The 130,718-nt window shown below is 37.3% G+C and overlaps 3 protein-coding genes across 3 annotated transcripts; all 3 read left to right on the top strand.

Moving 5' to 3' along the window:
- Positions 1 to 2,308: 2,308 nt before the first annotated feature.
- Positions 2,309 to 27,037, top strand: EPHX4 (epoxide hydrolase 4). The gene is made up of 7 exons (XM_029230184.1): positions 2,309 to 2,647; positions 5,507 to 5,592; positions 12,653 to 12,810; positions 14,820 to 14,948; positions 18,520 to 18,623; positions 23,502 to 23,650; positions 26,375 to 27,037. Exons 1-7 carry the CDS (start codon positions 2,417 to 2,419, stop codon positions 26,616 to 26,618), a joined length of 1,101 nt encoding a protein of 366 aa, XP_029086017.1. The 5' UTR covers positions 2,309 to 2,416; the 3' UTR covers positions 26,619 to 27,037.
- A 2,162-nt stretch (positions 27,038 to 29,199) lies between these two features.
- Positions 29,200 to 30,737, top strand: LOC114897940 (lysophosphatidylcholine acyltransferase 2B-like). The gene is given in 2 exon segments (XM_029226982.1): positions 29,200 to 29,857; positions 29,860 to 30,737. Coding segments are annotated over 2 exon segments (1,536 nt in total).
- A 9,548-nt stretch (positions 30,738 to 40,285) lies between these two features.
- On the top strand, positions 40,286 to 130,197 carry KIAA1107 (KIAA1107 ortholog). The gene is made up of 19 exons (XM_029230952.1): positions 40,286 to 40,359; positions 40,435 to 40,642; positions 44,207 to 44,401; positions 53,801 to 54,051; positions 61,576 to 61,693; positions 86,359 to 86,448; positions 94,380 to 94,460; positions 95,817 to 95,913; positions 101,159 to 101,247; positions 101,689 to 101,791; positions 113,113 to 113,295; positions 113,952 to 114,089; positions 115,031 to 115,160; positions 117,826 to 117,887; positions 122,699 to 123,410; positions 123,696 to 123,783; positions 124,243 to 124,382; positions 125,700 to 128,030; positions 129,321 to 130,197. The coding sequence occupies exons 2-19, from the start codon at positions 40,494 to 40,496 to the stop codon at positions 129,788 to 129,790; spliced, it is 5,427 nt and encodes a 1,808-aa protein (XP_029086785.1). The 5' UTR covers positions 40,286 to 40,359; positions 40,435 to 40,493; the 3' UTR covers positions 129,791 to 130,197.
- Positions 130,198 to 130,718: the final 521 nt, after the last annotated feature.

Here is a 130,718-nt window from a genome sequence, read left to right as displayed (position 1 = left end):
AAATTGACAAGCTAATACTAAAATCTGTACGGAAAATTAGCTAGAATAGCCAAAACAATTTTGATAAAGAAAAAATTTGAAGGATTCATACCACCTGAGTTCTAGACTGACTATACTTTCAACAGTCATGACAAGTGTGTATTAGAACTTCCCTGCTGGTACAGTGGTTAAGACTCCACACTCAGACTTCCCTGTGGCGCGGCTCAGTGGTTGAGAATCCGCCTGCCAATGTAGGGGACACGGGTTCGATCGCTGGTCCAGGAAGATCCCACATGCCGCTGAGCAGCTAAGCCTGTGCACCGCAACTACTGAAGCTGGCGCACCTGGAGCCTGTGCTCCCCAACAAGAGAAGCCACCGCAATGAGAAGCACGTGCACCGCTACAAAGAGTAGCCCCTGCTCGCAGCAACTAGAGAAAGCCCCCGTGCAGCAAGGAAGACCCAACGCAGCCAAAAACAAACAAAAAAACAAAAAAAACCTTAAAAAAAAAAAAAAACTCCACACTCCCAATGCAGGGGGCACATGTTGGGGAACTAAGATCCGCATGCTGCACAGTGCAGCCGGAAAAAAAAAAAAAAAAAAAAAAGTGTGTATTGGAGAAAATATAGATGTATAGATCAATGAAACAGACTAGAGGGTCCAAAAATAGTCTCACATGTCAAGCGACTTTCAATGAAGGTGCAAAGGCAGTTCAATAGAGGAAGAATATTCTTTTCAACAAATGATACCAAAATAATTGAATATCCACATGGAAAACATAAATGTCAACCCATACTTTGCATCTTATGCAAAAATTAACTTGAAGACCTAAATATAAAACATGAAATTATAAAACTTCTAGAAGAAAACATACGGGGAAAATAACCCTTGTTGACCTGAAGTTAGGTAAAGATTTCTGACATGCAAGACCAAAAGTACCATGTATAAAAGAAAAGTGATAAATTGGATAACATCAAAATTAAGGAATTCTGCTCTTCAGGAGTCCCTAAAAATGAAAAGACAGACTGGGAAAATATTTGCAAACCACATGATGTGTGATAAAGGATTCATACCCAAAATATATAAAGAACTTTCAAACTCAATAGTAAGAAAATAAGCAACCCAATTTTTTTTTAAATCTGTAAAAGATTTGGACAGCTGCTTTGTCAAAGAAGAATATATTCAAGTGTCACACAAGTACATAAAGATGCCCAACACTATTATCATTAGAGAAATGCAAATTTAAATTTCAATGAGATACCACACTACACAACTCTTAGAATGGCTAAAATCGGGATTTTTTTTTTTTGACAATGCTAAGTGCTTTCAAGAATATGACCTACCCATAATTCTCACACATTGCTAGTGTGAATTAAAATGGCAGCCACTTTGGAAACCAGTTTGGCAGTTTCCTATAAAGCTAAATGCACACTTAACGACCTGACCCAGCAATCCCACTTCTAAGTGTTGACCCAAGTGAAATGAAAACTTAAGTTCGAACCAAAAACTTCACGAGTCACTTTATTCATAACCACCAAAAACTGGGGAAAAAACTGAAATGTCCCTCAACTGGGGACTGTTCCATATACAATTATGGTACATCCATCCAACAAAACACTTATGAGCAATAAAAAAGAAACAATATATGTAACAGTGTAGTTGAATCTCAGATGCATTATGCTAAGCGACAGAAGCCAGCAACAAGAGGTTGCATACTACATGATTCTATTTCTACAGTATTCTTGCAAAGGAAAAACTCAGAGGAACAGAAGAAAGACCAGGGATTTCCAGAGGCTTGACTTTAGAACCAAACACCTGGCTGGACAGATAACGATTCTGAATCTAGTTGGAGAATATCAACACCTTCAGATGATTGTTTGGAATGAATAAAGAAATAATGTCTGTCAGGTAGTATGAAAATCGTTTACTGCTCCTCCTCCACGCGCCCCACAATTCCATGATCCAGAAAAAGGCCTAATTGAGGACAGTGGGAGGACTTGAACACTGGTCAAAATGAGTGGCTCTTCCGTCCACAGTACCTAGGATGATTTGGGAAAGTCTCACCCTCATTTTCCCCACATTTTACCGATTCTGAAATGGGATTTTACTCTGCGGAGGAAGGCCGGGTCTCCACCCTTGCCTACCTAGTCCAGGGCGGACGTCGCAGCGTAGTGGGTCTGCGACGCGGCGCTCCGCGGCTGGGCGCAGTGGCCGCAAGAGCTCACCGTGAGTGCGGGAGCCCGGGGCTGTGACACCGGACCCGCGCCAGGCACGGACGCCCGGAGGCCCGCGGGGAGGCGCGCGCGGAGCCGGCTACCGCGGACCGGCTGGAGGGGCTGACGCGCCGCCGCGCTTGCAGTCTCGCTCCGTAGCCGGAGTGCGCGCCGCTGCTCTCCGCGCCTCGGAAGTGCAGCGGACCCCGCCGTTGCCGCCGCCCGATGGCGAGGCTGCGGGATTGCCTCCCCCGCCTGATGGTCACGATCCGGTCCCTGCTCTTCTGGTCCCTGGTCTACTGCTACTGCGGGCTCTGCGCTTCCGTCTACCTGCTCAAACTTTTGTGGAGCATCGGCAAGGGACCCACGCAGACCTTCCGGAGGGTCGCCCGGGAACACCCTCCAGCGTGCTTGAACGACCCCTCTTTGGGTACCCACTGCTACGTGCGGATCAAGGTGAAGGCCGGCGCGGGCCCGGCGCTATCGCGAGGGAACGTGACGACTGTGAGAGCAGAGGGCGCCGGGCTGATCCTTGCATGACTCCAAGCCCAGCGTCCCCTAGTGTTCTCGGGGCTCGCAGGGCGTGCGGCGGGGACGGGGAAGGTGCCAAGGGGATGCAAGAGGGGCAAGGTGTCGCGGGAGAAGGTCGGGATTGTGTGTCTTTACGGTCCCTGTTTGTTGCGTGCGTGTGTGTGTGTGTGTGTGTGTGTGTAAGACAGAGAGAGAAGGTTATGTGGAATTTCTCTAATAATCTGGGTCCTATTATATTACTGTCCCCTCCTCCTCCACCACAACAACCCAGAATAATTCTGCTCCCCCTCCTCCTGTAAGGGGAAGCTGTCGTCTGTCACCTCTTTGCCCCTTAGAGCTCAGATAATCTGTAGGGAATTGTTACTGGTGGCGCCCTACTGTCTCAGGAGGCTGTCCTCGTCCAAATTTTAGAGATTGAAAGAGTAAATAGAATAAGTCATTGGAAATCAGGAGTTTATTCAGATCAGCAGAATGGAGCATTCACAGATGACCTAAGCAACATGAAACAATAAATAAATTGTGTACGTTTGTGGGGAAGGAAACAGACTTATGGTGCCAGAGACCAAAGGAATGGCACAAAAAGCAAATGTCAACTATGCATGCAGACTCTAATTGTCCGTGCTTGTCGCAAGCTTTCTTACAGCCCTCGGATATTCTATTTCCTGAGGCTCCAGGTGGTGAAGGGAGATGGCTTCTTGAAATGCACCCTGCAGTCTGACTCGCAGGCCTTTCAAAAATAGCCTACGTGAAAGGATATTTTTGTCACCAGGTCTGGGATTCCTATTAGGAACTAGATTGCCCAGCAGCTGAAGTTCAGAAAACCAAGGGGCATGTCTTTCTTACACTTATTCAGCCTGGAGTTGATATGAGAATTTAAATGAGTTAATATGTGTAAAAACAAATGAACGAAACCAAAAAACTTAGAACAGTGCCTTGCACATAGTAAGTGAAATGAAGTATTTATTCACTAAATCCAATCAAGTGCCCACAACCTTTCAGCTTCCAAGACTCACCACCAATAAAAGAAGTTATTGAACTTCTGGGAAGGCATTCAGCAGTGGAGGGCAGGGCTTCCCTGGTAGTGCAGTGGTTAAGAATCTGCCTGCCAATGCAGGGGACACGGGTTCAATCCCTGGTCCAGAAAGGTCCCACATGCCACAGAGCAACTAAGCCCGTGTGCCACAACTACTGAGCCTGTGCTCTAGAACCCCTGAGCCACAACTACTGAAGCCCCTGCACCTAGAGCCTGTGCTCCGCAACAAGAGAAGCCACCACAATGGGAAGCCCGCATACCGCAACCAGAGAAAGCCCACACACTGCACAGAAGAGTAGCCCCTGCTCACCGAAACCAGAGAAAGCCCGTGCGCAGCAATAAAGACCCAACACAGCCAAAAATAAATAAATAAATATTTTAAAAAAGGAAAAGCAGTTGCAGGCAAAGTCAGAGTTGTTATCTTCATCCTACCTGAAGGGGAAAAGCAGTTTAAGAATCATCTGGAATTCCTCATAATGCACTTTTTCTGACTCTGGCCACCTAAAGAGTTTCCCCAGAGACATAGAACCAAGGAGGGGAAAGAGCATTGTCCTGGGTGGCAGGACAAGATGGAGGTTCTAGTCATAGCCCTGCCCCCAACCACCTTTACGACCTGTGCTAACATCTTTGGACCTCAGTTTCTAACTCTGCAAAAATGATAGGGTTGAACTATATGACCTTTAAGATTTTTTTCACATCTGGAAACCCAATTGCTTGGGTTATCTGATAAAAAACGCAGTCTCTGGGTTTTGGGTCTTGGTTTCTTTCCTCACTTCCTTCTGAGTTTTTGTTTTTCTTTCTTGCTTTTTCCTCCACTTTCCTCTTTTCTGTTTGCTTTGTATTTGCTGTATTCCTGTCTCATTCCCATGATTTTTGTTTTCCTTGGGCAGTTTTGTCTCCCATATGCAGAGTGAAGGCTTGAGCACTCAGATCATTCGGCTGTTAGAAATACACTGATATGGGGGCTTCCGTGGTGGCGCAATGGTTGAGAATCCGCCTGCCATTGCAGGGCACACGGGTTCCATCTCTGGTCCAGGAAGATCCCACAACCACGGAGCAGCTAAGCCCGTGCGCCACAACTACTGAGCCTGCATGCCGCAACTACTGAAGCCTGTGCGCCTAGAGAAGCAAGAGAAGCCACCACAATGAGAAGCCAGTGCACAGCAACAAAGACCCAACACACCCAAAATTAAATAAATTAATTTAAAAAAAAAAGAAATACACTGATGTGACATGAGGAGCAGGCAGCCAGGGGAACTGTACGTGCAACCTCAACAGAAAATACTAACGTGGGAAGGAGAGAACTAAAAATAAGGAAAGGTGGTGTGAATTATGTAACTGATGGCACAGCTCTTGATGGGCAAGCTGAGAAAAGTACATGAGTAGGAGGTAAATATGGCAGGAATATAAATGCAGATCAGAATTATTTACATGTTCTGCAGAATTTGAGTGCGATGAAATGTGACACATCAGTAAGAAAATTGTGACTGTTTCAGAAGCTCATAATATATAAATTGACCTTGTAAATAGAAGGAGAAGGGAATGTTGACAAAAGTGAATCATTCAATTTACCCTGTTAATAAATCATGGCTATTTTTTCTTTTTGAAAATTAATATACTTATTTTATTTCTTTATATTAAAAATAATGCAAGTGAATTTTTTTTAACGGCATGGAAATACTAAATGTACTACTTTTTACAGTCAACACAAAACATCGCTGAAATTTCATGCCCTCTATTTCGTACTGCAGGATTCGGGGTTAAGATTTCATTATGTTGCCGCTGGAGAAAGAGGCAAACCACTTATGCTGCTGCTTCATGGATTTCCAGAATTCTGGTAAACTTACCAACTAACTTCTTCTTTTGCACTAAAGACTCGGCTTATCATAGAGTCATTTTCTTATAATGACTTTTAATAGACCCCATGCTATGATCAAGTACTGGTCTAGAGTTATTATTCCTAAATGTTCCTCAATCACAGGAATGGTGTTCCTCCTGTTTTAAAGAAACGTGCATATTATCATCCTAAATTTTTTTTTGATAATTAAAAGAAGTATCATTTAGTGTTTCAAATTTCTGAATAGTCAGTTACAAAACAGTTTTTATAGTACCTACTGCGGACAAAATACAACATTGGATAGAAAAGGAGATTTGCAAGAAACCAAAGAATTAGAGTGCCTGTTACCTGGCAGCTTTTGGTGAGACTTGGGGTGAGGGAAAGGCAGAGGGAGAAGGGGGCTCATGGAATCTGAAAAGGAACTCTTTCCTATGCACATAGTAACAGGCTCAGATGAATGCAGGACAAATTAAGGATTGGAATATTTCACGTTGAGAAGAAAACCTATAGCCAAAAATACACAGTTGCTAGTTACCTAGAAGAAAATGTTCTGTTCTCCTTTGAACCCCACAGAGCCAAGTAAGTACAGATGAAACATCACATGATTAAACTTTTAAAAAATGAATATCTTTTTAAAAGATGGTACATATCAAGGTGGTAAAAAGAAAATCATATTTTTGATAGCTCAAGGCTATGATCTTGAGATGGCTAAATGGACCAAAAAAAAATCATATTCTCTGAACTGACTCAAATGTAGAATATATGGTATGTTTTTAAAGTTCTGGGACAATGCCCTGTCCCTAAATGTCTCCCTTATTTCGCTCTTAACACCTAGAATTCCACCATTACATATTCCTCACTTCCTTTAGAGTTTTAAAGATTTTGGGTCATCCAAAGTCCTAATTTAAAATACATCTAGCTGTAAAAGAGACATTACCTTAATACACTTTAGTTAATACTTTTCAAATGAAAGGGGCTTTATTAATAAATGCATTGAGATTGCTAGCGCACTAGGAAGTATTAGGCATCGAAGAAAAGAATGGAGAATGGCAAAAACCCATCTAGCTAATCATTTTCCCAGAGCAAAAAGTCTATGACCTGACTGGCTCACAAGTAAAATGTTAGTCTGCAGCGTTAGTCAGATCTGCATAAAGTAACATGGGCAGTGAATTCTGGCTCAGCCACTTAATTGCTGCAGGACCCTGCACAATCTACAAGAATCTTGCAGAGTTGTGGGGATAAAGGGAGTCAAAATATGTGAAAGGCCGTTCCCATGGCCCCAGTGAATACTCAATAAATGTTCATTTTCTTCCTTCATTCCCATTCACTCAGTGTGGAGATCCATGTGCCACCACTAGCGTCCTCAATGCATTTATTAATAAAGTCCCTTTCACTCATAAAGTATTACTAAAGTGTAGTAAGGTAATACCTCTTTCAGAGCTAGAGCCTTTTTAAATCAGGGCTATGGATGACACAAAATCTTTAAAACTCTGAAGTAGGTGAGGAATATGTAATGGTGGAACTGCAGGTTAAGAGTGAAAGTAAGGGAGAAATTTGGGGACAGAGCATTGTCCCAGACCTTTAAAAAATAATTTCCTGATTCTGCTGATGATAGTTAATACTTCCTGAGCATTTACTATGTGCCTGGCACTCTTCTGAGTGTCACAGCTACCCTTCTGCAATTGGCAGTGCCAGAAAGTAAGGTATACCTTCTAAAACTTCAGAGCTGTCCTCTGCTCTAATATATCCTTGGTATATAGGAATGATAATGATCTGATAACATACATGGATTTTTACCTTTCAAATTTCACACCTTATAGAAAAATTCAAAAGTTAACCAACAATGTAAGTATACCTTACTTTAACATTTTAAATCATCATTCTATATAAAATTCATGATCTGAGTGGGGAGACTTAACTTTTTAGAAAGAAAAGATTTAAAGGCTCTTCTCTTTCTGTACCTCATACCAACCCCGATACTTGTTTGTGCTCTTTTTCCTGCTGGAACGTCACTTCTTTATATGTGGAAGATACAGATGAACCTGCAACCACTTCAGCTACTTGGTAATTGTTCTGAGGAGCCCCAGAAAATAGCAGTGATACCCATTTAATATAGGACAGTAGATGCTCTGTGTCATATTTTAAGAAATGATACTTTTGCACATTTTTCACAGCATTGTCCCTTTATTTACTCTTCATGAGACCCCTTTTGCAAAACAGAAATGTCTGGTGATTCTTGTCCATGTCCTAGAATCTTCAGTGGATAGGACAGCCTAGGAGGGGGCCCAACACCAGTCACTGGACATCAGACCCATTTTCTCCAGCAAAATCAAGTCTTGGCTTTGTCCAAAAGGGTTATTGAGAGGAATGGTTTAGTTTTGAAAAAACTCCTAGAGATATTTTTACTTTGAAGAGCATATATTAGGAAACATATGCAGATCATGGGAATGAGTCCCCTTCTGTTCACCAAATGTACTATTTGTTACTCCAGCAAGAGGCTTGCTATAATTTAAAACAACAATAACAGCAAACTCTGAAAACTGAGTTACTCAAATAGACCATATTGAATTCACTGAACTTTGCTAGCCATTAATCTGAAAGCTACCTGGTTGTTCAGGGAGATTCCTAGAGCAACCACATGGAGATTGCTGTTAATCAAAAACTTCTGTTTGAGTGTGTCCTACCCTAAACCAAGACCTCTATGTTGACACTTACTCTGTCTTTCCTTCCAAATTACCACTATTCCCCATTATACAATCTAGTCAATTCCATTCATGTGCTCCATTCAGGAAAAAGTCAATTTGAATCAGAATTTAGGATAAAGCTGTTTTGATTAAGCCACTTCAAGTCTCTCTTTCTTGAACTTCCCCTTTTCTTTTTCCAAAAACCCCTTCTCTTGCACTTCTCCCCTTTTTAAGAGCCAAAAAACTTTATCTGGCACTTCAAACCGATTTCAATTTACATTATAAATATAAATATTATTCCTCTATCAATCAAGCTTTGCCTAAATACACATGAATTTATAAGCTTCGTTGTAGATCAGGTAGGCCAGATTATTTGGTACAGTGAAAACAAAATAATCATAAATTGGCAATGTGTGTAAAAGTGCTTTTTAAACAGAGAAGTACTATACAAATGTAATGTATTATTTGCATTTATCATCGTTAACTAAGAATAATTGTTGAGAATTGGTGACATTTAATGTATACTATTAGATGTTACACAGAAACAATAAAATTCTCTGTCTTCTTTCTTAAAATATAAAGGAAACATCAAACAATATACACATCTATGAGAACTTTAGCTAAATTAGCCCAAAATAAGGCTGTTTGTCAAAGATGGTTTTTCTCCCCCTCTATCTCCACCTCAATTTGCATTGCTTTTAAAAATATTCTGAGCTGATGCAGGCAATTTCTGGCAATACACCAGCTGTATGGGACGCATTCGTCATTACTCAAGTGAGGGCTCGTCATCCATACAGCTGAGCAGAATCTGATGACTGCAACTTTTTCTCTCTTGTGAAGGGGAAGAGGGTATTCTACATTTCAAAGAGGCTAGCCTGGTAAACCAGGGGTCCTCCTTATGTTAAGAATAATAACTAAGAAAGAGGTTGCTTTTTTTGAAGTGTCCTCTGCTATTACCTAAAGCTACCAGAGGGGGAAAAAACAATGTGGATGAAAATAGCTAGATCTGTTTATTTATAATATTGTCAGGAGTTACTGATTTTGCAGTATGTTTCATTCCTCTATCAAGGGGGTTGTTTTGTTTTATTCATGTGAATGACATACCCATCAGTCTATTGCTGGGGTGATTTCTTCTTCAGTTTACAGTTAATGTGTAAATCAAATATGATTTATTTATGAACTCTAGGAAGATTGCATTTAAAATTTATTTTGTACTTTATTAAGATAGCAGTTGCAATCCTTAAACATTCTTAGAAATGTTTAAGATATTGTTTGGCTCCACTCATTGACAATAGCAATAGCTGAATTTATTTGGAAGGCAATTTAAATTATTAATAAGGTAATGACGTGCGGGTATTATGTTTGCATAATCTCTAACACATTAAATGTAAAATGTTACAGGACTGTACACATTTTTTTGAGTCAAATTTCTACCTTGAAATCTCTAATTAAATGAATTCTAAGTGAAGACACAAGTATTTAAGATATTAAAAACAATGCACATTTTAATAGAAATTGAGTATAAATTCCCCAACAGGAATCTGGGAACTTTAGTTCAAGGTCGTCTCAAGGTTTGACCTGAGACAGAGTTTTATGGAACAACTGGTATTTCTAGCACTATCATAATTCAGTGCTTTCATTTGTTCATTGTTTTACGCAGTCAACAAATCTCTATTGAGCATCTACATGTCTACCAGATAATTCAGGGAGCTCACCATCAAATGGAAGTGCCAGGCACCAAAAGACTAGTGTCTAGTACACTTGTCTGTACACTCTTCCCAGTGCACTGAAGAGTGTACAGACAAGTGGGAGAGTATGGAAGGGGCCAACCAACCCACCTGTGAAGGAGGGAGACTGGGAAGTCTCCTGGAAGAGGAGGTGCCCAGCATGAGGAGTTCAATGAGGGGTGAAGGACAGGGATTGTGGGGAGTAAGGGAGTGATGGGGAGGGATGATGTTTCAGACAAGGAGATTATATAAACAAAGTCATAAAGACAAAACCCATGTTTATTCACTGCAAGTAGATAAGTGCCGCAGAGGCAGCATAGCATGGGCTCTCAGGCCAGACCACCTGGGTTTGAATCCTGGCTCTGCTGTTTGCTAAATCTGTGACCTTCAGCACATCCAGGAACCAGTCTGTGCCTCTGTTTCTTCATCTGTAAAATGGGGATAATAATAGTACCTACTTCATAGCACTGCCTTGAAGATCAACATCCCTATGTGTGAAGCACTTAGAATTGTGCCTGGCATGTAGTAAAACTGATATAGATGTTAGTTCTTTTCATTATATAGCAAATGACAGAGTGTAAAGTAGTCAGGCTGGAAGATCGGGCAAGTCAAATCTTGGAGGTTTTGTCTGCCAGAATAACATGCTTGGGCTTCACATTATGAGTAACAGAGAGTCAAGAAAAGCTGTTAAGCTGGGAAATGACCTGAGAGAGTTTGTGTTTTTGCTAAACCACTCTGGTTTGTAGAAGACAGAGCCAAGGGGAATGAAATGGACACAGACCAATCGATAGGCTGCTGTGTTAATGGAGGCCTGAATGAAGGTAATGATAGCAGGGATGGACAGGAAAAGTGATTAAATAAATATTTAAGAGATTAAATCTACTGATTTAATTTATTGATTGAGTATGAGGAATTATAAAGAGTGAAGAGTTGGGCTTCAGTTATGAAGACATAAAAAAATCAATTCACAATGTTAAGTAAGGCTATGAGAAAGAAATAAAATCATATGTACTGACAGATGAGTATCTTTAAGGAATGGAACTGCTTCATTTGTTTATTACATACCAGAGACAAGATTATCAATATTGCTATGGCCTTGCTAAGAAAGCCACTTTTTGTTAACATTTTCAAATCCATATTAATTGGCAATGCTTTTGCAGATTTTTACAAATTATAGGTATCCTAGTAATAGATCGAAGACTCTATCCATTCATAATTCCAAATATGTATCTGACATCCTTCTTGATAATCTACCTGCTGATGTAAGGTGGTTGATTTGCTTCGTTGTTCTCATGGCTTTGTGTCACTTCACACTGCAGTCCCCTTGCGCTATTGGTTTATAATCTCAGATCACTCTGTTCACTTTCCTATTGTGCTCCAAAAACCTTTCCAGACAACAGTCTCCCATTTGGTTTGTGTCAGATAATTCTGCACCGTGTTTTCATGGACAGATGTGCATGCAGATGCTTCTTGATAAATGCATATTTTGAGCTCCATAACATAGTGAGTCGCTTTGAAAAATCCATGTCTCTTTTTCTGTTTGTTATCCATAATGATTTTGCTTATTAGAAGATAATCTCATGGATCTCTGTATTTCAATTAATTCTGCAGTTTTATTATCAAGCTCAGGGGGAACACCTGGCCCAGCAGAAACTCCTAGGACTTGGCTGTCACTATGGCCATTCTAATTAGTCAGTTCCTGTGCCATTTTGATTGTTAAATGTTTTAAATATCACACTAGGTTATGCTGATGGTTCAGGATCTTCCCCCCAAGATTTTGTTTTAGCAAGTGGAGGTTTATCTTTTTTGTTTGTTTTTATTTTTGGCTGTGTTGGGTCTTCGTTGCTGTGTGCAGTCTTCCTCTAGTTGTGGCGAGCGGGGGGGCACTCTTCATTGCGGTGCGCGGGCTTCTCATTGTGGCTTCTCTTGTTGTGGAGCATGGGCTCTAGAGCGCAGGCTCAGTAGTTGTGGCGCCTGGGCTTAGTTGCTCCGTGGCATGTGGGATCTTCCCAGGCCAGGGATCAAACCTGTGCCCCCTGCATTGGCAGGTGGATTCTTAACCACTGCACCACCAGGGAAGCCCAGAGGTTTATCTTAAGTAGTTGTTTTATTGGATTCTTTCCATGAAAATATTTTTTTAAATCGTCAGACATTTTCATCCATGAGTAACCCATTGTTATTACTAAAAACATTGAGTCCTATTTGACAGTGGACTAAGCTGAGTAAAATCTCCCTTCTAGGAAAATATATTTTCATCTCACAAATTTTTTGAGAGAATCAAATGGTGCAGTATGCGGAAGCATTTATAGGTACAGACTCAGTGATAGTAGTGAGCATTATTTAAGAAAAGCTTAGAAAATTGACTTCTTAAATACATTTCTTAAGGTTTTAGTATCTGATATTTTGTAGTTTCTATAAACCCTGGCCCTTTGTTACACTTCACTGGACCTGGTTAAAAAAAATAACATAATTTTAATAAAGAACGTCAGTGCTTATTTCTCAAACAGTTCTTTTCTTTCCTGCCCACACACAGCTATATAACCTTTCTCAAAAACAAGGGGTTTCTTACAGCTTTCCACTTAGAAAATCTGTAATGTTATTCTTTGTATTAGTTACTGTGGTATTTTTAACGTTTCTTATTTCCTGTAGGTATTCTTGGCGTCACCAACTAAGGGAATTTAAAAGTGAATATAGAGTTGTAGCATTGGACTTGAGAGGCTATGGAGAAACAGATGCTCCCATTCATCGAGAAAATTATAAATTGGACTGTCTAATTACAGATATAAAGGATATTTTAGACTCTTTAGGTAGGTTTTAAAAAACAGTGTTAATTCTTTTTAAGGGACTAACATTCAACAAATTGTAAACTGATTACCTCATTTCTTCCATCTACCTGAGCTGTTCCCTAGATCCTGTCACCCTGGTTCATACAGCTCAAAATATTTATAGAGGCAACTTAAAATAACACAACCAGAATAACTATTCTGTCTACCAGCCAAAAGTGACTCTCAAAATTTGTTTTTAAAAATTGACTTAATGTATACTATCTATTATTTTCAGAACTAACTATTAGAAATTTGATTCTTGTTCTCAGAAAATTTATTTCTTCAGAACCAACACCTAAATATTTATTTAAACATGTTGTAAGATGCAGAAACACTTGCATTATCTTTCTTGTATTGATCAGCTAGTGCCACAATAATATTGTGTAACAGACCACCCCAAACTCAGTGGCATACAGCCATAGGCATTCATTCCTGTGCTCCTGGACCTTCAGGTCAACTGTAGGCTGGACCCCTCTGGGTCTTTGCCTCAGGCTACAGGTCCAGCTGGGATTGGCTTCTCACTGTGAATGGGGCTGGAGCCCCAACTAAAGCGGAGTAGCTATCTGTGGGAAGCTCTTCTGGCTATGGTTGAAGTGGCAAGAGGATGAGCCCAGCTGCAAAAGCATATTTCAAGTTTCTGGTCGCAGCTCATTGGTCAAAGCAAGTCATATGGCTGAGCCCCAAATCAAGTCATACACCCACCACAAAACCAAAGCAAATCACAGTGCCAAGTCTAACATCAAAGGGGTGGTGAAGGAACTTCCCTGGTGGTCCAGTGGTTAAGGCTCTGCACTTCCACTGCAGGGGGCACAGTTTGATCCCTGGTTGGGGAACTAAGATCCCGCTTGTCTTTCGGCATGGCCAGAAAAAAGGTGGGGTGGGGGGGACTTCCCTGGTGGCACAGTGGTTAAGAATCCACCTGCCAATGCAGGGGACATGGGTTCAAGCCCTGACCCAGGAAGATCCCACATGCTGCAGAGCAACTAAGCCCATGCACCACAACTACTGAACCTGTGCTCTAGAGCCCATGTGCCACAACTACTGAGCCTGAGTGCCACAACTACTGAAACCTGAGTGCCTAGAGCCCGTGCTCCGCAACAAGAGAAGCCACCGCAATGAGAAGCCCACGCACCGCAACAAAGAGTAGTCTCTGCTCACCGCAACTAGAGAAAGCCCGTGCATAGCAACGAAGACCCAACACAGCCAAAAACAAATAATAAATAAATAAATTTATTAATAAAAGGGGGGGAGCAGTGAAGTATACTACCTCTATGGCAGTGGGGAGAGGGGAGGAGTAAATATTTTTTAACAATAATCTAATACACTATATCCCTTTTGACTAAAATCCAGCTGCTACCATCGATATGTTAACAGAGCCAGTATAGTGAGAAACCCATGAAATCAAATTAAAGACCCTTTTCTACAACAATCTAATGAGAACGTAGATCAGGTCAATATTCTTAGAGGGAAAAAATGGATGAGGTCTGGGGGTGTCAATGCAGTGTTGTAATTTACTGTGATTACAGTAAAATAGACTCAGAGACACTGATTTCCGACCGCCATATTTCTTTCACATTTTGTGGTAATTCAGTCAAACTTGGCCCAAATTTGTCATCATGAAATTTTCCAGTTAAATCAATAATGTAATCTTGCTTATGACCTAATTATGTGTAGTCTTTACCATGGTTTTCCAAACTCAGGTTTATGTGACCAGAGCTGAACTATTTCCAATTTTTTTTTAAAGTATAAATTCCCAAGAGAGATTCTGAGGCCTATAATGGATCCTGGGCATCTAAATTTTCTAAAAAGCTACCCTAGGTGATTCAGACATACAGGGTTTTGGAAACACCAAACTCAATGTCTGCACAAAGTGCATAATTAGGGTAGGAGAGTAGAAAGATTAGTTTTAGAAACATACCTATTTTATGTGCGGTAATGATGTACCCACCTGTTTCTTTTCAATGATGCCAACATTCATTTCTCAATTACAGGGTATAGCAAATGTGTTCTTATTGGCCACGACTGGGGAGGCATGATTGCTTGGCTAATTGCCATCTGTTATCCTGAAATGGTGATGAAGCTTATTGTCATTAACTTCCCTCATCCAAATGTATTTACAGGTGAGTTTAAATTTCCTTTAAGACATCTTTGATAGCGTGACAACTCACTATTGTCACTGACACGGATTAAAAACAGCAAAAGTTGATTAACGTAATATTTTTTAATTAAATGACTAAAATACGATATTATCACATGACAATGTCAGCCATCTCAGCTTTAAATATTCCTGAAGAGTCACAGGAAGTGTTGCTTTATATTTGCTTGCATAATTTTATTTCTTTTTAGAAAACATTTTACCGCTAACTTAGGGAGAGTTAAAGAGTTAAAGGGAAAATGAAGTAACATTACTTTGACAGTAATGAATCTTGACAGCCTAGAAATAAATTTTCCTCTTGCCTGACTCCTTTGGCTGTCAGGAATGGCAGCATTCTTTAAGGCAGCAGTTCTCAAATTTTTGGTCTCCTTGATACTCCTAAAAATTATTAAAGACCCCATTGAGCATTTGTTTATATGGGTTATATCCATAAAAATTCACTGTATTGGAAATTAAAAATGAGAATTTTTAAATGTTTATGTATTAATTCATTTTTAAAAAATAATTAATCCAGTACATATTAGCATAAACATTTTACTGAAAACTAGCTACATCTTCCAAAACAAAATTTTAGTGAGAGAAGTGTCATTGTTTTACATTTTTGCAAAGCTCTTTAACTTTTGGCTTAATAGAAGACAGCTGGATTCTCATATCTGCTTCTATATTCAATCTGTTGCAAATGTTTGAATTGAAGTATATGAAGAAATCTGGCCTCACACAGATTTGTAATTAGAAAAAGGAGGAGAATTTTAATAGTCTTTTCAAATAACTGCATATGTTCTCCTTTAATACTACACCAAACTCAAAAATTAGTTATTTCTTAAAGGTTAGTAACAATGTGGAATCTGATGTCATATTAATGAACTTTTTGTACTCTGTCACATTAAAATCCATTGGTCTCTCTAGCACTTTGAATAGATTTTTTCTACCTATGCATGATTTTGCAATCATCACGCATTGGAAGATATTGGTTCATTGAGTTATGCAGATCTTCCATAAGTTGACACATTTCATTATATGCTATCAAATCGTGTTCATTAATATCACCCCAGTTTCATCAAAAAAGCCTTTGCAAAGCTGTCAAGCTCACAGTAGCAGACACAAGTTTCCAAAATTCTAATTTTCACTTGACATCTTGAACTTCATCATTGACAACAAACACTGTTGATTGTTTTCCCTCAAGTGACAGGCTCACTTTGTTCATTTTCAAGAGACTATCTGTTAAATACCCAATCTGACTGATGATAGTCGTTCTCTCAAGTAAAAATGGTGTTCCATTAAAAATGCAGCTAATTCAACTTATCAGACAATTGCAGAAGTGCTTTTCCTTGAGACAATCATTGTATTTGGGTGTTCAACAGAACTGCCTTATTTTCTATTTCTTTTTAACAATGTTAAGAAGACGTATACAAAAAGGTAGAAATTTAATAAAATTAATAATTTTTGCTATTTCATCAAACACATTCTTAAGTGAAACCGCCACTTAATTTTATGTATTTATGTACTTGTTTGTTTACAGCAAGTGTGTGGTGGTGAAGAATACAATGACTGCTGGTATTGTTTAGTGTCACCGCCTTGATTTGTGCTCAGGCAGCAATGGCTTTATCTACTATTGCCTTTGTACCATCTGTGCAAATGTCAGCAAAATGAGAAAAGCTAATTGTATTGTTTTGAAATGATTTGACCATCTGTATCCTTTAAAAGGGTCTTAAGGATCCCCAGGGGTCCACATGGACTATGTTTTGAGAACCTCTGCTTTAAAGAGAACCCTTAATCTTAAGAGTGATTAAAAACAAATAAACAAACAAAAAAACCTGTGAACAATGGCTAGGCACACTTTCATTTGGTTTTGACAAAAATTATAATTTTGTCCTCTTTAACTACCCTTGTCAAATTTTCTGAGGTTCAGTACTGTCATGACCCACAGTAGCCCTCCAGGGAACAAAAAATTCAGAAAAACATATTTTTATTTCTTCCTCAAAATAAAGTAGATGAGGGAGAAAGGGAACATGACTACAATAAATACTGTATAAGTATAAAAGTTAAATTTCAGATACATATTCAATTGTCCTATCTCAGCTGAGGTAATAGCATGGCTGCTTAGGAATCAAATATCAAACAGAGGTTCATCATATTTCTCTCAGTTGCATTAGTCAATAGAAGTTGTGCTACATGCTTGTTCAATTGATCAGGACCCTAGAGTAAATGTTATTTTGTTGGTGCTGCTATATGGACAAACTGTAATTGGTCATTTCAGTAAGAAAATACTTGGATATTTCTGGAACTATCTTATCAATAATAGGTTCAACCCTAGTCAGGTCAATATGAAGTCTTCAAGTAATATGACTATATTTTCCCTTAACTGTATTGATATCTCCTAATGCAGAGCTGAATAAATCTTATTCGATGATGACTTTACAAAAAGTATAGCACAACAGTGCTCCACTTACCTGAGAATCATAATTCTAAAAACTCCAACCATGTTGAGTACAGTTACACAATTAGAAATAAGAAAAAAAAAATCACCTCTATAGCAAGGAAAATAAAAGTATAGTACACAATACACAACAAATATGTACATTTAATATGTATGATCACATTACTCCCTAGTTTAAAACTTGTGTCTTCCCAAAACACTTAAAATCTTTATCATTCTGGCCTTACCTGACTGGGTTTCTGCGTTTTTTTCTAAAACTCATCTCATACCATCTCCCCCTCCTCATTCACTACACATCAGCCACACTGGCCTTCTTTCTGCTTCTCGAATGTGCCAAGCCCAGTACCTACTTTCTGTTCTTGATGCTCTTCCTAGATCTTTGCGTTCAAGGCTCATCCCGCATCCCCGGAAAAACCTGTTCCACCACCTTTACTAAAGGATAGTCCCTCCACACCACCCAACCATTACTTTCAATCAGATTACCTTGTTTTATTTTCTTTATGGTATTTTTGCTAACTAAAATGATCTTTTAAGTATTCATTACTTATTTATTATGTATGTTCCTTATGAATGGGAACCTCTTTTCTCTTGTTCAATGCTAAATCCCCTCACACACAGTAGATATTCAAAGATTCATTGAATGGATGAATTTTCTCAATACATGAATGAATTTAAAGGAAAGGCTTTAGTTTCTGTTGAGGCCAAATGAATAAGATATTCAAATCAGCCTGTAAGGAAAATCTTTTCAACAAGGGAAAATTACTTCCCCATGTATCCTTAGGAAAAGTGTTTGGTCACTGATAATGACCTTGGAGAAAAGGGAGTGTTGTTTTGGGTTTCCTGTTCCTTTCTGAGTCAACATTTCATAAAGTGGAACTTTCTTTTTGTTTAAAGTGCTTTAGGTATTTAAAATACCCAAAATATCCAAAATAAAATATAAGAACATAGAAATTGTTCCAAAGAGAAATATACAGAAGCCTTATTTGTAGATTCTTTTATGGGATCATCTCAAAGGTGAAATTGCTTTAAAAAGAAGTTATTTCAATAGTAAGTAATTCATACCCCTTGGATAAGGTCTAACATGATATTTTAATTTCAGAATATATTTTACGACACCCTGCCCAGCTGTTCAAATCCAGCTATTATTATTTCTTCCAAATACCATGGTTCCCAGAATTTATGTTTTCCATAAATGATTTCAAGGTAAGTCAAACATGGTGATGGATGTTACAGACTTATTGTCTGTGATCATTTTGCAGTGTATACAAATGTTGAATCAGTATGTTGTACACTTGAAACCAATATAATGTTATATGTCAATTATACCTCAATTAAAAAAAGAAAGACTGGTGCCCAAGAGGATGACAAAATTAGGAGGTCAAAAATAAAACATAGACTGAAACACTAAAAACAAACAAAAAAACCCCCAAGAAAACCAGTTCTGCTTATGTTGTTCTGATTTATTTTAAATAATCATTTATTGTACATCTGTTATGTGTTATGCACTGTTAGGCATTTCCTCCTATGCAAAAAAATAAATCAAACAAATAATGTTAATGAGAAACATTTTAAATTAAAATCCATCTTTAAGAAAGAAAAACAGGGAATTCCCTGGTGGTCCAGGTGGTTAGGACTCCACCCTTCCACTGCAGGGGGTACGGGTTCAATCCCTGGTTGGGGAACTAAGATCCCAAAAGCCTTTCAGTGCTGCCAAAAAAAAAAGGGAAAAGAAAAACAGACAAATGCTAAAACTTAATAAATGTTTCTAAGGCTTCATCGATAGGCTTACTTATTTTTACAGTCTCTATTCGTATGTTTGAGTGCCTGGCTGTTAACTCAATTTTTTCTGAGAGCCTGTTCCCCTACAGGCATACTTCTTTCTAGAGAACATTCCATGGGGAGATGAAAGAATATGAATGCCAGGTAAGAGAATTTGACAACAGCAGAAGTGGAAGCCCTTGGGAGTAAACAAAACCCCCAAACAAAATTAAGCCTGCAGGTATTGGTGTACCATATACACTGGCACCAGGAATCATGTGTAGTATCTATTTCTTCGAAGTTAATTAGTTGTTTCTTGTTTGTCCAGCATGATGTTAAATATTTAGGGAGGTTAAAAAAAGACATAATATTATTTTACCTGGAAATACTTCTGCATGTACCTCTGACAATAAGGACTATTTTTAAAAAAAGAACATAACTCCAATGCCATTATCAAAGCTAACAAAATGAACAACTTGCTAAAATCATTTAATGCCCATTCAAATTCTCAATTGTCTCAACTGTCTTTATGCACTTTATTTGTTTGAATCAGGAACCAAACAAGGTCTACATATTGTATTTGTTTGTTATGCCTTTTAAAATCTTTAACGGTTCTTTCCTTTTGTTTTTTACCATCACTTTTTTAAGAAGAAATTTGTTCATTTGCCCCGAGGAATGGTCCACATTTTGGATTTGACTGACTGCTTCATCATGGTGTTATTTAACTAGTTCTGCTAAGCCTTGTCTTTCCTACTTCATAGGTGCTACTGATCTAGAGGCTTGATTAGACTGAAGTTTAATTTGACACGAATATTTTATAGGTGGTTCTGTGTATTTCCTAATGCATCACATCAGGGAAGCACATAATGCCTAGTTGTCCCAGTTTTAGTAATGCTAACACTAACCAGTGGGCTCACAAATTGTCAGCCTATCCAAATTGCCTAACAACCAACCTTTCACCAAATAATTTTGGCATATCTTGATCGTCACTGCCTAGGTTCATTATTTCTTTAGAAAACAGTGATTTTTTAGTTCTATTGGGATGGCTAAAAAGCTCCTTCAATTTTTAAGTAAAAATAAAAGACACGTTTTTCATTTTCACCAAGAGCTTTATTGAACCCTTTGGTTCCCCTACCTTCTGCCATTTTTCAGGCAACTTCTAAATTCCATCTTCCCAAAACTTTTTATCCTTTTGAGCAAAGAACTGTTCCGGGTGCCTTTTACAGTCTTCCAGGGTATTGAAATTTTTTCCATTAAGAGAACTTTGTAAAGACCGAAATAAATGGAAATCTGAAGGTGCAGTGTCTGGTGAATGTGGCGGATGAATCAGAACTTCCCAGCCAAGCTGTAACAGTTTTTGCCTGGTCATCAAAGAAACATACGGCCTTGGTTATCCTGATGGAAGATTATGTGTTTTCTGTTGAGTAATTCCGGATGCTTTTTGTTGAGTGCCACTTTCAGTTGGTCTAATTGGGAGCAGTACTTGTTGGAATTGATCGTTTGGTCTTCCAGAAGGAGCTCATAATAGAGGATTCCCGTTCAATCCCACCATATGCACAACATCACCTTCTTTGGATGAAGACCAGCCTTTGGTCTCTTCCATTCCACATTACTGTACAGTATCCACTTTTCATCGCCCCTCACAATTTGTTTTAAAAACGGAACATTTTTGTTACGTTTCTGTAGAGAATCGCATGCAGCAATACGATCAAGAAGGTTTTTTTTCACCTAACTTATGTGGAACCCAAACATCACAGCGATTCACATAACCAAGGTGGTGCAGATGATTTTCAACGCTTGATTTAGATATTTAGAGTATGTCGGCTATCTCCTGCGTGGTATAACGTTTATTGCTCTCAATTAATTTCTCGATTTGATCACTATCAACTTCAACTGGTCTACCTGACCATGGAGCATCGTCCAGCGAGAAATCTCCAGCAAGAAACTTCTCAAACCACTTTTGCCACATTCGCTCAGTCACAGCACCTTCTCCATACACTACACAAATCTTTTTTTGAGTTTCAGTTGCGTTTTTACCTTTCTTGGAATAATAAAACATAATATGCCAGAAACGTTGCTTTTTTTCTTCATCTTCAATATTAAAATAGCTACACAAAAATTCACCAGTTTTGATAAGTTTTTTTTTTTAATGCATGCTAGTATGACAGCAGTCACAATACAACAAAATTGTTTCGAATAAAGTTAAAGACAACTAAGTGCTACTAGAGCCATCTTATGGAAAAAACTGAACGAACTTTTTGGCCAACCCAATATTATTCTTTCTGCTTTTATTAACTGGAATTCATGTATAAAGAAGAATTTCCACATCTATATTTGGTTATTCTGAAATACAGTTCCCACAAGAATGGCAGGACAAATGCTTCATTATTTCCCTTTGTAAACAACTTCCAGAGTAATGAATTGGTGCCCTAGAAACCTCCATTGATAACCAATGAGGGTTTTTTTTTCATATCATTATGAGCTCATGATTTTTAAAAATATATTTGATATTTATCAATTGATTACAGTCATTATTCTCTTTGATGCCCAAATTGTTGCAAGTGTGAACTCCTTCAGGTTGGCTCCTATGTCCTCTTGACACAGGAGCCCTTTAGTCAGGGATAGCTTGCTTCCTTAATGTCCTAAGTTCATCATTTTTTAGTCAGGGATAGCTTGCTTCCTTAATGTCCTAAGTTCATTTTTTTCCTGTTCCAGATCTGGAATCAGTCATTTATTGAAGGAACTTTGGCTCCTATTAGTAGGAAATGGTATTTAGAGACCACAGTTTGGGTGTCAAGGTGATCATTTCTACTGAGTTTTCATTGCTTCTAGATCTTTCCATTGGACAGAATGTAGACATACATATTTTTTAGAAAAAAATTATGAGTTCTTAACAAAAACAAAAACAAAAATTATGAGTTCTTATTCACATTTCCAAAGCAAATTTAAGATGACAGGGTTTTCACTTAACTTCTATGACTTTATATAAAACATTATATGGTTCTAAGTCAAAACTCTAAAACAAGGTACATTCAGAGAAGTTCACTTGTCTCTGTTTCCTCTGTTTCTCTGTCTCCATCTATTTCTTCTGTCTCCCATCGAAAACCATTTTGGTTAGTTTTGTTTCCTCTTTTTATTGTTTCTTTTTAAAAATATAAGCAAATATATATATATTTATCTTTTACTTCTCACACAAAAGATAACATACTATAAACACTATTTCTACCCTTGCTTTTTTTCCACTTAACAATATACCCTGCAGATGACTCCATCATCAGCATAGAGATTATCTCCATCTTCTCTTAGAGTACTAAGAACACATAATTCACCATCATGTATCTATACCATAGTTTATTCATCCAACCCCCCATAGACATTTGTTTCCATTCTTTTTTTTTTCTTAATTAAAAAAATTTTTTTGGCTGTGCTGCACCACGGGGCATGAGGGATCCTAGTTCCCCAACCAGGTATTGAACCTGTGCCCCCTGCAGTGGAAGCACAGAGTCTCAACCACTGGACTGCCAGGGAAGTCCTCCATTCTTTTTCTATTACAAATAATGTTTCAATGAATCACCTGCTGCACATGTCTTTTCATATTTTTGCAAGGGTGTTTTGGGGTTGAGGGATCTAATTTTAAACAAGAATCCCAATAATTCTGATTCAGGTGATTTAGAGACACACTTTAAGAAATGCTGGTATAGAGCAGTGTTTTTCAAATTGTAGGTGGAGACCCATTAGTGAGTCGTGAAATAAGTTTTGCAATTCAGTAAAGTGGCTTGCAATTTGAGTTTTTAAAAATAAAGTAAAACAGAATTGAAAATATCATTACATGCTGTAATAAGTGTAAGGCCTATTTCTTTAAACTTTTGTTTCAGAAATATATATGTAGAGATATGAACTGGATCATGATGTAAAATGTGTTTGTTACTCTAGGTTGTGATCAAAAGAAGTTCAAACAATTTAGGGGGAGGTGTGTGGATTGGTTGTCAGTAAATAGATAAACTGTTAACTGGAATATCAGGCTTTAGAGCAGGGATAGTACTTGAGCTCAACCTTCTAGAATGTGAAGAGACACCAAGAAGACAGGATACTTTTCATAAGGGTGAAGTGTCCATGGGGGATTAAAAGGGAATAATATCAAAAATAAAGCCAGGAAAGCAGAAATATATAAAATGTGCTTATAAACAATGAGGTCTCCAACCTGGCTAGAGCAGAAACTGGGAGCTATCACTACACACTGACCATCATTCTCTTTCAAAAGCCAAATATTTAGTTACTATTAGGTAACTGAAAAGTTTTAATTATTCTCTTCTCACTTATCAGGCTTTGAAACATCTGTTTACTAGTCACAGCACTGGCATTGGAAGAAAAGGATGTCGATTAACAGCAGAAGATCTTGAAGCTTATATTTATGTTTTTTCTCAACCTGGAGCATTAAATGGTCCAATTAACCATTACCGAAATATCTTCAGGTCAGTATAATTTGTTCTTTTTAACTAAACAAAATATTCATTCCATACAGAGCCAATATTTGATTTTTGTTAACATCTTTATTGGAGTATAATGGCATTACAATGGTGTGTTAGTTTCTGCTATATAACAAAGTGAATCAGCTATACATATACATATATCCCCATATCTCCTCCCTCTTGTGTCTCCCTCCCACCCTCCATATCCCACCCCTCTAGGTGGTCACAAAGCACGGAGCTGATCTCCCTGTGCTATGTGGCTGCTTCCCACTAGCTATCTATTTTACATTTGGTAGTGTACATATGTCTATGCCACTCTCTCACTTCGTCCCAGCTTACCCTTCCCCCTTCCCGTGTCCTCAAGTCCATTCTCTATATCTGTGTCTTTATTCCTGTCCTGCCCTTAGGTTCTTCAGAACTATATTTACTGATTATTTTTAATGAGAATTATTTTATCAAGTATTTTCCATTAAGTTATTTAGCTGAGTATACTAAAACCTACTCTCTTAAAATATTTAATGTTTTGCTTTGTTTTATTTATTTATACTGTAGTATAATTGACATATAGCATTATATTGGTTTCAGGTGTACAACATAATGATTTGATATTGTATGTATTGCAAAATAATCACCACAGTAAGTCTAGTTAATCACCTGTCACCATACATAGTTATAATTTTTTTTCTTGGGATGAGAACTTTTAAGATCTACTCTCTTAGCAACTTTCAAATATGTAATACAGTATTAACTACAGTCACCTATCTGTACATACTTTGTTTTATCTGTAACTTACATTTCATGTGATATTTAACAATTTGAAACCTCAGGACCAGAGAATATGCTCTCCTTTTAATTTTCTGAAAACTCCTCCCTTTTACCCTCAATTCATCTGGTGAAGAATTTATATTCCTCTTTACTTTTTCACTAATAGTCCTTTTAATAGGAACTAATAGTCCCCTTTCCTGACTGATTCAACTATTACATGCTCACATGTTGTTAAATATGCAGGTAACTATTAGAAAATGTTTTGTTTTGGAACACTTTATGAGCTCCAGAATTTAAGTGACTTGCAAGTTTGTATAGCAATCCATGTATCAATAATTAAGTATAGATATATTTTTATATCAGTTTACCCATTCACCAAGAACTTAATTTTTAGGAGCATTAGAACCAAATGATGGCCACTTGCATGGGAATCAAAAGTTAAGACCTTGGTGGACATATGTGATATCCTTCATATTCCAGCAGCATCTTATCAACCCCAAGTAGCCACAAGTCAAGCTTTTTTGTAACTAGCAAAAATGTAATTCAGTGCTGGAGAGTGTCTAGTTAGATGTTCCTTCTCATTCTTAGTTAACAGGGGTGTAATTAATACCATCCCGCCTCTCCGAAAAACAGCTTAGCAGAAGTTGTCAAAAGCTTTAAAAATATGTATCCTCTTCAGCTCAGGAATTCCACTTCCAGGACTCTAGCCCAAACAAGTTATCTGAAATGCCAACGAAGATTTGGGCACAAAATGCTAATTGCAGCATCACTTAAAACATCCCCAGGCTTCCCTGGTGGCGCAGTGGTTGAGAGTCCACCTGCCGATGCAGGGCACACGGGTTCGTGCCCCAGTCCGGGAAGATCCCACATGCCGCGGAGCGGCTAGGCCCGTGAGCCATGGCCGCTGAGCCTGCGCGTCCGGAGCCTGTGCTCCGCAACGGGAGAGGCCACAACAGTGAGAGGCCCGCGTACTGCAAAAAAAAACAAAAAAAACAAACAAACATCCCCTTCTTTTAAGTGATGCTATAATCTAAATATTTAATTATACAGGAACAGTCATTTATGGGTTATTATGCCATAAAATAGTATGTTTTACAATTATTTTTGAAAAACTATATGAAACAAGAAAGTTATTATAATTTAATATGAAATTTGCATGTGTATACTGTGTATAAACTGTGTATATTTACTGCATTGTACTTATGGTTTCAACGATATGCATAGAAAATGACCATTTTTTAATGATGGAATTATGCATGATTTTCTTCTTTATACTTTTCTGTATTTAAAAAATACACAATAAAAACTTTATATTTTAAAAAGAAACTTCTTGCGAAATAAATATAGTATCATGTAGTATTAAGGCTCAGTCCATATATATTTTCTGACTTTTCAGTTCCAATTTTCACATAAAATGCATTAGATTATCCAACAAATAATTGAAATACGTTTAAATAGTAACACTGTTTAAAGCTCCCTTTCATCACACTATTCAGAAATTCTGTTATCTTTTTGAAGCAAATTATTCTTCATAGTGATGAATTTCATATTTAATTTATAGCCTGCATTATAAGTTTTGCACGGCTGATCCAATTACAACTTTTATCTGGCCCTTTCTTAAATAGACCATTAATTTTTTTATTGTACAGATTGATTGCCTAATGCAGTGTTTCTCAACCATTTTGTTTGTCATCACCTCCCTTCAGAGCCTTTTTAGGCATTTTTTTTTTCCTAATTGCCCCCCACCCCATGAAATTTTAATATCTGTTTATGTACTGTGTGTATACTCATGGTTTATATATAAAAAGCATAATTTTTTTTTCACTCTCCCAAGAACAAATTTTCATCCCTTTGGTGGTGATATTGCCCTCCTTAAAAATCTGTGGCCTAAAGAAACATTTTGGGGGAATGTTATTTTAATGTTTACAGTGAGTCTCAAGCCCACGTATTTTGTTTTTATAGCTGCCTACCTCTCAAGCATCACATGGTGATCACTCCAACACTACTACTGTGGGGAGAGAAAGACGCATTTATGGAGGCTGAGATGGCTGAAGGCACGAAGATTTACGTTAAGAACTATTTCAGGCTAACTATTTTGTCAGAGGCCAGTCACGGGCTCCAGCAAGAACAACCTGACATAGTGAACAAATTGATATGGACATTTCTAAAAGAAGAAACAAGGAGAAAAGACTGGCTTTTTCTGTGACGAGTCTGTAATGAAATCTCTAAATAATTTTTTAAAATTGTTCAACTTCTTTAAGCTTCATTAGGAAAAATTGTTTTAATATGCTTTATCATAAATAAATATCCTGACAAATGACATCAAGAAAAATCTGAGAACGTGTGAACTTGTAACATAATGTTGGTTTTTTCTTGTTGTATTTTGCACAGAAAAGCATCTGCCTTAAAATGTACACACTTGTACAAAAAGGAAGTTGGAGAAAGTGGCTCAGTTTTGGTTTTTCGTGTTATTTACCCTGTTAATATATGGTGCCTTTTACAAATGTATATTAAAGATTAGCTGTGCCATATTAAAAGGCAAAACTGCAATGGTATAAATTTTTATTTTATTGTTCCAAAGTTCTTTTTACTATTTTTTAACCGTTAAAAAATTCTATTATCAAATCTCTTGGATTTATAGTATATTTATTAGTTTGAAGGCAGATATGACAAGATGAATGCACATCTTAAAATAGGCCATAAATACTACTTACACTGGGAAGAGTAACAAAAGAGGATATGAAGATTCTATATATACATATATATTTATTAAACATTGTAGGGAAGCACATCCATTAAATTACTTGCCTTAATTCTTCAGCTAAATTGGTGATTTAGAAAAAAGATCAAAATGTGCTTTTGCCCCATTTAATGCAACAAGGATTGAATACTGTACTTCCTATGTGCACTAGAATCTAAGCTCCACAGGGCAGAGATTTTTGCTTTATTAACTGACATATATCCAGCATCTAGAATAAGAGCCTGACTCATTGTGGGAACTCAAATATTTGCTAAATGAATAAATAATATATTTGATACACTGCTAGGCACTGTGCGGGAAATACGAAAGAAAGATGACATGGTAATGTTGATCTTTCCCTTAAGAACCATATACAGAATGCATTTAAATCAAACAAGGGTTCAAAAGTATTAATGAGCCTTACGGGCCAGTGGGAAGGGAACCCCCTGGCAGTCCAGTGGTTAGGACTCAGCCCTTTCACTGCTGGGCCCAGGTTCAATCCCTAGTCAGGGAACTAAGATCCCACAAGCCGCACGGCATGGCCAAAAAAAAAAAAAAAAAAAAAATGGCAGGAAGAATTACAGAATAGAGGATGAGACCAACTCAAGGGATTACTACTCATTCTCTTGGGTTGCTCTCATCTGGCACGGGAGACAACCAGTAACACTGCCAAATCATGGCTCCTTAAAGACTACAACTGTGTTCCCAAATAAAACTAAGCAGTGAAAGGAATGTTTCCCTCACTAAGCATAGTTCTGATAGTGACAGAAGAAAGTGGAATGTCCCTAAGAATTCTCATCATTGTATCCTAGCAACGTGTATTTACCAATAAAAGCCCAGTTTTCTATGTACATTGTACTTGTGCCTCATAACATCTCAAGGTAGGGAGTACTTGTGCCTTATAACATCGCAAGGTAGGGAGTATCACCACTTTACAGATGTGAAAATGAGATTGGCCAGTGCCCACAGTACAAGGGTTGGAACCAGGATCTGACCTAGATCCATCTGTTTGTAAAGCCCATAATCTTTCCACTTAGATCACATTCTGTTTAACCGGCTTTGGTATCCACACTGCTCTTTCTGTTTTATGGGTAACCTGTTGTGTTCCAATAATTAGAAACATCTTTCAGAAACTTAAAATTTGACTTTTAATTCTGGAGGAATTTAAATTAGCAAACAGGAATATTTGATACAGCAAATGCTACAAGGTTTAGCAGAGAGCCTGGTTCACACCAACTTTAATTATGCTTCCCTCTTGATTGTTTTCAAAGGGCAGCAACAAAGGAAGGAACAAGAACTTATTGACCGTGTGTGGTGACACAATGAAGTAATCCTGACTTATTTTAATGAAAACGTGTTTCTGACAAAGGTGATTTTAAGGTTTCTCGTTATTGTTACTTATGTCTGTTTGGAATGCTGACCATTTCATCTGGACTAATATTAACAATGCACATCAAAACGTGCCACGGCTAATCCTGGCGTATGATAATGGATGTATTCTAATTTTCAGTGGATGTAGAAGAGTACTTGTAACAGATATAAAGGCTCAAGGTTGCCATCAGTTAGACCTCTTAGCATAAAGAGATCCATTTGTAAGAAGAGTAAATGAATTTGACTTACCAACTGCCAAAGCATCTCACTGTAAGTAAACTTGACTGGTAATGGCATTTAAATTAAAAAATTGTGATTAATAAATATTCATCTATTTAATTCATCCTTAGTAGGTATATAAATATGCTTAATGTAAATTTCAGAAATTATGTGAAAATAATTTATTAAGCATATATGTCAAAAGGAGGCCATTTACAAAAAGCAAAAAAGATTGTGCTGTTGATATGATTCTAATTCTCCTGTTACATCATTTATCATTTTTTATTTTTCTTACTTTAAAGGTAATATATCATTGTCTATTAACCCACAGTTGCCTCAAAGAGTTCTAATTATGTGCGAACGGAAAGAGCACTTAAATATGGGGCAGGGGTATACTCCGGGGGCCGCCCCCAGATCCAAGCTACAGGCGTCCTGAGACTAAGGAACAGTGGGCTTCATGGCACAGCCCACCTCAGACTCCGAGGCTGCGGTGCTGGAATCCACCCTCAGCCAAGACACAAGCAAGTCCCTGTACCCACCGGCCGTGGACAACCCCTTCACGCAGCAGACGCACATCAGCGCGTGGCGCTGGGCCTATACCGTCCTCATGGGGGCTGTGCTGGTGCCGGTGCGCGTGTCCTACATCGCCGTCCTCTTCATCTTCCTCTGGCCGGTGGCTGCGCTTTCCACCATAGGTCGTCGTGCTCGACCAACCAAGCCCGCCAGGAGTTGGAGAAGAAGACTGGTGCAGCCAACTCTCAAGTTCTTGTTTCAGGTGACTTTTTTTTCAGCAGGGTTCCTGGTTAAAGTGAAAGGGATAAAGGCAACCCGAGACGAGGCCCGCATCTTCGTTGCAGCACCGCACTCCAGTTTCTTTGACGCAGTCGCCTGTGTCGTAGCAGGGTTCCCCTCGGTGGTCTCTGCGAGTCAAAATGTGCGTATCCCCGTGGCTGGGAAATTCTTACTGTCCACGCAGCCGGTGCCTGTGACCTGAGATGACCCCAATTTGAGGAAGAATACCCGGGAGGAAATCCTGAGGCCAGTGACATCTGATAGAAAGTGGCCACAGATCCTGATTTTCCTGGAAGGAGTGTGTACCAACCGCAGCTGTCTGGTCACTTTAAACTAGGGGCCTTTTCTCCAGGTGTTCCTATGCAGCCAGTGCTGCTCAGGTAGCCAAACACCCTGGACACCGTGACCTGGACCTGGCAGGGGTTTACAGGCTTCCAGACCTGTATATTTACCTTGAGTCAACTCTTCACCAGGGTAGAAGTTGAGTTTATGCCCGTTTATATCCCAAATGACCGAGAAAAAAAAGACCCCGTCCTTTTTGCCAATATAGTGAGGATCATCATGGCCAATGCTCTTGGGGTGCCTGTGACAGATCACACTTATGAAGATAGCAGACTGATGATTTCTGCAGGTAACCTCTGACTACCCATGGAAGGCGGTTTGGTTGAATTTACAAAAATTAGCCAGAAATTAAAGTTAGATTGGGATAATATTCATCAGTGTTTGGATGAATGTGCTACAATTGCAGCTGCCTCAAAAGGAGGGAAGATAGGAATTACAGAGTTGGCGAATTATTTGAAACTCCCAATTTCAGAGCCCTTGAGACAACTTTTTGGCCTCTTCGACAGGAATAATGATGGCAGCATAGACTTCAGAGAGTATGTGATAGGTCTGACTGCCCTATGCAATCCTGCCAACACTGAAAAGATTCTGCACATGTCATTTAAGCTTTTTGATCTTGATAATGATGGTTTCATAACCGAACAGGAGTTAGCTGCTATACTTCGGGCAGCTTTTGGAGTGCCAAATCTTGATGTTTCCAGACTCTTTTGGGAGATAGCTGGACAGAACTCAGAGTACATTTCATACAGGACCTTTAAGAACTTTGCCCTGAAGCATCCAGGATATGCCAAGTTATTTAGTTCATACTTAGACCTCCAGGCAGCCTATATATATTCATTACCACAGCAAGTACAGGTTTGATGGTTGTATTCAGATGTTAAAGTCAGCCCTGAAAATGGTGAAAGTTAACATCCAAGTTGAAACTATGGTTGAAATAAAAATTATTCTTTGAGGAAAGACACAATAGTTTTTACTCTAAGTGGCCTGGGCACTTAATTATGATATTTAAAATGTGCTTAAGGAATATATATTTCAATTTGATTTTATAGTACCTAATTTTCTTCTTCAGATAGTATATTTGTTTCAATGTGGCCTAAAAGTAGAAAAATATCTGCTTATAACTTTGTTCACCCAGCATGGTTCTAGTTAGTGCCTTTATTCTGCTTAAAGTAAGAAAAATAAAGAAGTAAAATAAAGGGCCTTCTTTTTGCTAAATTAAGGTCAGAGAAATATTACAGCCCACCACCTCTCCCTCATTTTTACAGAGAAAATACCTCATTAAGAGCTCTACTAGGGCTTCCCTGGTGGTGCAGTGGTTGAGAGTCCGCCTGCCGATGCAGGGGACACGGGTTCGTGCCCCGGTCCGGGAAGATCCCACATACCGCGGAGCGGCTGGGCCCGTGAGCCATGGCCACTGAGCCTGCGCGTCCGGAGCCTGTGCTCCGCAACAGGAGAAGCCACAACAGTGAGAGGCCTGCGTACCCCAAAAACAAAAAAAGAGCTCTACTAGCAATAAATAAATACCTTGTTACCATTATTCTTCTCTCCAAAAAGGATCTGCTGCATAAATGCTTCCTTGCTCTTTCTCAAAGTAGCCCAAATGTTCTTATTGTACAAGACAAAATAAAAATAAACACCTGGAAGATATAGTATTGGGAATACCATTGAAACACTTATATATGGCATAGCTGCCCTTTATTTATTTATTTTTAAGGTATAAAAGTGATTATTTAGAATGGGAAATCATGAGAAAAGAAATGAGAAAAGAAAGCTAATATAATAAACATAGGTTATAAATACAGGAATTCTGATAAATTCTGTTATGTATGACTCTCACCAAAAAGAAAAAGTTTGTGTTTATAGTCGAATGTTTTGCATTACTGAGAACATTTCTTTTGTACTGACTAGGCACCCATGAAACTTCTGCTCACTGCTGTGTACCTCCTTCACTATCCATGTACTTCCAGCATCATTTGCTGTAAGAAATCTTCACATAGTGATGTGACCTTGAGCCCTACCCCTTCATGTCACCTTGTAGGATGAATCAGTGAAGTATTCCTAGAAGCCATTCCTACACCAGGACAGGGAGTAACAACTTATCTAGATGTGGAAGTGATTTTGAACAAATAAATATGCCTTGCTAACCCAAACTACTGTAGCCCCAACTCAGCTTCATTGTGACTGAATCCTCAAAATGCCTACAGCCACTCAACACCACCAGATATGAGGGGATATATGACTAAGGGGGAAGAGTCTTGATCACTTGTAGCCAAAATCTCTTACTTATGCAGACCTTACAAAAACACACCCAAGTAGACACATTCCTAGGGACCCTACTAGACCTTTGCAAGGGCTTGTACAAGTGGGGCCCCTAAAGCTTAAGGGTCATTAGTTAGCTTCCTGGTATTTTGAAAGAGTAGAAAGGAAGAAGAGATAAGAGTGGGAGAAAGGTGAGCAGATGGAAAAAGCTTAAGGAAAGGGAGAGAAAAAATTCAAATATTATTTTGAAATAATTTCCATGCAGTTCTGATCTGAAAAAAGGAGATGGATAAGTGATATTTCATAATCCCCATTGTTTTAGTCCATTCAGGCTGCTATAACAAAAATACCATAGATTGGGTGGCTTAAACAACCAAAACTTATTTCTCACAGTTCTGGAGGCTGCAAGGTCTAAGATCAATGCACTGGCAGATTCAGTGTCTGGTGAGACCCTGCTTCCTAATTCATAGATGTTTTCTCACTGTGGGCTTACCTTGCAGAAGGGGCAGAGGGAGTTCTCTGGGGTCTCTATTTATTTATATATTTTTTTATTTTTTATTTTTGGCTGCTCAGTGCTGCTTGTGGAATCTTAGTTCCCCAACCAGGGATCGAACCTGCACCCTTAGCAGTGAGAGTGCAGAGTCCTAACCACTGGACCACCAGGGAATTCCCTGGGGTCTAATTTATAAGGGTACTAATCCCTTTTATGAGGACTCCACCCTTGAGACCTGGTCATCTCCTAAAGGCCCCACCTCCAAATACCATCACACTGGGGATTAGGTTTCCACATATGAATTTTGGGAGGACACAAATAATTCATTCTGTAACAACCCCCCAGCTTGATAGTCCCATGATAATAATGCATGCATATGTAATTCAAATACAATGATTTTTTAAAGGTAATGGAAATTATTCATTTAACTAAGAGATTTTCACTTAAAAATAGTTACCAAGATGTATCTTTACTCAAACAAGGGTACTATTACTCAAATATTCACTGAAGTTTGAAATTATCTCTAATTAGATAGTGAGCTATACAAAATGTCAGGGTCATTACTTCATTATATTCTACCTTTTAACCTCAAAATGTTAAACACTGCTTTATTTAAACCCTCTTTAATATATAACACTTTTTTATTGAAGTATAGTTGATGTACAATATTATATAAGTTACAAGTGTACAATATAGTGATTCACAATTTTTAAAGGTTATACTCCATTTATAGTTATTGTAAAATATTGGCTATGTTCCCTGTGTTATACAGTATATCCTTGTACCTTATTTTATACATAATAGTGTACCTCTTAATCCCCTACCCCTAACTGCAACCCCCTTCCCTCTCCCCTATGGTAACCATTAGTTCTCTATCTGTAACAGGTAACACTTAAAATAACCTTTTTATTGTAAAGTGCTTACAGTTAAAAACTATACCAAACAAATCCGTAGCTAATAATAATTATTACATATTATATATTATGAATATAATCTGTTTTAAGATAAACACTGTTGCAACTAACTCAGCTCAAGACATTAAAACTTCTCCAGCCACCCTATAAGTTCCTCTATGCCCCCAATCATAATTACAACCTCTTTCTTCCTCCCAAATTTAAACTGCTTTCCTGACTTTTATAGTTTCACTTCTTGTGTTTCTTTACGTTTTTGTTATTTAAATATGCATACTTTGACACTGTGATGGTTCTAATGCGATGACTCTTGGTGGGCTCCTGGATTGGGGCTGGTCACCAGAAATCAACTCATGATTAGAAGTTTGGAATCTTCACCCTTCCATTCTCTAGAGGGTTAGAGGGGCTGGAAATACAGTTAATGATCAGTCAGGCTTATAGGATGAAGCCTCCATAAAAATCTTCAAACTATGGATTTTGGAGAGCTTCTGGGTTGGTGAACACATGGAGGTTCTGGGAGAGTGGCACACCCTGGAGAGGGCATGGAAACTCCATGCCCCTTCCTACATATTGGGTTGGCCAAAAAGTACCTTCGGTTTTTAAGTAAAAATAAAAGACACATTTTTCATTTTTACCAAGAACTTTATTGAACAACATATTCAACCTTCTGCCAGTTTTCTGGCAACTTCATAATTCCATCTTCCCAAAACTTTTTATCTTTTTGAGCAAAGAACTGTTCCAGGTGCCTTTTACAGTCTTCCAGGGAATTGAAATTTTTTCCATTAAGAGAATTTTGTAAAGCCCGAAATAAATGGAAATCTGAAGGTGCAATGTCTGGTGAATACGGCAGATGGATCGGAACTTCCCAGCCAAGCTGTAACAGTTTTTGCCTGATCATCAGAGAAACATGCGGTCTTGGTTATCCTGATGGATTATGCATTTTCTGTTGACTAATTCTGGATGTTTTTGTCGAGTGCTGCTTTCAGTTGGTCTAACTGGGAGCAGTACTTGTTGGAATTAATCGTTTGGTTTTCCAGAAGAAGCTCATAATAGAGGACTCCCTTTCAATCCCACCATATATACATCACCTTCTTTGGATGAAGACCAGTCTTTAGTGTGGTTGGTGGTGGTTCATTTCGCTTGCCCCACGATCTCTTCCTTTCCACATTATTGTACAGTATCCACTTTTCATCACCCGTCACAATTTGTTTTAAAAACGGAACGTTTTTGTTATGTTTCAGTAGAGAATCACATGTGGAAATATGGTCAAGAAGGGTTTATTCGCTTAACTTATGTGGAAACCAAACATCAAAGCGATGAACATAACCAAGGTGGTGCAAATGATTCTCAGTGCTTGATTTGGATATTTTGAGTATGTTGGCTACCTCCCGCGTGGTATAACGATTGTTTTCAATTAATGTCTCGATTTGATCACTGTCAGCTTCAACTGGTCTATCTGACCATGGAGCATCATCCAGCGAGAAATCTCCAGCACGAAACTTCGCAAACCACTTTTTAAAAAAAAATTAATTAATTAATTTATTTATTTTTGGCTGCGTTGGCTCTTCATTGCTGTGCGTAGGCTTTCTCTAGTTGTGTCGAGCGGGAGCTACTCTTCATTGCGGTGAGTGGGCTTCTCATTGCAGTAGCTTCTCTTGTTTCGGAGCACGGGCTCTAGGCACGTGAGCTTCAGTAGTTGTGGTATGTGGGCTCAGTAGTTGTGGCTCGTGGGTTCTAGAGCGCAGGCTCAGTAGTTGTGGTGCACCGGGTTAGCTGCTCCGCGGCATGTGGGATCCTCCCAGGCCAGGGCTCATACCCGTGTCCCCTGCATTGGCAGGTGGATTCTTAACCACTGTGCCACCAGGGAAGTCCCCACAGACCACTTTTGATGTGTTCAGTCAGTCACAGCACCTTCTCCATACACTGCACAATTTTTTTGTGTGTTTCAGTTGCATTTTTACCTTTCTTGAAATAATAAAGCATAATATGCTGAAAATGTTGCTTTTTTTCTTCTATCTTCAATATTAAAATGGCTACACAAAAATTCACCAATTTTGATAGGTCTTTTTTTAAATGCACGCTGATATGACAGCTGTCACATACAATCTAACAAAATTGTTTCAAATGATAAAGACAACTAAGTGCTACTAGAGCCATCTTACAGGAAAAAATGAACAAACCTTTTTGGCCCACCCAATACTTTTCCTCTCTCAACTGGATGCTTACTTGCATCATTTATCGTATCCTTTTATAATAAACAGGCAAACAGTAAGTAAGTCAGTTCCCCTGAGTTCTGTGAGCTGCTCTAGCAAATTAATTGAACCCAAGGATAGGACTGCGGGAACCTTATATTTCTAGATGATTGGTTAGAACCATAGTAACAACCTGGCGTTGCAATTGGCAACTGAAGGAGGAGCAGTCTTGTGGGACTGAGCCTTGAACCTGTTGGATCGGATGCTGTCTCCACATAGATAGTGTCAGAATTGAGTTAAATTGCCTGACATCCATCTGGTGTCACAGAATTGCTAGGTGTGTGTAAACCCCCCCCCCACATTTGGTGTCAGAAATACTGTGAGTGTGACAGTGATGTGAGAGTAAAGGAGATACACAAGAGGAGAAGAGTATTTTCTAAACTTATGCCAACTTGGCTAGGGCATGGTACCCAGATATTTGGTCAGTCATTATTCTAGATGTGAAGGTATTTTTTAGATGAGATTAACATTTAAATGAGTAGACTTTGAGTAAAGCAGATTACCTTCCATAATATGAGTGGGCCTTTGATAAAAGGATAATTTAAATAAGAGAATTAAGCATTTATCCTGCCTTTGCAGTGTGAAATGTATTTCTGGATATCCAGTATTTCTCATTGATGAGGGAAAATTCTTCTTTACAGAAGATTTCCAGCAAATTTCTAGCAAATAAATGTAGAAAGAATGATAGAATTATAAAATCATTTTGTAATCCCTAGTTAATTGATTAAAGTAAGAGTTATCAACAGATAAAACTATCAGATGAAAATTAATGATACATTTTAACAACATTAAAATGGGGATAACCAAAGATTATGTGCCTTCTGACAGGATTCAAAATGAATTACTGCTTGTGGGAGGCAGAATAATGCCTACTCCTCCTGCCCCCAAAGATGTCTATGTCCTAATTCCAGAATCTGTGAATATGTTAGGTTACATGGCAGGGGAATTAAGGTTGCAGATGGAATTAAGGTTGTTAATTAGCTGACCTTAAAAAAAAAGGAGATTATCCTGGATTATCCACTTGGTCCCCAGTAATCACAACAGTTCTTAAAAGAGGGAAGAAGGAAGGAGAAGAAGAGTTCAGAATGATGCAATGTGAGGAGGATTCAACCTGTTAACTTTGAAGTTGGAGAAGCGGAGACGAGAACTGAGGAATGTGGGCAGCCTTGAGAAGCTGGAAAAGGCAAGGAAGCTCTCCCCTCAAGCCTTCAGAAGGGGATGCAGCCCGGCCCAAAGTGGAATTTTAGCCCAGTGAGATCTATGTGGGACTTCCAACCTATAGAATTGAAAGTAAAAATAAGTGTGTTGTTTTTAAGCCACTAAGTTTGTGGTAATTTGTTAAAGCAGCAATAGAAAACTAATATACCACTTATAAAAGTTTTTTTTCACGGGGTTCCCTGGTGGGGAGTGGTTGGGAGTCCGCCTGCCGATGCAGGGGACACGGGTTCGTGCCCCAGTCCGGGAAGATCCCGTATGCCGCAGAGCGGCTGGGCCCGTGAGCCATGGCTGCTGAGCCTTGCTCGTCTGGAGCCTGTGCTCCGCAATGGGAGAGGCCACAATAGAGAGAGGCCCGCGTACCGCAAAAAAAAAAAAAAAGGTTTTTTTGCTAAAAAATTGAAACTGAATATAATCAAGCCTCTAAAAACAGCTTCCATTTACAGAAAATATATGGGATAGATGAGCACAGTGCGTGATGCTACAAAGAAGCAGTCAAATTTAAAATGTGGCATACTCTACAGCTCAAATTGCTCAGGCTTCTGCCACAATGTCAGTGTCATGAAGGAAAATCCAGGAGATTAGAAGAAACTCAGGAGATGTAAGAACCAAAGGTAACCTTGTATCTTGTTTGAAAACCGATTCAAACAAACCAACTGTAAAACATAATTTTTAGGACAGTTGGGAAAATTTTACAGTAGGCTACATAGTAAATGGAATTATTGTCGATTTATAAGGAATACCATTAATGGTTTTGTAATGTTATGTAAGAAAATGTACAGTTTTCAGTGATGCAAACTGAAGTATATAGGAGAAAATGAAATGGTGTCTGGGGCTCTACTTTTAAAATTTTTAGAAGGAAGGGAAGAAGGAAAGAAAGAAAGAAAGGAAGGAAGGAAGGAAGGAAGAGAAAAGAAGAAAGGAAGAAAGAAAGAAAGGATAGAAAGGAGGGAGGGAGGGAGGAAGGGAGGAAGGAAAGAAGGAAGGAAAAAAGAAAGGAAGAAAAGATGAGGAAAGAAAGAAAAACTGATACAACATATATGCCCAAATCTTGATAATTGTTGAATTTTGGTAATGGGTATATCGGGGTTCACTGTACCTCTCTCTTTGTTTCTTTGTATGTTTGAAATGCTTCATTTGAAAACATTTTTAAAGAAAGAAAAAATACATCTAAGAGAATCACTTTTTTTCATGAAATTGTAGTACTTAGATGAGTTTTTTGCCTTCCAAGGCAATTTTACCTAAACTTATATTTCACACATAAGGATCACAGTTAAGGCCAACCCTAAATAAAATTATGGATTTAGCAGTGTTTACCTTCAGAGCTCCTGTTGCTAGCTTCCCAGGACTTTCTAGTGTTCCTGATCATAAAGCCTTTCAGGAAAAAATTTTTGATAATTTCACTCACATTAAGGTGTAAATGATTACAGATATAAATTAATTAAAATAGAAATAATGTTTTAAGTAAAAAATCTCTAATGGTGGAAATGTGAAGCATCAATAAAACTTTTTTTTTTTTTTGCAGTACGCGGGCCTCTCACCACTGTGGCCTCTCCCGCTGTGGAGCACAGGCTCCGGATGCGCAGGCCCAGCGGCCATGGCTCACGGGCCCAGCCGCTCCGTGGCATGTGGGATCCTCCCGGACCGGGGCACGAACCCGCATCCCCTGCATCGGCAGGAGGACTCCCAACCACTGCACCACCAGGGAAGCCCTAAAACTATTTTTTTGTTTTGTTTTTTAAGAGGGTACTTTAATTACTTCACAAAGCTGCCTAAGTTAATTTAAGAGAATTAAATTTACATGGACCAACCACCTCACACCAAAGGGCCCACATCATAAAAAGGTGAGGAACCCAGCAGATGTGACCTCACACCAGAGGGCCCACATCACCAAGGGGATGAGGCACCCAGCAGGAACCACCTCACACCAGAGGGACCACATCACAAAGGGGGGGAACCAGGCGGGAGTGACCTCACACCAGAGGGCCCACAAAAAAAAAAAAAAAAAAAATTTACATGGACCAGAAACCATCTGTCATCCATTCCCAACCAGAGAGTAGCCTAATTTTTGCTTCATCAGCTGATAAAGGGGCATGGTAGAAGTATTACAGGACTTTGGAGGGAAAGAATCTTGTACTGAACTGTCTGGGTTTTAATACCTAGATCACCACTTACTGGCTGTGTGACCTTGACCAAGTTATCTAGCCTCTCATGCCTCAACTTCCTCATCTGTAATTGGGCTCATAGCATTACCAACCTAAATGGTGGTTGTGAGGATTAATTGAGTTAATACATAGAAAGCAGGTAGAGCAGCTTTCTCGCCTAAAAAGCACTCAATAAATATTAACTATCATATTATCTTTGACACTCCTCTTTTTTTTTGGAATGATTAAAAATCAATTATCCAGTATATTCATAACTAAGGTGTCTGAACAATTGAGAAGGTCATTATTTGAAGAAATGGCTACTACTTGGCCAATCTTCTGGTACAATATTCATATATTTTCCAAGCAATTAGTATGTACTTTTTACCTTGTGCAGAGCTTCTGAATGATGCAGAAGGATTGAATCTTCTTCCTTTGGAAGAAGTAATCAAATAAAAAAACAAAAGACTTTTTAAGTAATTTCGCTCCAGCTCTTTTCTCCACACCAAATTTTCAAAATTCTATAGCTCATCAATCCACCCAATTCCTTGCTCAATTAAAGACTCTAGCCCTACAACATTACTTCCTTTCTTCCACCTCATAACTTTTATAGCTTTATATGCAAAGTGGGGGAATATAACTGACATTTCTCTGCTTAAGTCCAAGAGCAGTTATGTGAGCCACTCCCTGGATTAAAAGGGGAAGGGGTCTTCTAGACATTATACCATACCCTTTGCAGGGGGCTCTGGAGTGTTGTAACTCCTGCTGATTTTACGAAGTTCTTCCCGCGCCCCTCACACCCCCAATTTTTCTTGCCCAAAGCAGTAAGTGAAGGAGTGTGACTCGCCGCAGTAAAGGTCTAGTGAACTTGTCTTTCCTGCTAAAAAAAGCGCTGACACCAGGAAGACAAAGTGCTGAAAGGCTGCACTGGTTGATTTGAACTCAGTTCTCGATAAAACATTTATTTAAATGACTGGTTAGCACCAACTGGAAAGCAGAGGGACAGGGATAAAGCGCAGACCTAGTTAGCTCCGCGGAACAATTGGCTCCCTGGGCAGTGCTGCGCGGAGCGCCTGCTGGTGGAGTTAAACAGAGCTACTACGCCTGCGCACACCCCCCCGGGTCACGTGCCGGCGCTGGCCGGGTCTCCGAGATTCTCCGGGACTGAGGTTCGGCAGTCATAAGGGACCGTCAACAAACAGACGAGAGGTATCAGCATTTTCCTTTAGGGGGCGGATTCGGGTAAGAGCAGAGCTTTCAGTATGAAACAACCGTTTCTTCCAGAGGCGGGGAAGTGAGACCCTGTACCGGGCCTGCGCGGCGCCGCCGTACCTTTGTGGAACATGGCCCGCCGTGGGGAGGATAGCGTGGCCCCCGTGGTACTTCTGGAGTCCCCTGGAGTTTGCAGTAAGGGCTTGCAAAGGAAGGGGCCCAGTGAGCGGCGCCGGCTGAAGGCGATGGTGTCGGAGCAGCTCAGCCAGGATCTGCTCAGGTAGGAGGAGGCGGGAACTCAGGCTGCTTCGGTTCTTAAGGGGCCCACCTCCGTACCAGAAACTGTGGCTCCTCGGTTTCTCCATCCCTCCCTGCTTTGTCCTCCTCACCTCAGGCCACTGCAGGACGCTCACTTGTCTCCTCACTACAAAGCGGGTTCTTTCGCCCTTATAACCAATCCAGAGCACCTCGGAGACCACGTACCAGATTCAAGAAGAAAACCAAAATTACCATCATAGTTCTGTGCAGCACCAGTTTATGCCAAAATACTGTAACACGGGTAGGCTTAAGTCTTGAAAGACCCGCTAATATCGGGGTGGATACAGGTTTCGTGGTCCTGAAACTTACACAACTTTTTATAAGCTCAAACAATTCTAAGAAAAATGATACAATTAGATATATATTTTTTATATTTATTTTTTATATTTATTATATATATATATTTTTTATATTTATTAAAAAAATTTTTTTTGAGTATTTAGAATGAGTAAAAATGGATCAGATTACTGGAGCGTTGGAGGTCTGTTTCTTCTGAGCGCTCTTTAAACGATTTAGCAGAAATGCTTTCGTAGAAATACTTCCTGATCGCAACCTGGCTTCCCCTCTCCTCCTAGAATACTCTACAGCCCGCAGCAACTCCCAGCAATTCCCAGTTCCCATGAGGACTGTAGCAAATGGAGAGTTGTTGTGAAGCTTAACTCAGGCTATAGTGAATCCAGGAACGTCATCTCAGTTTATAAAAGAAAATGAAGCTTAGAAATATTCCCTAGCTAGTTTCCATTTCCACCAAAACATTGATTCTTGAACTTTAGTGTGCATCAGAATCACCTGGAGAGCTTAGATTTACTGAGACCCAGACCTTAATTCTGATACAGTTGGCCTGGGATGGGGCGTGAGATTTTTGCATTTCTAGCAAGGTCCCAGGTGATGCTGCTGGCCTGGGTCACACTTTGAGAACTATTGAACTAGTGTAAACATAATTACTATTAATAACAGTTGTGCAGCATTCTACATTTAAAAAGTGCTTACTGTTGCCCACACTTAAGGCTCCACCAGTTATAAACTGAACTTTATAAAGCAAAAAAATTTCCTTTTAATTTGGGCCTGTCTATGAGAGATTCTGCCTTGTCTCCACCACTGGGGGAATTGATGTACAACATTAAAAAAAAATGAGAGTGAAGTTGTTCTGTTTCTAGGATGAATCTCTAAGGATGAGGAACTCCTCTTCAGTGGCTCTATTCTTCTGGCTGTATTGTGAGCCTTGAAGTGTCATGAATTTAAAGAAGATAATACATCTAATTTATATAAAGAAAATGAGGTCATAAGTATAGTAGGTGAACAATTTATCCTCATCCTAGCAGCAATGAAAGGATAGGATCCTGAAGTCCCAAGTCACCCAGCCATACTCTTCTACAAACTCCTTGAGTGCAGATACAATGCTTTAGGCCCCTTTATGTCCCCAGTGCTTCATACATGGTACATGCTCAGTAAATTTTTAGTGAGAATTGGGTTTAATCAGCAGTCTAAAATGCTTTAGATAGGTGAATACAGTAGGTGACAGAGAAATAAGATGGAAAGAAGCTGGGCCTTGACACCACTGAGCCTTTGCTCCAGCCTATCCTTCCTCTAGAGTTTATTATGAGATGAGCCAATAAAACCCTCCTTAATGTTTAAGCAGGTCCGAGTCAGATATTGTTACTTGTAACAGATAACAAGATATGCTTATAACTGATACAGGTAGTTTTATAAAATAAAAAGCACTGTATTTTCACATTAACATTTTTTAAAACATTAACTTTTTTTTTATTTGACGAATACTCATGAGCATCTATTATGAACAAGGCAGATTCCCTAGTGACAGTTGTATGGCTACCAGCTGCAATGCTTGTTTATTCACTTGGGGAGAAGTGGGGGATGGGTAGAAGGTGGGTGGGAAGGAGGAATAAATGGTGTATTTGTGTTTGTACAATTTGAGTTTTTATTAATGTTTGGGAGACCAATACATTCTTGTATAACTTTAACAATCGCTTATGAAATAATTTATTGATTAAAATATTGACTAAAATGCATCTATTCGCTCATTGTTTCCAAGGTTCTGAAAGCCTTGTGCTCTGAAGCATTTGTTTTGTTTAGGGTAAAATACAGCCAAATCCAAGAAAGCAGATATTAAGCTCTTGCTGTCTAATGAAGGTACAGTTTTTGCCTTTGGAGTGTTCATTGTCTGAATATAATATATTTTAGTTATATTAAAATAATATAATTTTATTATTATAAAAATAATAATGATACAGTGACAGAAGTGCTGTGATAGAGGTATGTACGGAGGGATCAGAGGAAGGAGCCATTAACTGGGTCTTGGGGGAGTGAGTGTCAGTGGCAACATTCTAAGCTTTCACTGTAATGGATATCTTTATCCATACTTGGACCTCCTGTAGTGTACTAGTGTGATTGCCAGTTATATCCTGCAATACAGAAGTCCTCTGAGAATACGTAACTTGCTGATGATAATGTTATACTATATGAAGTACTATTTAACATTTACAGAGCAGAAATATATAGTTACCACACAGAAAAAGCATTGTGACAGTTTCTATTATGATGCTGATTTCTGTTCTTCTATCACCTTACATGTGAGCTTTACCATAACTATGTCCTAACATTAGTAAAGGGATTTGAATGGGCTTTCCTCGAGTCCATCGTTTTAATAATAGATTAGAGCATAGTTCTATATTTTGTGGGGTGGGCAATGGAAAAGGGCTTAAATGTCACATTCTTGATAGCCAAGCCTGCATTTCAGACTTGGTATTTAACAGTAGTCAAAGTACAGCGTACCAGTTTCTAGACTGGATTGTCTATTATTGCGTGTGGTTTGCTGGTGGTGTTGACTGTTTACTTTTTTGGCTTCAGTTTTAGTAAGATTTTAAAAAATTGATTCAGTAGTCAACAATCACATTACTTTGTGTTCTCTTTCCAAAATAAATCTAAAGTACATACATTATAAAGGAAAATCAACATAAGTAGCAGGAGATAAATTTTATTGGTAGAAGGAATTAAAAGGAAAAGATATTTTTTGAAAAAATAGTCTTACTCTTTTAGTGTAATTACCTTTGTTTTCATTATAAATTTTAGAAAATTGCCTTCTAAACCAATGTTAGACAATGTTCTTTGGATGAACTGAGAATAAACTCATTTTCATACTAACTTTATTTTGTTATCTCTGTATTTTTAGTTTATGTGTTTTTTAAAAAATTTTTTTCGGTACGCGGGCCTCTCACTGTTGTGGCCTCTCCCGTTGCGGAGCACAGGCTCCGGACGCGCAGGGTCAGCGGCCATGGCTCACAGGCCCAGCCGCTCCGCGGCATGTGGGATCTTCCCGGACCGGGGCACGAACCCGTGTCCCCTGCATCGGCAGGCAGACTCTCAACCACTGCGCCACCAGGGAAGCCCTATCTGTTATTTTTAAAGCTTATTTTATAAAAATGGGCATATTATATATTAACTGTGTATAATTAATTAGTTTAATTAATTAACTAATTAAACTATGGCTCCTTTTTATTCCTTATAGGCTTCTAAGAGAAGAAGTCCATACAGATGTTACTTTCTCAATAGGTTGTACTTTGTTCAAAGCACACAAAGCAGTCCTTTTAGCAAGGGTTCCTGATTTCTATTTTCATACTGTTGGACATACAAATAACTTAACAAATCATGAACCTGTTGCTGTGGAGAACTTTGAAGCTTCAGAATTTAGAATATTTTTACAGTAAGTGCTTTCTTCATCTTTTTTTCTCTTATATTTAAATCTAGTATGTAATTGCTTATTTTTTAAACATATGTGTGTGTGTTTATTCCATGTATTTTCATATCTATTTTATAACCTTCTAACTTAAATTCCATATTATCTCAGTAATTAGTGTTAGTAGAGGCTAAGTATTAGTATTAGAGTCTTTGAGGCTTAGTATTAGGAGAGGCTAATTTCTGCTTGAGATTGATCCTGAGAGAGGAGAAATATATCTGCTTTAGAGAACTGTCTATTCACATCCTTTGTCCATTTTTCAATTGGATTATTTGTCTTTATATCATTGAGTTATAGGAGATCTTTATGTATTCTGGATATTAGGTTCTTATCAGACATATGATCTGCAAACATTTTCTCCCAATCGGTGGGTTGTCTTCACTTTCTTGATGGTGTCATTTATAACACAAAAGTTTTAGATTTTTTAATGTAGCCTAGTTTATCTAATTTTCTTTTGTCACTTGTACTCCTGCTATTGTAGATAAGAAACCATTGCCTATTCTAGGGTCACAAAGAGTTATTCTTATACTTTCTTCTATGAATTTTTTGGGTTTATGCTTTTAACTCTTATATTTAGGTCTGTGATCCATTTTGAGTTAGTTTTGTTGTATAATGTAAGGAAGGGGACCGACTTTATTCTTTTGTGTGTGAATATCTAGTTGTCCCAGTACTATTTTTGGAGAGACTATTCCTTCTCCATTGGATTGTCTGTACAGCCTTGTTGAAAATCAGTTGCCCATTGCTATGGACTGAATTGTTTCCCTTGAAAATTCGTATGTTGAAGCTTTACTTCCTAATGTGATGCTCTTTGGAGATTGTGCCTTTGGGAAGTAAATTAGCTTTAGATGGGACCTCATGATAGGAATAGTGCCCTTATAAGAAGAGACACCAGAGAGCTCGTTCTCTCTCTTTCTCTGCCATGTGAGGGTACAGTGAGAAGGTGACTGACTGCAAGCCACGAAGAGAGTTCTTACCAGAACCCCACCATGATGGCATCTGATCTTGATGTCCAGCCTCCAGAACTGTAAGAAATAAAATTCTGTTGTTTAAGCCACCAGTCTATGATTTTTGTTGTGGCAGCCCAAGCTGACTAATACACACATAAACATTAGGGTTTATTTCTGGTCTCTAAATTCTTTTCCATTGGTCTGTATGTCTGTCCTTAATGCCAGTGCCAATTATCATTTTAACTTTTATGAGAAATCAGAGTTGGATTTTTGTGTTTTTATGTCCTGAATCCTAGGTATTTTTTAGATGCTAGTCTTTTAGTTATTTGCTGCCATACTTTTTGCCTATAATCAAAATCATGTTGACTTTAATGTTGAAAATTCTTTTTGGATAATTAAACTTTAAGTATATGTGTGTGATTTGGTGTATTTTTCTTCATTTTATGCTCTGACAGTTGCTTGAATGATCTGTTTTTATTATTTCAGAGTTTCTTATATGAAGCTCCAATAAGCATAAACAGAAAAATGGGTAACCTTGGCTTCCTCTGTTTGTAAGAACAGTATGACATACTATAATTCAAACAAATACTTTAAGTGCAATTTAGAAAATCATTATCATTTTCCAGTATAGATCATAATAGGTTCATCACTGAGTTCCAACCATCAATTTTAAAATACACACTTTTGTTTTTCTAGTAGGTGGTATAGTGGCTTTGTTGTAGAGTAGGCTCTGTGGTCAAGCCAGGTCTACCATTTCTAACTGAGTGAACTTGGACTGATCACTTACATTAGTTTCCTCACCTGAAAAATGGACATACCTCATAGCATTGTTGTGAGGGTTAAATTAGATGCTTATGAAGCACTTAGCACAGTGACCTGAGATATAGTAAACACTGAATACATTATAAGTATTATTCATAGTAGTAGCCCATTGATATTATACATTTCTCCAGCTATTGAGTGTATGTTTAGAAAAAGACGCTTGGGAAAAGTCAAATTTTTATATATTAGAGAAAGAGAAATTACATTAATGTTGTCCTTTATTTGTTGTCTTTAAAAGTATTAGAAAAAAAGATTGAATGAGAGACAGTATGGTAGAGTGGAGGAAGCACTGGACTTGGCAACAAGACAGAGATATGCCTTCTGGCTGTGCATTACCTTGTTTTATGATTTCTTTGAGCCTTAATTTTCTCATATTTAGAACAAGGACGTTGGAGTAAATGGCTTTGTGCTTCCTAGCACTTCACAGTCCTCTGTTTTAAGCACTTAATCACATTCTGTTTTGTGTTAGGTTAGTGAAATATGTCTGTGGTTATGTAAGCTCCTTGAGATTAGATCATCTCATCGATGTGAGCATTCCCAGTGTTATCTCATCAGTGTCTTGCGTATAGAAAGTGCTTGTGATATACCTCCCCCTTTTTTAAAAGGCAGATCATATTGAAATTTCTCTGTGTTAATATAAAGCATAAGGAGAGGATTATAATGTGGAGTATTGAGATAACATTTTTTAGTAAAAATTCTGATAACATAGATTTAAAAATTTTTATTGTATGAAATGCAGTCCTTATAAGTATCTTCAACACGCATCCTTCTCTTTAAATAACCAATAAAGATTCTGAAGTATTCTGCCATATTGCTACTTATTGTAGGGTCCTTTGCTATGCACTTAAGTTAGCGTAGTAAGTACAGTCTTCGAAGAAATTTTTTATGTACCGTGTCTTCAGATATGGCTCAAATGATTGGCACTGGAAAGTAGTTCCTGCTTTATGACCTCATGATTAAAATTCAATAAAAATCTTTGATTTCCTAAGACTTACCACATTATAGTTGTGTGTGCATGTTTGTGTGTGTGTGTGTGTGCATGTGTGTGTGTAAAGGAAGGAAAAAAGGGAAGACCTTTAAATTTTCAATTTAACATCAATAACTGGGAAATGCTAGTATAAAATGTCAATCAAGTAAACACATAGAACAGCAGCACAGTATAAAAGATTCCATGTCCCCTACAGCTTTCTCAGGTGGTGGCTATTTTCTCTCCCACATCCCTTACACTAGTAGGGCTGAAGTGGGTGGAATAGGTGTCTTGTAATATTAACTATATATATATGTAACTTGGCATCTGGGGCCTCACTAACTGGGGAGAAACTGCCCCTTCCAGAGTTAGCTGATTCCCTGAGCATGCCTTTGATATGCAAACCAAGTAATCCTGAATCCATTCCTACACCCACCTCTTCTGTCTGTTTCTTATACTCTAGAAGGCAACACTCTTCTTCCCTAATCATCCCAGAGCCAGGTACCAGACAACTAAAGACCACCTTTATAGCACAGAGCCCCCTCTCCCCCAAATTACTTAAACTATTTAATCCTAAACTTGCTCAGCTGCTTACCTTGCCACCCATTCCTTCCCACAAAAACCACTTTTGCCTATGCTTTGCCCTCCCTGTTTTGTCTCTAAATAGACCCTGTTGCATCCCCATGTGGCCCTACCTGGCATGGTATTCCCCGTTCCTCTTGTGAACTGTAAGTTGTAAACTGTCTATTCACTGGTAATCATCTCCTGATCAGTTGGCCTCACCATACCTGAATAAACCTAAATTCCCAGGTAGCTTTTTTATTGTTGCCACATGGCTTGCAGGATCTTAGTACCCCAACCAGGGATTGAACCTAGGCCACAGCAGTGAAAGCCCAGAGTCCTAACCAGTAGGCCACCAGGGAACTCCCCCCAGGTACATTTTAAAACACTTGTGAACTTCATTACTGCCTCTAGACCTTTCTCCCTCCCTTCTTCCTAAACCCCCTATCTTTGAATCTCATCTTACCAATCTGTACCGCTGGTCAGTCATCCATAGACCCCTCCAGGTCAGTCCTCTTCATTCCTCAAAGAAATTGACTATTGTCAGTTTCTCTAATAACTTAGTTCTTGGTAATTGTAATTGCCATACCCATTAGCAGTCACTTTCCACTCTCTCCTCCCCCCACTTCCTGGCAACCAATAATCTGCTTTCTATCATTATGGTTTTGCCTATTCTGGGCATTTCATGTAAATGGATTTTTATAGTATATGGCCTTTTATATGTGGGTTTTTAAACTGGGTGTGATGTTTTCAAGGTTCATCCATGTTGTGTTGTTTATCAATACTTTGTTCCTTTTTATGGCTGAATATTTCATTGTGTGATGGATCAAGGGTTGCCAAGACCATTCCCAGGTTTGATGATTCACTAGGAGGACTCATAAGACTCAGCATATAGTTATACTCTAGCCTCTGATTTATTACAAAGGAAGCAAAGGGAAAAGGTACATGGGGGTGAAATCCATGGGAAACAGGACACAAGCTTCCAAGGGTCCTCTCCCAGTGGAGCCACACAGGCCTTGTTTAGTTTTCCTACAATGAGTTATGACAGCAACTCTGTAATGTTGCCAACCAGGGGGGCTCATTACAGGTTCAATGCCCAGAGTTTTTACCGGGAGTTGGTCTCCTGCCTGATGTGTACCCATATTCCAGGCTCCTAGAAGGAAAGCATGTGTTCAGCTTAAACCATATTATTTGTATAAACAATGCACAAGCTAACAACAGCTGAGCCACCCTTGTCATTTAGAGAATGCTAGGAACACTGTTGAAATAATGTTCCCAGATACCAGCCAAGGACAGCTCTTACAATCAAGTCTTTCAAAAGATAGCAGTCCCACCTGTGTTAACTCTTTTCTGTACATATGGATATAAATTGTGTTTATGCATTCATCAGTTGATATACATTTCAGTTGTTCTGACCTTCTGGCAGTTATAAATAATTCTACTACAAACATTCATGTACAAGTTTTTGTGTGAACATATGCTTTCAATTCTCTTGTGTTATGTACCTAGGAGTCGAATTGCTGGGTCATATGTTAAACGTTTTGAGGAACTGCCAGACTCTTCCAAACTGGCTACACCATTTTACATTCCTACCAGCATGTATGAGGATTCCAGTTTCTCTGTGTTCTTGACAACACTTGTTATTGTGTCTTTTTGATTATAGGTACCCTAGTGGGTGTGAAGCAGTAACTCATTGTGGTTTTGATTTGCATTCTTCTGATGGACAGTGATGTCGAATATCTTTTCATGTGCATATTGGTTGTTTGTATATCTTCTTCGGAGAACTATCTGTTCGCATTCTTTGCCCAGTTTGAAATAGGGTTATTTGTCTTTACACTATTGAGTTTTGTAAATTCTTTTTTTTTTTTTTTAATAAATTTATTTATTTACTTTTGGGTGTGTTGGGTCTTCATTTCTGTGTGAGGGCTTTCTCTAGTTGCAGCGAGCGGGGGCCACGCTTCAACGCAGTGCGAGGCCCTCTCACTGTTGCGGCCTCTCGTTGCGGAGCACAGGCTACAGACGCGCAGGCTCAGTAGTTGTGGCTCACGGACCTAGTTGCTCCGCAGCATGTGGGATCTTCCCAAACCAGGGCTCGAACCCGTGTCCCCTGCATTGGCAGGCAGATTCTCAACCACTGCGCCACCAGGGAAGCCTCTGGAAATTATATATTCTAGATATGAGTCTCTTATCAGATATATGATTTGCAAACATTTCTCCCATTTTGTGGGTCGTCTTTTAACTTTCTTGATGGTATCCTTGAAAACACAAAAGTTTTTAATCTCTATGACTTCCATTTTATTTTTTCTTCTATAACTTGTGCTTTTAGTGTCATATCTAAGAAACCATTGCCTAATCCAAGGTCACAATTACTTATCCTGTGTCTACCTTTTTAGTTCTTACATTTAGAGCTTTGACCTATTTTGAGTTAATTTCTGTATATAGTGTGAGGCTAGGGTCCAACATTGTTCTTTCACATTTGGATATCTAGTTGTCCCAGTACCATTTTTTTTTTTTTTTTTTAGATAGGTAAGAAGTGGATTTATTTAGAGAGATACACAGATACATTCCATATACAAAATGTGGTCTGTCTCAAAAGGCGAGAGTGGCCCTGGGAGGAACACACTCCACAGACAGAGTGTGGGCCGTCTCAGAAGGTGAGAGGCCCAGCACTGTTTTGTTTTGTTTTTGTTGTTTTGTTTTTTGCGGTACACGGGCCTCTCACTGTTGTGGCCTCTCCCGTTGCGGAGCACAGGCTCCGGACGCGCAGGCTCAGCAGCCATGGCTCACGGGCCCAGCCGCTCCGCGGCATGTGGCATCTTCCTGGACCGGGGCACGAACCCGTGTCCCCTGCATCGGCAGGTGGACTCTCAAGCACTGTGCCAACCAGGGAAGCCCCCCAGCACTGTTTTGTTTTTTTGTTTTTTGGTTTTTTTGCGGTACGCGGGCCTCTCACTGCTGTGGCCTCTCCCGTTGCGGAGCACAGGCTCCGGACGTGCAGGCCCAGCGGCCATGGCTCACGGGCGCAGCCGCTCCGCAGCACGTGGGATCCTCCCAGACCGAGGCACGAACCCGTGTCCCCCGCATCGGCAGGCGGACTCTCAACCACTGCGCCACCAGAGAAGCCCCCTCAGCACTGTTTTTTGAAGAGACTTTTCTTGTCCCATTGGATTCTCTGAATACCTGTAAAGGAAAAACACCCTCCTGTGTGTCTCCTTTACTCTTAATATTCTGTTCATTGAGTACTTTACTTCTGACACTTGTGGTCACCAAATTCGCAGGAGTTTTTCCCCACACCAAGCAATTCTGAGGTTCTCCAGATGCCAGCTGGGTGTCCTACAGATTTAACTCAGTTCTGACACTATTTACCTGGAGATTGTTACCTGTGCCTCAGGTTGTTGCCTGCGCTTCTGATCAACTGGCTATAAATGTAGATTCCTATGACCCCTTCCTCAGGTTCAATTAATCTGCTAGAGCAGCTCACAGGACTTAGGAAAACTTTTTACTTACCATATTACTGGTTTATTATAAAAGGAAACAATTCAGGAACAGCCAGATAGAAGTGATGCATAGGGCAAGGGATGTGGGAAGGAGCTTCCAAGCCCTCTCTGGGTTCACTACTCTCCCAGCACCTCCATGTGTCCACCAACCCAGAGGCTCACTGAAACCCATCCTTTAGGGTTTTCATGCAGGCTTCATTACATAGGCATGATTGTTTAAATCATTGACTGTTGGTGATTAATTCAACCTCTCCCCTCTCCAAAGGTGGAGGGGAGAGCTGAAAGTTCCAACCTTCAAAGCACTTGGTTGGTTCTCCAGGCAACAAGCCCCTATTTTTAGGAGCTTTCAAAAAGTCACCAACTTCACTAATGTAAACTCTGGTGTGGTTGAAAGGGGCTTGCTATGAATAACAAAAGACATTCATTTCACCTTTATCCTTCTGGAGCTATTTCAGGACCTGGGAACAAAACTTAAGTAGTATAATAAAAGATGTTCTGTGGTTTTTACATAGGAAATTAGAAGGGTTTTAGAAGCTACGTGCTGGGAATAGTGGACAAAGACCAAATATATAGTTCATATTATAAATCACAATATCACAACACCCCTGTTGAAAATCAGTTGCCTATAAATCTATATTCTAGACACTCAGTTCTATTCCACTGATCTATATGTCTATCCTTATACCAGTACCACACAGTATTGATGGCTATAGCTTTGTAGGAAGCTTAGAATTCAGAAAGTGTGAATCTTACAACTTGGTTCTGTGTAAAGATTGTTTTGGCTATTCTGGCATTTCTATTTGACTTTGAGGGTTGGCTTGTCAATTTCTGCAGAAAACTAGCTGAATTTTGATAGCTGTTGCACTGAATCTGCAGATTAATTCAGAGAGTATTGCCATTTTTACAATATTAAGTCATCTGGAATGTGTTTCCATTTATTTAATTGCTTTCAGCATTGTTTTGTAGCTTTCAGGATATGTCTTGCACTTTTTGTGAAATACATTCCTAAGTATTTTATTTTCTTGATGCTGTTGTAAATTGAATTATTTTCTAATTTCATTTTGGATTGTTCATTGCTAGTGATTTTTGCATATGGATCTTGTACTTTGCAACCTTGCAGAACTTGTTTAACAAATAGTTTTTGGGTGAATTTCCAAGGATTTTCTATTCACATGTTTGCCATTTGTAAATGAAGATAGCTTTACTTATTCCTTTCCAATCCAGCTTATTTCTTTTTCTTGCTTAATTGCCCTGGCTAGAATCTCCAGTTAAATGTTGAATAGAAGTGGTAAGAGCAGACAGACATCCTTACTGATCTTAGGAAGAAAGCTTTCAGTCTTTTACTGTTAAGTCTGACGTTAGCTGTGAGTTTTTCATAGATCTTCTTTATCAGGTTGAGGATGTTTCCCTCTACTGTATTGTTGGTTTGCTGAGTGTTTTATTATGACAGGGTGTTGGATTTTGTCAAATGCTTTTTTTTTTTTTTTTTTGCATCAGCTAAGTTGATCATGTAGTTTTTGTCCTATTGATGGTGTCTTAGTCCATTTGGGCTGCTATAACAAGACACTGCAGACTGGGTGACTTATAAACCACAGAAATCTATTTCTCATAGTTCTGGATGCTGGAAATCCAAGATCAGAGTGCCAGCATGGTAGGGTTCTGGAGAAGGCCCTATTTTAGGTTGCAGACTGCTGACTTCTCATTGTTCCCTCACATGGTGGAAGAAGGTGAGGGATCTCTTTGGAGCTGCTTTTAATAAGGGCACTAATCCCATTCATGAGGACTCCACCTAATCATCTCCCAAAGGCCCCACCTACTAATATCATCACATTGGGAATTGGCTTTCAACGTATGATTTTAGGGGACACAAACATTCAGGCTATAGCATATGGTATATAATATTGATTTTCATCTGTTTAACTGCCCTTGAATTCCTGAAATAAAGCCCAGTTGGTCATGATGTATAATTCTTTTTATAGGTTGCTGGATTCACTTTGCTATGATTTTGTTGAAGATTTTTTTCTCTATATTAGTAAGGAATATTGGTCTGTAGTTTTCTCTTCTTGTGATGTCTTTGTCTGCTTTTGTGTCAGGATAATACTGGCTTCACATAATGAATTGGGAAGTGTTCCATCTTATATCTTTTGGAAAAGTTTGTGAAGGATTGGCATTAATTCTTCTTTAAATTTGATAGAGTTCAACAGTGAAGCCACCTGGTCCTGTGTTTTTCCTTGTGAGAAGTTTTTGATTACTAATTCAATCTCTTTACTTGTTATTTGTCTATTCAGATACCCTGTTTCTTCTTAAATCAAGTTTGGTTAGTGTGTATCCTTCCTAGGAATTGTCCCTTTCATTTAGGTTATATAATTTGTTGGCATTATATATTCCTTTTTAACATTAAAAATTTTTATAGACTACTTTTCAAACTTTCTGTTATTTTAGATTGATCTTTCCTCTAGTTAGTCCAGATTAGAAAGGTTTTAAAACTATATAGCCGTTATCTATGAAAGCAGCATGCTGGAAAACTAGCTTTTAAGAATCACTGACATTTATTTTACATTTTGTCTTTTAGGATTGTATACTCATCAAACAGAAACATAAAAAACTATGAAGAGGAAATTCTCAGGAAAAAGATAGTGGAGAGTGGAGTACCACAAAAGAAATGTGACTTCAGTGTTGGAAAGTGTACTGACAATGATGGAAGGTCATCTGTAGGTAAAAGGTCATCTGATCATTCTTTTATGAAGCATGAAATTCCAGAAGATAACAATAAAGAGGACATTCCAGAAGATAACAACAAAGAGGACAATTTAATTTCCATTGGTGAGGTATTTTTTATGGATTTTTATAAAATTTTATAGTCATGAAAGTAATTATATTCTGATGCAATTAGAGAAAAATATACTTCACAAATCAGCTCTACTGATAACTTTTTATAAGTAAATGAAATAAAAGTAAATGAAAGTCAATATAATAAAAATAAATGAAAGTAAATTATGGGTAAATGGAAATAATAATATGGTCAACTCCCAGTTTTCCTAAGTAATTAGAGATGGGGTTATTATTAAAAAATACACACATAATTCATAATTCTCCTTTTAAGCCTCCATATATTGTCATCCTTATTCTAATCTACACCAATAAAAGCTTTAGCAGACTATAGAATCAATTCTGTTATAACACAATATATGCATTCCTTAAAAAACACCATGCAACACAAAAATCACCAATACATTTTGTCATGACACAAAATCACTGAAACTTTTGTCGTGACACATTTTTAAAAGATAGGAACCTAATAAAAATGGTTAGCTAGTTTTACCCATGTTAAATGGTTCAGAAATGCGTAAGTACTACAATAAATGTGGCATTTGACCTTGAAAAACACCTCTAGTTTGTTTGTATAAGTGGGTGTCAGAAGGATTGCAGCTTGTGAATTGTTGTGAATTGGTGGAAGGAGGTTGTCAAGGATATAGATATATATATAGTAGATATTCTAACAGTAAACTCGAGACCCCTGGATCAGAGAACAGACTGTTTGTTACTTACAGAGCATCTCAGCACCACTTCCCAACCCTCAGTCCCCATGAGGCTATGTGGTGAGGGCCTGATGTTACCTGTCCTGCACGTGCAGTGGGATTGCACCATAGGAGGGGAACACCAACATTATGAGACTTTTATAGGCTGCTGGCAGATCTGCCCATCTTCCTCTGCAGAGAGAGAGACACCTTTACTTTGGAAGGTAAATAAATCTTCTCTGGTTAGGATAAGGTAGCTCCTGTACCCTAGAGTATAAGGAAATGGTTTTGAGGGGAGGGTAGTCTGAATCTTTCTGGAGCATCACATTATCTCTGACTTCTAAGACATGTTTGTTGTTTAACCATCCTTTATCCAAATTTGTCAGTGCTCTGCTCAGAAAGGCCAGACCATACAGAAGCACAAAAATATTCGTAGAAAATGGTCTCCCAGAAGTTGCTATCTGAAATCAGATAGAAGTTTGTAACACCAGAAATGGGTAGGTGTGGGTGAACTGAGGTATCTGGTATATGTTTTAGGTGTTTGTGTATGTTTTGTGTATTCTTACAGGGCTGAGTTCAGCTTGGTGCAGTTCTTTGCATTGACCTAGTGTTTCTCATGGATTAGCTTGCACCTAAGAGGGAAAAATCAAGAGCACAGTGTCAGAGAAGACAAAGGAAGTTTCAAGGAGGGTGGCATTGACAGTATGCAATACTGCAAAGGAGTTAATAAGATGTGGACAAGCAAGTGTAAGATGTGGACAAGCAAGTGTCTGGTAAACCAGTCAACACGGAGGTTTCCATGGAGTGATGGAGAAAGTAGATGAAGGCAAGGGGTTGAGGGGTAAATGAGCTCTATTCACTTATACTCAAAACTTGTTTGGCCACTTTAATAGGCTGCTGTGGGACCATGCAGAGCTCTAGACTATAGGCAGGAAAAATGGGTATCAAATACCAGCTCTGCCAACTGCTCTAACTATGTGGCCTTGGGAAAGTCCCTTACACTCTCTGAGTCTTAGAGTCCTCATCTATAAAATCAGTCTGTAACCACTTACTTCTTAGGACTGAGACTAAATGAGATAATTAAAAAATATGAATAGATCTACCTCAAGCCTAGAACAGGCATACATGCATGTATTCATTCATTCACCATAATGAGATACGGTGAACATACATAAAAGAAATCTAACTAAGCTTAAATCAGTTTGTTTTTACTGTTGTTGCACTAAACACCAGTAATAAAACTCTTTAGTTAACAGATACTTTCAAATACATCCAATTCTACTATAACACTTGTTTTCAAAACATGAGTTTGATCCAACACAATTGACATATTAGGGAACAATTTGGGCATAATGGGACTTTTTCCTTTCCTTCCCTCTTGGTCACTCCTCAGTCTCCTTCACTGGAACTTCCTCTTTCTGCCCCTTAAATAATTGGTATTCTCCAATTTTTTTTTTTTTTTTAACTTTGTATCTAAGCACTGACTAGACATATCTGTCTAAATATACCTTAAATATCTCAAAATTTAACTTGTGTCAAACTGACCTAGTCATCCGCTTTCTCAACCTGCTCTTTTCTTAAATACTGTATCAGTGTGAATTATATTACCATCTTTCTCCTCAGTTACTTTTTACCCTTCATTCGATTCATGATCATGTCTCATGCTGATTTGTCTCCTAAATATTCTTAAATACTTCTCTTCTTTATCCTCCTGCCATTTCTTTATTTCAGGAATTTGCTATTTTCCTTGAGAATTTGAACCCCAGCTGGTCACCAGGCCTCTCGTTGTGCCACCCTCCATCTCTATTGTACAGAACAACGGCCATCAATTGCAAGTGTGGTCATGGCACTTCCCTTATTAAAATCCTGCAGTAGTCTCACACAGCCTTAATATAAATCCCAGCTTCTTTCCCGTGGTGCAAGGGGATGTTGGGAACTGACTCCTGCCTAGAACACTGCTGCCTCCTGTCTTCACAACCCCTCATACCCCCTGAGCTCTATTCTTACTGACTTACTTGGCATTTCCTCCTAAGGAAGTATATTTTGCCACTTCTGTTCTTTTGCACTTGCTGTTTATTCCTGAAATGCTATTCTAATCATTACATTGAGTATCAACTTTGTGCTAGTTTTGAAGATTTGATAGTGAACAAAACAGATAGTGTTCCTATTTTGCAGTTTAGTAGGAGGTACAGTCAGGTAAGTTACGTACCAAGTGTGATAAGGACACAGATAGGGCACGTGTAACCTAGGCTTAGGCCTTCAGAGAAAGCTACATGGAGGGAGTGATATCTGAATTGAATCCTGAAGGAAAAAGCAGAAGTTAACCAGGCATAGAGTTTAGGGGAGAAGTGTTCCAGGCAAAGGAAACAACATGGCTGGAGGCAAAGAGAACCAGGCACATAGCAAATTTGGAAAACCAGAAATGGTTTGTTGTGGGTGTAGGGTAGAGTAGGGGACAGGAATGGTCAAAGTAAGGGATGAACCTGGATATATAAGCAAAAGCCAGATAATGAAAGCCTTCTATGAAGGATGACTTTATAGTCTATGGTCCAAACTAGGATTCTTTTGAGAGAGTGAAAGATGAAAAATTATTATTGCTGTTGATAATTATTCTGGGGCAAGAGGCATTAATTGGACTGCCCCAGGCAAACCAAAAGATGTGGTCACCTTACTCATAAGCTATTTTAAGGAGTTTAGGTGGTACTATTTTGCAGGCTTAAGGACTATGAACAGAGCAAATTTAAGGTAGAGTGGAATGATGACTTCAGGTTGTGGAACAGTTTTGGGTTTCTGTGATTGTGTTTTTGTTTTTCTGGGTACCACTTCTGACACCAAATGTGTGTGGTTTTTTCCACATAACAACCAATTCTCCTAGCATCAAATGGGCATGCAACAGTTCAGTTCTGACAGTTAACTATCCAGAGTTAGCACAGACCCCACAGGTTAAGGACTTAGTCCTACAATATTACCCCCACTTCAACACAAGTGGAGTGCTTAGGCTACTGTAGGGGAGAAAAGAGCTCCTTCTACCCTCTTAGGTTCTGTGACTGGCCTACGAATTTAACTGAAGTAAGACAGATTAACACAAGGGGGAAAAATGGTTTTCATTACTTTCTTTTGTACTAGGAGTTTCACAAAGAAAGGAGATTCAAGAAGGTGGCCGGATGATTGAGGCTTATATGTCATTTTAGGCTAAATGAAAGAAAGGACTTTTGGGCTACTAGGTGGTGGAGGCAAGTTATGGGAAGATGAGGGGAGAAAATGTATGGTGAATAAGGATTGTCTTGTTATGCAAATAAGAGTCAAGTGATGAGAATAGTAAGGAGGTATCTTTACAAATGGAAATTTCCTTTACAAAAGGGAAAATTTGTACTTTTATTTTTAGGCAGTTAGGGGGATGTAAATAGCTTTTCCTGCATCTGCTCCTTCTCAAGTACCTTTAGCTCAAAATAATCCTCATGCCAAAGTGGCATGTTTTGGGGTGACATATTCCGGCGCTTTTTACTACCCAGGCTTGTGGCCAGTGACTACAAATTCAGGAGTTCCCATGACCATCCTCCTCCAAGGTTCAATAATTTGCTAGAATGACTCACAGAACTCAGGAACACATTTCTCTTATGTTTATGTGTTTATCATAAAAGATACAATTTAGGAACAGCGAAATGGAAAAGATGCATAGGGTGAGGTATGGGGTGGGGTGGGCAAGGACAGTGTACAGAATAAATTCCATGCCCCCTCAGGGTGCGCCATCTTTCTGTTACCAAGTCCAAGCTCACTCGGCTTGCCGCATGACAGGCCAATAAATCAGAGACGAGGTGTTGAGGCAAGGAATATGACTTTATTTGGAAAGTTGGCAGACCGGGAAGATGGCATACTAAAGTCTCAAAATAACCATCTTATCGGGGTTTGGATGCCAGTTTCTTTTATAGCACAGAGAGGGGGAGGAGATGAGGAAGTAAAGTAAAAAGGCCATAAGTTTTGCAAATATCCCCTGGAATGGCCAGCCTCAGGGAGGGGATGTGTTAATTTCTTCTTTCTTGCAGCCATCCACCGGGTGGACAGGGTCCGGATGTTTCCCTGAACAAAGGCACTTTGGTTTAACATTCAGGCAGAGGGGCAGGGTTCCCTGAGGCAGGCCATTATGTATAGACAGTATCCTTTTAGTGAACAAAGGCAGTGGGAAGCAAGGGTTAAAGTCAAAGAAACATCCAATATGTAGTCAGATTTGGTTCTTCCCTGTTATATTTACAACAAGTCAGTGTGTTCACCAACCCAGTAGCTCCCTGAATCTTATTCAAGAATTTTTATAATTCAATTTATAGCCCCCTTTCCCTCCCTGGATATGGGGGGGAACACTGATAGTTCCCACTCTTTAATCACGTATTTGTCCTTTCTGGTGACCAGCCCCCATCCTGAAGCTATGTAGGAACACTACCCTGAATCACCTCATTAGTATAAACTCAAGTAAGACATTCCTATAATTTAGGAAATTTCAAGAGTTTTAAGCTCTGTGCCAGGAATGGGGGAGAAAGACCAAATATATATTTTTATTATACCCCACCACTGTGATGTATCAAGTTCAGGAGGCTATTTGAGTACATAATTGGGAGTTGAGATAGGTCATCATCTATCAAATTAGCTTGGTTTTCTTTTGAAAAGTTTCTAGATTTTCCCTTTGGGTCAAAAATTATACTCTGATCTTTGAATCATCGAAATGAAGACTATTCCTTCAACATCTCCCACTAATTTATGTGCTTTAAGTCTTCTATAGGAATATCTGCAAGTGGTAGGATCTGCCTCCTTCCCCTGCTTTATTCTGGTTGGAGTTTTATGTTTTTTCTTCAAAAATCTTTTTATGTAGTATTTGATACATTAATTTATTCAACAAATATTTATTGAGGATCTATGTGTTAGGACTATTCTAGGTCTAAGGGATACTTCAATGACTAAAGTGGACTTCCAGCTCTTTTGGAGCTTAGATTCCAGTTAGAGAAGGTACGGTGGGGGTGGAGATAGACAATAATGTAGTAAAGAAGTTAGAAGGTGACATGCTATAGAAAAAATAGGACAGAGGAAGGAGGATTGGGAGTGCTAGTGATGGGAGTTGCAATTTTAAATGGGTGGTCAGAGTCAGCCTTGATTAAAAGGTGATGTTTAAAGAAAGATTTGAATCCAGTAAGGAAGTTAGCCAAGTGGATATCTGGGAGATGAGTGTTCAAGGCAAAAGAAATGGCAGTAGAAATATCCTAACATGGGAACATAACTTGCCATTTGGAGGAATGAGAGAGAGTTCAGTATGGAAATAAACAAAAGAGTAGACAATGAGATTAGAGAGGTAGTGAGGAGCCAGACGTGGGGCTTCATAAGCCATTGTAAGACTTTGGCTTTTACTCTAAAAAAAATGGCGAGAACCATATTGTTTTGAACTGGGATGGTGATGCCAAAAACTTGGCCTCTGTGCACCAGTGCCGAATCAAATCTTGGAGACAGAGTTTTAGGTGAAGTAGAAAAGAATGGCTTTATTGCTTTGCCAGGCAAAGGGGGACACAGCGGGCTCCTGCCCCTCAAAAACTGTGTGTCCCAACCTGGGAAGATTTGATGAGAGTTTTATAGCAACGGTTCAAGGGTGAGGTTGCTCATAAGATTAGGGTGTGTGCAGGGCCTGCACTCCTTTAATCTGACTTCAGGTGGTCTCCATATAAGCTTTTCTGGTTCTCGAGGCTATCAAACCATGACCTTCTCTCTGGAATGAGGATTGCTTCATCTTCCATTTATTGGGAGTTTTAGCTCTATAAGGGGCTCAAAAGATATTGTTCCTGCTCCAAGGCTGCACCATTGTTTCTTGGCTGCTCGGCCCTTGTCTCTGCATCCCCTCCCTTAAGATCATTAATTACTGAGACCTGTTCAAGGGCAAGCATTGCAGCTAGGCCTAGATCACAAAATGGCTTAGGCCAAAATGGGTTCTCTTATGTCAAGAAAGCCATTCATGGTTCTCTTTCTCCAGGGACCCCCTAACTTATCTGTTTACAGTGGTAGCAGTGGAGTTACTGAGTAGTGGTTGGATTCTGGATTTCTTTTGATAGTAGAGTCAGTATTGGCATTCTGGTTTATAAATGTATACATTTGTAAATTGGTTAGTGGGAATATGTTCCTGGTGATCCATCCTCACCAGGTGTACTAACAAAAATTTCTGAACCGACAAAGCTATAGTATACAATTTAGTATTTTTCTTTTTTTATATATGTACATGTTTTATATTTCACTTCCCACTGCCTAAAGTGTGAATCTTTTGAAGTAGAGATAGTTCTTAAAGTATTTATTTTCTATACCTCTCCATACTATGTACAGTACTAAACTCATAGTAAGTGTCCTATAAATCCCATTGATTTTAGTTGAAATTCTGTTGGTTCACAGATTATCCTAGCCATAAATCCATGAACAGGAACAGGAAAAAATTAAGTGGTGAAAAAGAATATCAAATTGGAAAATTTTCTAACTTTCTAAGTCAGATGTTCATGAAGTGGCTTTAGTTTTGGTATATAATTTTGTAACAGTATTACCTATGTTTAAATCTGTATCTATATTTAAAGGTATATCTATATTTAAATAGAAATAGAAATATATATTTCAGAGCAGAAAGGATAGATGATTTTAAAGTTTCATTTTACTTTGAAGTTACCACTTAAATGTTTCAGTCACTGTTACTCTCTTTCAGTAGCTAATTGAGATAACTGTGGAAAAACATTTTGCTAGTATTAGAATACAAAATTTTGGAATATATATACTATTAAAGAAACTATTTTTTTAGTCTTGTTTTTCTCTTTTTAAGATATTTATGACTTGGAACCTGCATCTGAATTAGGAGAAGATTTATTGAAGCTTTATGTGAAACAGTGTTGCCCAGATATTGATATTTATGTTGATGGAAAATGTTTTAAAGCTCACAGGTAAATAAGCATGTGATTAATTTGGTGTCTTGGTTGTGACAGTAAAGTGTAAAAGGGTAGCTGTCTTTTTCTAGCACGGTGGTTTTCAAGCTGATTCACATAGGGTACAGGGGTTCCATGGTGATGCCTCAGGAGGTCTCTGACAGGGGAGGAGTTTGGACATTAGGCAGGATTTTCTATCTGCACATTCACACATGCACAGGTGACCCTACCCAGACACGTGCACATGCTCAGCTAGAGAAGATCTGTGCTGTGCACTGGGCATGAACCGAAGATTTTATTAGAAGAAAATATACTGTTGCCTAAAATAGGTTTGAAAGCCACTGTCACAGAAAATGTAATTAAATGCAATTTTTAATTTCACAGGCATTATGCTATTGAAAATGATTATTTCTACATGAATGACATGTATTTTCTCTGAATTCATTCTGGCTCAAAGTCTTTGATTCAAAATAGCCAATTCTCCTGAATAGCATGGATTAGGAGGTTTAATATTTCAGTGTACTTTTTAAAAATCATTTTTCTGCTGTAGAGTTGGGTTGCTTAGACATTCCAGGCTTTTAGAGTTTAAATTAAAGCCTGCTGCCTGTTTTGGTTAGACTCTTTTTTTGGTAAGTAACTAAAATCTGCTTAAAGAAAGAAAAGATGTTAATAAAAATACAGGTTTTTTTCTTGGAACTCAAGGGAAAGAGGTACAGCTGGCCTCATAACAGGCTAGAATTGGAACCAGAAAGCTGAGGAACCCAGAGTTCTCCTCCCTATCTCTTTGTGTTTCAAAATAGAATGTTAAGTTATTCTGGTGCTGCAGAAGAGGAAGAACCAGACTATTTTTGCAGATGCAAGAAGCAGTCTTGTAGGTTCAAGGCTACACAGCCCTTAATGAAATTAGCAGTGAGTTTAGATTACAGAAGTCCATCAAGCCAAATAGTAGTGATGTTTGTACTCTCAGAAATCATACTGGTTTTGCCAGTTAACTGACTGTAGTACATTGCTAAACTCTAGGATTGCCAGTTTCCATTAGACTACCATTCAGAATTTGAACTTTTCTTTCTGGGAACATATGTTTTGTAAATATATATACACATTTTCCTATTTTTTATGAAATCTGCATTATGTATAGTAAAATACAGAGTGTGATAGATTTATTCATATATTTTCCATATCATGGATATGTATTTCTCATATTTGGGAATATACAAATTCCCAAGTGGTGTGTGTGTGCACACGCATGCCTTTCTTTTTGGTTGGGGTGGGGGACAGCACAATTTTATTTTTAGAATTAATTTACTTTGATTTTATTTTGTGCCAGATTTTTCTTGAAACCATATGGGCATCCTAGCAAAATTCTACCTATGGAGCCCTAAGGCTATTGTTGTCATACAGGGAAAGCAGGACGCTGTGATGATTTGCAGTATGTCCTCAAACAGTGTCTGTATTTGGCTTCTCCCTGTGTACTGCCTGACAGTGGACTGTTTAAGAGCTGGATCTAGAATATTAGGTTTGTATTTTAGGACAGCTCTTGCCCATATTTCTGGCTTATTTTGTTCACCTAGCAATAAAAAATAAATTTATGTTAACTAGAAGGGCAATTTTCCTGAGAATGTGTTTCAGGAAGATCTGGCTTAAGTTTTCTTGCTTTGTTGTTAGTGCCCTTATGTGAGTTAAAATGGCAAATTCTAAATCCCAAGATTACCTTCCTATTCCAAACTTAAACATCTCTTTGTTTGTACATATTTACTTTATTATTCAGTTCAAAGAATATTATGTCAGTAGTTCAGAAAACACAGGCATACCTCGTTTTCCTTTATGGCACTTCACAGATAATTGCGTTTTTTACAAATTGTAAGTTTGTGGCAATTCTGCATCGAGCAAGTCTGTCAGCACCATTTTTTTCCCAAAAGCATTGGCTCACTTCATGTCTCTGTGTCATAGTTTAGTAGTTCTCACAATATTGCAGACTTTTTCATTATTATAATAATTGTTATGGTGTTCTGTGGTCAGTGATCTTTGATGTTACTACTACAACTCACTGAAGGTTCAGATGGTGGGTAACATTTTTTAGCAATAAAATATTTTTAAATTAAGGTATATACATAATGCTGTTGCACACTTATTAGACTACAGTATAGTGTAAATGTGACTTTTATATGCACTAGGAAACCAAAAGATTAGTGTGACTTGCTTTATTGTGGTGGTCTGGAACTGAACCCTCAATATCTCCAATGTATGCTTGTATCATGTAATATAATCTAAAGCCCAGCAACAGAACTTTCTGAGTTATTTCTTGTTCTAGATAATCAATGTCAGCATTTATCCTAGTGGTATGGCTAAAAATCCGTTTGTAAAATGACTGCTTTAATTATATGTACTCATATATTTAATGATCAATGCAAGTACTCACAAAGACCAGGATTTATGGGCAGAATTACATTCAATTTAGGTCTCAAATTTTAGAACAGTTTAGTTTGCTAGTTTAATGTCCAAACTGGTATGGTAAAGAGATAGTTTCTTTTATTGAGTCACTGTCTTTCTCTTATGCTCAAGCTCCTTCTTCAAAAACATCCCTGGTATCCCAGTTCTTCCAAGATTATGTCTCCAGTTGCTAGTTGCTCTGTCCAGCCTTTCCCTTGATCTGCAGCCCAATACCTGGAGCCCTTTATGTGCTGCAGGACAATCTGATGACAATCACTTGCTTGTGGTGCTACAACTAAGCCAAAGAAATCATTTATAACTGAGTAGTTAAGAGTATGTGAACAACGTATGGAGCCTGTCTGCCTGGGTTTGAATTCCAGCTCTACCATCTTTAGCTGTATGAATTTGGAGAAGTCATTTAACCATTCTGTGTTCCAGCATCCTCATCAACGATGGAGATTATAATAATACTCATCTTATAGGGTTATTATGAGTATTAAATTACTAAAAGCATTTAAGTACTTTGAACAGTGCCTAGCACATTGTAAGTACCATATAAGTGTTTGCTATCATCATCCAGGTAATAGGCCTTTGATACGAGATTTTTTGTAGATGGTAGCAACAGTCTGTATGTCCTTTACTTATGTGCGACAAGGAGAGAAAGGTGATTTGAATCACTTGCATTTCCCCCCAATCCAAGGAGGAAAGGGATAGCAGTGGGCCTCCAGGAAAGTCACATTTACTACACTGTTCTGTCTCTACACAGGCCTTTCCCTCTCCAAAGCATAACTTCTCCACCCTTCCCACATCTTTGTCCTTGCTTATCTCCAATACTTCTTCTCAAAGGAGAAACAAAGAGAGCTCTTTTTATTTGGCGGAAGAGAGGTTATAATAAAAGGACCCATTAGAGTTCATGGATCCCATTTGTTAATTATGTTACTACTTTTCTGAGTATTGCTTCCTGGAGTACTACAATCCTGTTGTGGATCTCTGTAACATTACGTTCTTTCCTGAATTGCTGTCAATCACCAGATGAATACCATCTGTATATTAGGCATTTCTCTCTATTTTTATTTCCTCCTGTCATCTTTAGCCTACCTCTAAGTACCTACCTTATCCACTTCACTGCTGATCTCCCATTTCATAGTGTTAATTATTATTCTAATGTTTTCTGAGTGAAATTGAATCTGCTATATTTTTAAACTAATTTATTTGTTGCACTTCAGTATTCCATAATTAAGATTCTCTTGGGCCTCTCTGGTGGCGCAGTGGTTGAGAGCCCGCCTGCCGATGCAGGGGACATGGGTTTGTGCCCGGTCCGGGAGGATCCCACATGCCGCGGAGCAGCTGGGCCCGTGAGCCATGGCTGCTGAGCCTGCACGTCCGGAGCCTGTGCTCCGCAACGGGAGAGGCCCGCGTACCGCAAAAAAAAAAAAAAAAAAAAAAAGATTCTCTTGTGCTGCTTTATTGAAAAAGCAGGGCAGTGATTCCTAATTTTAGCTTTGTAACACTTAAGATCCTATATCCCTTCCAGAATAGCTTTTTTTTTCAGTGCCTGATATTATAACATCAGACATTCATTCATGGGGTTAAAATGCTGTCAAATCTCCCTTTAAAATGTAGATTTCTCTGGATGTTTAGTAAATCAGCACTGAGGCAGGAGATCAATGTCCTAGTCTGTGCCACATGACTAATTAGCTATATATATTCTTGAGTCCATCAGCTGAAAACTTTTTCAGAAGTATACAGTTTAGTAATTCAGAAGTCAGTCTGGGTTTAGATTCTGATTGTACCATTTAATAATTATTGAGAAGTTACTTAATCTCTCCAAGTCTCAAATTCTTTATCTGTAAAAGAAATAATGATAGTAATTGTAGCATAGGATGGCTGTGAGGATTGAATCCGATAATGTACATAAAGCACTTAGCATGGTTCTGTGGCACATTGGAAGCATTCGGTAAATATTAGTTTCTATAAGTATATATTAGATATCTGGGAGGGAGGCACATGGTTGCTTTTTCTACCTTATCTTAGAGTGGAGGTTGGCAAACTATGACCCAACCCAAAGCCGGTCAGTGGCTTCTTTTTGTATAAAACAACAACAACTACAACAAAAAAACAAGAATATGCAACAGGGACCTGAAAAGCCTAATATATTTATACTGATGTTTACTATCTGGCCCTTTGCAGAAAAAGTTTGCTGTTCCCTATCTTACTAGGATTGCCAAGAAGCTTTATGAAGTAATTGTAATAAAATTCCAGATTCCCATACAATAAAGTGGGTTATGAACGTCTTAATACTAATTACTTTATTAATGATAAATGGTCAACCCTGCCCACTTAAAAGGTTTAAAATAATAAATTAGATGTGGGAACAATAGAGAGAAAAGAGGTGAGATTCTTTGGTACCATGGGCCTTTGAGGGAGGTTGCAATGGGGAACCAAAGCCAAAGGTACTGAGCGCCTAAAAGGAAACAAGTCACCTAGAGTAGAAACTCCTTGACTGAACGTGACTAAAGGTACTCTTCAGCTGTTCTCTGTAGAGCATGCTGACATGTTAGGCAGAACTCTCAAGGCTAGGATGTCATTCTCTAGTATACCTATAACATTTCCATTCCTTTTATTGAGTTTGTGTCTCCTGAGTCACTTGGGGTTATTCCCAAACCTGTTTGATGCCATTTGAATTTCTTGTTTTGATAGCATGACTTAATGACATATCATATAAACCAATGATACATGATGTATGAAAAGAATTTGTTGTTACAATGAAAACTAAAGTGAATGTTTTAGAAAGATTAATAAGGGAGGGGCACTTTTTTTGAGCATTTTATTTAACTTTTTATTTTCTATTGGAGTATAGCCGATAAACAATGTTGTGATAGTTTCAGGTGCACAACAAAGCAACTCAGCCATACATATACATGTATCCATTCTCCCCCAGACTCATCTCGGGAGAGGCACTTTTAAAATTGCTGTTGAATTCAGGGACTTCCCTGGCAGTCCAGTGGTTAAGACTCCACACGTCCAATGCAGGGGCACAGGCTTGATCCCTGGTCGGGCAGCCGGGATGCTGCATGCCACGTGGCATGACCAAAAAATAAAAGATAAATTAAAAAATAAAGTAAAACTGCTATTGAGTTCAGTTTAGATGAAACAATATAAAAGTTTGAGGGGAAATTATAAAAGTCTTAAATTATTCTATACTTCAGATTGCTTCATAAATTTTTTAAATTTCTTCACTTCAGAGAAGTTTGAACTAAAAATCATAGACAGGGTATATGGGTATATATAGTTTTTGCAAGAAATAGGAGGCTCCAATCAGCAAACCCACAATAAAAAAATAAAGATTGGCCTTGTATGGTCAAAGATTTGTGAATGAATACATATTTATTTTTTAAGTTAGAATAAGATGATTATGATATAGACAAATCATTTAAAAAATGCTCTCCTAATTTTTAGATTAACCAAACAACTATCAGTCCTCATTGTACTGGATAACAGGGCATCCATTACACTTCACAAATCATTTTTTAACTTAGGAAAGGCTAATCCTATGAAAGCTGTAGTCAATGTATGTCAAAATGGATGTCTCAAGTGAAAGCTAACTTACCATTTTTAAAGTTTATGTTCTCTAAAATATTTGCAAAGTGTAATGGGTAATGGTGACAGCACCAGAAAGTTTGCATTCACTGCTCTGGGTTTAACCTTTATTCAGTTATGTTGAACTAAAAGGAAAAAAATATATTCTTGGAGAAAGAGTACTTAAAAAGATAGCCTTAGTGAGAAATTCTTTATTTAGAGTTTCTCTGAGTAATCCAGGCCATTATTCTGCCTGGAGTAGTGAATCCAGTTCAGCTAAAATCAGGAAGTATTGAATAGCAATGTACTCTGAAGCAAGAGCAAGGGGGAAATTAGGGCATCTCTACAGAGTCAGAAGCAGCCTTGTCAGTTGAGATTAAATTTAGTCAAAAAGATAAAAAAATTTTGATGTGTTGGAAAATGAAAAATCTGGTGAAGATTTTTAATACACCATGCTATCTACAGCATAATTTTTTAAACTGAGGCTTGTATCTGAATTAAATGGGAATGTTTCCTAAGTTTCTGTCTTAAGGGCAGGGTAATTGTTTAAGCCTCAGATGCTTTTTGTCTTATTTAGATGGGAACAGCTAGCATGCTGCTTAAACATGCTGTTTAGCATGTTTAGTTCAAGTCTTCCATATCCTTAACTGACTTTTTGTCTACTTGTTCTGTTAATTACTGAGAAGAATGTTGATGTCTCTAATATAATTGTAAATTTATCAACTTCCCCCTTCAGTTCTATCAGTTTTGCTTCATATATTTTGAAGGTTTGTTATTTGGTACACACACATTTAGGACTGTTATTTCCTCTTGATGAATTGACCCGTTTTTCATTATGAAATATTAGTCTTTACCCCAAGTAATATTCCTGTTGTGAAGTCTTTTGTCTGATGTTAATAGGGCCACGCCAGCTTGCTTTCTTTTTTAAAAATTGAGGTATAATTGATATATAGCATTGTATTAGTTTCAGGTGTTTAACATAATGAAGTTAGCATCCCACTCCAGCTTTCTTATGATTAGCATTTAGATGGTATATGTTTTTTCATCCTTTTACCTTTAGCCTCTCTGTGTCTTTGTATTTTAAATGGGTTTAAAATTAATTTTTTGTAGACAGCTATAGTTATGTCTTGCTCTTTTATTATCTGGTCTCATAATCTTGCCTTTTAATTGGAGGATCTAGATTATTTATGGTAACATAGGTATTAATGTGTTGGAATTTAAGGCTACTATTTACTATTTGTTTTCATTTTTTCTTTGTTTTCTTTTTCCTCTTTTCTTTGTATTAATTGAGAAAAATTTTTTTTTTTTTTTTTTTTTTGCGGTACGCGGGCCTCTCACTGTTGTGGCCTCTCCTGTTACGGAGCGCAGGCTCCGGACGCGCAGGCTCAGCGGCCATGGCTCATGGGCCCAGCCGCTCCACGGCATGTGGGATCTTCCCAGACCGGGGCATGAACCCGTGTCCCCTGCATCGGCAGGCGGACTCCCAACCACTGCGCTACCAGGGAAGCCCCCTATAATAGCATTTTTTTTCCTGTTTTATTTATTTATTTATTTATTTTTTATTGGAGTATAATTGCTTTACAATGGTGTGTTAGTTTCTGCTTCACAATAAAATGAATCAGTTATACATATACATATGTTCCCATATCTCTTCCCGCTTGCGTCTCCCTCCCTCCCACCCTCCCTATCCCACCCCTCCAGGCGGTCACAAAGCACCGAGCTGATCTCCCTTTATAATAGCATTTTTAATTGCTTTTTCTGCTAACTCCATCATTTCTTTCATTTCTGGGTCTATTTCTATTGACTGATTTTTCTCCTGATTATAGTTCATAGTTTGCTACTTCTTCACATACCTGATCATTTTTTATTAGATTTGGAACATTATGAATAGTATGCTGTTGAGTGTTTGAATTTTGTCATCTCTCTTTTAAAAGTGTTGAAGTTTGTTTCAGCAGGCAATTAAGTTATTGTGGATCACCTTCATCTTTTTGAGATTTGCTTTTAAACTTAGAGTGGCTCTAGAGTAGCCTTTACTCTGAAGGGTGGATAGCTCTTCTACTGAGATGTGACGCTTCTGGGACCTAGGAGCAGTATTCAGTCCTTGCCAGAAGGAACTTGATCTGCCTGCCCTGTATGAACAGGCTTATAGCTCCCTGACCTTTATTCTTTGCTGGGCTTCATGAAGTTTTACCCTATGTGTGCTCAGATTGTGTTCAGATGAAGGCTCAACGGGATCTCTCCTCTAATTTTTGGAGCTCTTTTTCTTACGTTCCTCTTTTATTGTACTGTGCCCCGTAAATTCCAGCTGACTCATTTTCCCGAGCTCCCATATTTGTCTTCTCAACTCAGCAAGACAACTAGGCTCTGCTTCTGTTTACCTTCCCTGTGCCATGATCTAATTGTTTCTGGGAAGAAAAGTATTATGATTGTAGGACTTGCCTCATTTTTCTTTCTCTTAAGGATCAGAGTTCTGTACTGCCTTTTTTTTCAGTGTCATATTTTATTCACTTTCCTACTTGTTAATGGAGGTGAGGCAAGTCCCATACTTGTTATCTTTCATGGGTGGAAGCAGAAACCCTAATTTTTTCTTAATATACTTTAATTTTAGAACACTTTTAAATTTACAGAAAAACTGAGTACAGAGAATTCCCATGTGCCCCCACACCCAGTTCCCTTATTATCAACATCTTATGTGTGCATCTTAGTATAGTGCGTTTGTTACAATGAAAACCAATATTGGGACATTGTTATTCACTGAAGTCCACAGTTTATTCAGAATTCATTAGTTTTTGACTAATGTCTTTTTTCTATTCTAGGATCCCATCCAGGATACCACATTACATGTAGTGGTCATGGTTCCTTAGGCTTCTCTTGGCTGTGATAGTTTCTCAGACTTTCCTTGTCTTTGATGACCTTGACAGTTTGAGGAGTCCTGGGCAAGTATTTTGTAGAATGTCCCTCAGTTGTAGTTTACTTAATGTTTTTCACATGATTAAATGAGTTATGAATTTTGGGGAGGAAGTTCACAAAGATAAACTGCCATTCTTATTACATCATTTCAAGGGTACCTGTAATCAGCATGACTTACCACTGTTTATGTTAACCTTGATCACTTGGCTACACTAGTTTTTGTCTGGTTTCTTCACTGTAAAGTTACTCCCCTCTCCCCCATCTCCCATTTCTATACTGTACTCTCTAGAAGTAAGTCACCGTGTATAGCCTACACTTAAAGGATGGGGAGTTATGGTCCACCTTCTTGAGGGGATAGTATCTACCTAAATTATTTGACATTCTTCTATACAAGAAATTTGTCTTTTCTCCCCTCTTTATTTATTCAAACATTTCTGTATGTCAGCATGTACTCATGGATATTTATTTTGTACTTCAGCTCATTTTAGTACTTTGGTTTGTAATTTGGTTTATCTTGCATTTTGGCCTATTTATTTTTTACTGAAATTGTTCCAGTTTTAGTTATGGGAGCTCCTTCAATTGGTTCTTGACATACAACCCCCCCCATCAGTGTGTGTGTGTGTGTGTGTGTGTGTGTGTGTGTGTGTGTGTGTGTAGCATTTCCTTACTGACACTAAAAGATACTCTAGACTCATCTGTCCTAGAATCAAATATTTCTCTAATGAACCCTGATTCCTTTTATTCTAATGGTATTAGAAACTACTGTTTGGACACTGGGTGTGCTTGTTGCTAGTTCTTTTAGATCCTCTCAGCTGACAGAGCAAAGAAATATATGTGTATATATTAATCTTCAGATATGCACATATCTATAAATATTTCTGTATGAATCCATCTTTATTTGTATTAAGCTAAAAATGAATTCATCATGAGATCTCCAACACTGATCACACTAACACATTGATCATCCTACTCTTAACTCCTTGCTTGTCTGTAATCTTCCAGTATAGCAGTGAGAAACTGGCTTTCATCATCCAACATCTAATACTTAATCATTCAATTCCAGTATTCATGTATAGTGGTTTCAGAATTGTTAATCCATACCTGCATGGGAAACAACTTTACCAACTAGAGCAGGGGTCCCCAACCCCTGGGCCACAGACTGTTATTGGCCCATGGCCCATTAGGAACTGGGCCACACAGCAGGAGGTGAGCGGCAGGCAAGTGAGCGAGTGAAGCTTCATCTGTATTTACAACCGCTCCCCATCACTCACATTACTGCCTGAGTTCCCGCCTCCTGTCAGATCAGCAGCAGCATTAGATTCTCATAGGAGCACGAACCTTACTGTGAACTGCACATGCGAGGGATCTAGGTTGCACACACCTTATGAGAATCTAATGCCTGATGATCTGAGGTGCAGCTGAGGCAGTGATGCCAGCACTGGGGAGCAGCTGCAAATACAGATTATCATTAGCAAAGAGGTTAGACTGCACAGAGACCATAATAAATCAATTGCTTGCAGACTCATATCAAAACCCTATCAGTGAGTGGTAAGTGACAATTAAGCTGCATCTTACAGAGTAGACTGGACATAAGCAACACACTTTGGGTGTCACTGTCTCCCATCACCCCCAGATGGGACCATCCAGTTGCAGGAAAACAAGCTCAGGGCTCCCAGTGATTCTGCATTATGGTGAGTTGTATAATTATTTCATTATATATTACAATGTAATAGTAGAAATAAAGTGCACAATAAATGTAACACGCTTGAATCATCCCAAAACCATCCCCTCCCCACCCCCAGTCCGTGGAAAAATTGCCTTCCACGAAACTAGTCCCTGGCGCCAGAAAGGTTGTGGACTCTTGAACTAGAGTACACTGCTTGTACTACACAGTTCCTTTGCCTTTATTCGTACAGTCTATACTCATTTCCAAAGTTATTTAGGCCAGTACCTTCATCTCCCACTCGCTTCAATGAGGTTATTTCATACATTTGTAATACAGTTAGGTAATTTTGTCACAGTCTGCATCCTGGGATCTCCTGACCTCCTCCTAAGTGTTCTTGTTTTAATTAGCATACATTAAGTTTCACTTGTACTATAAAGTTCTGTGGGGTTTTTTTAAAACATCTTTATTGGAGTATAATTGCTTTACAATGTTGTTAGTTTCTGCTATATAACAAAGTGAATCACCTATATGTATACATATATCCCCATATCTCCTCCCTCTTTCATTTCCCTCCCACCCTCCCTATCCCAGCCCTCTAGGCGATCACAAAGCACCGAGCTGATCTCCCTGTGCTATGCAGCTGCTTCCTACTAGCTATCTATTTTACGTTTGGTAGTGTATATATGTCAGTGCTACTCTCTCACTTCGTCTCAGCTTGCCCTTCCCCTTCCCTGTGTCCTCAGGTCCATTCTCTGCCTCTGCATCTTTATTCCTGTCCTGCCCCTAGGTTCATCAGAACCATTTTTTTTTTAGATTCCATATATATGTGTTAGCATACAGTATTTGTTTTTCCTTTCTGACTTATTTACTCTGTATGACAGACTCTAGGTCCATCCACCTCACTACAAATAACTCAATTTTGTTTCCTTTTATGGCTGAGTAATATTCCATTATATATACGTGCCTCATATTCTTTCTACATTCATCTGTCAGTGGACACTGAGGCTGCTTCCATATCCTGGTTATTGTAAATACAGCTGCAGTGAACATTGTGGTACACGACTCTTTTTGAATTATGGTTTTCTCAGGGTATATGTCCAGTAGTGGGATTTCTGGGTCACATGGTAGTTCTATTTTTACTTTTTTAAGGAACCTCCGTACTGTTCTCCCTAGTGGCTGTATCAATTTGCATTCTCACCAACAGTGTAAGAGGGTTCCCTTTTCTCCACATCCTCTCCAGCATTTACTGTTTATAGATTTTTTTTTTTTTTTTTCGGTACGTGGACCTCTCACTGTTGTGGCCTCTCCCATTGCGGAGCACAGGCTTCGGACGCGCTCAGCGGCCATGGCTCATGGGCCCAGCTGCTCCGCGGCATGTGGGATCTTCCCGGACCGGGGCACGAACCCGTGTCCCCTGCATCGGCAGGCGGACTCTCAACCACTGCGCCACCAGGGAAGCCCTGTTTGTAGATTTTTTGATGATGGCCATTCTGACTGGTGTGAGGTGATACCTCATTGTCATTTTGATTTGCATTTCTCTCATGCTTACTGACGTGGAGCATCCTTTCCTGTGTTTGTTGGCAATCTGTATATCTTCTTGGGAGAAATGTCTATTTAGGTCTTCTGCCCATTTCTGGATTGGGTTGTTTGTTTTTTTGATATTGAGCTGCATGAGCGGCTTGTATATTTTGGAGATTAATTCTTTGTCAGTTGCTTCATTTGCAAATATTTTCTCCCATTCTGAGGGTTGTCTTTTCGTCTTGTTTATGGTTTCCTTTGCTGTGCAAAAGCTTTTAAGTTTCATTAGGTCCCATTTGTTTATTTGTTTTTATTTCCATTTCTCTAGGAGGTGGGTCAAAAAGGATCTTGCTGTGATTTAGGTCATGAGTGTTCTGCCTATGTTTTCCTCTAAGAGTTTTATAGTGTCTGGCCTTACATGTAGGTCTTTAATCCATTTTGAGTTTATTTTTGTGTATGGTGTTAGGAAGTGTTATAACTTCATTCTTTTACATGTAGCTGTCTAGTTTTCCCAGCACTACTTGTTGAAGAGGCTGTCTTTTCTCCATTGTATATTCTTGCCTCCATTATCAAAGATAAGGTGACCATATGTATGTGGGTTTATCTCTGGGCTTTCTCTCCTGTTCCACTGATCTATTTCTGTTTTTGTGCCAGTACCATACTGTCTTGATTACTTTAGCTTTGTAGTATAGTCTGATGTCAGGGAGCCTCATTCCTCCAGCTCTGTTTTTTTTTCTCAAGATTGCTTTGGCTATTCGGGGTCTTTTGTGTTTCCATACAAATTGTGAACTTTTTTATTCTAGTTCTGTGAAAAATGCCATTGGTAGTTTGACAGGGATTGCACTGAACCTGTAGATTGCTTTGGGTAGTATAGTCATTTTCACAATGTTGATTTTTCCAATCCAAGAACCTGGTATATCTCTCCATCTGTTTGTATCATCTTTAATTTCTTTCATCATTGTCTTATAGTTTTCTGCATACAGGTCTTCTGTCTCCTTGGGTAGATTTATTCCTAGGTATTTTATTCTTTTTGTTGCAGTGGTAAATGGGAGTGTTCCTTAATTTCTCCTTCAGATTTTACGTTGTTAGTGCAACAACAAAAATGCAAGAAATGCTGTGCATTAATTTTCTATCCTGCTACTTTACCAAATTCATTGATTAGCTCTAGTAGTTTCTGGTAGCATTTTTAGGATTCTCTATGTGTAGTATCATGTCATCCGCAAACAGTAACAGCTTTTTACTGCTGCTTCTCCAATTTGGATTCCTTTTATTTTTTATTTATTTATTTTTCCTTTATTCCCTTTTTCTTTTCTGACTGCTGTGGCTAAAACTTCCAAGCTGTGTTGAATAATAGTGGTGAGAGTGGGCAACCTTGTCTTGTTCCTGATCTTAGAGGAAATGGTCTCAGTTTTTCACCATTGAGAACAATGTTGGCTGTGGGTTTGTCATATATGGCCTTAATTATGTTGAGGTAAGTTCCCTCTATGCCTACTTTCTGGAGGGTTTTTATCATAAATCGGTGTTGAATTTTGTCAAGCTTTTTGTGCATCTATTGAGATTATCATATGGTTTTTATCCTTCATTTTGTTAATATGGTGTATCACATTGATTGATTTGCATATACTGAAGAATCCTTGCATTCCTGGAATAAACCCTGCCTGATGATGGTGTATGATCCTTTTAATGTGCTGTTGGATTCTGTTTGCTAGTATTTTGTTGAGGATTTTTGCATCTATATTCATCACTGATATTGGCCTGTAGTTTTCTTCCTTTGTGACATGTCTAGTTTTGGTATCAGGATGATGGTGACCTCATAGAATGAGTTTGGGAGTGTTCCTCCCTCTGCTATATTTTGTAAGAGTTTGAGAAGGACAGGTGTTAGCTCTTCTCTAAATGTTTGATAGAATTCACCTGTGAAACCATATGGTCCTGGGCTTTTGTTTGTTGGAAGATTTTTAATCACCGTTTCAATTTCAGTGCTTGTGATTGGTCTGTTTATATTTTCTATTTCTTCCTGGGTCAGCCTTGGAAGGTTGTGCTTTTCTAAGAATTTGTCCATTTCTTCCAGGTTGTCCATTTAATTGGCATATAGTTGCTTGTAGTAATCTCTCATGATCCTTTGTATTTCTGCAGTGTCAGTTGTTACTTCTCCTTTTTCATTTCTAATTCTATTGATTTGAGTCTTCTCCCTTTTTTTCTTGATGAGTCTGGCTGATGGTTTACCAATTTTGTTTATCTTCGTAAAGAACCAGCTTTTAGTCTTATTGATATTTGCTATTGTTTCCTTTATTTCTTTTCCATTTATTTTTCTTCTGATCTTTATGATTTCTTTCCTTCTGCTAACGTTGGGGTTTTTTTGTTCTTCTTTCTCTAATTGCTTTAGGTGTAAAGTTAGGTTGTTTACTTGAGATTTTTCTTCTTTCTTGAGGTAGGATTGTATTGCTATAAACTTCCCTCTTTAGAACTGCTTTTGCTGCATCCCATAGGTTTTGGGTCGTCATGTTTTCATTGTCATTTGTCTCTAGGTATTTTTTGATTTCCTCTTTGATTTCTTCATTGATCTCTTGGTTATTTAGTAGCATATTGTTTAGCCTCCATGTGTTTGTATTTTTTACAGTTTTTTTCCTGTAATTGATATCTAGTATCACAGCATTGTGATCAGAAAAGATACTTGATACAATTTCAGTTTTCTTAAATTTACCAAGGCTTGATTTGTGACCCAAGATATGATCTATCCTGGAGAATGTACCATGAGCACTTGAGAAGAAAGTGTATTCTGTTGTTTTTGGATGGAACGTCCTATAAATATCAAGTCCATCTTGTTTAATGTATCATTTAAAGCTTGTGTTTCCTTATTTATTTTCATTTTGGATGATCTGTCCATTGGTGAAAGTGGGGTGTTAAAGTCCCCTACTATGATTGTGTTACTGTCGATTTCCCCCTTTATGGCTGTTATCATTTGCCTTATGTATTGAGGTGCTCCTATGTTGGGTGCATAAATATTTACAATTGTTATATCTTCTTGGGTTGATCCCTTGATCATTATGTAGTGTCCTTCTTTGTCTCTTGTAATAGTCTTTATTTTAATGTCTATTTTGTCTGATATGAGAATTGTTACTCCAGCTTTCTTTTGATTTCCATTTGCATGGAATATCTTTTTCCATTCCTCCACTTTCAGTCTGTATGTGTCCCTAGGTCTGAAGTGGGTCTCTTGTAGACAGCATATATACGGCTCTTGTTTTTGTATCTATTCAGCCAGTCTGTGTCTTTTGGTTGTGGCATTTAATCCATTTACATTCAAAGTTATTATCAATATGTATGTTCCTATGACCATTTTCTTAATTGTTTTGGGTTTGTTTTTGTAGGTCTTTTCCTTCTATTGTGTTTCCTGCCTAGAGAAGTTCCTTTAGCATTTGTTGTAAAACTGGTTTGGTGGTGCTGAATTCTCTTAGCTTTTGCTTGTCTGTAAAGCTTTTAATTTCTCCATCGAATCTGAATGAGATCCTTGCTCGGTAGAGTAATCTTGGTTGGAGGTTTTTCCCTTTCATCACTTTAAATATATCCTGCCACTCCCTTCTGGCTTGCAGTGTTTCTGCTTAAAGCTCAGCTGTTAACCTTATAGGAATTCCCTTGTATGTTATTTGTTGCTTTTCCCTTGCTGCTTTTAATATTTTTTCTTTGTATTTAATTTTTGATAGTTTGATTATTATGTGTCTTGGCGTGTTTCTCCTTGTGTTTATCCTGTATAAGACTGTCTGCGTTTCCTGGACATGATTGACTCTATCCTTTCCCATGTTAGGGAAGTTTTCAACTATAATCTCTTCAAATATCTTCTCAGTCCCTTTCTTTTTCTCTTCTTAATCTGGGACACCTATAATTCAAATGTTGGTGCATGTAATGTTGTTCCAGAGGTCTCTGAGACTGTCCTCAATTCTTTTCATTCTTTTTTCTTTATTCTGCTCTGTGGTAATTATTTCCACTATTTTATCTTTCAGGTCACTTATCCATTCTTCTGCTGCAGTTATTCTGCTATGGGTTCCTTCTAGAGAATTTTTAATTTCATTTATTGTGTTGTTCATCATTGTTTGTTTGCTCTTTAGTTCTTCTAGGTCCTTTTTTAGCATTCCTTGTATTTTCTCCATTCTATTTCCAAGATTTTGGATCATATTACTGTCATTAGTCTGAATTCTTTTTCAGGTAGACTGCCTATTCCCTCTTCATTTGTTTGGTCTGGTGGGTTTTTACCTTGCTCCTTCATCTGCTGTGTATTTCTCTGTTTTCTCATTTTGCTTAACTTATTGTGTTTGGGGTCTACTTTTCGCAGGCTGCACATTCATAGTTCCCGTTGTTTTCAGTGTCTGCCCCCAGTGGGTGAGGTTGGTTCATTGGCCATGTCTGGTGGTGTGTTTTGGGATGTCTGTGAATTTAGTATGATTTTAGGCAGCCTCTCTGCTAATGGGTGGGGTGTGTTCCTGCCTTGCTAGGTGTTTGGCATAGGGTGTCCAGCACTGTAGCTTGCTGGCCATTGGGTGGAGCTGGGTCTTAGGGTTGAGACGGAGATTTCTAGGAGAGCTCTCGCAGATTGATATTACATGGGGCCGGGAGGTCTCTGGTGGTCCAATGTCCTGAACTCGGCTCTCTCACCTTAGAGGCTCAGTCCTGACACCAGGCTGGAGCACCAAGACCCTGTCAGCCACATGGAATTATCAAGGTGGTGGTCATTGGTGAGTGAAACCACAGGAGAAGAGGCCTGTTCTATGCCTGGTCCTGCTGAGCAGTTTTCAGACTTCACCTCATTCTGGCAGCAGGACGACTGGGTCAGCCACATGAGGCAGGATGGGGTCCATTAAGCGGGCAGCGCTCAGCTGTTGTGCGGACTGAGGGGCCCAGTCGAAGCCCTTGGGGAAGGGTGACAGCCTCTGGCCTCCGGCCTCCTGTGGCCACGGTCTCTTTGGGGTCTTCCTCCCGGCGTCAAGTCACTCTCACTTCTGCTTTGGTGGCTGCACCTTTACCCTGAGCTTCTTCACGAGGCTAGCACTCCCCGAGGCAACATGAAAAGCACAGGCCGCGCTGAAGCACGAGAAACCTCTATGGGTTTTTATAAATGGATATTGTCCTACATCTACCATTACAGTATCATACAGACAGTTTCAACTAAAAATCCCCTTTGATCAGTCTCTTCAGGTTTTCCCCCTCCCCAACCCTCTGGCTTTTTTTTTTTTTTTTTTTTTTTTTTTACTATTTCCATAGTTTTGCCTTTTCTAGAATGTCATTTGAATAGAGCCATGTAACATGTAGCCTTTTGGGACTGATTTCTTTCATTTAGCAATATGCATTTACAGTTCATTCATGTTTTTGTGTGACTTTATAGCTAATTCGTTTTTTTTTTTCATCACTGAGTAGTATTCAGTTGTAATGAATATACCATTGTTTATCTGTTCACCTATTGAAGGACATTATGGTTGCCTTAGTTTGGTGATTATGAATAAAGCTGCTGTAAACATTTGTGTACAAGTTTTTGTGTGGACATAAGTTTTCAGGTCTTACTGAAACTGTCTTTCAAAGTGGCTCTATCACTTGCATTTCCACTAGCAATGAATGAGAGTTCTTTCTGGTCCTCATCCTCATCAGCAGTTGATACTGTTCTTATTATTTTTTGTTTTTTGGATTTTAGTCTTTCAGATAGGTATGTACTGGTATCTTATTGTTGTTTCACTTTTTATTTACCTAATGGCAAATGATGTTGAAGATCTTTTCATATGCTTATTTGCCATCTGTATATTATTGAGAGTTTTTGGTTCAGATCTTTTTTTTATTGTCAAGTTAGGTTGTTTGTTGTCTTACTATTGAATTTTAAGAATTCTTTGGATATTTTGCATAGAAGTCCTTTATATGATATGTGCTTTGCAAATACTTTCTCCCAGTTGGTGCCTTGATTTTCATTCTCTTAACAGTGCCTTTTGTAGAGCAAAATTTTAAAATTTTAATAGAATCCAGCTTATCAGTTTTTTCGTTTTTGGATCATACGTTTGATGTTATATCTAAATTCATCATCAAACCCAAGATCCTATGTTTTCTTCTAGAAGTTTATGGTTTTATATTTATATCTATGATCCATTTTGAGGTAATTAGTTAATTTTTATGTGAGGTATAAGGTTTGTATCTACGTTTATTTTTTTTGCATGTGGATGTCCAGTTGCTCCAGGACCACTGTTAAGAAGATTATCCTTTCTCCACTGAATTGCCATTGTGCTTTTGTCAAAACTGAGTTGATTGTATTTGTGTAGGTCTATTTCTGACCTCTCTATTCCATTGATCAATGAGTCTCTACTTTCACTAGTGCATACTGTTTTGAGTACTTTAACTGTATAGTAATTCTGGGAATCAGGTAGTGTGAATCATCCAACTCTGTTCTTCTTTTTCAATATTGTGTTGGCTATTTTAGGTTCTTTGCCTTTCCATATAAGTTTGAGAATCACTTTGTCAATATCTACAAAATAGCTTTCTGGGACTTGGATTGAAATTTCCTAAATTTTTTAAGTCATAAGAATTGCAAATACTTTTCTGTATCTATTTTGATGATCACATGGCTTTTCTCCTTTATTTTATTATTTTTTTAATCCCATACTCCCAGCTTACCTCCCCCTCCTTTCCCCTTTGGTAACCATAAGTTTGTTTTCTATGTCTGTGAGTCTGTTTCTGTCTTGTAAATGAGTTCATTTGTACTCTTTTTAGATTCCACATATAAGTGGTCTCATATAATATTTGTCTTTGTCTGACTTACTTCACTGAGTATGATAATCTCTAGGTCCATCCATGTTGCTGCAAATGGCATTATTTCATTCTTTTTTTATGGCTGAGTAATATTCCAGTGTGTGTGTGTGTGTGTGTGTGTGTGTGTGTGTATAGATAACACATCTTCTTTATCCGTTTATCTGTTGATGGACACTTAGGTTGCTTCCATGTCTTGGCTATTGTAAATAGTGCCACTATGAACATTGGGGTGCATGTATCTTTTTGAATTAGCACTTTTGTTTTCCAGATACTTGCCTAGGAGTGAGATTGCTGGATCATATTTTTACTTTTTTAAAGAACCTCCCTACTGTTTTCTGTAGTAGCTGCACCAATTTATATCCCCACCAACAGTGTAGAAGGGTTTTCTTTTCTCCACAACCTCTCTAGCATTTATTATTTGTAGACTTTTTGATGATAACCATTTCTGACAGGTGTGAGGTGATACCTCATTGTAGTTTTGATTTGCATTTCTCTGATAATTAGCAATGTTGAGCATCTTTTCATGTGCCTGTTGGCCTTCTGTATGTCTTCTTTGGAGAAATGTCTATTTAGGTATTCCGCCCTTTTTTTTGATTGGGTTGTTTGTTTTTTTGTTACTGAGTTGTATCAGCTGTTTATATATTTTGGAAATTAAACCCCTGTCAGTTGTATCATTTGCAAATATTTTTTCCCAGTCCATAGGTTGTCTTTTCATTTCGTTTATGGTTTTCTTTGCTGTGCAAAACTGATGTGTGATTAGGTCCCATTTGTTTATTTTTGCTTTTATTTCTTTTGCCTGGGGAGACTGACCAAATAAAACATTGCTATGATTTATGTCAGAGAATGTTTTTCCTATATTCTCTTCTAGGAGTTTTATGGTGTCATGTCTTATATTTAAGTCTTTATGCCATTTTGAGTTTATTTTTATGTATGGTGTGAGGGAGTGTTCTAACTTCATTGATTTACATACAGGTGTCCATCTTCCCCAACACCACTTGCTGAAGAGACTGTCTTTTCTCCATTGTTTATTCTTGCCTCCTTTGTCATAGATTAATTGACCATAGGTGTGGGTTTATTCCTGGGCTCTCTATTCTGTTCCATTGATCTATGTTTCTTTTTGTGCCAATACCATGCTGTTTTGATTACTGTAGTTTTGTAGTATTGTCTGAAGTCTGGAAGGGTTATGCCTCCAGCTTTGTTCTTTTTCCTCAGGATTGTTTTGGCAATTTTGAGTCTTTTGTGGTTCCATATAAATTTTAGGATTATTTGTTCTAGTTTTGTGAAAAATGTCATGGGTAATTTGATAGGGATCACATTAAATCTGTAGATTGCTTTGGGTAATATGGCCATTTTAACAATATTAATTTTTCCAATCCAAGAGCATGGATATCTTTCCATTTCCTTCAATCCTCTTCAATTTCCTTTTTCAATGTTCTATAGTTCTCAGTGTGTAAGACTTTCACCTTCTTGGTTAGGTTTAATCCTAGGGTTTTTGTTTTTTAGTGTGATTTTAAACAGGATTTTTTTTTTTTTTTTTTACTTTCCCATTCTGATATTTCATTGTTAGTGTAAAGAAATGCAGCAGACTTCTGTATATTAATCTTGTGTCCTGCTACCTTGCTGAATTCATTTATCAGTTCTAATAGTTTTTGTATGGAGTCTTTACAGTTTCTTATATAGAGTATCATTCATTTGCATATAATGAGAATTTTACCTCTTCCCTTTCTGATTTGGATACCTTTTATTTCTTTTTCTTGTCTGATTGCTGTGACTAGGGCTCCCAGTGCTATGTTGAATAGAATTGGGCATCGTTGTCTTGTTCCAGAATTTAGCAGGAAGGCTTTCAGCTTTTCACCCTTTAGTATTATTTTGCCTGTGGGTTTGTCATAAATGACTTTTATTATGTTGAGGTATGTTCCCTCTATACCCATTTTGGCAAGAGTTTTTTTTTATCATGAATGGATGTTGAATTTTATCAGATGCTTTTTCTGCATCTATTGAGATAATCATGTGGTTTATGTCTTTTCTTTTGTTGATGTGGTGTATCACATTGATTGATTTGTGTATGTGGAACTATCCTTGTGACCCTGGAATGAATACAACTTGATCATGGTGTATGATCCTTTTTTTGTGTTGTTCCTTTATTTTGTTAATGTGCTAAATTATGTTGCTTGATTTTGAAATGTTAAAGCAATCCTGCATTCCTGGAATAATTTCAACTTGGTTGTGATGTTTTATATATTCTGTTTATTGCTGGATTCAGTTTGCTAATATTTTGTTTAAGTTTTTTTTATGTATATTTATGAGATAGGTTGGCCTATAACTTTCCATTTTTTATAATGTCCTTGTCAGGTTGAGGTCTTAAATTTACGTTGACTTCATAAAATGAGTTGGGAGGCATTTCTTTTATTTTCTTTCTATTTTATTCATTTTTTAATGTGTATGAGTAAGATTGATTTTATATGTTTTTAAAATATTTATTTGAATTCACTGAGGAAGTCATCTTGGCCTGTAATAAAAGGCCACTTTTCTTTATTAAGTTTTATTTTCATCCTTTTTTAAAGTTAAATTTATTGAATTAGAATTAATATACAATCAAATACACACATTTGAAAGTCCAATTTAATGAGTTTTGACTAATGTATAAACCTGGGTAACTCCCAGCACAATCAAGATACAGAGAAGTTTCATCACCTAAATCCCTTGTGCCCATTTACCATTAGTACCTTCCCTCTCTCTAGCCCCAGGCAAAAACTGAGTTTCACATGCTTATTTGTCATCTGTATTTCTTTGGTGAGTTTTCTGTTCATATTTTTTGCCCATTTTTTAATTGGGCTGTTTGTTTTCTTATTGCTGTATTTTCTAAATTATAGTTTATTTTACCTGTCCTAGAATTTCATATAAATGAACTCAGACATGTTATTGGGCTTGGTTTGCTCAGCATAATGTTTTTGAGCTTCATCCTTGGGTATTATGTATATCAGTGTTTCATTCAGTTTTTATTGCTGAGTAATATTGCATTGTATGCATACACCACAATTTATTTAACCATTCTCCTGTTGGACATATTTGTTGTTTTCAGTGTTTAGCTATTATTCATTAAGCTGGTATTAACATTTTTGTGCAAGTATTTGTGTGATTATATATTTTTATTTCTGTTGGGTAAATTCCTACGAGTAGAATTGCTCGGTCATATGGTAAGTGTATGTTAACTTTTTATGAAATTGAGAAACATTTCTCCAAAGAAGTTATACCATTTTACACTCCCACCTGCATGCTGTGAAGAGTTCCAGTTTTTCCATATTTTCCTCACCACTTAATGTTGTCGGTCTTTTAAATATTTGCCACTCTAGTAGGTGTGTAGTGGTATCACATTGTGGTTTTAATTTGCATTACCCTGATCACTAGCAATTTTGAGCATCATATTATGTGCTTATTGGCCATTTGCATATCTTATGATGTTTCTGTTCAAATCTTTTACCCATTTTTTTTAAAGCACTCTTAAAGAGAGTGATTTGTTACAAATTTTAATATACATTAACTATTGAGAAACAGACATGTACCTTTTTTCCCCCTTAAAATGAATCATGTACTGTTCTGACCATAGCTTTTTCTAATTTTAATCTAATGCTCAAAACTTGATGTGATGTTATTCTTTATAACGAGCCATAAACATTAGTTTTGTAGTAAAACTATTTAAATCAATTTGGCTCTTATCTGATAATTTTTTGTGTGAGTGTGCCCATTTTTTAGTAGGATTGCTTATGTTCTTATATTGAGTTGTATAGTTCCTTATATATTATGGATTCAGTTGTTTGGCAGATATATGTTCTGCAAATATTTTTTCCCAACATTTTGCTCATCGTTCCATTTTCTTAAAAGTGGCTTTAAAAGGACTGAAGTTTTAAATTTTGTTAAAATTTAATTTTTTATGTTTTTTTTGAAAAATTGGTTCGTGCTTTTTGGTTCCCAAGAAATCTTTGCCTACTCAGAGTTGCAAAGATTTTCACCTGTGTTTTTTCTAGCGATATTATAGTATTAGCTTTTATGTTTAGGTTTTGATCCATTTTGAGTTAATTTTTGTGTTATGGTGTGAGGTTAACCGTCAACATTCATTTTTTCCCCTCCAAACCTCCAGTTCCAGTACCACTAAAAAAGCTTGATCAAGACTGCATTGAATCTAGAAATTAATTTAGGCAGAATGGACATGTTAACAGTTTTGGGTCTTCAAATCCATGAGCACAGTTTAGCTCTCTCTTAGGTCTTTGTAAATTATCTCAGCAATGTTTTATAGCTTTTAATGTAGAGGTCTTGTACTTTTTTGTTATATTTGTTCCTGTGTATTTGACCTTGTTTGCTAATAGTGTAAATGAAATTCTTTTCCTTCATTTTCTAGTTATTCATTATTATGCCTGATTATCTTTGGACATTTTATTGAAAATTTATAGAAATAATTTAATAGTCTGGGTGATGTAATTTTAATGAAGACAAGATTTCCTTTTGCTTCTGGAAAGCATTTAGGCTAGGTGGAGATCACTTTAATCCAGTCAGGGATTGAGCTCATTAAAAGCTGGACTTCAGTTCTAATAAGGGCTTGTCTATTTCCTGTTCATTCTTCTTCCTAAGGTGTAGACCTTTCAGAGTCCAACTGGAATCCTGGGGCATCCACCACAGTCTCTCCTCATTGCTGGATCCCAAATTCCAATTTGTGTGCCTCCAAGCCTGTGAAGATTGTCAGAAGCTATGTTTAGCTTCTTAGCCTCTCAACCATTGCTTTTGCTTTCATATTTGGCAGTTGCCTCAATGGAAAAAGTAACCTAAAATATACTTGGATCACTTCAAATCATGATTTCTTTCTTTAAAAAAAAATACATATATATGTAATATATATATGTTTTATATATATATATATATATATATATATATATATATTTCCAAGCTATTCAGCAGGAGGGTTTGTCTGTGACAACCTAGTAAGCCATTGCCAGAAGTGTCTTTCTCTTATTCCTCTCCCCCTCTACTTTTCCCTCCCAACCTCCACTAGAATATTCACATTTTCTCTGTATCTCATTTACTGTTATATTCCCTAGGCTAGAATAGTGCCTAGCACAGAACAGAAGTCAGTAGGTATTTGTTGAGTGAAAGAATGGATGAATTAGCATTCTATCTGGGAAGATAGAATGGACATTCAAAAGAAAATATCTTTACTGTCATTTTCTCAAACTTAAGAGATAGCTAAGTAGCTATTCTTGAGCATAATTATGGTGAGTTTTGAACTGGAGCTCAGGACCTTTAGAGTTCTAGTCTCTTATTAATGTTTCCTCAACATGTTACGTGACATCGTTTGGTCTTTATTTATCCATTTGTAAATGATTTATTACTCTCTTACTCATGGAAATTGTTACTAAAATTTAAGAGCTTTCAAGAGAAAAAATTAAGTGGGAGTTCCCTGGTAGCCTAGTGGTTAGGATTCTGGGCTTTCACTGCTGTGACCCAGATTGAGTCCCAGGTCAGGGAACTGAGATCCCTCAAGTTCATGGCACAGCCAAAAAAAAAAAAAGAGAGAGAGAGAAAAAAATAAAAAGATGAAAAGGACATTGGAATTAATGTTTTAATCAAGGAATCAAAATTATTTGGTATAAGTATAGGCTTATAATTTGTATTATTAAAATCTACCAGTGAATACAGTTAAGATGAATAGATGGTTATCATGTTTTAAGAGGTAAAGATGAAGAGTTTCATAAAAAATAACATTTTGCATTGTGCATAAATGTTTGCCTGTGTTTTCTCCCCCTCTTCCCTTTAGAGCCATTTTAAGTGCAAGATCTAGTTATTTTGCTGCGATGCTGAGTGGCTGTTGGGCTGAAAGCTCCCAAGAGTACATTACTCTTCAAGGGTAAGCAGAATTTTTACAAGGCAGCTTGACTGCAAATGATTATAAATAATGCTTTTAATACAAAGCACTTTTCATGAATCTGATTTCCCTGTATGTTCAATGAAATGTTTCTCATGTGGTACAATTCAGCAAAGTACACTTTCTGAAAATGAGAGGTAGTTGGGAACATTTAGTAATAGAGATAGTGCGTTAGTCTTCTCAGACTACCATAACAAGATACCACAAACTGGGTGGTTTAAACAGCAAAGATTTGTTTTCTCACAGTTCTGCAAGATCAAAATGCCAGCAAGGTTGGTGTCTGGTGAGAGCTCTTACCTTGGGTCCTTGGGTTGTAGATAGGCACTTTTCCACTGTGTGCTCCAGTGACGTTCTTTTTAAGTGCATGGGGCTGGGGGGCAGGGAGGTAAAAGGAAGGTGGAAGGAGAGAGCTCACTCTCTGGTGTTCTTCTTATAAGGACACTAATCCTATCACATCAGGGCAGGGCCCCACCCGTATTACCTCATTTAACCTTAATTATTTCCTTAGAAGCCCCATCTCCATATAGGTACACAGGAGTTAGGGCTTCAATATATGAATTTGAGTGGGTTGGGGAACACAGATATTCAGTCTGTAATAGGTAGTTTCTTAAAGAATAATTTGGATAGGTGTGGATTTCACTGACCTATGATAGTGCAATGGTGAATCTACACAGTTGGTGGCAGTTTAAACTGCTGAGGCAGTTATTAAGAGATGAACTACTTCCTTAAATGGTGAAATGGAATATTTTTTGGTCACAGATGATCACTGTGAGAATCTGGAGGGTACAATATGGGAGAGGGCTTTGTCAGTAGGAAAACTGCCTAGGTGTTCTGAGGGAGCCTGTCAGCCCTGCATCATTCACACTGCTGATGTTTCCTCGACTGGGTCAACCTTGGCTAGAGGGTTGGGTGTGGAATGGTGGTCGTGGTGATTCCATAACAGTGGATGCATGGAAAGTATTGAAAAATTCTCACTATTTTTTACACTGGCCTATAATCTTGAGCCTTCTAGGTTACAGCTGTCTGGTTTCCTTACTAACTAAAATTGATCCCCAAATGCCTCTCATTTTTAATTTCTCAGTCTATAAAATATGGAAAATTGAAACATTTGTAAGAATATGTTATGTGTTTTTATTTACTTTTTCATATTTCATTCATTTAATAGAAATGAAACACATATGCAGAAGAACCTAAACCTCCTTTCTTTCTTACCAGGGTTTTAGAGAGTTGTGTTTTAATTATATTACATATCACAGTTTCGATACACATATCACAATCTGGCAATCACCAGGTAGTTCCTGATTATGGAAGATTTTGTACTCCAAGCAAAGGGTTTATTAGCCTATGGGTAAAAGGAATGTGTAGTTGAATCAGTTGGTGAAACCTTATCATTCACTGTTGAAAAACAACCTGAAAGATATATATATCCTGCCAAGAAGGCCTCTTCCTTTATGGTGAATTTAAAATATCTGCTGAATATAGGAAGAGGGATAATGCTAGCAGAGGCCAGAATTGCTCTAAGTGTGTCAATCCTAGGGATAATCACTCTAGTGTAATTTTGGAAACGTGTCCAGGGACTGTGTTTCAGATGTTTTAGATATCATTTTTTAAAACTGTCAATCTTCTCTCATTAGAACTGAATTAAATAAAAATTTAAATGAAGAGATAACCTAGTTTGACTCAGAATGCAACTTTTTTGGCATTTATTAAAAATCATGTGATTCTATGTAGTGAGATAAAGGTCAAAAGAAGTGTATGATTATTGGACCTTACTTGACAGCAGGGGAAAGTAATTTACAGAGAACACTTGTCTAATTTCGTAGAAGAAATCTTAGTTGCTTATATGTTTAGTGACAATTTTTACTATCTGATACCTATTAACATATACCTTTGTTCCTCTCTCCAAATAGATTCTGTCCTCAGCAGTGATAATACCTTACAATAACATCATATATTTTCTAGGATTCTTCCACACTTATGGTGCCCTTTAATTTTTAGAATCAGTCTTTGAGAGAGAGGGTATATTCACATATTACAGATGAGTAAAAACAAGATCAGATAAATTAAATGTCTTCCAGGGGTTACTTGGTAAATAAGTGCTTATGCTGAATATAAGTTACATGTTTGTTGATTCTTAATTCAAAGTCCATTCCACAACAGTCACTGAAGAAATTAAAAGTTTCGCATTGGCGTGTGTTCTTGAGCTATCTCAGACTGATCTTCTCCACTGTTTAAATCAGTGATTTTCCCATAGGACCCTAAAGTTCCTGGTAGGTATGTTAGGGAATACATGGCATGGGATTGGGATATGAGGGGAAGGCCATTAGGGAAGAGGCACATCTTCAACCAGAGCTGCTCTACTTTTATTTATTCTCTATTGCTCAAAATGACCTCTGAGTTTAGCTATGGGAACAAAGGCAATCTTTAATCAGCACTCACGAGTGATCCGATTAAACATTCAAAACACACAGGCTTTTAAAGGAGAAGTCTATTTATTAAGAGGTCAATAGATAAGAAAGATGTAGTGGCATAACTATTGGTCTCTACTCACCACCTATAATTTTCCTTCTTTCATTATAGTGGAGGTAATGGATAAAAATCTCCTCTTATAATATGGCTTGACTGCTACTGACCAACTTTAGTGGTTCAAGGGAAAGCCAAGTAGAAGTAGCCAAATTTGTTTTAAACTGTCATTACAAATAGGTAGGCTGTACGTTGTAGCAGTGCCAGCAATGATCAGGCTCACTCCTCTTACAGTATTTTCCCTTCACTTCTGTTGTAAGCAAGACTCTACTCCTTACTGGATCATCTTACCCAGAGCTGCTATTTCAGCAGTGGACACTTACTCCTAATCAGCTTATTCACTTCTAATGCTAGCACATTGGAAATGAGGATACATTTCTTTTTGACTCTTTTATTTTGCTTGATGTAACAAGGTTTTCTAATGCTAAAATGAAAAGAGAATTTCCTGACAGATTCTGGGTTTTATCTACATCCTTTATTATTATTATCATCACACAATCTGTTTTGCTTTCCCCTCCTGTATCATATATCAAATTGACTGTCTCAAATTACCACCTAAAATGTTATTAGCATCATGGTGTATAAAGCTGTAGGAAGGCTAAAGGGGATTTAGGGATTTTACTTTTTTTAAAAAAATCACATCTTTTAGGAATTTTTATATTATAACAAAGTAATCTACAAAATAAAATCTCTTTTCACATTAACTTATATGGTAATCCTGGGTAGATGTTTCCATGGATTGTGTGGTATAGTAGAAAGATCATGGACTTTGGTGTCCTTATAGGAAGTCCTACATCCAGTCCTAAACTGTTACATGACTTTAGGGACATTGCTTACCTTCTTTAAGTTTCCTGAGGTTGTTGAAAGAAAAAAACCTGGCATAGTGCTTGGTACATAGTATGTAGTGCTCATTAATATTTGTCTTTTTCTTCTTTCCCTAAATTATATTGTTCTCATTTTCTAGAGAGAAAAGGCTTCAAGTGAGGGCCATTTACAGTACCAGGACAGCAATGCCTGCTGTGCTTGGTCAGCAACCGCTTTTGGAACTGTGCCACTGTTGCATATCTGTAGGATGTTTTCTGCAGTAGATTAGAATTGAAATCCTGTCTGAAATCCTTACAGAAAAGAACCGAATGTTTTTAATGAGTTGGTAGCTCAACGATGTAATGCACATGATATTTTTAAGATGGACAGCCTTCAATAAATTATAGTAGGAATAGTAGGGTCCTATTATCCTTGATAATGATTATCCTATTATCCTATTATCCATGTCCCAGAGTTGGAGGGGGAAGGATATAGTTGGAAGGAAGTTCTCCTGGTGGAGGAAGGAGGAAATTTTCCACATCCTATACTGGAAATTGAACCACAGCCAATAGTTCTGTAAAGAAACCCCACATGTTTCCATTTTATATAAAAAGAGGTCTTTCAGTGGTGGCTTGAGACTTTAGAGCATAAATTTGGATTTTCTTTTCTCCCTTGGGAGATTCCTGGGCTTGCTGTGAACCTTCAGGATGATCTTTTCAAATATAAGTCAGATAATATTTCTTTTCTGACTAAAATTCTTCAATGCCTTCTCATCACAATCAGAATTAAACCCAAATCTTTACCATAATCTATAAGAACCTGTATGATCTGGCCCATAGGCTTTTCCCAAACTACCCCACCTAAAGTAGCTACAGCCTAACTCTAGTTATTCTCTTCTATGTTATTCTGTTGTATTGTCTTCACTTTTCACTATTAAAATTATCTTCTTTGTATATTTGTTGACATATTTATTGTCCATGTCCTCTCTGTAGAACATAAGCTTCTTGTATCCTCAAGGTCTAGAATAGGGCCTATCATTCAATAAATACTGACTGTATATGAACAAATGAATGAGTGAATGAGACCCTACATTACCTTGGCCCACATATATAGGAGCCTGAAACTCTAGGAAGCACATATAAAGCACAGAGGTTTTAGACTGGGCACATGTTGTATATGATCCTAGAGCTCTGTCCTCTCATAGGCTTTTCTTTTTTCTAACTCTGGGTATATGTTATATTTTCATCTCCTACAGGATTTTATTCTGATTACATTTAAATAGGAATAGTGCTTTAAATCTTTCCATTTAAACTGTGGGCTATTGCAGTAATTTGTTGGGTTTTTTTTTTTTTCCAGGTCAGTTGATCATGTCTTTATAAACACTTTTAGTAAAAATACAGATGACTTACAATAATGAGAATGAAGTTTAGTAAAACATCTGTCAAGACAGCAGGAAAACAGTTTCTTGCTGTTTTTATAGCTATCATATATATTGATACAAAAGCTCAAATGTCTAGCTTTTGCTATTTATTTTAATAAAACTCCTTTTATTTTTACTTAGTCATTATTATCCTTTGCTTAAATATGTCAAGTCTTAGAAGAAACTATTCTTTCAACAGAAATGGTCAGTCCTCATTAATACTGATAAGAATGGCTCTCGAAATTTTGAGGAAAAGTGCATGGAATCTAATAATTATGCTACTGTTTTAGGCTACAAACTATAGATGATATGGCATAATCATTCTGAGATCAAATCTTGTATCAATGTATATAAATGAGAATATTTAGAGATTTGACTTTTTTCTAAGTATTAAAGATGTGGAATTTTGAATCAGCAGAAACCAGTAGGGGGCAGTAAATATTTATTAAGTAAATTGAAAAATATTTATATGTTTTCAACTCAGTATTCCTTCTGAAGGTTTGGGAGATGCTTATAACTACCCTAATAAGCCATTCATTAAATATTCATTAAACATTTATTGAGCATATATTATTTAAGGCCATAAAATCAAAGCAGACACCTTTCTGAGTCCTACCCTGAGGACTCCATTTCTTTTCTTCTTGCCTTCCTCCTTTTGTTCCTTTAGCAGACATTAGATACCATGCTTAACAAACTGTGAAGGTCTTATCAGCACTGTGCCCACCCTGCTTCCACTGCGGAGCTCAGGTATTATGTGGGGAAAGGAAATTCTTCTCAACCTGGGGATATTGAATCAATGCTGACATTCTGCTGCTACTAGAGATGCAAGGGTAAATAAGACACAAATCCTGCCCTCACAGAACTCAGTTTAGAAGGAGAAACAAATACGTAAACAAAGATATTACAAGTCAGTTTGATAAATGTGGTAAGGGAAGTGTGTGGGGGGTGTGTGTGTGTGTGTGTGTGTGTGTGTGTGTGTGTTATACTGCTTAAGAGCCCAGGCTTTGGAGTCTGGATTTAAATTCGAAAATTCCAAAATTCCAGTGCTATCTGCCTGGATTTAAGATCCAGTGCATCACTAGTCATTTGACCTTGGGCAATTTACTTTTTTTTTCCAGCACCTGCCCCCATGGACAAGTTACTTAATTTCAGTTGTTTCATCTGTAAATGAGACTAATAACAATATCTACCATTGAGTTGTTATGATGATTAAATGAGCTAATGGCATTCAAAATGCTTATTAGCTCATGACTGAATCATAATAAATGCTCAACTGATGTTAGTTATTATTTATGTTTAACATTCAGTGATTTCTTTTTTTCCCCCCCTTGGGAGCATTAAGGAAACAATCAGAGGTAAAGAGCCACATGTCTTCTGTCTAAAAGATGAAATAAGTAGAGAGGGAGAGGATTTTAAGCAGAGTGAGCAGTATCTGCTAAGGCATGGATATATAAAGAATTATAAGTAGTTCAGGTATAAGAAACGGCAGTTTACTTATCTTGGAACAGCTGCTAGAGAGGGAGAACTAGAGATCAGATGATAAAGAACATTGTACACCAAGCTAAAGAATGTAGGCTTTTTTCCTAGGTGCTATGGAGAATTGTTGAAGGGTTTTTAAAGTCAGGGGCTATATCAGATTTACATTTTAGCAAAGTCACTCTAATAACAATGTGGGAAATGGGATGCAAGGAGATAATTTCAGGCAAGAAGCCCACACGAGAGGATACATTATCATAGTAGAGAGGAGAGAAACTGAGAGGCTAAACCAGGGCAATGAAAGGGGAAATTAGACAGCAGAGGCTGAATTCAAGAAAATTTTGAAGGTATAAAATGACAGAATATAATGAGGGAGAGAATTAAGATGAACCTCCAGCTCTGACTTAGGCATTTAGGTTATTGTTCAGTCTTCTTTCTGTTATTCCTATTTCGTTCATAGCACTGTTGCAGGACTTCTTGCATCTTGTCCCACCTTCTATTCCTCGGTACCAAGGTGAGTGAATTATCCAACAACCATTGGGCATTGGTCAGGATGAACTCTAGATGAGAGGTAATTGGATTTCTTTTCTCCTTTCTTCTCTGCTGAACCCATGAAAAGAGGTGATGGGGAAGAGGGGCGTCTGCTATCCATCTTTGCTATCTGTTGGAATTTTGAGGGGGCCCCAATAAATAGTATACTTTCTTCCTGCTCAAAATGAGACAAAAGACTCAGCAGACGAAGTTAGAAAACATTTCGTTGATTTTTGATAAAAACTGTTAAAGCAGTAAAATGTGCTTTAACGCAAGAGCCAAAGTTGATTTGCTAGCTATGTCTACTCTAAGACAGCCCACCTGAGAGAAAGTCTGAATCTGGACAGCGGATGCACTTCTTCCCCATCACCTCTTACCACTGATTCAGCAGAGAAGAAAGGAGAAAAGGAATCAAATTACCTCTCATCTAGAGTTCATCCTGACCAATGCCCAATGGTTGTTGGATAATTAACCTCCCTTGATACAGAGGAATAGAGGGTGGGACAAGATGCAAGAAGTCCTGCAACAGTGCTATGAACGAAATAAGAAAAACAGAAAGAAGACCGAATTTGGGGTGTTGGGAGAGGAAGTCATGAATTTAGAGTTTGAGATCTAGTAGTCAGTGGGACATAAAGATTATCACTTCAGACTACTTCTTAGGTCATGTCTTTACTTTTAAATCTGTAAAATGAGGATGTTGGCAGAGCTAGAGCCACTGGATAGGTATTACAAATTAAGAAATCTATACAGCATAACAAGACTCTTTCTAGTGAGTAGAGTTGTCCATCCCAGGCTTTAAGCAAGACCAGAGGCCATTTGTCAGAGATGCTGAGAAGGATTTCTTAATGAGCCAGAGGTTGAACTATGATCTCTAAAGCCCTTTCTAACTTTGTCTATCATGGAAGATGCCCCAAAAATAATCAGGTATTTTATAATATACTAATAACATTTTATAGCATATAAAAACCCATAGCTCCAGTTATGCTTCATTTTTAAATTAATGGCATACCTCATGGATGTTATTCGAAGAATATATTCTTCAGATAAAAATGAGATTAGAACTTTATCTTGGTTAAAAGTTTATGGGAAAATAGAATGTATCGTTGCTATCAGTTAAATCTTAATTATTTCTGGATTTGAGTATAGTTTTATTTTTCAGGATAAGCCATGTAGAAATGAATGTTTTGATACATTTTATATATGGAGGAACTTTGGACTTTCCAGACAAAGCTAATGTTGGGTATGTATGATTTTTTAATGATTTTAAATATAAAAGTATTAATATTTTGTGGCTTCTGCTTTGTTGAGCTTTGTTTAAAAGTGTCAATGAAGTAGAAGCTTCAATTTTATTGTCTATTTTGCCTATCTTGTGTGTATTTTGGGAATATCTAAAAATAGTAAGTCACCTTATTTAGAAGAAAAGATGATCTAGCAACTCACAGTAATAAGATTAAGAAAAGTCTATTGCACTTAAATTATGTTAGAAAAACTTAATATTTGTTTTGGAAAATAGATGACAGGTTTTTATAAAATTAACTGAACTTTTATCAAATTTGGAATAATTTTTTTACTACTTTATTTTTTAATTTTAGGATGTCAAAAGAAAAGGAAAAAAACCCTAAAATTAATCTGAGAATTTAGGCATCCTAAAGATTAACGGGAATTCCCTGGCAGTCCAGTGGTTAAGGTTCCACGCTTCCACTGCAGGGGGAGCGGGTCCGATCCCTGGTCAGGGAGCTAAGATCCTGCATGCCGGGTGATGTGGCCAAAAAAAGAAAAGAAAAAAAAAAAAAGTCGTATGATTCTTTAGTACTCTGTGGTGAAATGCCGTCTAAGCTGCTGAAATCCTACTGGAGAGTGAAATCTATCTTGCTCTTCTAATTTTCTGAATGTTCTCTCCTTTTATTGCTATTCTAACATCAGACAAATGAAGGCTGCTAGTTTACTTTTAAATATTCATTAGTTCCTTTAGTTATAAACTGAATAAATATGATTTGGGGGAGAAGGTATCATGAGTCAAAGGGATTAAGTACTGAAGTTTTGCCCATGGAAAACTATAAGAAATTTTATCATGGTATCAAGGCTTGTAGGTTTCCTAAGTACCTAAAGTATGTGTGGGTACTCAAATACTTGCCAGTTGAAAGAAGCAACAGAAACCCTCTGAATTATTGGATGCCATCTCCAATCTTATGGTCATTTGTAGGCATTTTCAATATGATAAGGATCAATTATTTGCCCTCCCCCTAAATTTTTATTATTCGTATTTGTTGTGAAGAGTTGTAACTTTTACAGCCTTTGAAGCAGTTTCCTGGACTTTGTTGCATATGACTGAGAATATGAGGGGAGTTTGATTGAAACATCTCCAAATTTACTTTGTGTTATTCCCCACAAATCAAATCAAGTTACAGGGCTTTCAACTTTTGACCTATGTCCTTTTTATAATCTATAAACAGTATCTATTATGTAGGGTATAAAGTTAGAATTAAAATAATTAAGATTATTCTTTTTTCTAAACTATATATTATCAAAAAATTATTGTGTATTATGCCTTGGTTTTTAAATTGAAGAATTAACAGTGCATCTATTTTTACTTTAGGCACATACTCAATATGGCTGATATGTATGGACTAGAAGGATTAAAAGAAGTAGCCATCTATATTTTAAGAAGAGATTACTGTAATTTCTTTCAGAAGGTAATTACTGAGTCTTAGAAATCTTTTACCTAGTGCTTAAAGTCAACCATTATTACCTACTACCTTTGCTGTACGCGGGCCTCTCACTGTTGTGGCCTCTCCCGTTGCGGAGCACAGGCTCTGGACGCGCAGGCTCAGCGGCCATGGCTCACGGACCTAGCCGCTCCGCGGCACGTGGGATCTTCCCGGACCGGGGCACGAACCGTGTCCCTTGCATCGGCAGGTGGACTCTCAACCACTGCGCCACCAGGGAAGCCCCCTACTAGCTTTTTAACTCTGTTAGCATTGTCATTTTAACTAATGAGAACCCTAACTGAGAAATAACTCTTAGGATGTGCTTGCAGAAAACAGAAATTAATTCAGATCATTTTAAGTAAGATAAAGTTGAGGTGGGGGTTTACTGAAATGATATGGAAATATTCTATATAATTCAAAGGTGGAGTGTATGGTTGGGACTCACAGTTAGGGTTTGGAACTAAGAGAAAGGAATTTGGGAACTACTTTCTCCGTTTATCAAAGGTCTACACAGTGCTTCATTGGTTCTTTTCCCTGAAAGGACATTCCTCCTTCCTACCACTTCTCTTTATAGCATGTACTTGGGGTGTGATATAGTTCTCTTCTACTTCTCTCCCCCAGGTGCTATATGAATACTGACTTTTTAATTTTAGTTTATGCAAATGTAAATTTGTCTAAAGAAACATGCTATACTATGCATTTCAAAGCCATTTGGTACATTATTCTTAGATTCACCATTGTTCTAATTTTCTCTGCTATCTTTTATTTTCTTATTTACGCTTTTCTACATTTTCTAAATTTTCTACCATGGTTATGTATTACTTTTATAATCAACAAAAAACAAATCTTAAAAGAATTTTTTTTTTTTTTTTGCGGTACGCGGGCCTCTCACTGTTGTGGCTTCTCCCGTTGCGGAGCACAGACTCCGGACGTGCAGGCTCAGCGGCCATGGCTCACGGGCCTAGCTGCTCCGCGGCATGTGGGATCGTCCCACACCGGCCCCTGCATCGGCAGGCAGACTCTCAACCACTGCGCCACCAGGGAAGCCCTTAAAAGAATTTTTTACATCAATAGTCCCCTCTTATTGGCTACTTGAGCCAACAATATGCATTGTAATTATGTAATTTTAATAATTTTAATTAAATTTAGATTTTTGTGTTGGAATGGACTTTTCCTATCTGTCTATAAGTTGTAGCTGAGGAATCACCCCATGTGCTAAAACAGAGTCATGAACTGGGTCTACCACCCCTACCAACCTTTCAAGGTTCACTGAGAAACAGTTAAACTCCTTAGCTACCTTTAATCAACCACTCATTCCAGCCTCTATACGTAAGGGAGCTAGAAGAAGGAGCACAGTCTGTGGTGTCCTCAGCATTGCAGAAAGTGAAGAATCCTGGTGAAAGACTTTTCCTTCTCTTTCATCTTCCCCCATCTTCCCAGCCAAGAGAAAGTTAAGAGCCTGTTCCAAATAAAGATTAAAGATAGGGGTATCTGCAGTGAGGAGATAATGTCTTCTCAGACCCGAGATGAACATCTATCATATCTGTATAACCAATCCACTCTGGAACTTCCATCAAAGAAGAAAAGAAAGTACTAAGAGATTTCTTGGAAGAGCCTGGAATATGTCTCCGGAACCAGTGAGAATATACTTGAATATGGAGATTTCTTAAGGGAGGAGGAGTCTTGCTGGAGAAGCCAGTACTTAGCCTGGTGACTAGAGGCAATAGTTATTGTCATAGATAGAAAAAAATAATGGAGAGTCCATTCCACACGCCAATTATGCATGGTATGCAGGGAAGGAAAGGGACCTTAGTGGTTCAATGAAGATTAGAAGAGACTGATACAGGGTCAAATGACAGTGTCCCACGTAAGGAGGCATCAAACGTCATGAACCCTAGGAGAACCTTTACCACTGAGAGGTTAGGGTGAAATTCAGTCTGTCTCTTAACAAGCCGCCACATTAGCAAAGGCCACCAACATCTGGATTAGAGTAGTCAAGGACATCTTCCTATTACCATGTTGGTTACTGGTTAGTTACATAAGGTGACCACAGCCATCCATAACCCTCTTCCACAGGAGTTAGACCCACAAAATGGAGGAGCAAGAGACCATGTTCTACTCTCCATTCCAGATCTCCCCAACTGAAAGTGTAGTCAGTGATGGGGAGTGAAAGATTTAAATCAAGTATGAGATAGGTGTTTAAATAGTACTATACCGAATTTCAATACCAAAAGTAACCAGAAGGTACTGGAATTTGCCTATGATCATTAAAGTATGGGAAAAGAGGGAATTTGACACAGCATGGTTGATAGCACGAATTGGGGAAAGAAAGTTTTGTTAGTATCTCCTTTAAACTGAGACTCCTCAATAAACCAATTGCATGAAACATTTAAAAAATAATCTCTTTTATGTATTGTCTTTGGACCATTGCCTCTACTTTTTAGTATGTTCATGGGTATACACAGGTTACATGCAGCTTCTTATATTTTACTTTCAATACTTCACTTAATGTTAAAAATACAAAAGGCATATTTGTTGCCATTTAAACAACAGAAGATAAAATGCTTTTAAATTATCAATATGGCATTTTGTTGAAAATTATTTTACTTTATTTTAATGAAGTGTGTACTACTGTGCTAACAGATATTTGAGGGCAGTTTTTGTTTTTATTGACCTGATCTTTAAATTGTTTGCTTTACGTATTTTAACAATATATATTTTGATAAATATATGTTTGAATGTATAATTTTTAACTTCTAGATCTCAATTATGCAGTTTCTTGGCAGTGACTTAAATATAGTACATCTATAATAGCACATGCCACAGTAACATATGATGGGATATAATATGGTGGTTAACGGGCCCCAGAGCTCTTGGCAAGCTAGCTTCAGTCATTTCATTAACTTTACAATCTTGTCTTTTTTAAAAGTAAATTTTAGAACTTCATTTATAGGATTATAGTGGGTTTTACATTATGTTTTTTGCCACTGATTTAAAAATATATCTTAGGTTATAATTTAAATATATGTCATCCCAGATTTTACAAGCAGGTTTTGAAGATGACTAAAGATCAAGTCATCCTATTACAAAAACACTTAGGAAATCAGCATTTCCATATAAATAAAATTCTTAGAAAGCTAGTTATCCCTTTAAGCCAGGGGTCAGTAAACTTTTTCTATAAAAGGCTAGATAGTTAATGTTCTAGGCTTTGTGGGCCATACAGTCTCCATCACAACTACTCAGCTTTGCTGTTATAGACCAAAAACAGCTATGGACAATATGTAAATGGAACAGCATGGCAGTGTTCCAATAAAACTTTATTCACAAAAACAGTGGTGGACTAGTTTTGGCCCACAAGCTGGTTTGCTAGCCTTTGCCTTTAAGCAGCAAATTATTTTGCATTTTAATATTTTGTATGGAAATTATTCTTAAGTTATACATCAAGTAGTGGATTTTGTGTTGTGGAGGGCTGGTTATTCCTAAATAAAATTAGATTGCTAGACTTCTTAACTCTTGTGCTTACTTTTATAATCTGTTATGCTTCTGGATGCTTTTAGGTTGTCAATTATATCTACACCAGTAGTCTCTTCCCTCATACTACTTTTATCTTACCTGAAGTGGGTCAGAAAACCAAATTATTTAACTTAGTAGAATTATTGTATAATTTATATAGTGATAGCCATTTCTGATTTTAGGACAATTTAGAGTACCTTCAGTTATCTCAAAGGGAATAACTAAATTGTTGATGTGCAAAAACAGGTATTTACAGTTAATTTCCTAAGTAGTATGTAACACCTTTAGGAGAAGGGTATTAGGAAATCAAATTAATAGCAATTTGTAATTTTAAAAGTTGGGGGACTTCCATGGTGGTGCAGTGGTTAAGAATTCGCCTGCCAATGCAGGGGACATGGGTTCGATCCCTGGTCCAGGAAGATCCCACGTGCCGTGGAGCAACTAAGCCTGTGCACCACAACTACTGAGCCTGTGCTCTAGAGCCTGCGAGCCACAACTACTGAGCCTGCACACCTAGAGCCCGTGCTCCACAACAAGAGAAGCCACCGTAATGAGAAGCCCACGCACCGCAATGAAGAGTAGCCCCCACTTGCCACAACTAGAGAAAGCCCGCGCACAGCAACGAAGACCCAATGCAGCCAAAAATAAATAAATAAATAATGAAATGGAAAAAAAATCAATAAAAAAAAATTGGAGGGCTTCCCTGGTGGCGCAGTGGTTGAGAGTCCACCTGCCAATGCAGGGGACACGGGTTCGTGCCCCGGTCCGGGAAGATCCCACATGCCGCGGAGTGGCTGGGCCCGTGAGCCATGGCCGCTGAGCCTGCACGTCTGGAGCTTGTGCTCCGCAATGGGAGAGGCCACAACAGTGAGAGGCCCGCGTACCGCAAAAAAAAAAAAAAAAAAAAATTGGAAATCACTGACCTTATTTGAAGGACTATGCTGGAGGCATTTCTGAAGAAGCTTTTGCTGTTCTCTGAGTGCAAGGTATCTTCAGATACATATTTAGAGACTATATATACATATTGGTTGATTGCTGGTCTTTATTAAGTGCATAAACGCAAATCACAACTAATGAATGTGTACAAAGAGAAGCTGAACTCTATTCACCCTAATAGGGCTAGGGCAATAGATGTGCTTAGGAACATAGTCTAAAAAACAGAAAATACATGGCACAGGTAATACGTAGCACATATTGAGGCTTAACACCAAGAGCAGTGAGTTCTTCACTACTTGTATCTACGTTTTATTTATTTATTGTTTTAGTTCATTACTTCTGTATATGTGCTTTTTAAAAATATGTTTATATAATCACGATCTAATTAAATTCTGTCATTTTGTTTGAGGTCAATGTAGGACCTCCCATTGCACATGTACTTAAAGTTATATTTATACTTTGGGAAGCAGATTAGACCATATGGTTGTGTTGCAATGTGATGTGCTAGAAATTATTATACCACTTGTACTCTAGAAAATATTTACGCTAAAAGAAATTAGAATATAAACTGTGCATTCTGGCAGCTAAAAGAACTCAAATGCTATCCTATAAAAACTAAAGTTTATCAGTGATACCTGATTTTAAAAGAATAACAGACTTTTGAGTTACATATATTTATTCTGCAGTTTAGGTATGTAAATCAGATCATTTTTATGAACCAATTACTTTTAGCCTCTGTAAGTTGAAAAAGAATAAATGTAGTGTTTTCTATCAATTTTAGCCTGTTCCCAGAAGGTTGGCATCTATATTAGAATGCCTGATTATTGCTCATTCAGTTGGAGTGGAAAGTCTTTTTGCTGACTGCATGAAGTAAGTGATCTGAAGTAGTGCTGATATTATTAATTTAGGGATTCTGTTCTTCCATTCTCCTAATTTTCTGGGAAATTTTAGACTTGGCCTATTTTCTTGGGCACAATGTAAATAGCTTAATGCTTAATTAACTAGTTACAACAATTGAGGAGAAGTATTGATGTAGATATTACTCAAGATGCTTGGAATCAATGTTATTTTAGCTGAACCATGGTTATTTATGTTAAAAGCCATGCACATAACCCAGAGTGGATTTGAAATAAATGTTTACAGAAAAGGGAACTTAGTTAAGTCCATTATAGCACTCACAAAATTAACTGTTAGGGTTAGTCAAAACATAATATATATAAAACTTATATTATTGAAAACCAAAATGTTACTGAATATTATAATGAAAAATATTTTCATTTCTTTAACTTGAGTATCTTTGATTTTTAACAGGTGGATTGTAAAGCATTTTGCAAGGTTTTGGTCTGAGAGAAGCTTTGCAAATGTACCTCCTGAGATTCAGAAAAGTTGTCTTAATATGTTGATTCAGTCTTTAGTAAGTATAACCTGAATACTTTGTGTTTGTCATCAAAAAGTTTATTAAATTTTATATAGGTACTTTTGGTGTTTTAAATACAAATGTAGAATTATATTATAAAAGCAAGATGAAAGGACCAATTCCAGATAACCCAGAACCAATTCAGAGAATGTGTCTTTAAGACTCTATTCCTCTGTACCAAATGCATTAGAATTCAGTCAGAGAACCACAATCACTAGAAAGTATACGTTGGCTCATGAACAAAAGGGGCATGGTGCCAGGGTCGGTTATGCATTGGCTCAGTAGCAGGGACCTCCACTCATTAAGGCGGATTTGGGTGCAACACTGAAACAGTGGCACCATTCTCCAAGAGGACCAGCCATCTACCTGCTGGCAGGTTAATTACATTGCACCACTTCATCATGGAAAAGGCAGTGCTTTGTTCGCAGTGTAATAAACATTTGCTCTGGATATGGATTTGCCTTCCTTACTTCCAGTGTTTCTAGTAAAACCACTATCCGTGGACTTACTGCCTTTTTCACCACCATAGTATTCCACACAGCATCACTTCTGACTAAAGAACTCACTTTATAGGAAATGAAGTATGGCAGTGGGCCCATGCTTACTGATTTCACCTGTCCTACTGTGCTCCCTATCATCCTGAAGCAGCTGGCTCGATAGAATGGAGGAAGGGCCTTTTGAAGACTTGGTTACAGTGCAGCCACGTGGCAGTGACTTGTGGGATTGGGGCAGTGTCCTCCGGGAGGCTGTATATGCTCTAAATCAGCTTTTGATTTGTGGTGCTGTTTCTTAACATAACTAGGATTCATGGGTACAGAAATCAAGGTGCGGAAATGAGAGTGGCTCCATGTATAATTACTCCGATCCACTAGCAAAATTTTTGCTTCTTGTCCCTATAACTTTAGGATCTGCTGATCTAGAGGTCTTAGTTCCAAAGAGAAGAATGTTTTCACCTATGGACACAATGATTCCATTGAACTGGAAGTTGGGACCACCTCCTTCTGGCCACTTTGTAAATCAACAGGCAGAGAAGGGGAATTATTATTAGATTGAGCCTGACTATTTTTTTTAACATCTTTATTGGAGTATAATTGCTTTACAATGCTATGTTAGTTTCTGCTGTACAACAAAGTCAATCAGCTATATGTATATATATAATCCCCATATCTCCTCCCTTTTACGTCTCCCTCCCACCCTCCCTATCCCACCCCTCTACGTGGTCACAAAGCACCAAGCTGATCTCCCTGTGCTATGCAGCTGCTTCCCACTAACTATCTATAAGGAGAAATTGGGTTGGTGCTATATAATGTGGGGAAGGAGGAGTATATCTGGAATGCAGTACTCCCATGTCCTATGGTTAAAATCAATGGAAAAACTCAATTTAAGCAGCACTGATACTGGCCCAGATTCTTCAGGAATGAAAGTTTGGGCCACCTTACCAGATAAAGAACTATAAACAGCAGAGGTACTTGCTGAGGACAAAGGGAACATGGAATGGTTGCAGGAAAAGGTAGTTATAAATACTAGGTATGACCACGTGACCAGTTATAGAAATTAGCACTGTAGTAGTTATGAGGTAAACATATTCATTTCCCCTTTTTATATGAATGTTTATGTATATATTAACCAATTATTTTTTTTCCCCACTGTCTCATTCCCCTACCATTTAGTATAAGACACGTTAACTATACCTCTGTATTTAAGTTACAGGATGCCAAGGGGTAGTTTGAATCAGTTTGAAGAGAGACTTTGTATCCTATTTTAGGGAGAGGGTTAGCATGTTTGTTTTATAGGGGATGGTTGTATATGTTAGGCATTAGCATGACTTTACTTTGTCTCCACAAGGGTTGGACTGTAGTGTCTCTGCAATGTGTTAGCTTGATTAGGATGAACTATGCTTCCCAGAATTTCCTTCTTTGCACTGCTTCACCTTGCCCTGTATCCTCTTTGGTTTCTCTTACCCCTGGGCCAGGGATGTGTTTAGCTCCATGATGGCGAGTGCTAGCATCTCCTGAAGGGCACTCATTTCATCCATGTTGGAGGCAGTGAGACCTAAAATGAGCCCATCCTTGTGGGTTATAGCTTGTGCTCTTGGGTGTCAGCTTGTCCTTACCCCTCACACTTTACATCCATCATCCTCTCTCAACTGCTTTCCCTGTGGACTTCATACTACAATACATCATCATATACAAAGAGTGCTTAACCAGCTCCCATAATTGCATAAGGTGAAATCCCTTTAACAGACTCCTTTACGTATATAAATACCTCCTAGTGGTCCCGTTTCTCTGATTGAACCCTGAATAGTATTTTAGACTGGGTTTCATAGAAAATAATATCTAAATCTAACTGGGAAAATAAGTTTAGGCCATCAGCTGGTGATATACCACTGCAAAAAATAAATCTAAATCTGTGTTTATGCTAATGAAGGACTTTGTTGTTTTGTTGCTTACTATTTTGCATTAGTTTCTTTGGTCATTGAATGGTTACTCTGTTCATGAGGCAAGCAAATGGCCCAGCTATAATTCAGTTCAATAGAAGTGAATTATTATCTAGTGGATTTTTAAAAGACCTTTATGGTTCAAAATATACTTTTTATATTTTGAAATTACGTATAACATAGGTACTCTTATTTCCACTTTATATATAAGAAAAAAGAATCAGAGAGGTAAATGCTTTATTCAAGTTCACATTGTCAGTAAATTATAAAACCAGGTCTTAAAAGCAATTGCTGCCATTCTAAAGGTAATATAATAGATGCTCAGCATGGGCAAAGATTATTTTTAGGAAGTATGGGCCTTGACTTCAAGGAACTCGCAAACTGATGGAAGGATCGGCACTTAAACAACTATGCAAAATACAAGTTAGACTGTGATGAATACTAGCATTAAGTTCCATGTCAGTCTTATTTACCTTTGCAGCACCAGCCTTAGGGCAGGGCCTAGCAGACATTAGGCACTCAGTATATATTGACAGGTAAATAAAGGAGTGAATAAGTATAATTTATAATTCAGGTTTATACGTGGAATCACAGAAGTTAAAACAATTGATTCTGATTGGAAGGATAAGAGAAGTGATGTGAGATGAACCTGAAAATAGAGGACAATTTCAAAATAAAAAAGTGACTTTTAAATGTGACCAGGGACCTGGAGTCTGGGCAGTGCCAATATTCTCTTGTAACTGGAATAATGAGAGAAGATAAGTTTAGGGAGAGGCATAGTATGAAGAGCTTATTCCTCAGTTATACTCACTTACCACTTGTTAAAAAAAAAATCAAACTTCTTGAGACAATCAGTTAAGATCCCTCCCAATCTGGCCTTAGCCTCTCCCTCTCCTACAATATTTTATTTTGATTTTATAGCTCTAATCAGTTCCTTGTAAGCTTTGTGAATGCTTGGTTTTTCCTTTCAAGACAGATATAAAGATGAACATCAGAACAACCAAACTTACAAGGCTTTTGGCACTGTGGTGATTATAATGAAAATTTGAAATTTTGTCTTTCTTTGTGGATATTCAAATTTTAGGAAACCTTAATTTAATATATTTTTCATATTTTACTATAGAAATAAAATATATTTTGCTTTATTAATAAAAATAGAATATTAAAGAATTTTTAAATTAAATTATGAAATATGTTATCCAAAACAAATGAAAGAAAGATTGAGCAATCTTCTTAAGTCTTCTTTGGCTCTAATTCAGTTAAACCACATGTTTCGTGGCAGGCACTTTACTCTATCAATAATATGCCTAACACTGTCATATAAAAAGGGAGATAAGAAAGTGCTGCATTGGACTATATATGGAGAATTTTTTTTTAAATTTTAATATGAGGGACTTTGAGCTTTTTCTCCTTCTTGCTCACTATGCAGCAGTTCAGTAAGAAGTGGCTACTCCCTCCTACCAAGTACAAACCGTTGCTTTTGGGAGGAAGAGAGAGCAGGGTAGAGGAGTTAGTAGAAGAGAGAAAGTTTTTAGAAAAGTTAGGACTTCTAATTATTGAACTATTTCAAAACAAGATTAAATTTTTCTGTTTCAAAATGTTTTGTTTTGTTTATGGTTTCCTTTGCTGTGCAAAAGTATTTAAGTTTCATTAGGTCCCATTTGTTTATTTTTGTTTTTATTTCTATTTCTCTAGGAGGTGGGTCAAAAAGGACCTTACTGTGATTTATGTCATAGAGTGTTCTGCCTCTGTTTTCCTCTAAGAGTTTTATAGTGTCTAGCCTTACATTTAGGTCTTTAATCCATTTTGAGTTTATTTTTGTGTATGGTATTAGGGAGTGTTCTAATTTCATCCTTTTACATGTAGCTGTCCAGTTTTCCCAGAACCACTTATTGAAGAGGCTGTCTTTTCTCCATTGTATATCTTTGCCTCCTTTATCAAAGATAAGGTAACCATATGTGTGTGGGTTTATCTCTGGGCTTTCTATCCTGTTCCATTGATTTATATTTCTGTTTTTGTGCCAGTACCATACTGTCTTGATTACTGTAGCTTTGTAGTATAGTCTGAAGTCGGGGAGCCTGCTCTTCCAGCTCCATTTTTCTTTTTCAAGATTGCTTTGGCTATTTGGGGTTTTTTGTGTTTCCATACAAATTGTGAAATTTTTTATTCTAGTTCTGTGAAAAATGCCATTGGTAGTTTGATAGGGATGGCATTGAATCTGTAGATTGCCTTGGGTAGTAGAGTCATTTTCACAATGTTGATTCTTCCAATCCAAGAACATGGTATATCTCTCCATCTGTTTGTGTCACCTTTAATTTCTTTCATCAGTGTCTTATAGTTTTCTGCATACAGGTGTTTTTTCTCCTTAGGTAGGTTTATTCCTAGGTATTTTATTCTTTTTGTTGCAGTGGTAAATGGGAGTGTTTCCTTAATATCTCTTTCAGATTTTTCATCATTAGTGTATAGGAATGCAAGAGATTTCTGTGCATTAATTTTGTATCCTACTACTTTACCAAATTCATTGATTAGCTCTAGTAGTTTTCTGGTGGCATCTTTAGGATTCTCTATGTATAGTATCATGTCATCTGCAAACAGTGACAGTTTTACTTCTTTTCCAATTTGGATTCATTTTATTTCTTTTTCTTCTCTGATTGCTGTGGCTAAAACTTCCAAAATACAACCCTCAGAATGGGAGAAAATATTTGCAAATGAAGCAACTGACAAAGGATTAATCTCCAAAAATATACAAGCAGTTCATGCAGCTCAATATCAAAAAAACAAACAACCCAATCTAGAAATGCGCAGAAGACCTAAATAGACGTTTCTCTAAATAAGATATACAGATTGCCAACAAACACATGAAAGGATGCTCAACATCACTAATCATTAGAGAAATGCAAATCAAAACTACAATGAGGTATCGCCTCACACGGGTCAGAATGGCCACCATCAAAAAATCTACAAACAATAAATGCTGAAGAGGGTGTGGAGAATAGGGAACCCTCCTACACTTTTGGTGGGAATGTAAATTGATACAGCCACTATGGAGAATAGTATGGAGGTTCCTTTAAAAACTAAAAATAGAACTACCGTATGACCCAGCAATCCCACTACTGGGCATATACCCTGAGAGAACCATAATTCAGAAACAGTCATGTACCACAATGTTCACTGCAGCACTATTTACGATAGCCAGGACATGGAAGCAACCTAAGTGTCCATCAACAGATGAATGGATAAAGAAGATGTGGCACATATATACAATGGAATATTACTCAGCCATAAAAAGAAATGAAATTGAGTTATTTGTAGTGAGGTGGATGGACCTAGAATCTGTCATACAGAATGAAATAAGTCAGAAAGAGAAAAACAAATACCGTATGCTAACACATATATATGGAATCTAAAAATAAGAAATGGTTCTGAAGAACCTAAGAGCAGGACAGGAATAAAGACTCAGACGTAGAGAATGGACTTAAGGACACGGGGAGGGGGAAGGGTAAGCTGGGACGAAGTGAGAGAGTGGCATGGACATATATACACTACCAAGTGTAAAATTGATAGCTAGTGGGAAGCAGCCGCATAGCACAGGGAGATCAGCTAGGTGCTTTGTGACCGCATAGAGGGATGGGATAAGGAAGGTAGGAGGGAGATGCAAGAGGGAGCGGATATGGGGATATAGGTATACGTATAGCTGATTCACTTTGTTATACAGCAGAAACTAACACAATAATGTAAAGCAATTATACTCCAATAAAGATGTTTTAAAAAAAAGTTTTATTTAAGCCTTTTTTTAAAAACAAATTATGAATAGTTTTTAAATATAGGAAAATTAAAACAAAAATAGGCGTGGGGGATAGTCACTAGGGTAAAACTAAAGTTGTATATATATCATGCTTTTAGTCCTAAGGCCAAAAGATAATTGAAGGCCTATTTAATTAACACAATATCAAAAGAATTAAATAGCATGAGTCATAGTGTTTATTCAGTATATGGTGTTAGGACAACAACAGGAAGCTTGCTGGAAAAAAATTAAGTTGGATCTATACATCACTTCCTGGTATGCCAGTATACATTCCAAATGGATCAAAGATTTACAAGTAAAGAAAATGAAACCTAAAACACTACAGTTAAGTCCTGGGAGAATTAGTTCATAACCTGATCATTGGAGTGGGGATACAAAATTTAGAAGCCATAAAAGAATTTGGTTACATAAAAGTGCAAAATTTGTATATAGTAAAAATTACCATAAGCAAAGTCAAAAAACAAATGACAGTTCATATCATACTCTTATTCTAATTTTTCTAATATAGAGAGTTCCTACAAGTTGATTTTTAAAAAATAGCTAAATGTAGGATAAGACTAGATAGTTCACTTAGAAAATACAGATGCCTCTTAATTTGATGAACAAATCTTCAACTTCATTTATTTAAGAGAAATGGACATTAAAATTACCATGTCAGACTGTTTTCTACCTTTTAGTATGGGGGAAAAAAAGGAAATTTGTACTATTTTAACAAGGATGTAGGGAATAAGTACTCCTATTCATTCCTGGGAAGGGTATAAATTAGCACAGCTTTTGCTGTGTTTTTCAAACTTTTTTGATTGACCCAGAGCAAGTTGTTTTGTTTTTTTTTTGCGGTACGCGGGCCTCTCACCGCTGGGGCCTCTCCTGCCGCGGAGCACAGGCTCCGGAGGCGCAGGCCCAGTGGCCACGGCCCACAGGCCCAGCCGCCCCGGGGCACGAACCCGCATCCCCTGCACCGGCAGGCGGACTCCCAACCACTGCACCACCAGGGAAGTCCACAAGTTCTTTTTATGTTATAACCCAGTTAACTCACACATGTGGAACTGAAACAAGTTTCAAAAAAGAATACTTACCATATTCCATATGATCTGATATTTTCTGTTTTTCTCTTTTCTATCTCTTTCTTTCTTCTTTCTTGTTTTGTCTTCTAATGCTGATTGTAAGCCACTGAATATATTTCTCTAGGTTGCTAGGGGAGAAAACTACAGTTTGGAAAACAGTGCTCCATTGAATATATGTTGGCAATCTTTTGTATCCTCCTGGTGCCCCACCTCATATCCTCTTGACCCACGTATGTACTCCAACCATTGCTGCAGCATCCAGCTGCACACAGGTGTAATCTGACAGCACTTTCCCTCAGCCACATCACACGTATTTCTCACTTTCTGTCCTGAGGCTTCACTGCTGTTCTACCCAGGGTACCTACAGCTCTTGAAACCTGGAAGTGAAAGGGAATTAATATCCCAGGAGACAAACCTTGACCAATGGGAGATTGGTCAGTGATTAACCAGTGATTAAATGTTTCCCTGATCTATCCCTTGGGTGAATAATTCAAATTGTATTCTCTGTGGCTCTTCAGAGGGCCCCCAACAAGATTGATCCCCAGTTGTTTACAATAGCAAATGCTATATCATTGTTTCTCAAACTTAAATGTATATACACAACACTTCAGGACTGGGTATTCCCTGGTGGTGGTCCAGTGGTTAGGACTCAGTGCTTCCACTGCAGGGGGCACACGGTTCAATCCCCGGTTGGGGAACTAAGATCCCGCATGCCGTGTGGTATGGCAAAAACAAAAAACACTTCAGGATCTTGGTTGAATGTAGGTTCTAATTCAGTAAATCAGAGGCGGAGCCTGAGATTCTACACTTCTAACAAGCTCTAGGTAATGGTTGCTGTGGATCACACTTTGAGTAGCAAGGAGCTGGAAAACATACCCTTCCACTGGCTTTCCCTCCTTCCTTGTTTCACTCTTGGGTCATCTTGGGATCACTTGCGTACAAGCCTATTTCTCAGGCTCAGTTATTAGGCAGAACCCAGGATAAGACAAGTAGTATTGACCCAGCAATTTCATTTCTAGGATTTTATCCTATAGATATATTCACATATGTGTGAAATGTTATCTACAAGGTCATTCATTACAACACTGTAATAACAAAAACTGGAAAGAAATAAACATCTACAAGTAGAGGACTGGTTGTTTGCCTTCTGATATATCCATATTATGGGCTATTCCATAGCTATTAAAACAATAATAAGGCCCTTTATATTGTGATAAGAAAAATATTCAAGGTATATGCTAAGTATAAAAGGTAAAGTAGAGAGTACTGTGCATATTAATGCCTCCATTTGAGTAAAATAAGGGAAAAATTACTTTTTTGTTTGTGTATACATAAAATAACTCTGGAAAAATACAGAAAATAAATAATATTGATTGGGACAAGGGAAAATAGGTGGCCAGGGACAGGAAGGCGTGGGTGACTTTTCTTAGTGATGCCTTTTATATAGTTTTGAAATTTGAACCATGTGTTAACTATTGAATTTAAAATTTTATGTGTTTTTATTTATGGAATCTAAAAGAAAAAAATTGTAATGGTTCTGAAGAACCTAGAGGCAGAACAGGAATAAAGACGCAGACATAGAGAATGGACTTGAGGACACGAGGAGGGGGAAGGGTAAGCTGGGACAAAGTGAGAGAGTGGCATGGACATATATACACTACCAAATGTAAAATAGCTAGTGGGAAGCAGCCGCATAGCACAGGGAGATCAGCTCGGTGCTTTGTGTCCACCTAGAGGGTTGGGATAGGGAGGGTGGGAGGGAGACGCAAGAAGGAGAAGATATGGGAATATATGTATACGTATAGCTGATTCACTTTGTTATACAGCAGAAACTAACACACCATTGTAAAGCAATTATACTCCAATAAAGATGTTAAAAAAATAAAGTAAAATTTTATGTGTTTGATCTAGAAGTATATTACATTTTCTTCCTTCTTTGAACCTTAAGCTACTCTTAACATTTAATGTTATCATATATTCAGATCAGTATGGAATAAGATCACATACCATCTGTTATCATTATGTCCATGTTTTAGTTTTCCAATAGATTTCAAGCTAAATTATGACAGCTATACATCTGTATTTTTTAAAAGATATTGCTTGTAAGCTGGCCATTTGCTGTTTGAGGAGAGACAGGTTGATTGGCAATTCTACTGAGTTATTGCTTTTATGATTTTCTTCCTGAGCTTAAATAAAGTTAATAATACCAAAAAAGAAAAGATATTGCTGTCAGAGCACATAACATTATGTATATAGTAAGCACTTTGTAGATACCTGCCAAGTTTATTTGAATACATTTGTCTCTAATACCAGAACAATGCCTATAATAGAGCAAATTGGGCTTATTGCCTAAAACTCTTAGTAACTGCACAGTTACTCAGGAAGTTACCAGAGGAGGAAAGGATAATGGTAAATTATAGTAAAAATGTAAAAAAAACTTTTTAAAGACTAAAATTATAGCAAAGTATGATTTTTTTACTCAAATAAATAAAGCAGGGGAAGTATAGAATACTTTTCAGAAGAATTCTTGGTAAATGGGTAAAATTTTTAAAGTTTTGATGTTCAAGGATTAAACTTAATTTAGCTTACGAATTCGCTTACAAACTCTCAGTCTCTGTTGATGCTCAGAGATCAACAGATGTTTGTGTCTACTGTGACTCAGTTCTGTACTAGGACCTGTGGTTACAACGGTGAGCCAAAACAGACATGGTTTCACATGCAGTAAACATACAGCCTAGTGAGAGAGATGGGTATTAATCAAGTAGTTATTTCATGATTGAATAATTACAAATGAAGTAAGTGCTCTAAAGAGAAGGGACAGGCTCTCTGATGGCATGTGTAAAAGGAATCTGAAGTAGGTATAGAGATCAGGGAAGACTCTGCTTGAGGATCAAGCACTGTCATTTCCAGATTTACTAGTTATTTATTGCTGCTGTGTAACAAACCACCCCAAAACTAAGTTGCTTTAAACTAAAATTTATTCTCTGTGGATTTACTGGGTGATTCTTCTGCTTATCTTGCCTGAGCTCAGTCCTGCAGCTGCTTTCAGCTGGTGGCTAAGTTGGAGGCTGGGCCTCCCACTCCCTGTGTACTTTCTTACCAGGCTTCTTCATGGCTTCATGGTCCCAGAACCAAGAGGGTAAAGATAGAGGCTGCAAGGCTACTTGAGGCCTATGCTCTGAAACTTGCACAATACCACTGCTTGTGCAAGCAAGTGAACAGGCCAGTTTAGATTCAAGGGATGAGGAAATAGAGTCCACCTCTTGATGAATTGAGCTACACAGAATTTGTGGCCATTTTTTTCAATCTACTACAATCGATCAGATAACTATTTATTCAATAAATCATTATTTCCTAAGGATCATTTTAAGAATTAGAAATCAAACATGAATAAAATATAGTAATTTTAAGTTGCCATTTTTTTTCTTTTCCTTAGAGCACATGGTATTTGTGAATTGTCATTTCATTTTTTATAGAGATCAGTATTCGTGAACATTTTTTCCTATGGTATAAAAATGAATCATTATTAAATAAATAATATAATATAAAAAGAAGAGTCTTACCTAATTAGAAAGGAAGAAAAAGTCACTGTGGATTATAAGTCATTTTTAGCCTTTGTAAATTTGTAATAACATGTATTTTATAGTCAGAAAAGAATTAAGGCTATGTCAGTGTAGCCATGCAGTTATGAATGATATCTATAAGCACAAAAATTAATTCAGTAGTGAAAAATCTCAGGGAAGTCAAGCTTTTCTTTGTAGTTATAACTTTGCTCTCATGTTTGTTTTAGCTGTCTTTTAAAGGTGATTTGTTTCCAGCTCAAAGTTGGCCCTTTGGGATAATTTTGAATGAATTAATAAATATGTAAAGCTAATGACAAAGATATTAGCTACCTGGAATTTTGGTTTTTGCAGGCAGTGTCAAAAGAAAACAAAAGTATTTAATTTGCTTGGAAAGTTATTTTTATGAGCAGTAATCTAACTTTTTTCCCCAATATTTTCAAAATTATAAGAATGATAAGAATGCTGCTTTTCTTCTGATGGAAAGTGACAGGCTAATCATCAGTTTACCCAGAGTGAAGTGGACAGAAGCAGCACTGACCATGGCGTCTCAGCTTCAAGAAGAATGTATTGCATTTATTATAGAAAACTTCTCCAAGATCATTCAAAGTGAAAATTTTGCTCTCCTCTTACAGGTACTGCATCTAAAATTATATCCTATATTTAGTCCCATCTTTGTGTTCTGATTATAATTATGTAAGTTTTCAAATTCAGGTTGCCTTTGATTAAATTAGTATGACTTAAATAAATTCCATAGCAGATGGCATGTTTGCATAGCATTTAGGGCAGTGATGGACAGGATTTTTGGCTCATAAGATAATGAAGGGAGGAGGGGACAGGTTGAGTGCCCTGGCAAGGCACAGTGTAACTCTGGCAGCTCCAGCCCTCAATCGGCATAAGCCATATTTTAGAAATTGAAGTCATAAAGATATTGTTTTGGTCAGTAATACAATTATGGTTCATGCAAAATTCTCTGTCTTACTGGGACCCACTTTCTCTAAATTTAGTTACTTAATAAAGAACTTTTATAACTTATTTCTAGGCTCTGTTTTAGGACTATTTTGGCTCTTAAGAATTGTGTGTGTGTGCCAATATTTTTAACAGAGGAAAGGGATTAGTATAATATTTATTATTATAATGATAATAATTATTATTATTAACAGAGGAAATAAGATTTCTGATTGACTTCATATAGCCAGTTATGATGAATGGTCTGCTGTTAGGCCAGACTTTCACATTTCTTACACATTTACATATATTCCTATTAAATATCAATTTCTGTGTTCTATAGTCACAAGCAATGAGTAGCACATCTGATCTGCTGGACAAAATTTTAAAAGCAATTGAAGAAAACATTACCACGGAGAATAGTTGCTCTCTTCTTACAGCTCTGGACACGTTACTGAACTCTGACAGTACAAAGGAAATGGTATTTGATGTAATAAAATTCATTAAAATGATAGAATAAACTGTTTTAAGATTTTTAAATATATACACGAATGATAGAATATTTAAACTGTTTTAAGATTTTTAAATATATACACGTTTTAAATGTTGCATGGTTCATTGAAACTAAGTGTTTGATACCTGGAGGTTGGTTACAGTCTCTACTTCTGTGTATATTTGGAATTTTTCATAATACAAAATTTTAAAAATTTCATTTACCTCCAAATACACTTATTATAAAAGTTTAGAATTTGGAAGTTTGGCTGGCTAATTCTAAACATAGTTTGGTACTTAGCAATATTAATTGGTACAGCATAAGTTTAGTATTTCTCCCCAGTCACTACATTAAATTTCCTAAATATAAAACTTAAAGAATTTTAAAGAATGTTTTACAGTTTTAATCATCACTGTCTTTTAATTTTATGTTCTTAATTTTTGTCTTAAGAAAAAAATCATTTAAAATTGGATTGACTGAGAAAAAGCAAAATTAAAATATATCTTATTTTTAAATGCAATTAATCAATGGTAATTAATAAGCTAATTGCAAATTATTGACATTTTTATTTGTTCAACAAGAATGATAAAAAATTTCATCATATTTATTATTATTGCATAGAGTATTTGACCTTGTAGTGTCATAGCTGATTTGAAAAGGCTGTGGAAGGTATTTACGTAAAGGCCATTGGTGGTTTAAAACAGTATTTGGTTAAAAGGATAATGCTGAAAGGATAAGGTTCATGTTCACTATAAAATTCTGTTGTTAAAGAGCAAGCCTTCATAAATAACTTGTACCCGACGATCTTAAAAATCTAAGTGATGACATCATTGATCTAGCTTAGGAGTAAGTAGATTCGGAAGGGAATAATGACTGGTTGCTATGACAATGTGGCTCTGACCAGCTGCTGATTTGTTGCTTGAACACAGGGTTTTACGTGCAAGATCCAGGCTCTGCGTGATAAGCTGTGGATCTTCCTGGTTCAGTCTTTCTATGCTGTTCGTCACACAGAAAGCTGGAAGCTGATGAGCACAGATGATCAACAGAAAATCCAAGCAGGTATATTAGCCTTGAGATTTTTTATTCTTATAATTGTGACAAGAGATATTTTAAAGGGATTCTAATAAGTGATAGGATTAACGTTTCTTTGCTTCTGTTTGCTTGCTAATTGAAACTGGTGCTGGTATGTTTAGGCAGTTTTAATAAATCATGCTTTTTTTCTGTCCTTAGAAAATGAAACTCATTTCCTTATATATACATATATAATTCTACTTTATCTTAGCAACTTTATATTCTAGCCAAATTTGCTTAAAAGCATTCTTTTAGATAGATTTAGAAGTATAGGAAAATGTAACCCATATAGAACAGATTACCAAACATACTTTCTCTCCCTTTTAAAATATATTTTTCCATAAAGCTTTCCCATCTTTTGCGTAAGATACTCTTTCTTGTGGTTTTGCCTAGATTAGATGGCTTTATTCCATGATCGATTGGTTCAGTGATACGATGTGTGCTATTGCGGAGTGTCCCTCAGGAGCCGCACAGTGCTCTTTGACATTTAATAGGTACCATTTGAAATATCAGCATTAAACAAAAGATTTATACTGCTCAGAATGTGTGTTTGTTTCAAAAATGTTAAAATAAAAAATTGAGGGTGTGGAACTAAAAATGGCTTCATGACTATTTTTGGGTTAAAGCAGGTACCTTAGGAAAAATATTGACAGATTCAGTAAGTATACTTTTAAAAACATTTTAAATTAAGAGACTGTATTTTATGAAGCAACATTTCTGTCCTATAAAACATGGAGACCATATGTGATATAATATATTCTTGATAGTACATGGCTATGTTAAATTCTTTAATGATTTAATCAAAATATGATTTGCTCTGTCTTGCATTAAGAGCATAACACGATGGTGTAGCCAGATGTGATCTCAAGAGCACTTTTCAAAGAAATTCCAACAAAATAATAAAAGAACAAAATCCATGAAACAACAAAAGTCATGAGAAGGTCTTTAGAAATTGGAATTTTTTTCCTTGTGACTATTTCTGTACTGATTTTTAGATGACAGTTCATCTGTACTATACAGTGTAAAAAACTAAGATCAGCATTCCATGAGTAGGTGTCATTCAACTCTCTTCTGATTGGGAGTAAACTTTGCTCTTCTCCATTTTTAGAGGATATCATAGTTAAGTTGGGTCCCGAACAATGTTCTTTATCTTAATTCTTCAAAGTGCTAATTTAAAATACATGTAGGGGCTTCCCTGGTGGCACAGTGGTTGAGAGTCCGCCTGCCGATGCAGGGGACACGGGTTCGTGCCCCGGTCCGGGAGGATCGATCCCACATGCCGCGAAGCGGCTGGGACCGTGAGCCACGGCCACTGGGCCTGCACATCCGGAGCCTGTGCTCCGCAACGGCAGAGGCCACAACAGTGAGAGGCCCGCGTACCGCAAAAAAAATAAATAAATAAAATAAAATACATGTAAATACATACATATATATACACATAACTAAAACAAAATATTATTGGTAATCCAACTAATTGTCAAAAAGAACTTTTCAATCTATTACATTCTATCAGTGTAAAAATAATTTTTAAAATCTTAAATATGTTGAATTATAATGAGTCCTGACTTATGCATAATTATTGCATTGGGAAATCCCAGATAAAGGAGTAATTCTAGGTTGTCTTTGTTATAACATTTCTTACGTTCTAGTTTGAGTTACTGATCTTTGGGAGAAATCTTGTATTAATTTCCACCTGTATATTTTTGTGCAGTCATTTGCTAACCACAAACCAATCCTTGTAATGCTATTTCTAGGATCCTGCTTTGTCTTATAACATAGTTCCTATAGAATAGAAATAGTAGAAGGTGCATGGTAGGGTTACAGATAATTTGATGTATTTTTCATCAGCTGTTTTAATAAAAATAAAATAAATTTTGGAAAATATATTTCTTCAAAATATATTTTAAAGCTACATAACCTTCAAAGGGAACAAATACATTAGCTAAACTATATTTATGGCTCTCATACCATTATTCCTATATATTTCCCTGACGTCATTTAAATTCTTATTTGAAAAACATAAACTGAGTTCCCCAATAACTCCCATATAAACCTAATCTATAAAATGAATATTTTATGTAATTCTAAAAAGAATGATATAGGTTTAAGGATTGTCTCTTGTTTTATTTTCAACAAAACCTTATCTTTTTTCTCTTTACTCCTTCCTCAGGACATACCTGCAAAATCAGAAAATTTTTAAGAGTATTTTAATATTTTTTAGGATAGAAATTTTCTCCCATTGAATAGTTTATAAAATATTACATCTCAAAATATCTCAATATTACATTTCAAAAAATCTGTAATTTTTTGAAATTTGGAAAACTAGCTAAAAAGGTTATCTCTAAAGTTTCAAGCTTGAGAAAATTCTAAGTTTTTGTAAATGTATAAATCTTCTCTGTGAGACTGTACATTTCTAATTTATTAATTTTAATAACATAAAATCCATAGGGACAAGAAAATAAGATTCAAAATGAAGTTCTTTAAGAAAAATTCTAAAATAGGGAATTATTTATGTGTACTAGATTGGTTTCAACTTTTTAAAAGTTATTTCCATCAAAATGTAATCTTTTTCTGCTAATATACTATTTTCCCTCTACTTCTATGGTAATAATAGTGCTTCCTGTAAAATTAAATTGCTTTTTTTTTCCTACAGCTGCATTTGACAAAGGTGATGACCGAAGACTTGGCAAAAAGCCTATATTCAGCAGCTCTCAGGTAAACTTTTACAATTTTACAGGCCCAGATGAAACAAGATACCAAGTAATTTAAATTTTATCATTTTATATTTCAGAATAATTTTTAAAAATCTATTCTTTCATTAACTAAAGCTGTTTCTGGATGGAAATAATTTTGAGTCTCGTTTTTAATCAAGTGAACATTTTATAAATTTTTAAATGATATGCATTTTTTATATCCAGCTGATATGGGAAGTGAAATATTGTCTACCATTTTTATTTCCTTGAAAACTTTTTTGGCAACTAGCATGTTGGAACTATTCCAGATCAGAAATTGTCTAGAATTCTAGATCTAGTTCCATGTCTGTTTTTCTAATTAACCTACTTTTTACAAAAGAAGATTTTAGTTGTCCCAGTTTTCTCTATACTAAGATTTTAATCCACATAATAGATTTTTGGTGTGAAAAAGGCAGTTAATACCAAGAGTACAGTTGTGTTCACTTTAAAAGTTACTTGTACTTATATGAGTTAACTAAAAATGGTCAAACTCTTAAAAACTAAGTAGAGTGGTGGCTGCCAGGGGCTGGGGAGATAAGGAAAAGGGGAATAATTGTTCAATGGGGATAGAGTTTCAGTTTTGCAAGATGAGAACGTTCTAGATATCTGTTGCACAACAAGGCGCATATAGTCAACCTGACTGTACTGCCCACTTAAAAATGGTTAAGATGGTAAATTTTATGTTATTTGTTTTTTAGCGCACACACACACAAACACACACGTTACTTGGTATATTCATTATAACATGAAATACATTTTTCTTCCCCTAAAATGTTATTAATGATGGTTAGAGTTCCAATCTAGCTAACTTAAAAATGGTCACTTAATAATACATTTGAAGCATAAAATTATACTAACCTAGACACACATTACAATGATATGGAGACATACACTGAGAGTTCCAGTTTGGAATGCAAAGAATATATTGCCCTTGCAAGAGTGGAATTGGGAATCTTCCTTATCAGCCAGTAGATAGGAACTCACACAACTCCAAGCCACAACCAAGAGCTCTGATGGCTTGAGGCAGAGGTCAAGCTCTAAATGTCTTGGGTGAGAAACTGTGAGACGCTGGAGCTTTTTGCTAGTAAACCTTCTAGGACTATTTCCCTAAGTGTGTTCCATAATATACTAGCTCCATCATATGTTCTACCTAAGAACATCTAGCGTCAACTAAGGTTGAGAATTGCTACACACCATAGCTCCTCTTAGACACTAACGATGCACATCAGCACCTAAAAGCTCTGAGAAACACTACAGTAAAGAACACTTTTGAATTTTGTTTTCCCCAAGATTTCCTCAAATTTTATAACCATGGAACACCACTAGACTCCCTCTTGACCCCTTTTAAGCATGTTGTACAGTTCCACAGAACATATGTTAGGAAATGGCACCTTAGAACACTTTTTCTATGTACTATGTTCCCTTTCACCCTATGTGTTTTTTTGTGTGTATGTGTGTGTGTGTTTTAAGGCCACCATGATTTAGCCTACCTGCCTTTCTTTCCCCTGTTCTATCTACTAACTGCTATCAACCAGGCTTTTCCTCCTTCCTTGCCTTACAGCAAAACAAAATCTCATTTCCCTTCCTCAGTTCCTGACTTTCAGGTTGTCCAAGGGTTTATACTGTTAACCACAATGGGAAGGAAACAGGCTAATATGTTTTCCTCAGAAAGGCAGCATTGTACTGAAATGAGTGCTGGACATAAAATCGTAAGAGTTCAGATCTTGACTTTATTATCTTTGTCATCTGTGAGTCTTAGTTTGCTTATCTGTAGAATGGAGTAATAAAACCTAGCCGGGATTATTGTGAAAATTAAGTGAGATAATTTATGTGCAATTGTCTAGTATGTAGTAAGTCCTCAATAAGTGTGGTATGAATAAGTGTGTCTTCCAAAATGAGATGAGATCTTTTAGAGGTGGGAGAAAGTTGATGAGATAAAATAGAAACATTTAAGAAGAGTGCTGGTACCAAAATACTTAAGACTAAAATTATACGATGTCTGGGATTTGCTTCAAAATAAAATGGTGGTAGTTATATATGAAACAGAATTGGCCAAGAGGTGATAGTTGTTAAAGCTGGGTAGTAGGTATGTGGGGATTCATGATACTGTTCTGTCTTCTTTGATTATGTTTAAATTTTTCTATAATAAAAAGTAAAACAAAATAATACCAACAAAAAGGAATAGTACTAGACCTGAAAGTGTGTCCAAGAGGAATGCTTTATTTTTTTATTTTATATTTTTGGCTGCGTTGGGTCTTTGTTGCTGCGCACAGGCTTTCTCTAGTTGCGGTGAGCAGGGGCTACTGTTTGTTGTGGTGTGCGGGCTTCTCATTGCATTGGCTTCTCTTGTTGCACAGCATGGGCTCTAGGTGCGCGTGCTTCAGTAGTTGCAGCACATGGGCTCAGTAGTTGTGGCTAGTGGGCTCTAGGGCTCACGGGCTTCAGTAGTTGTGGCTTATGGGCTCTAGAGCACAGGCTCAGTAGCTGTGGTACACAGGCTTAGTTGCTCCACGCCATGTGGGATCTTACCGGACCAGGGATCAAACCCGTGTCCCCTACATTAGCAGGCAGATTCTTAACCACTGTGCCACCAGGGAAGTCCCAAGAGGAGGGCTCTAGAGTGTTACTCTTTTTTCTTTATCTTTGTCAATAGCATGTGGTGACCATTCCCAACTGGTCAGTCGTATATAAGAGACATACATAAACTTTGTAGATGTAAGTCATAGATTGCCTAAAAATGCATATATGTTGAATCCTCACCATGGTATACTATGTTAATGTGAAATTTCTAAAGGGGTAGAGCACCCCATATACTACACAGATCTCACCCATAGCATGATGCTTTAAAGTAGATAGATTCAAGGATAGAGTGAATTAAGAAGGATTAGTTTTAAGGGTGGGAAAAGGTCTAACATCAGAGTCTTCCTGGTTTTAGGTATTAAAAATAGAGAAATGTTTTTTTTGTTTGTCTGTTTGTTTTTACGGTATGTGGGCCTCTCACTGTTGTGGCCTCTCCCGTTGCGGAGCACAGGTTCCGGACGCACAGGCTCAGCGGCCATGGCTCACGGGCCTAGCCACTCCGTGGCATGTGGGATCTTCCCAGACCAGGGCACGAACCTGTGTCCCCTGCATCGGCAGGCGGACTCTCAACCACTGCACCACCAGGGAAGCCCGAGAAATGTTTTTTTTTTTGAGCTAAGATTTGATCTAGCCTATTTGGACCTAGCCTATTTGAACTTTATAAGTATTACAGAGAATCCTAGTACACAGCACTGAATGGGACCAGTCTCCACCCCTAGACATGAGTAATCTGAGGCCCAGAGATATTAGTAATGATTTCTTAAATATCCTATCTTCTATTCTTCAGTTAAAAGCAAAGCTAGAACAAGAATCTGATGATTCCTTTATTATTATACCTTGCTTTTGCTAAACTTAACTAGGTTATTTATTATTTATGTATATACATATGTATGTGTGAATATAGACGCACACATATTTATGTTATTTTTATCTTAGACAAATTTTAATTGTAATTAGAAGCTTTCATATTTAGAAATAACTAGACCTTGAACTGTATATCAATATGTGCTCAGATTTGATAGCCATCATCACATGTTCTTGAGTACCCAGTATGTGATGGGCATGGTGCTAAGGGATACAAAGATGAAGACAACACAGATGCTGTCTCATACAGCTTCCAAAAGGGAGTATTTATATAACAAATGGCAATATATTCTTAAAATTTTATTCTGTAATTCCTACCAGTTTTTAAAATGTTGTTATTCCCTTCCATACAACGTTGTTCTAAGCAAAATTATAAAGTAGGTGCATTGTCTTTAGTGCCCTTCTACTTTCCCCTTTTTATCTATTTCACCTGTTTTTAGGACCCCTTTTCTTTTCTCCAGACAACCAATACTGTATTACTATGTTGTGGTTTGTTTTTTTTTTTTCTCAGAAACCAAACTTTTCAGGGACTTCCCTGGTGGTCCAGTGGTTAACACTCCGTGCTTCCAATGTAGGGGGCATGGGGTCGATCCCTGGTCAGGGAATAAGATCTCATGTGCCACGCTGCACAGCCAAAAAAAGAAAAAAAGAAAACTTTTCAGGTGTAATGTGTTCTTTCCCAGGGGCTTCCCCCCCACCCCCCCCCCACCCCCGCCCTTGCTTCCAGAGGATTAAATATTTAGTGATAAAATTTCTGGAATTTGGGATAGGATTGAAGAGAGAATTTTTGGTGAAAATCATTAACATACAGATGATTACCTGCTTAAAGCAGTAAATCCTGAGCTCAAGTCCTAGTTCAATCCCTTATCAGCATGTGGCCTTGGGTAAATTACATACCTGCTTTAATCCCCAGTTTCTTGTTGAAGAAATGGAGATAACAACAGGAGCTGTCTCAGAATTGTTGTGAGGATTAAGTGAGATGATACATGAAAAGCATTTGAGCACAGAACCTGGGAGTGGGCCCTCGAAAAATGTTGGATATTGCTATCATTCACCCAAGGCATCCTGACACCATTAAGTATTCATCTCTACCATAACTTCATAAAGTTAAATAGTATGCCTTTTAAAGTAGAATTTCCTGTTAATTTTGTATGTTTTATTTCAGATTTGATTAAGGTAATGTGATCAAAGACACATTCAAATGACCCCAGATCATTCAAGTTTTAAGTGGCCCTAAATCATAATCTGAATTTTGCTGCTTTTTCCTCTTTGAAAAACTGGCTATTGAAACATAAAGTATTATGTCCAAGACTTCAGTCAAGTTACAGAGTATTTTTTTCTTCTTTGTAGCAAAGGAGACAAGTTTCTGACCCTGTTGCTATAAAAAACAAATCTTGGAGAGAAAGTAACAAGAAAGAGTATTGGAGTTATCCCTCTACTACTAATCAAAAGATGAAATCTGATGGATTAGGAGCATCTGGACATTCATCAAGTACTAATAGAAATTCTATAAATAAAACTTTGAAGCATGATGATTTAAAGGAAAAGGATGGTACAAAAACCGCATCCAAGAGTACAAAAGAATTAAAAACTGTGGGAAAAAATGTTTCTGGAAAGCCCAAACCTATAATAAAGCCCAAAACAGAAAACGGTGATAATGCAAAGTCAGCAAACATGTCACCTAGACAAGTTGTGGAAAGATCAGCAGCAGCAGCAGCAAATGGACAGAAAAATTCAGTAAATGGAAAAGGAGTGAGAAATCAGGAAGGTCAAATTACAGGTGCCAGACCCAAGATACTCACTGGGAACTTAAACGTGCATGCCAAAGCAAAGCCTTCGAAGAAAGTGACAGGCAAAGATTCTCCATGCCTCAGGATTTCAGGGCCCTCCAGCAGATCTACAAATTCAAGTATGGAATTACGGACTTCCACTGACTGTCTGGATGAACCAAAAGAAAATGGGTCAATAAAAGAGAAGCCTTCTGGTCATAAATTTTCCCTTTGTGACTCTCCAGGACAGACTGTGAAAAACAGTGTAGAAAGTATCAAAACTTCCACTGTAGGTGGGTTTTAACACTCTAATTTTTAATAGCTATTGAGGAGCTTTTTAGGAACAGTTAAAGTTCCTAGAAAATAATGAACCTATGTTTCGACTTTTATTTAGTTTCAAATGCAAAAAGATTTTAGTAACATATATTCATGCAAACTGAGAAACAGTTTTTCTCACCGTAACATTTAATTTTTCTCACCGTAACATTTAATTTTGTATATAGTGTATGACCAGTGAATTTATACATACTTATTACATATTTATTCCTGTCTCATGGCTCACTCTTCTTAATTTATAGCAGTAAAATCTCGACCTGTTTCAAAAGTTACCAATGGAACTTCCAATAAAAAAAGCATTCATGAACAAGAAACTAATATAAATAACAGGTAAGCATTCATTGTTTTACCTAGACATTAGCTTTCTCTGGAAGTTAATTATATACTAACTTCTAGCTAAATATCGTTAAAATATCTTTCCTTTGTTAGAAAATTTAGTATATTTACATAATGATATTTAAAAACTTTTCTTATTTATTATGTGAAATGACAACTGATACAAAATGATAGAAGAATAATTTATACTTGTGGCACCTTATTATGCATTGCTTTACCATAGTTGATCTACAGTTTTATAAACTTAAACACTTAAGAACCTATGGTTTTTTCTATTTTCAGAAAAGAGATATATTTTTTATTTCTTTGAGAAAAAATATTTTTTTTGTTTTTTTTTAAATTGAAGTATAGTTGATTTACAGTCTTGTGAAAAATATATTTCATGTATGGGTCTTTTAAAAAATTATGTTTTGGAATCTCGGTATAATACTGAATGCAAATAATTTTTCTTAGTGTGCTAAAGAAGGTCACCAGCAAAGGACACAGTGATCCAGTACCACAGGCAATTTTAAAGAAAAGAGGAAATGGCAATGGATGTGCTACAGCTCAGCAGAGGACAAAGAATGCCACAGTTAATCTTGCTAAAACTCAAGGTAAAGTTGAAATACTCCCAGGTATTACTTCCTTGTTTAAATTGAATAAGCAGAACTCTGATTCTGGAACTTTAGCAATAAATAAGCTAAGTATAAAGTGGTTTCACTCATTTTACATTCATTTCATATTTTAGAGATGAGATTTTATTCTTCCACTTTTCAGACAAGTATTTTGGGGTGTGAGTTTAGTTTTTATTTTCTTTTGTGAAAAAAATAATTAAGGGAGTCACTAGGTTATCTGCATTTCTGGTCCTTCTGTGTATTATACCTGTGCTTCTTCAAAGTTTCATTGATAAATATAAGAATTCCATCTGCAAAACCAACACTAAAGAGCTCTTTAAAAAGTAATGGTACAATCTAGAGAGCTGTAATACGTAGGGAGGAAGAATTTTCCCTCTGGGCTCTGTGCTATGCCTGTTGTTTTTCCATATTCTAATAAAGAGAAGAATACTGATCAGATTGCATAATTTGCTAATATAATAACTGATTTTAAAAATTAATTTGCTTTATGCATTAAGCATTCACATATGTAAGAGCAGTTTGTAAAATGCTAAAACCAATTTTGAGGTAGGTAATGAATTAATACTGAAAGTAAATTTAAAAGTAAGCCAGAGAAAAGTAATTCATGTTCTAGTGACAGCTAAAAATTAAACATTTAAAAAGATTTGATAATTCTGTTTGACAGATTTAAATGCTCAAAATATCATCTCTAGGATTTCAACCATTATAAACAAATGAATTCCCAAAATTAATCCTCTTTCTTTCCAGTTACCAGCTTTAGTTTCAACTGCAGATCTAAGTTGTTAACCCTAATGACCTACAATAATAATGATCTGGCTATGAGAAATAAATTACCTTTGTTACTGTTTGAGGAAAAAAATTGCAACAATTTCAACATTTCTATTTTGTGCTTTAGCTTGATTCTGCTTTTCAGCTATGTGGAACAGTCTGTTTTTCCCCCTAGAACTTCAAAGGGAAGAAAGACCCTTACTGCTCTTTTGGCATAAGAAAATCAGATTTTTCTACCCCCATATATTTATGCAAATCCAATTCTGGCATAAGGATCAATGCTCTTTACTTGAGGAGGAGAGATCGTATTTTAATAATTTTACTTAAGATACTGGAATACTTCCTCTATATTTGTAATAAATTTTTTTTATTTTATCACATCACTAACACCTAATTTGTAATTGTCCGTTTGATCATTATGTTACCATTTCATTGTTATCTATTTTATTTCTTCTAAAGGGATTTAAAAACAAATATTGAATTTCACTCACAAACTGGAAGGTATATTTTTGAATTTTCTTTACTTAGGATCCCAAGGAGAGTCACCACATTCAGTAAAATCTTCAGGGTCTTCAAGGCAGTCTGATGAAAATGTGACAAAATTGGACCACAGTGTAACTACAGATAAACAAACACCTAAGAGAAAAATTGTCAAGCAAGGACAAACAACATTGCCTAAGATTAGTGCAAAAATAGTAGCAATGCCTAAAAACCTAAATCAATCTAAGAAAGGTGAAACTTTGAATAATAAGGATTCAAAACAGAAAACACTTCCTGGACAGGTTATATTGAAGACTCAGCCTTCTTCTCTGAGACCTTTAAAAAGTGAACCATCTGTTGTCCAGAAAAGTGTGCTTCATGATGTATGTGATAATAATAACAAAGGCAATGTTTCTGAACAGAAGCCTCATGAACCTCTAATTAATCTCACAGCCGAAATCAGTGATACAGAAGCATGTCAGCCACCATGCATACTTGACCCACAAAAGCCATTAAACAATCAAGAAAAAGAGAAGTTGGTGTTAGAATGCCAAAATATTTCAAATCTAGATAAATTAATAAAACATGAACTGGAATCAAAACAGATTTGTTCAGATAAAAGTGAAACAAATTTTTCTGGTCACAAGAAAACAGATCAATGCAACACAGTTAAAATACATTGTCATTCTGATGAGAGTGATAATGTAGATCCAGAATTTTATAGCACCACTGCTCTAAAATCCATGATTTCAAATCCAAATGAAAACTCTTTGAACTCTAATCCAGTTTGTGACCTAGACTCAACAAATGTAGAGCAAGTCCATTCAGTGTCAGCTAGGGAGAAGCAAGCAGGGAGAAAAGATACAAACAAAAAATTAAACATTAAATGTGTGAAAGATGTTTTACCTTGTGTTCCTGAACAGACAAATGGTACCTTAAATTCTGGTCAAGATGACAGAAAATCTAGAATTCATGTGGAAGAACAGACAATTCCCCATCAGTTTTCTTATGACTCTGCCATGAATGGAGACAAACATGCTACAGTAGACTCAAATACTTCCTCCAAGTGTTTTTTGGAACAAATACCAGGGAAAAATTCTCCTAAAGACATGGAAACAACAGAAACTCCAGAGAGCCATGAAACACCAGAAGCTCCATTCATGAGTCACTGGAATTTGAGTAACAGTGTTCTGCATCAGAGAGAGAGTCCTGAATCTGACAGTGGCAGTGCTACAACATCCTCTGATGACATAAAGCCTAGATCTGAAGACTATGATGCTGGAGGGTCTCAGGATGATGATGGGTCAAATGACAGGGGTATTTCTAAATGTGGCACGATGCTGTGCCATGATTTTCTTGGAAGAAGTAGCAGTGACACCAGTACTCCTGAAGAATTAAAAATATATGATAGTAACTTAAGAATTGAAGTGAAAATGAAAAAGCAAAGTAGTAATGATCTTTTCCAAGTTAATTCGACAAGTGATGATGAGACTCCTAGGAAAAGGCCAGAAATTTGGTCTCGATCTACAAGAGTCCACCCTAGGGAAAAAGAAAATATTCCACGAGGCAGTATCCAGTTTGCTCAGGAAGTAGATCAGGTTTCTTCCTCAGCAGATGAAACAGAAGATGAAAGGTCTGAAGCTGAAAATGTTGCAGAAAATTTCTCTACATCTAACCCAGCTCTTCAGCAGTTTCAGGGAATAATTAATTTAGCTTTTGAAGATGCAACTGAAAATGAAAGTCACGAGTTTCGTGCAACTAAAAATTTTAAAAGGTCAGTTTTACTTTCGGTAGATGAATGTGAAGAACTAGGATCTGATGAAGGGGAAGTCCATGCTCCCTTTCAGCCTTCTGTAGATTCGCCTTCACCTTCTGATGTTTTTGATGTTGTTTCTCATGAACATCACGGAAGGGTCTGCTACTCCAGATACTCACAAGGAAGTAAAGGTAGTATTTTAGAATGTAGACAAGAGAAAGCCAATAGTGTATATAAAAACAAAAGCTCTCCCTTGGGTCTTAGTAGCATTGACTCTTCAAGAAAAGATAAACAGAGTGCTTCAGCCACAGAAAAAAAGAGCACAACAGATGTCCTCTCCAGAGGAGGCAGACAGCTTCCTCCAGAAGATAAAAAAGTAAACAGTGGAAGCAATGTGGTTAATGACTTTCAGCCACGCAGCAAACTTTCAGATAGTGACATAAAATCTCAAGAAAGACCATGTCATCTGGAACTTCATCAAAGAGACCCCAATTCTGACATACCAAAGAACAGCTCTACAAAATCTCTGGACTCTTATTGGAGTCAAGTTCTGCCTCCAGAAGGTCAAGTGAAAGAGAGCCATTCTGCAGCTACCAAGAAAGCTAATATTGCTTTATCTGCAGGTAATGTACAGATATAGAAATGCTAAATCCATAAGAAAATGAGTTTATAGAATTTTAAAGTTGTAGGTAGCCCTGAATGTTATATTTTAGTTAGATAGAATAATTACTTAAGCAACAGATTCAAATTTTAAATGAAAACTGAAATTTCTTAATAGAATGAAAATAGCTAGTTACTCTTTATTGTTCACTTAAAATCTTAGTGAAAAATTCATATCTAGTAAAAATTTGGGTGGTTTATTAGAGCTAACCTACTAAGAGATTTTACATGAAAGAATAAAGGGAAAAACTTAGTTTGCTCTTATTTAGTTATTTATGTCTAATTTAACATAGGAATTATTGACTATTAGAAATTTTATTATACATTGGATATGATTTATGAACTATGCTAATATATAAGAGGGCTGTGCAATAAGTATAGTAATATGTAACTAAAAGCACTGAACTATTTTAACTAGATTAATTATTAAAATTTATATACATTTTACAGAGATTAAGACTTTCAGAATCACTATAATTCTATTCTAAAATTTTCAAGTAAAAAGATAAATTTCCTAAAAGAGATTATATTTAGAAGCAATGATAATATATGAAAAAATCCCAAGCTTATTTCATATGTATAGATGGTTTCCTGTCTAATTGTTTTGTGTGTTTGTCTTCCTTATTATAGTAAGTTGAACCATGACCCACATTTAAAATATGCAATAGTGGCTGACTGAGTAGCTAATGTATACCAGAACTAAGAAAAATACTTATCAGTAGTCCCTGTTCAGCAAAATCACAAGAATAGGGAACTCTTTAAAGTTGTACTTTTTTTTTGTCCTTACTTGCATCCTCCTTTGCATGTGCAATATCTAAGTCTTTAGATAAAGTAAGTCTTTAGATAAAATGTATTTATTCTCCCTTTGAAACTGACTTACCTTAAAAGTCACCATCAAATAACCGCCTCTTATTTTCTCTTTAAGTTTCTATTATAGTGAATTAGATACATGTGCGCGTTCTGTTTATCTTTAAATAATTTGTTTTCTGTATCACAAGTTTTCAAATTAAACTGGAGAATTATTGTTAGTTGCCTATGTTGATTTTGCTGCTAAACATTACCTTTGAGTTTTTTTTTCAAACGTAGAAAAAGAAATGCCTCAGAAATCTTGTCAATTTTGTATAAATGTTATTTTTCCCATTCTCTGTTTTTTTTGGACAATAACTGTTATATTGTGTTAATATTGTTCTACAGAACTCTGAGGGGTACCAACGTGCAGTTTTTACATTGTTTAGTATTATGAATTATTTCAGGAGACATAGATGATTGTGACACAGTGGCACAAAACTACATGTATGACCATCGGCCTTCAAAAACCCTCTCTCCAATATATGAGATGGATGTAACAGAAGCATTTGAGCAGAAAATGGAATCAGAAACACATGTTACAGACATGGATTTTGAAGATGAGCAACACTTTGCAAAACAAGATTGGACGCTATTAAAGCAACTGCTCTCTGAAGAGGATTCAAACTTAAATATTACAAATTCTATTCCTGAAGACTTAAATTTAGCACAGTATCTAATCAATCAGACACTACTTTTAGCACGAGACAGCTCAAAACCTCAGGGTAAAGCACATGTTGACACTTTAAACAGATGGAGTGAACTAACGTCTCCATTCGATGATTCCTCAGCAAGCATCACCATGGCTAGTTTTTCCTCTGAGGATTGTTCACCCCAAGGGGAATGGACAATTCTGGAACTAGAAACTCAGCATTAAGAGTATTAACACTTTGGAAAATGTTAAACTATGCCACCCCTTTATTTTTTTGATGCTTATATTATATCCAAATGATAATTGCATTAGCCTATTAGACTATCCTTAATATTGAGGAAGTCTTTCCAATTTACTGAAGTAAACATAGTTTGTTTATTAATATATCACATGTAGAAAAAAGTGTTTTTCTAAAAATCTTGAGCATGTTTTCTATAATTATTAGAGAAATTAGAAGACTTGTAAGGAAACCCTTGCTTTAGTTTTCCTTTCCTAACTGATCATTCATTTACTTGTTTATCATTCAATAATTTAAAATGTGAATGCACAAGTAGAACAGTCCCTTTACTTTTTGCTCTGCATATGGTAACCATAATTTAACAATAAAAAAACTTATTGTGCTTGTGTCAATTTATGTAGAGTTAATTTGTAACATTCAAACCCAGGTTGGTATGGTTGAGGCTGATAGCTTAATAATTAGAAAAAACCTTCGCTTTCCCAACAATTCAGGTCCAGGAAATTGTCAAGTAAATGCATCTCAAATTTCACTGACATTTTTGCTAAAACAGGAGAAGTGGAATTTCCTGTAACTCTTTTTGGGATATATCCGCAGAAAGGCATCTGCCCTTGTTGAAAAAAAGTGGGAAAACTGTCCATCTGTTTTATCTAGATAGACTTCCTTTATAGTTAATCACTCTCCATTTTTCATTCCATGGTAGAGATATTTTTGAACTGCATCTGCAGTAATCCTGCGCTAAATATTACCTTGAAAATGGGTACATGAGGCAATTGAGTTATAGAGTTAAATTGTGTGCATGTGTGTGCACATACATGTATGTTTGCCTTTTCCATTTGTCTATATGCTCTAGTTCCTTATTTCCTTGATCAGATTGTCTTTTGTCTAATTGTCTAATTGTAATTTTGGTAGAAAGGC

Source organism: Monodon monoceros, unplaced genomic scaffold (genome assembly GCF_005190385.1).
Source record: "Monodon monoceros isolate NGI ecotype Baffin Bay Population unplaced genomic scaffold, NGI_Narwhal_1 Super_Scaffold_18, whole genome shotgun sequence".
Lineage (NCBI taxonomy): Eukaryota > Metazoa > Chordata > Mammalia > Artiodactyla > Monodontidae > Monodon > Monodon monoceros.
Note: the sequence above shows the minus strand (reverse complement) of the source record. Positions and strands in the feature narration are given on the sequence as shown.

Excerpts from the sequence above, each read along its gene's own strand:
- EPHX4 (XM_029230184.1), top strand. The coding sequence starts at position 2,417 with ATGGCGAGGCTGCGGGATTGCCTCCCCCGCCTGATGGTCACGATCCGG. Across the intron at positions 2,648-5,506 it reads ACTGCTACGTGCGGATCAAG|GATTCGGGGTTAAGATTTCA; the intron begins GTGAAGGCCGGC and ends TTCGTACTGCAG. Across the intron at positions 23,651-26,374 it reads CATTACCGAAATATCTTCAG|CTGCCTACCTCTCAAGCATC; the intron begins GTCAGTATAATT and ends TTGTTTTTATAG.
- KIAA1107 (XM_029230952.1), top strand. The coding sequence starts at position 40,494 with ATGGCCCGCCGTGGGGAGGATAGCGTGGCCCCCGTGGTACTTCTGGAG. Across the intron at positions 86,449-94,379 it reads GAGTACATTACTCTTCAAGG|GATAAGCCATGTAGAAATGA; the intron begins GTAAGCAGAATT and ends TTTATTTTTCAG. Across the intron at positions 123,411-123,695 it reads TATCAAAACTTCCACTGTAG|CAGTAAAATCTCGACCTGTT; the intron begins GTGGGTTTTAAC and ends CTTAATTTATAG.